The 144,179-nt window shown below is 35.2% G+C and overlaps 7 protein-coding genes and 1 long non-coding RNA gene across 10 annotated transcripts in view; 4 read left to right on the top strand and 4 right to left on the bottom strand.

The window, feature by feature from the left end:
* LOC123524388 (elongation of very long chain fatty acids protein 4-like) overlaps positions 1–10,576 on the bottom strand; it is a 14,628-nt gene extending 4,052 nt beyond the window's left edge. Inside the window, exons 1-6 of the mRNA XM_045302541.2 lie at positions 10,469–10,576; positions 4,572–4,638; positions 3,830–4,017; positions 3,344–3,424; positions 2,264–2,320; positions 1,818–1,932 (exon numbers count right to left, since the gene is read on the bottom strand). Of these exons, the coding sequence (XP_045158476.2) occupies positions 1,818–1,932; positions 2,264–2,320; positions 3,344–3,424; positions 3,830–4,017; positions 4,572–4,629 (499 nt within the window). The 5' untranslated portion in view covers positions 4,630–4,638; positions 10,469–10,576. The remainder of the gene's footprint in view (positions 1–1,817; positions 1,933–2,263; positions 2,321–3,343; positions 3,425–3,829; positions 4,018–4,571; positions 4,639–10,468) is intronic.
* A 6,586-nt stretch (positions 10,577–17,162) lies between these two features.
* LOC123524387 (inactive pancreatic lipase-related protein 1-like) lies at positions 17,163–30,043 on the bottom strand. 2 transcript variants are annotated; one of them, XM_053538911.1, is made up of 6 exons: positions 29,840–30,043; positions 26,351–26,658; positions 24,706–24,937; positions 22,648–22,764; positions 22,377–22,499; positions 17,163–21,303 (listed from the first exon to the last, which is right to left on the bottom strand). In XM_053538911.1, the coding sequence occupies exons 1-6, from the start codon at positions 29,895–29,897 to the stop codon at positions 21,065–21,067; spliced, it is 1,077 nt and encodes a 358-aa protein (XP_053394886.1). In that variant the 5' UTR covers positions 29,898–30,043; the 3' UTR covers positions 17,163–21,064. The 2 variants fall into 2 exon arrangements, with proteins under 2 accessions (XP_053394886.1, XP_053394887.1); XM_053538912.1 differs by having other exon boundaries at positions 22,377–22,496; positions 29,840–30,042.
* A 993-nt stretch (positions 30,044–31,036) lies between these two features.
* On the top strand, positions 31,037–33,558 carry LOC128546226 (uncharacterized). Its single transcript, XM_053539965.1, has 4 exons — positions 31,037–31,236; positions 31,553–31,692; positions 32,643–32,754; positions 33,402–33,558. The coding sequence occupies exons 1-3, from the start codon at positions 31,107–31,109 to the stop codon at positions 32,748–32,750; spliced, it is 378 nt and encodes a 125-aa protein (XP_053395940.1). The 5' UTR covers positions 31,037–31,106; the 3' UTR covers positions 32,751–32,754; positions 33,402–33,558.
* Positions 33,559–37,108: 3,550 nt separating this feature from the next.
* On the top strand, positions 37,109–40,626 carry LOC123523436 (uncharacterized). Its single transcript, XM_053539964.1, has 4 exons — positions 37,109–37,323; positions 38,164–38,303; positions 38,609–38,720; positions 40,468–40,626. Exons 1-3 carry the CDS (start codon positions 37,194–37,196, stop codon positions 38,714–38,716), a joined length of 378 nt encoding a protein of 125 aa, XP_053395939.1. The 5' UTR covers positions 37,109–37,193; the 3' UTR covers positions 38,717–38,720; positions 40,468–40,626.
* Positions 40,627–46,013: 5,387 nt separating this feature from the next.
* LOC123523433 (uncharacterized) lies at positions 46,014–49,207 on the top strand. Its single transcript, XM_045301113.1, has 4 exons — positions 46,014–46,184; positions 48,062–48,201; positions 48,526–48,637; positions 49,085–49,207. Exons 1-3 carry the CDS (start codon positions 46,055–46,057, stop codon positions 48,631–48,633), a joined length of 378 nt encoding a protein of 125 aa, XP_045157048.1. The 5' UTR covers positions 46,014–46,054; the 3' UTR covers positions 48,634–48,637; positions 49,085–49,207.
* A 3,972-nt stretch (positions 49,208–53,179) lies between these two features.
* Positions 53,180–56,723, bottom strand: LOC123523432 (caprin-2-like). Of its 2 annotated transcripts, none has more exons than XM_045301112.2 (4): positions 56,535–56,723; positions 54,814–55,142; positions 54,457–54,536; positions 53,180–53,540 (listed from the first exon to the last, which is right to left on the bottom strand). In XM_045301112.2, the coding sequence occupies exons 1-4, from the start codon at positions 56,657–56,659 to the stop codon at positions 53,208–53,210; spliced, it is 867 nt and encodes a 288-aa protein (XP_045157047.2). In that variant the 5' UTR covers positions 56,660–56,723; the 3' UTR covers positions 53,180–53,207. The 2 variants fall into 2 exon arrangements, with proteins under 2 accessions (XP_045157047.2, XP_045157046.2); XM_045301111.2 differs by having other exon boundaries at positions 54,457–54,539; positions 56,535–56,721.
* Positions 56,724–66,534: 9,811 nt separating this feature from the next.
* On the top strand, positions 66,535–76,328 carry LOC123523430 (uncharacterized). The gene is made up of 4 exons (XR_006681099.2): positions 66,535–66,738; positions 67,905–68,032; positions 75,578–75,689; positions 76,199–76,328. It is a non-coding gene; the product is annotated as an uncharacterized LOC123523430 (long non-coding RNA).
* Positions 76,329–92,538: 16,210 nt separating this feature from the next.
* LOC123525683 (G-protein coupled receptor GRL101-like) lies at positions 92,539–100,737 on the bottom strand. Its single transcript, XM_045304824.2, has 6 exons — positions 99,719–100,737; positions 98,333–98,862; positions 96,205–96,332; positions 95,198–95,246; positions 93,963–94,189; positions 92,539–93,615 (listed from the first exon to the last, which is right to left on the bottom strand). The coding sequence occupies exons 1-6, from the start codon at positions 100,678–100,680 to the stop codon at positions 93,475–93,477; spliced, it is 2,037 nt and encodes a 678-aa protein (XP_045160759.2). The 5' UTR covers positions 100,681–100,737; the 3' UTR covers positions 92,539–93,474.
* Between the last annotated feature and the right edge of the window lie 43,442 nt (positions 100,738–144,179).

Raw genomic sequence — 144,179 nt, forward strand, 5'->3', positions numbered from 1 at the left:
ACCGGCTCGTGCCCGAACCCAGTAGGGCGATAGTACCAACATATTTTTTAAGGATTTTGCAGATGTTATAACATGAAACAAACACTTTTTACACTCTTTCTAGCAGAAAACGTATAAAAAAGTTAAACTACAAAGCTGATGTCCAAAGGACAGCCATGTCGAGTCTGTTATCTGTTGACCTACCGCCTCAATGACTCAAACAAGTCTTTCAATGTTAAAAAGATCCATGCAAGTCAAAGTTACAGCACCGACAAGAACTGAAATGACGTTTGAACTCTAACTCCGACCTTGACCATTGGGACAGGAGCTTGTGGCAATACTCTGTTTCACTGAGAGAATAATTTCTGCCAAATAAAAAGATTGCTCCTTGTATGTCAACAGTATGGCTTGAACAAAATCTTGTATGACACTTATCCCTCTCCAGTGTGGCCTTGACCTTGAGAAGATAGGGACTTGGTCTAGGGTTTGCACTTGATACTCTGTCTTATTGAAGTAAATATATTTGGTAAATAAAAATTTCTAGGCATGTCAAAGTTACAGACTGGGCAAGCTTTAAAATGGCCTCTGATCGCTAAAAGTGACCTTGACCTTTCAGGTAGGGGACTGGGTTATGCGCACGATGCACAGTCACACTGACGTAAATATTTATGCCAAATGCAAAAAGATTGCTCCATGCGTGTCAGTTATAGACAAGGCAACCCCAAAAATGACATCTGACCCTGCACAGGACACTGTCTGTTTCATTTTTATGCAACAAAACTAGGATTGATCCATGCGTGTAAAAGTTACAACCAGGATTACATTTGGCCTGACTTTTGATCGTTCAGTGTGACTTTGGCTTTTGAGATAGGGAGACCTGCAGTTTACACAGATCACACATTGTCTAATTAAGCTAAACATTTTTGCCAATTATAAAGTTTGCGCCATGCATGTCAATGTTATTGCCCCGGAAAAAATGAACAGATGCGAATAAGTCATTCTGACGACTATGTGGAGATCTAGGACATATGAAAATATTGTTTATTAACGTTATTAAATGTTCATGAAATGCGCTGGAACGCAGCCTGTATAATTAAAACGACGTCAATTCCTTGAAGGTACGCGTTACTTTACGCTTTGGTGAGGAGTGCGCGTATGTAAAATGGGGCTAAATTCCACCCATTTCAGCAAAAAAAAACTGCTGTTTTTGTCGTTTTCAGTGATTGTGTTAATAGGAGAGCTAAAATATCCTTTTACATAATATATAACAGTATGCGCGTTCAGCGGAAAAGCGTAAACGTATTTACGGCACCATACCTGCCAATTCAAAAGGAAATGACGTCAACGTGATCAAATAACGCTGACTTTCATGCACGCGCATTTCAAGACATTTCAAGGACGTTGATGTTATAACATGACTCTGCAGTAGTCATGACACGAAAAGGCATGAATTATTCTTGCACTCGAAACTACAAAAGCAGAAGCTTAATGCTCGGATACAAACCAACTACTTGGGATTCTGCAGATGTTATAACACAGTACAAACATGCATTACACTTTACCCGTACTTCCAAGATTCTGTACCAGTAAATACCTGTTCTCTAAAAGTACCCAAGAACTTGATATGTAAGAACAATGATTTGTGGCATATTGCCTCCAATAAAATCAACTGTACTAAGATCGCAATTCATAGCCTTGCGATTAAGTAATTAAGCATTGTTTATTTACACACGTGTATATAGGTAATGTTTTCAAAACACAAATTTAGCTTAAAGTTTGAGCGCCCATTGTGCACGGCTATGTAAAATGTATATAAAGCGTATATGAAGTCTACTCACATTGTCCTCCTGCAACATATTTAGCACCTAGATACCAGTTAATGATCATTGTACAATGATGATATACATGTAGAAACGTCACTTGCTCATTCTTCTTCCGTAATATAAAGAATACCTGCCAATCAAAAAAGATATGGTTTAGTCATCCGCTGCCAAATTAGTGCAGGTATGCTGTACAATATACATGTCATTGGCTTAAACGATTTACAAGCGGTCAAAACTAAGAACCCTGTTTATACTGAGAGTATATTCAAGCAAAACTTGATAGGTTCATAATGTACTACAAGCACTCCTACGGCCTATACAAGTTTCAATATCATATTATGTTAAATGCAATTATCAAAAAAGAAATACAGCAACTTTGATTGTTGAAAACTATGTAAGATCTTAAACACTTTTTGTATGAGCAAGGGAAGGGAAACAACTATATTTAATAATAACCATACCGTATCTAAGAGTTCTATCACCTTGGAAAAGAAAAACCACCAACACACGTTTGCCATCTGAAAAAAAAGATAATGTTTCTTCTGGACTTTTTAATGGCTACGAGTTAAAGACTTCTAGTTGTAGGCTATACCAGTACTGTGAACTGACACAAAAACTGAACTAAAGGAATATATGATGAAATAATCAAATGTGTTTATTTACTTTATTGCAGGGCTTTTTCAGGGGGTTTTGGGAAAAAGGCCCCTGGTCACATTGGGAATTTTTAACGCGGTAAATTGTCAAATTTGGGAAAATATACTGACAAATTAAGTGAGTTTTTAATTAATATATATTAGTTTGAATCTTCAGTTTCAAATTTTACTGGTAGACAGTATCCCCTTGTGAATTTTTGAGTTTTTTTTTCAGGATTGTCTTCCAATATTGCCTAAAAATACAGTAACTCTTTATTTGTCATGCTAAAATTTTTGTTTACAGTTTGTTTTCACCAAAGTTATAACTGAAATTATCCAAAAAGTAGAATGGCAAAGTGCGAGTATTTTCGAGTGTAAAAACTGGGTCGCGAAAATATGTGACAATTGATTTTAATGGTATAAGAATTACCTGTCAACATGTTTTGGGTACTTCATTCAATTAATATTTGTGTTTTTATGCATTTTGAGAGGTTTTTGCATACAAATCATACATTTCTTCAACAAAATCTTGTAATTATTTTTTGCCGAGGTTGCAGACGGTCATGATACTAAAAATAGAAACGAGTTGGTTTTTCCAACATTTTGTTTGATTTACTTGGCAAACAAAACTAACTGTGCAAGAATTATTATTGAAAAACAGAAAGTAACTGATTTCAGTTGGGAAATTTTTCATTGGATTGGGAATTTTTTGCTCCAGATTGGGAAAAATAGAGCATATTTGGCATTGGGAATGGGGCCGAATATCGGCCCCGTGAGATAGGGTGAAAAAGCCCTGTATTGTCTCGTAAAAACACATTCTAAACTTAATGTGAAGAGAATAATCAGTTTAAGCAAATATAAGAAGGTAAAAAAAACTCAGTAATTATTGAAAGTATACAATGTACATACCCGTAATGCTAATGGACTGTTGGAATAATCGACCGGCTGACATTTTAAACTATACCCCGCTAAATAAGCGGACATGAAAAACTGAAATAAGATAAAAAATGTCTTTAATATAAAAAGTGAAACGTAGGAAAGTGGTGAATTCATGGATAATGTTTTAACTTCTTAGAACAACTACAGTAAATGAATTTCGCCCGAGTATGAAATACAGAGTGAGCGTTTTATCAGTGTAAATCTTTTGATGCAGAAGCTGAATCTGCTGATAGGCAAGTTGTGTTTCTGTTTTCATTCTTCCTTCTTTTTTCTCTCTCTCATTCTTCCTCTTTCCGACGACCTATATGAAAATAAATGTGAATGAAAAAGTGTATTATCTAATAAGTCTTGAACTTTGGTTTCCTCGGAAGCAACATTATCAAACTATCAAAGTAATAATTTATAAAAACGACCATACGCACCGTTACTAAGGTGCGCACGCGACTCGAAACTTACCTCATAGAACATGTAAACCGACAACACAACCAAGCCCAGGTTATATGGTATAATGGCGGCTTTTAGCGGCACGGGAGACTTGTTCTTCATGTATTTTGGCCCCGCCCACACAATAAACAAGTAGAGAAAGAATATCACGGTGACTGGCCATGGTGAATATAACAACAACCAGTTCTCAGTTCTAGGATCTGCAAAAATACAAAATAATTGTGTTTATCATACGAAATACTGTTTTGGGTCTATAGTATTCAAGGTATGAAGAATAACTCCGGACTTTAAACATTTGAACTGATTACATCCAGATATTGTCGCGTTATCAAAATATACTTTTTTTCTAATTTTCCATTAAAACCTAATGTTCTTAACAACGTTAACAGTTACATAGACTGTGTATACCCGGCCTAAATTCTGATTGTATTATGTTAAGTTTCTGACGTTATTTCTCAATAATACTTTGATCAATATTACATTGGCGGTTTGTAACCTTGCAAGGTTGACCAACACATGTTCTGAGATTTTTCAATCGCTCGCTGATAAAACTGAAAAAATTTCCCACAAGAATCCTCGCCCGGTGGGGATCGACATGTGATAGACTACTGTGTTTATCATTCTGGTTTGTTTTGTTACAGACTGGTTAGTAAATACTGATAATGTAATCGAAAAATAGTGTTACATTAAACTCCATGGAGTTAGAATTCCTCAGAACGTTTCATCATTCTCAGAAATTTTGTATGACTTCTACCTGACACTTCTACGGACCACTCATACACCCCATTCATCCGCTCCCACAAGGTAGCCATTTTTTTTCTCTGAAATTAAAAAAGAACAAAACAGTAACGCCAAAATATCTGTTTCCCATGTTTTTAGAGAAAAAAAAGAAACATTCAAAATGGCTACTAGGATGTTCTTTTTTTCAACATATAGATAAAAATCTTAAGTATATTATGCTCGGCTCCGTACTTAAACCTGCATTTGTTTAGAAAAAAAAACGTGTCTCCAACACCTCTTTGTCAATGTAGTCTACCTGGCAGTAATCAGCATTTCTTTGAATATCATCCACTATGACTATAAAAAGAATAATAATCAAAATCTGTCCTGTTCAAAGTATGTCCATTTGTTTTAACCTAACATTTTATACTCTACTGAATAGGGACTGAAATTTCAGGGATGAAATTAATACGAGAAAATTATGTTCATGTATCTGTTTTTACAATAAAAAGTCATCTCGCTCTGTAGCTGGCTCAGAGACCACCACTTGTTTTCCCATAGACCTCCATTATAGTATTATGGCGTATACGGCCTTTCATAAATCGAAACCATTTTGTCAAGAACTATCTTAATTCCATGAATTCGAGTAGTATTCGTGAGAATGATATGACCCGCTGTTTACAATCATCATTGCCTTAGCATGGCGGGAGAAAACCGCGTACTTTTTGAACAGGTGGTCTTTGACCAGTAGCTTTAGCTATTAGGCTATTTTATGATCTGATAATTCATAGTGAGTTGCAATCCCTCTAAACAAAAGTTATCACGCTGTCCCTAAACCGTCCTATCATACACAAGGGGGTTATTCGATCTACTCTTTACCATGGAAAAAAAATGGCGGCCAAAACTGAAAATGTGAGTTTTTCTTACTTTTTTGCTTTTTCAAGGATATCTAGACAATAACACATGTCTATCAACCTGCTCCACTGTTTTTTCCATCTACCGGTACCTTTAACTTTGGAAACAGGACTTTAATTTGTCTGGAATGCTGGTCATGAAATTCGAATCGATGGAAAATTCTCCGGTAAACACGGGATAAGGAATAGTGCGACTTGCAAAAATGGTCTTTTTACCTAATATACCGCAGGTTGTAAGCTATTTTTCTGATTTGAAGGAATATTTCCACATACTTATCTAATACTGTTGGTTTTGAGCAGATCACAGTTCGTATTTTCAAAAAAACACAATTTTTGTCCGATGGTAAGGAACAGTGTGCGAAAATTAGAGGATAAGGTGCAGTGCAATTTTTTCAAACGGATTTTACAGTTTTCTCTCATCGTTTCTGAGATAACCAATTGACATTTCTCTACCATGTAATAATTAAAGAGGTCTGAATCGTGACCCTGGCTGTACTGGCTACACTAATTTTGTAGATGAACCATAGTGTAAACCCTCCTATCGTTAAAAGTCGTACATGACGAACAATCGAGTGTTCCTTATCGTGGTTGTTTAAAAATAGGCTCCGGAAGCAAATTAAACATGCTATAATTCCAATGAATATGTGTTTATACTTGTTACCTAATGTCAATTGGATTTATCATATCCATAATCCAAAAAAATGTACAAAAGACAATTTAAAATGATACATACGTTACTGGCGCCATGCGCAAGTTTTATACAAAAATTCACAACGCTTGACCGCTTTTATAGTTAATGACGGATTTTTTAGTAAATGCAAAGAATACATGTTCCCTAATTATTAATATCTGCATCATAATATGTATGTTTGTGTTATTACGATTCCTAAACAATAAAACAGATATGACGCCGATGAAGGAATACTTTGGTTATGGATCTATCCTACTATAAATATATGAGCTTGACATATAAAGAATAGCGTTTTTATGTCTTTAAAGGTTATTTCTAGTTTTGTTTCAACTACATGTTATAACATTTGATACAAGATATACTTAGTAGTGATATATTTTTCACTTAAACTTTCCTTACGTAAAGATTCCACTTTCTATGATACAAACGTTACCTTTACTCTAAGACACTGAAAATCACAGCAGTTCAATGACATGTTGAACTAAGAGTAGTTTTTTTCATGCCAAAACAGTGTATGCATTTTCAATACATCTAACATTTGTCTATTATGAAGCAGAGGTCCTTCTTAATTTAAATGGCATAAGAAATGGCAAAATGACACGTGATCGATACAAACGTTACCAATCTTATTTAAAATAACATAAACAAGAAAGTGTCACTCAGTTTTAATTGACAGTGTCATCAGTTTGTATCGTCTACGTCGTAAGATGCAGATTTCACACAGGTTAAATCGCACATTTGTCCTTGAAGACGTGTTTTCATTTTCTGAAAATGTTCAATGGGCTCCGCTGGTAATGTTCGGTTTAAATAGGAAGCTTAAAGTAAAACCTATTTGTGATTATATGACAATTATATTTTTTTGTTTCAATTAAATTTATATTGTTGTACATATTGAGTACGCCATAAACACAGTACAAATTATTGGTAACGTATGTATCCTTTCATGCCTGACATATTACTGACAGTCCTTGTTATACAACATGAGGCTTCTTTTATTTTTTGAAGTCAAGGTTCCAAGATAATACGCTTAAGTTTTGTTTTTATCACTATTTTTGTTTAAAACACGTCATGCAAATTCTATTTTTAAAATCTGATAATATATGCTTTAATATTAATTTCTTGTTAAAAAGGTTTTATTTACAGAATTGGTCGTATGTCATAGTGTTTTTATCATAAAGATACATGTTTAACATTTTTTTTTTGAATACAAAATGAATGGAAACAGCATACCCGTGGTACCCATAGCACAGTGATCGGTAACGTATGTATCAATACATAGGTTATTAGTGTGTGTGCGTATATCAGTAATAATAACTCACTGTTGACTTGTGGTGGGTTGCACATCAGGTTAACATTATTGTAACATCAAGGGCTTAAATCTGAAAGGTGTATCGAGAATGTGAGAAGGCTAAAGACAGTGCGCTACTTTAAAAAGAGAGAATCAGACAGTGAAACTATTACCTCCCTGCTAATTAAATCCTTTGGCAAACAGAAAAGGGAGGAGAGAAAATAAGAAAAACAGAACGAGAAACGGACTTCGAGACTTCGAAAAAAAAAGTACTTTTTCACAAGAAATGTGTAATATGACATTATACATTCCCTGTGAAAATGTACCGTATTTCTTTCGGAGTATTGAGAGTCTGTTTCTTAGTTTGTTGAATAGGCTTTGGTTGTTCGGGCGCAGGCTTAACCGAAAAGATAGTGTTTGTAGTTTTTACTAAGAACGTATGCGACCTTATATTACTTTATTTTCGTTTCTATTAAAATCGATACCTTAAAACGAATCGCTGCCGTAGAACTGGTAGCTAAAAGGTAAAATAGCTAGCTTTAATTACTGTTAATGTAAAATTCTGCAAGTGAAAGGGCATAAAGTTTTGTTCCAACCGTGATATATCTTGAAATATTTTTTACAAGACTGTTAATATATTTGAAAGTCTTTACAGTAAAGACAGACTTAATAAAACTGTTAACTCTGAATGAAATTTTATATGTAGAATTGTTGGTTTTTGTTGGTGCTTGGTTCATGAATGTGGTTGTACTCAAATAAAATTATCTTTTCTTCATTATTTCGAAAAGTTCTGACACGATGACTTGTGGTTATATTTAATTTTTAATATTAGAATAAGTACTTTTTCTTTGTGCATTTCATTATATACAGCTTAAAGTGGTGTGATTCATGGATTCAGTGACAAAAGCACATGTTATAAGAGCTGCCACTTACAAATATACAAGAGAACGAGATTATCAAAGCCGCCTTTGAAAATACGAATAATTAATTTGACAATCGTAAGAAATAATTAATTTGAATAAATAAGTATTTGTGCTTTTGACTTACAATGGTCGGCTTCAATTTGATGGCAATCTTGAACACGAATTTTGATGCCCGAAAATGAATTTATTCGTTAATTTGGGATACATACGTTACCATCAGCATATTTCTGATCAGTTTTGACAAGTTTAATATGTGTTATTGTTGATTGACATAAAAGTTTCCAAGAAAAGCTTGATAATTAAATGTTCTTAAATTCATGGTATAAGATACATAATGTTGATAAATAACAATCATATTTGCCACATATTAAGCCTTACTTGAATGTATTTTTTCTCATACCTATGTGCAATGATACTTACGTTACTTTTGTAATGCAGCTTAAGATACAAGCAGGACACATAAAATATTCAAATTGCTCTTCCAAATATATATGTTAATGGCATCGTAAGAGTATATCTATGATTTTATGAACTTATTATGTTTGCGATTTGCCTTTTGTCAATGTTTTTAAATATGTTTTGTTACAGTTAAATGTTCGTTCAATAATCTACTAGCGAACTTGTGAGGTAATATTCCTTAATAACTCTAAGCCAACGTTTACTTATAATGTAAGAGTTAACCGTAATTATGAAAAGTCGTATACATAGTTATAGCTTCAACCACGAATAATTTCTGGTCTTTGTATCCATAAAATCGTGAATTAGTGCGCCTAAATGTCGCATAACGTATGTATTTTAACGCAAAATTACAAAGAATGCATAACACCTAAACAAGTTAAGTGGTGTTGCTGAGTTTTCACTATCTTTAGTAAAACACATTGTATTTTAAGTAGGTTTAACTTTAATGGTTTTTTAAGACCAAAAAAAATAATATTTCAACATTTTTGTAAGGCAATTGCTTGTTATTAATGACTTTGGGCGCTATACCAAATAGAAAGTTATAAATACTTAAATGTTGGCGAGGGATACTATATTAAATACTTGCTGAACTTATGGCTTTTAGTACATCACGTGTCTGATAGACAGGCGGATACCTTTTAAATCTTACTACATTTAGCAAGAGATAGTTATAAATGATCACCAAAATATTATTGTAATAGAATTTTACTTGATTGTCTCTGAAAAGAGCGAAGTAAAAAGTTGCTTGAAGAAGTGGACTGCACCTTATCCTCTTATTTTCGTACACTGTTCCTTACCATCAGACAAAAAACTGTGTAACTTAAAATTACGACTTTTAATCGGCTCCAGACTAACAATGATGGAAATATATAATGATTCTTTTCTTCTAATCAGAAAAATAGCTCACAATTATTTGAATTATAAGGAAAATAGACCATTTTTGCTAATCGCACTATTCCTTATCCCGTGTTTACCGGAGGATTTTCCATCGATTCAAATCCCATGACCAGCATTCCAGACAAACTACAGCACTGTTTCCAATGTTAAAGGTACCGATAGATAGAAAAAACAGTGGAGCAGGTTGATAGCCATGTGTCATGGTCTAGAAATCCTTAAAAAAGATAAAAAGTAAGAAAAACTCACATTTTCAGTTTTGGCCGCCATTTTGTTTTGGTGGTAAGGAGTAGATCGAATACCCCCCTTGATACAAATACATGTAAGATATTAACTATATTACATGTAGGCTAGGATCTAATGTAGACCTATTTGCTATGAGATTGAATGCAATTTATTATATTCTTAACCTTTAAGTGATATACTATTAGTTGTATACTGAAATATTGTAGGACACGGGTCTTAAAATCGCATTCTTTTTTCTATATTATCAGTGACCCGTGTCCTATAAGTTTAGTTACTTCAAGCTATATGAACCAACGGATAAATTACACGAGGCAATATTATCAGTAACACAGTGACCGGCAATGGAATTTGATCAGTATAAATTTAGTGATAGCACTTTGTCAAGACAATTATATCAAGCTTAATACTGGTGCCCAGTAGTCAAAAACATAGTATTTTTATTTGCACAAGTTATTTCCAACTATCTGAATTTAAAACACATTAAAACGGATGGATGTAAAATGTAAACAAACTTACCGGTGCAGTCCTTACGTTTCTCCGTGGTTAAAATATCCGCACGTGATAACGTTTATCTATATGTAAATAAATGTACCTTTGACTAATTTTAAAGCTTCGTCGCATTTGTATTCGCCCGACTTAGTTATCAACCAAACTGAAGTATCGATGTACCGTTTAGACTGGCTCCCGTCTTTACGTTTTGTTCATCAGTATATGTTTATATTGTCATTCTTATTGCTCCTGAATCCGTATGGTTTAGCTATCAGATAAAAAATGAGATATTTTAGAGGCTTAAAATTTACGTATTAGATATGGCAGTATTTGTTTGAAAAAATATTCATGCTGTCAGGGAGCTGTGGCTGCGTACTGATACACCTAGTCTAAGCTTCTAGCTTAGGTTTGCGCATTTCGTGCATCGTCAATAAACACAAAACGTGAAATGAAATATTATGAGCGAGTTTCGATAAAACAACTTCTCGTTTTGCGATAGTTAATTGGCTCCCCTGGTTCTTTGAAATCTAATCTTCTCTCGATGAGGAATAGAGATAAGAATATGCGCTTCAATCCTTTTCGTTTAGTTTAGTTTAAACATAATTTTATTTCAAACAATGGTACAACATATACAAGTTTACATTACGCAGTACAAAAGATAAATGTATGAAAAAGGATTAGATCCGAAAGCTAAAGCTTATAGAGGTCTTCTCCTATAACTAAGTACTATAATAAATACGCTATGGCAGTGCTTTTTATATTGTCTGAAATAACACATTTTAATATGGAAAACAAAAAACACAGGAGTAGTAGAGCATTAACTTATGAACGAAATATTCGAACATAAGTTTTTAAAGTACTTAAGAGTGATGATCATATATATAAATAGATAAATTAAATGAGGTTAACATAGAAGAGGAAACGAACGAAAAAAAGTGAATAGAAAAATATATTCATTCGGATCGCCAATGGAGCAGTATAGCATATAGCATTCAGTGAACAGATGCTCATGAAAATCGTCTGCTTTCCCGGATGTAGTTTTGGACTGCTTGGAATATTTTAACATTTATTTCATCGCTGAGATTTCGGTCTCCATTCAGTAGAGTGTGAAGTGTTATAGTGCAATAGTCGGAAGTAGTTTCAAGAAGACGAACTCTGAAATTATCATAGTGGTGACACTCAAAGAAGAAATGATGGTTACTCTCTGGAAGACCACATTGACAAAGAGGTGTTGGAGAAATGTTTTTTCTGAACAAATGCTGATTTAGGGAGCTGCATTCAGTACGGAGCCGAGCATGGTATACTTGCCATTTTCTGTCGCCTACGTAAAAATAATCAGGGCATTTCGGGACGCTAGTTTTTAACTGCGATTTGAAGGAAGCTAATGAAGTTGAATTTTGCAATTCTCTTGAAAGTGTGTTCCAATCTCTAAGTGCCGATGGAAGAAAGGCATTGTAGTAAAGAGAAGTTCTGGTACGTATAGGCGGAATGTCAGTGGCGTTACGTAAATTATACCTAGATGTTTCCCCTACAGATGGTGGGACAAGAGAAGAAAGATAGTCAGGAGTAAGGCCGTTTTTCATTTTGTAGAGTAGAATAAGCTTATGGTGAAGTCGTCGACTTTCAAGAGATTCCCATGGAACTTCTCTATGAAGTTCATGAAGAGATACAAGTTTGGTAGCCCCAGAAACAATGCGGGAAGCTTCATCCTGAATTTTGTTGAGTTCGAGTTTCTCGTATTGCGTGCAGTTGATATAAACAACATCAGCATATTCAATAAGAGGTCTGATGAATGATAAGTATATTACTTCTAAGGATCTTCTGTCAAGTTGAAACTTGAGTTTTCTCATGATATTTATTCTTTTCCATGCCCGTTCTTTGATAGAGTTAATGTGAGAATGCCAAGAACCATCGTCAGAAAAGTAGACACCAAGATGTTTGTGAGAGGATACCGAGGAAATGAGTTGGTCATGCATTAGAAGATGCGGGTGAAAAGGTTTAGATGATTTACGTGAGATGGTCATCGTTTCTGTCTTGGAAGGATTAAATGTAACTAACCATTTATCAGCCCAAATGCATATCTTGTCGATGTCAGATTGAAGAGTTACCGCAGCAGAAAAAGGATGGTCAACAATAATATGCAAACTGGTGTCATCAGCAAAGAGATGTACATGAGAGCCTAAGTCATCAACAATATCATTAATAAACACTAAGAATAAAAGAGGGCCTAGAATAGAACCCTGAGGGACTCCTGCATCAACTGATGACCAGTTGGATTGGGTGCCAGGTAAGACAACGCATTGACGTCTGTTAGAGAGATAGTCAGAAAACCAATTCAACAACCGTCCGTCCAGTCCGGCATTTTTCAACTTGAAGAGAAGACCTTTATGCCAAACTTTATCAAAGGCCTTGCTAATATCAAAGAAGACAGTTCTTACTTCAAGTCCATCATCAAGAGCTTTACAGAAGGTATTGTACAAATAAGTGAGCTGATTCACGGTCGAGTCCCCTGGAGTAAATCCAGATTGTAGAGAAGATAGGAAGTTATTATCACGAAGAAAGTTAAAAAGATGCTTAAATAAAATGCGCTCGAATACCTTTTCAGTGCAGCATAGCAGCGAAATCGGTCGGTAGTTGTTAGGTAAAGACGGGTCACCTTTTTTGAAGACAGCACAGACATTAGCATCTTTCCAAATTTGAGGTACCTTACTGCATTGAAGTGAGCAGTTAAAAAGAGAACAAAGAGGAAATTTAATCACAGGTTCAGTTTCACGCAGTATCCGATTACTAATTCCATCTGGTCCTGATGCTTTGTTGATATTTAAAGACCTCAGGGCGTCTTCGACGTCTTGTGGGGTAATGGAAATAAAGTCAAGTTTGTTTCTAGTCGCTTGATAATCATTGTCAGGAAGGTCCTTATTAGAGTCGATTAGTGAAGCCTGGCTGCAAAAGAATTCATTCAATAGATCAGATTTTGATTTAGAATCAAAGACAAGTTCCCGAGTGACAGGGTTTGTGAGTGGTGGTATAGTTTGTTTGTTGGGTTCTGAGAAAGTTTGGCTCTGTGATAATATTTTTTACGTTTCTGAATTTTTTTCTTAATTTGTGCTGTGATCCAAGGTTTATCATTAGGTTTCACAGTGATATTTCTTGAAGGAATACATTCCTTAGACAGTTCGAGGAGTTTATTAGTAACAGATGTAGTATAGTTATTAATGTCTTCAGTTTTGAAAAGATCCCAGTTGGTGTCCTTGATTTTACGTCTTAGTGATGTATAGTCGCCGCGGTCGTATTGCCATATCAAACGTTTAAAGGGCTTGACACGGGGCGTAGAAAATGTAAATAGAGCATAAACAGGACAATGGAACCGTTGATTCTGGTCTAGAATTGGATCCCCAACGCCAGAGGTTATAACTTTATGACTACAAGATACAAGAAAGAGGTCTAGAAGAGCAGAAGAAGACTCTGTGAAGTGGGTCGGTTCATTAATAAGTTGCTCTAGATTAAACTGCTGGCAAATAGAATTAAGTTTGCGAGTCATGTGTGGGTTCGACTGATTAAAGTTAAAGTCGCCAGTGACAGTTATGTCTGATATACCTGTATCTAGTGCTAAACCGAGAGAATCTTCAATCAGATTTGTATGATAGGCGTCGGCATTGGGGGGACGATAAAAAACAGCAAACAGGATATGCTTGGAATGAGAAGGGATCAGTTCAATCCAGATACACTCCAGACCTCTGGGTTCGAGATCTAACCTTCTTTTGTAGTGTAGGGTCTCCTTTAAGTAAACTATTACTCCGCCGTAGCCATTCTCAGTTCTGTCTTTTCTTTCTGGAGTGTGAAAGCAAGGAAGTTTAATATCGTTAGAAGATATGTTTGGATTTAACCATGTTTCTGTAAATGCAAGGACATCAAAGATATCAAACTCTGCGCCTAGAATGTCAATCTTATTTAAAAGGCTTTGTACATTATATTGTAAGACTGAAAGGCATCTAGTACTAGTTATTATTTCTGATAAGGTGTTTGACATTGAAGAAAAGGCGGATGAGGAAGAACTATTGGAACTCACTGACAGTGGGCCAGGATTCGGTTGAACGTCGCCAGCTAAAGCTATTAAGAAACATAGCCAAGTTGTACACAAAGATCCTGTAAACACAAGAATAACATATCTCATAAAGGAAAGGTTTTGTTTGAATTTAATCCCAAGAATCATATGCTTATTCGGGTATATAATGTTATCTTTCAACTGGAGCTTTAATTGAATGGTCAGAGAGTATGTAAATAATATGTTTGAAATAGTGACCAGAAGTACAACACAGTGCAAAAGCAATGGGAATTTCCATGGGCAAGTATAAGTTCGCATGACCGTGGGAAGGAATAAGTTATTCATTATGTTATAGCTGACAACGACAACAAAAACAGTTTAGCCACAGCCGTGCGCACTCGCAGAGGAATACTGACAGTATGAATATTTTTTCGTTATTTCCATTTTCTCAGTTGTTTTACGATAAATTAAGTCTTTAAATTTTCCTATTAGAAATTATATCGTAGGAAATTTCAATACTCAATTTGACATTACTTCTTATTTTAAAGTACCACATATACAAAAAGAAAAAAACGACATTTAAAGTAAATATTAAAAATTGTGTTCTAAAATTAAGGGACGTGGAATTGCTTGGAGTGGGAAAAAAGCAAATAAGAGTGTTAAAAAAGAAACTCAGCCGCTTTGTGTTTGCAGCAAGTCTGACATTGCTGTTTAAAATCTTTAGGGGAGGGCATTCATTAAATTAATGTTGTAAGAACTTGTTGCCCAACCGTTTTTTTTCTTTACTTCTTTATGCTGTGTATATGTGCTGTTATTGTAAATATGTGAAATAAAATATGATTAAACTAAACTACGTCTTTCATTTCCATTTATATATAAGAAAAAGAAAAGAAGACACAAACTTACAGTCCACAAAACTTAATCTGAAGTACATTTTTATACATCTGGAAATGTCTACTTGCAATAGACTTAGGTCTCCTCGCACTGTCAAACAGGTTAATTTCATCCTAGATCAAAGACATGAATTAAAGCGTAAAGCCAAAAATCAATAAATAAAAACAATCCCCGACGATTTTCCTTTGAAGCGTAACTGCCACACGCCTGTGTTTATTTTAGGCTATCAAATTGTGTCTAAATAGGGGGCATCTTTTAGAAATACGGTAAAAGTAGGATTTACAAAAATCTAAAGTAAATAGTTTTTTTAAGTTGCAAAATACTGTTTGCTATGACAATCTTCACGACATCACGCCCAGATTTTGTGTCAAAGGTCAATCTCAATATATTATACCATAACCCATGTCTCAAAAAGCACTGCATCCGAAAAAAAGTTTTTTTTTTTTTTCCAAATGCAATTATTTAAAAATAATGCTTAATGAGCAAATTGCAAATTGTGTTGAATTTTAGATAAACAACCACTGATTTTTTAACAAGAACTGAATTTTTTGTGGTCCAACGGACCAGCTAGCATTCAGGATTCACTGCTCCAACCCAAAATACAATGTCATGGATCATCGGACCACCGTTTGTGTGTCGATCCATGCATTTGTGGTTAAATTCCGTTCCGACAGATATTACTTTACGAAGAATCATAACCCACTTTGTAGAATCATAACATCATCAACCGAATAATAACACCTAATAAACTGCAATATTTCCGTCGTAAACATGTTCTTGCGGGGATAAATTGAAACGTTTGTGTATCATTGATCGACTGACGCCGACTATTTGCCGCAAGAGAACGTATGTGTTCGAAAACAATAGCAAAAAGCGGTATGGATGGCACAGAAACACTGAAATTTCATCATGTATACAACTTCTAAAGTTGACAGGAATTAAACAGTTGGTCGCTGCACGGAAAATCTTGTATGCATGTAATCATTGTTCAATCATGCATCGAATAGCACTCGCTGATTTTTCATTTATAGTAATATCAGAAAGAAAACGTAAGAATTCTTAACCTGTGTCACTGTTTTTACGTGAAAACCATCATATTAACCGGAAATCACAACAGAAGCATTTCTATACATAACCGAGAGGTTATGATTCTGGAGATTACCGGGCGTGAATATTTAGCACAAAAATCAGTATAAATTATCACTATATATGTTAACTGCTTTTTAATCTTTTAGCCAGCTTGCGGCAAGTGAGTCTGCCTTTGCGATCAGTGCAGATCAAGATCAGCCTGCATCATGGTCTGCACTGTTCGCTAGGCCTATTCATTCAATAAATTTTTGGTGAACACCCACTATTTAAATAATAAATGGCATTGCCCAAATTGAATAATGGACAAGTCCATTTTAGAAATTTAGCAGGCTAAATGTTAAGGTAATAATGTAATGTGACCAGCTGCACACTAAAAGTGCAATCCTGGTCAAAATATTCTTTCTTATATATTTTTATAGGCCATAACGTACTCGTACTTAGGCGTAACAAGAATGTTGGCAATTTCACACCTCCAGCCTCCTCCATCCCAAACCTACACCCAAACAATTGGCCAGTTTTCACTTGTTGTCTTTGTGTAAACCGGGCTTGGTCTTTGTACTGCCATGGACATGTATTTGACCTGGCCAGGTGGGTAATAAATGAAAACGACGTTGCAAAGTCTGTGTTGTAGCCGGACATCCTTAGGCTATTTAAAGTAAAATATCGAGGCTAGAAACAACAACAACAACAGCATACTTTTCATTATTTCTGTCATTGCAAACACTTTATTTACAAACGTCTTAAGTTCATTTATCTAATCAATGAAAATTAGACTCATCCCCAAGACCTGGGTCCGGTTGTTCGAAACTTTAACCGGCTGTTAAACTAATCTCCAGTTAAATTTTGATTCAAAATACTAGACTTGGTGGGACACACTAGTATGATGTTTTGATTTTATTGTAAAGATTTTCCAGTGTTCTAAATTCTTACCCTATACATTTGTTTTTCAAAGTCTTCTGAAATGCCGAAAAATAACCATAAAAGTTAATCAACCGTTAGCTTAATCGCCTGTTAAAGTTTCGAACAACCGGTTCCAGTTCATTTCCTGTCCCATCTAGTCAGAACCTCAAAATCCAGGTATGATCATGCAGCAGAAGCACGGAGCTGAAAAAAAAGCGACTTTACAAGGACATATGTCTAAAGTGAGACTGGTCTAACAGTTAAAACATAAAAAGATTGCAAAAACTCTGTTGAAACTAAATGATTTTGGAAAAATATTTGGAAAGTTGCCAGCGTTATGAAATATTTCTCAAATTGTCATTGACATAATTCATTCAAATAATTTTAAAATTCTTTTACTGGTGTGTAATTGTTCCGAAAAGGAATTTGATAGAAACACATCAAAATACACTTAACATAAAATGCATTAAAACGTCAATATTCTGCTCCTTCAGATACCTACAATGCTTAAATAAGATAAAACTTTCTTAACATCATTTCTTTATCGTTGATTACAACAACGAGCAGAAAATTATTAAAGTAATTGATCTACTGTTTGGCAATAGTTCACTCTGCTAAGCTGACATTACTTGAATAAACATAACATTGTTAGAATATTCAGTGAATGAACAATATAATATGAGCCGCACCATGAGAAAACCAACATAGTGCATTTGCGACCAGCATGGATCCAGACCAGCCTGTGCATCCGCACAGTCTGGTCAGGATCCATGCTGTTCGCTAACGGTTTCTGTAATTGCAATAGGTTTTAAAGCGAACAGCATGGATCCTGACCAGACTGCGCGGATGCGCAGGCTGGTCTGGATCCATGCTGGTCGCAAATGCACTATGTTGGTTTTCTCATGGTGCGGCTCATATACATTTGTTTGATGTTCTTGACTAAATGGATGAAATACTTGTATAGTCCTGTTCAATAAGGTTGTTACTTCCTTGCGTGAGTTGTCGTTCTTGATAAAAACTACTTCCGGTGAGCAAATAAAATCAGAAAATGGCGACGAACGAAGGAATTGATGAATCGATTGACTTTGACAAACATTCAGTGCGTGAATTGAGGGTTTATTGAAGAGATAGAGGTACACATGTGCCAGGAAATAGGCCACAATTAATAAAACGTACTAAAGGACTTGTTAAATTAGGTATGAGGCCACTTTGTGAAATACATATCGAGGACGATCAACGCTACAAACAACGACAATTAGAACTTTTTAAATTTGTACTCCTCTTGGAGAGAAAATACCTGAGCACAAGACTTCTTTGTATAGACTTTGAAGGGAAATTCTGTTGAAAGGATCTAATTTGTGTTTGGAATGAAATGCTGCCAAAATTAATTTCATTCTACAAAGTAGCATTCATTTAAGAGTTGTTTTCAGAGCGTGTATAACGGGGGAAAGCTTTGTATTAAAGTTGAAAAAGACTGAATACTTGTCAACAACCACTAACATGTAAATGTTAAATTTCATTATGTCTTTCTGTAAACAATGTTTCAGTGACTTGTTACTAAATACTTAACTGTCTAACTTTTGAACTATTTCTATGTGAATAATTAAATGTCATAAAGTAGTGGGTATTTTTAGTTTATTTTAGCAGCTTCTTCGTCCTAAAATGGAACTTACCTACATACTAATCAAGAAGAGCTATTCCGTCCCTTAAATAGATAAAATATTTCGCCGAACACAATATGACATATTATTTTCCTTTAATATATTTTTTTTCACAACTAGCTGACTTTTTTCGTGAAATCGAGAGAATTCTTGTACATGTAATAGTTTTTAACTTTTTAAAACAAAACCAAACAATCGTCAAATCGAGTAATTTCAATATCACTGAGATGGCATAATGACTGGAGGGTAAGCTCATGATCAGTATATTAGCTGTCTGAAAAGGAGTATCTATATAAAGAAGGAAAACAATCGCTGAAATTAATATTCCACTATGAAATAAAACTTTGTTTCCCCTCCTGCTACCTACCACTTAAAATGCTACTGTCTAAAAATGTTTTGGCGAGCAGGACTAAATCCTTTTCTAAACTTACTAGATGTTCAAAGTTCAAAGGTAGTGACTGGTTTAAAATATATATCTACATTCGGATAAGTAACTTAAGGATAGTATGTCTTTAGGTCAAAGTGATAAATGTGGCTGTTTAAATGAGGTTCAAACTATCATGGAATTGAACACTGGAAACTGATTGCTTTAACCAGGTTCACTTTAGGGAACAAAGGTCTTCCTGCATATTAACAATTTTTAATCCTGTTGAACAATTTCTTTAATGACAGCAGGGTGTGCGAAGGGGCATATTTTTCATTGTTAAAAAAACTTTGATAACAAACATACTCTATTTCTTAAATTTAACATCTAAAGCATTTATTCAGTGAATCAACAAAATATTTACACATATATATACACATGAAAACTGTCGTACCTTTAATTATTTCTAATAACTTTACATTTTGTCAAAGCGACTTATTCATACTTTCAGGTGAAATTTAATTCACATGTGGACACCAGAATTTACATGCTCTCTTGTGGTTGCCCACTCGTAGAAATATTACATATGATGTTCCAATCTGTGAAAAATATTTTAATTTTAAACTGAAACAATCAAGTATCCGCTCTGTAAGTCTGTAATACTTCTGAAAATTTAAGAGGAAATCCGCACTCGCTTCACTTTTTAACAATGTTTGGCATTTATTTCAACTTCTTTAAAAATGGTCTTTCTCAATATCAGCTATACATGTATTTAATGAAATTTTGTTTCGAATAAAATCAGTAAGGCTTAGAATTTTCTTTCAGATCCTGCATAAAACTAGGATATTAGGACACTCATGATTTCAATTATTTAATATTGCAGTCAAAGTAACAGAATTTCTCACATAATTGATAATGCAAGATTAGACCAGATGACATGCTGTTTACACTTTTATCAATTATTATATAAACATGATAAATATTCAATTTCTGTCAACAGATTGTTATCAGCAATTTGTTTCATAAGCCTATTCGGTTAATCATGTTTTTACTCCCCAATATTTTGAATGTATGCTGATCTTATCTTTTAGCACTGAAGAGTTCACAAGGGGAGTAATAAATCAGGGGAGATAACAACCCTTATTGAACAGGACTATTACATTGAAATCGCTTGTGTAATTCTCACAGCGAGAAATATCAATTTTAACACGATCGAGTTAATTTGCAATTAAACAAAGAAGACGGTAAATGTGTGTTATTATGCACCGTTTGTATGTCCCAATTATTGCGTCATAGCGTCTAACGTCAAAGCGATGCGCTGGAAAAGAAATCCAAGCAAAACTGGCAAAAATTTTATGGATGTCGTCAAGGATGTACATAGTAATCCTTGATAATCATCATAACGTGTCTGACTCGAAATAATATATCTGTAACTGCTGTTTGCTTTTGAATATAAAATCATTGTCGATATCATTCGGGCAACGCCTTCTTGATATAATTCTTTAGCATCTGTACTCCAAATAATTATCATTATATATTTTCTTTCAGTTCTCTCGTGGAGAAAATTGATGTTTGAAAAAATATCTCGTGCTTATGCGGAAAAAAATCTAAGGTCCCTTCTACGCTTCCGTATATAGTTAACTTCAAAGTTAACAAAGGTGCATATGACCCTATTTCTTACAATATGGCTCACTGGAATTTGTTTCCAAGAAATATATTCCCGGAATCATTGAAGTGTTTGTATGAAGTCCCATGATTCCACATCCGGTTTTGCATGACTTGCACTGATTCGACGCTTTGTTGTTGATAATTTCACACGGGTATGCGTTAAATTGGCACTCGCTGTTGATGGATTCTGTGAAAAACTCGAGGGCACGGAGATGGCTGCATGCAAAGTTGTTGACGAATTCTAAAGTTCATAAAGTAAAGTTAAGTTTTCATCATGATAGTTAGATTACAGTCAGAAGCTTAAGGTTTAGAAGAACATTTTACATGAAAAAATGAACATCATCAAATCCCCGTTTGCAAAACAAGAGAGGCGGATTGTTTTGTTTTATTTTTGTTGTGTTTACAGACACACCGACACGATTTTAGTCATATGGTGACTTTTCCAGTATTTTGTAGTGGAGAGACAGACCATGGGAGGTAACTTTTGCAAGACAAACTTTTCAATATTACGTCTCACAAAATGGTATTAGAAGCACACCTGTACTTCAAACGAAAACTATCACTGCATCCGAATTACAGAAATTTAGTAACTGTTTAGCTTACATTTTAGATAGTGTCCGATCGGACCTGGAACTTAACTCTAGAGGCTCTGCAACTGGTTGATAAGTTCTTCTGCAATAGATCGTACCACTAACAGTCTTAAGAAGTCAAAAGAATGTATGTTGTTTTAACGAAGTAAGTACCCTTTTTGTTTTGCAAATGGATGCCTACGAGGAAAAATCACCAACAGTTATTGACACCAGGACATTATTGCAACTACATCAAAAGGAGGACGTGTTACAGGTCTTCGAGCCTGGTGAGTTATTTAAGGTGCTGAACAGTCCGAAAGCCCCTTTATATGCCCCTAAGCCTGAATGCAACTGGCATGGCGGGTAGATAAAATAAAATATTTTGTAGAAAGATACGAAAATGGAATTTGCTATGTGCTGTTTTTTTTGTGTTTTTTTTTCTAACAACGTTCTTTCTATATATATATATATATATATATGATTTGGTGATGTTCATTTCCACGAGAAGTAAAACAAACATCCATCTAAACATTAGTTATCATGTGTCTGCTATTTCCTTGCTGAATTTTATAAGTTCGTTTGCTTTTTAAGGACAATACAAATGAAAATATTTAAGTACAACTTTTGCAATTAAAACTTGCATATGTCTGTTATAAAGATTTACAAATATGCTTTTCGGAAAAAAAGAAAAAAAAAAGAGACATGCATCGTCATTATTATGGATAAAATAAAAAACATTACGTACGAAAATTCCCAGAGAACAGCAAACTCATTTGTGCAAAGTAGGTTGTAGGGCATCCGGGTTGATCTTTCCCACCGTTTGGATAGAAATCTACTGTACCAATCTGCTGTTTCAAACCAAAACCTGCTGAGAAAATATGCCATAAATTTTACAAGCTTATGCATGTCTCCACCACTTTGCTTATTTGTAAGTTATTCAACGATAAACTCACTGTTTAGCATATATTACTTTAAAGTAAGTAGTTGGTCATATTATTATTTGATGCAGCACGTACCTAGACTAAATAGATGTTCGGCATCTGTATGAATGACGTCTACGAAAAGCGCGTCAGTTCGGTCTAAACGCACCCTCGGGTCAGTCTTCTCAAATGATGGTCCGGCTGGGTCTAGTCCTGGAAGTAAAAATATATATGAGCCGTGCCATGAGAAAACCAACATAGTGGGTTTGCGACCAGCATGGATCCAGACCAGCCTGCGCATCCGCGCAGTCTGGTCAGGATCCATGCTGTTCGCTAATAGTTTCTCCAATTCCAATAGGCTTTAAAAGCGAACAGCATGGAGCCTGACCAGACTGCGCGGATGCGCAGGCTGGTCTGGATCCATGCTGGTCGCATACCCACTATGTTGGTTTTCTCATGGCACGGCTCATATGGAACAGCTCATATAGTTTATAATGTATACTGAATTTCAGAATATTTCACACAAAAATCAACTTGCACTCATATATCCGGAGTCAATGTCATAATTTCCACGTACGTATTTTAAAACACATTGCAATGTAAAACTGCTACAGACTATAAGAGTGACCAAACAGAATCCGAATTTACAGTTGAAAACTACGGTAAATTTTAAAGGTTAGACTTAATGCAAATCTGCGCGAACAGCTTCTGATCTTTACACTTGATATATTCATATTGCTAAATGGGCAGTGCGCTACCCTTAGTGATTTTTGATGTCATTGGGTCAAACGTTAAGACCACAGAGACTGTTAGTGTAAAAACCGTTTCCGCTTGGTATCTAGAGTATGGCTTGATTTATGGTTCTTACATTTGACATTCACTCACATTGTACACCTCTTTTGATTCTGAGGTCGACAGACATAAGGTCAAGGTCGTTATGACTCGTACAAACATCTTTTCGACTAAATGTCTTGTGAATGTCTTTCCCTCTCACTTGTTATGCACATTGCCCATGGGCATAACATGACCCTTATTAATTTTGGTATCAGTCGGTCAATGGTCAAGGCCACTGTGTCTGCTACTATAAAAAGAACATTTGTTTTTTTGGGGGTTTCTAAGCCAAAGGCCAAGGCCACTGTTATGTGAAGTTATCAGATGGACTAATTATGTGATGGTGCTAGCCATCCATCCGTCTGTTTGCAATCACGTTTACACTCAGTTCCTTAGAACCCCTTGACCTACATTCCACTAACCTGGCTGCATGAAGAATACCCCTATCGATTTGAGATAACAGAGTCAAAAGTCAAAGTCACAGAAATTTTAAACTGATTTGAACCGTGATTCCCAAACTTGATAGGCAATCCAGGCGTGTTTTAATCATATTTTATTGGTATCTTAACATGCCAATACAAATTAACATGTACAATACATGCATGCAAAAGGCGAACTAAATTTAAGAATTTCATAAATGCATGGGCACACAGATTATATATTAGAAGCCAAAGGGTCGGGCCACAAGCTTTAACAACATCAGAGGGTCGGCCGTTCCCAAATAGCAATTCTGTAAAGATGCCCCTGTTATTACATTTCGTAGCTAGCCGAAGATAAAATTCAATTATGATGAAATAATAGATATACTCAGCGTCACTGAAAAGTTACCACTCTATTGACCCTTATATTTTGAAAATCGCACTGAACTGTGTTAAAAGCACAACGCGACGATGTTTTTGACTCAGCTGAGTAATCACTGGTGTAAAGATTTGACAAATTTAATGAACTCCATTTGAGTCACGGCCTGCATGTGTAAAATGACTTTTCAGAGCAAAGTCGACATGTATGCAATTTTTATCGCACATCATTCATCTCATTTGAAAGTTAGTGGACAGACTAAGAGAAAAACGTTCAAAACCAGAGTATCTTTGCTAAGAATGTCATATTTAAGTTACGCTCAGCGTCTAAAGTTCGTGATACTGGACGTCGTATGGGCTGTTCTCACCTGACAGTCATGAAGCTGTAAGGAGTCATAATCAGACAGGGTCTGTGAGTGATATACCGCGCACAGGCCATAAAAAGGTAACGTCAATAATATATAAAACATAATGAGGTATATATAAGTGGTAACTTTTCAGTGACGTCCAGTATATAAAGTAAAACCTGTGATTCTGCCAATGTTTTCCATGTGTTCCCCTACATATCCGGCAGTGTGTGCACCAAGGCTGTGTCCGATAATGTGCACGTTCACTGGGTCGATATCGTACACCTTTCTCAAAACTTTAAGAAGCTGCGCCACTTGAGCACCTACAACTCTCGTGTTAGCCACTGCTCGTAAATAATTAATCTCCCATGCACCTTTACGCCAATCCACGAAGATGACATTATAATCATCCTGAATAAAAATATTTCAGTAATAAAATTGTAAGAAAATTAGTATGATCGTATTGTAAATTTTGCCTAATAAGTTACAAGTAGTGCCAAGATGACGGTCAAAATGTCTCGTGAAAAGACGTGTCCATTGACTATCGTATTCATGCTCAAAATACAATATTTAAAATTACATACGTCAGTAAAGTATTCTCACTTGCTTGAAAAGATAATCCTTTCTTTTCTTAGTAACGGCAGCATACAAATTACACATTGTGAAAAATAAACAGACGTGTTAGACCGGACAATAGAAGGAACAACCGGATGATTCCTGTAATGCCCGGTCATTTAAGATCTGTCTAATGCGAATACTCGTAAAGGAATAAGGTCAGTAATTCGGTCGAAAATGTGCTTCCGTGGTGTAGTCGAAAGAAGTCCATAATAAATAGATCCTATTTTTCCCATTTTTTGCGCAAATTCGTGTAGAACGAGTGCTTTAATCACCATTTTTCACTACTAGAATATATTCTGCATGAAATGAGATGGTTTTCATGTTCATACAACCCACATGGCAAGTTTTGCAGATCGAAACCGGAAGTAGGTGTTTATTGCGCGGACGAGAGCAAATATGCGCCATTTTTAGGGTAGCAGACCACAACTGACTGGCATTTCACTAGGAACTACATAACCCCCTATTTTCTTTTCATTTTTTCGTTAATTTGTGATAGAACTTTCATGAAAAATAGGTGTAGGAAAAAGTGATGTTCTCTAAAGATACGTAAAGACGACCTGAAGTTGTCGTTTTTATATGAAACAAAGAAGGATTTGAATTACTGACCTTTAACCTATAACAGCTGAAATAAGACTTTCTCGAAACACATCGCAGTTAGTCTTAATAGTCATAGATTGGTTGTATATGACATAAGAGGGTGTTTCCAATGCAAAATAATAGTGAAACTTGAAAATTTTTGAATTTTGACCACATTTTGAGTAGATGCGCCTATTCAGCAGCGATTTCTGGGATTAAAAAGCCAATATTTTGTCCCCGGAATGTCAGAAAATGCACAAAATGCATCCTTCTGGGTTTTATTCATGACGGAATGAATGATATTTCAGAAACCAAGTGAAAAATAATGCAAGCGAGTGAAACTTTTACCAAAATATAGAATAAAAGGCCCATAGGGCCAAAATTTAGCCCAGTAAATTGGTAGGGGGTGGCTTCTATTAAATGTCTATATTTCTCTAAAATCTCGAAATTTCACAATAAAACTTGGCAATATGTTTGGCATTACATCTTTCTTGAAAATAGAGATGAAAATTGTGTGATATTTGATAAGAAACATTTCTTATAAAATACTGCGTGGATTGGAATGAACGTATAACATCCTTATTGTAATTGTTTAATTATAATTGATAATTGTTGTTGGATATAACTCACATGTTTCAACAATGCTCCAACCATGTCCTTCACCCATTGTTTTTCTACAGAATCCATGTATCCATGAATAATCACTTTAATTTGCTTGAGCTTGCACAACGATTTCCAGGCGCACTTCTTTTGCCGGTCTGTAAGAACCAGCTCCTCATATTCCTGTGTGGAGTTTCGTGTGAAGAGGAGAAACTTAGTTCCAATAACTTTAGGTGGGCGTGGCAACATACCTTTTGCATTGGTAAACGGATATTCTTTGGAGAAACATCCCAATTTTCCATAACATACTTCATTTGACATGCGCGAGAACAGCCAGCCTGGAAAATAAAAATTCTGGGCACATTCAATACTGAGACTTTTCCCAGATTTTTTTTTCAAAAGGGAAAATGATTATTACTATTCGAATTGTTGAGAATAATCTACCTTTGAAAGGATTTATTTCCTGTGTAGATATGTTATTGATATGCTTATCTGGTTAAAGTATAGTGGACGCAACTTGACCCCGATGGTTGACCTTTGTATTATAATACATAACGAAGCACAACCTGTTATTGAAAAGGTGTGTACGTAAAACGCTGTATACAAATTCATTCAATATAAATATACACGGCCACCCTAAGCACCCCTTATTTAAACAATGAAATAACCGATATGAATAATCAGCCTAAGGTCAACCATCGCGGTCAAGTTGCGACTACTATAAGCAGAGTAAGGATAAATAGCTACGTGTGTCACCAAAGTAAGAACCTAATGCTTATAAAGCTTCCTGTCCAATACGATAAGTAAAATATGACATGCATATATATAACAAAGGAGTTACATATTCTGTCAGATATAAGATGTTATTCTCTTTAATTGATTAAAATCAAAAACAAACTTCCCAACCCGCCCAAACAGCCGCACGCGCGCGCGCGCACCGCACGCACACACAAACCACAACTTTCCAAAAGGAAACCAGTTTTTGTCATTTATATATATATATTTTTATCTTTTTTTTTGTGATATACAGTTAAAAGAAAAACCTCGTAAGTCTTTAATTCCTGCATGATCGTTTTGTGTGGTTTACATGGAATTGTATTTATATAACCTTGTTATTGTAACTGAAAACTAACCTATCGAGTTATGTTTTTCTTTTCTAAGAAACAAATTGCTACTTTTCTGAGAACGAACTTATTTTTGTAACACTGACACAGTTCTAAGACATGTAAGAAGCCATTATTGTTTGATTTAACGAGAATTTGATGACAAAGGCAGATGTTTACAGCTAACATTTCGATGTCCCGCTGCGAACTTCAAGGCAACATGAACTGTTTCAAAACTAACCGGTGATGCAATCTGCTATGTATAGAAGTATGGAAAAGCACAAGTTTTACTTTACTACGCTGTTCCAATAATGTACAGATATAGTACATTTGTATATGAATTTGCAATAATGTCTAAACCCTAAAATCGAAAAATAATCAAAGTAAAATTTTTGTTTCCCGTTAGTCATCCACATGCAATATTTCGTAGATTGTCATTTACAATTGAATCTATGTGGAACAACTATTGTAAAGAAATGAATATGATGACTTTTATTACATCGAAATGCTTCATCCTTAAAACCAGCATATAAATTTTGAAATGAACTTCGAGCATCACCAAATCATTGAAAGGAAAAACTGTTTCATATGAAAATTGAACAGCATATAAAACATGTACTGTATATTATTCTACAAAACAATGATTAATTCACTGTTGATGCCTTGAATTCCGGAAAAGGAATGCATGCAGACGTCACACTTCTGGACAGTTCAACGTCTTTAAAAACTCAATATTTTGAAAGAACGCTATTTTTAGAAAAAGAGCTTTAATTTTTTTAGAGGGACAACTCTTTGAGAATATTCTGTAGCAAGAGTAAAATAAATATTGGACGCTTAAATTGTTGATAGAATTGTTGTTTATCTACGCGAAGTTCATTTTAAGACTCCAAATGATGTTTCTGCGCAGGGAGAATAAGATTGAGAATTTAGGCATACTCAGACCTGTGACAGAAGGTTTTAGAATCACTGTCGTACATCATGACGCACGCGGAAGCAAACTACTTTGAGCGTTCCTGAGTGGTCTTAGTAAATGAAACGTTACTTTTTCTGACCTACTGCAAGAACGTTCCCTCTTCCAAATAAAGTTCTAGCACTTTTACATACAAGGCTAGTATCATGTCAATGCTAGCTATTTTACATGTCAACTGCTATTTTTTCAACAACAGAGAGCTACCTCTGTAAGTGCTATATTTCAAACATAAAGGATATATCTATATTTCCCTGTAGTTGATTAATAAATAGATAATCGGATCACCGTAGTTATCTGCCTTCTATGTAGAATTAGCCTAGTTAACTGGGTCTTGTTTTTACAAGTTTCTCTGTAACATTTTTCGTTGTAAAAACAAGCCTAAACACAGAAGTTCAATACCGTGTGGGCATATCTGCACAAAAAAAACCTTGAGCCAGCACAAAACTCCTATAATTTCAAGAACAGAGTTACAAATATGAAATTATTCATTAAAATTATGGGTGGGGTACATATGTACGATTTAGGTTCTTGGATTGCGCCAATGGCAATTAATTTTACACCTTCTTCCATATTCATTAAAAAATCAATTAGTGATTTAAATCTATTACTTCCTTACCACATTTACGCATCAAACACAGTTTAACTTACAATAAAAGCCAGTTACGCTTAATCTCTGCAGCCGGCAAAGGGGCAATATGGCGGCCAAAATATCCCATGTGCTACCGAGGGTATCCGAATGTAAATTTTGTCCGAGGAGCGCCGAAGCTAGAAAACTGCATAGCTATCAAATGTTAATCCGCTATGTAATACCCCAGTCACAAATGCGGCGCGGATAACTACGTCTAGCTACGGACAGAAACGTAGTAATCCGTATCGATCCGTGCCTGAGCCGTACCTTAAAGTAGTAACCCGTATCAATCCGTACCAGTCCGTACGGCTCGGGTACGTATCGATACGGATTACTACGTTTCTATCCGTAGCTAAACGTAGCTATCCGCGCCGTATGTATGACTGTGGTATAAGATAAAATAATCATATAGAGACTGCTCTCTGCGTGTTCGTTCGTTTGAGCGTGTGTGTTTTCCTCTTTCACGAACATCAGAATTTGCCTACATTCTAGTGCCTTCTCCGCAAAGCTTCCATTATAAGATAAAAATTATAAACATTTTTTTTTTTTATTAAACCGAAGTGAATCCTTTTATTCCTTCAAATATAACTGTTAAAAATAGGCTACAGCATATGCTTGTTAATAAAATCATCCTATATTGTTTTACAGAAATTAACACATAACAAGGGTACACTTGTTACTAAACTTTTATAATTAATCGCTACTTTTTTCGAAAAGAGTTCAGTAGTATGTACCCACACAGAGAATATATAGTGCTATTTTGCAAGAAATAGATAATAAACGTTTCCATTTACAGATGATAGCATTTTACAACTTACCCCTTGCGAGTGAAAAGAAGAGGCAAAACACAGTGATCCTTACAATTATCGAATCCATTGATAGTTTCAAAATTTCCAGATTCAGTTAATTACAAACACACTGCATTCTAATAAAAATGTCAATTTCTTGCCCGCCCGACTTGTTTCTCTGAAGTTCCCCTAGATGTACGAGTGGAGTTCCCTAAGGTGTATGTGTAAGTGGTAGATAAACGATAACAACATCGCTTTTAATTGGCTAGTAGCTCTTAAACCGCACTGTCAGATTTGTAACTACAGATTAAGGGATAATGCTATGAACCTATCACAGTGGATATACCAGTAGACAGTTCTTAGAACGCTACCAGTCACTTTAAAACTGAATTAATTGTTTCCAGGAAATTTAGAACAGTGTATAAGACATTGTTTGATACAAAATGAACGGTGAAATAAGTCTGGAAATAGCAGATTTTATTACTAATTCGATGACACCCCTGTTTTTTAAAGTAGTAAATTTAGCCAGTATCTGAAGCTACATATTGCCATACAAAAATAAATTGTTTTGAAGGTATAAGTATGATTATAAGACTTCTGTTTGATGGATTTTATTAAAGAACATGATTTAAATGATTTCTAGTTCTACTTACATCTATAGGTGGCCAATTTAGATAAGTTAACTTATTCCAGAACTAAAGACCTCATCATCATCATTATCATCATCTTTTATTATTCATCTCATTATTATTATTACTATTATTATTATTATCATTATTATTATTATTAAATAGTGTCTAAATAGAGGATATTAAATGAGCGTCTTTTCATATTGAATTTATTAAACGATCTGAATAAAATAATAAAAGGCGAGGCTCTGCCGAGCGTTTTATCAATTTTATTCAACGAGTTTAATGAATTCAATGTGGAAAGTCACAAATGTAGTATTCTTTTTATAACATCTTAACTGTTCCTGTAAAAACATCGAACATTCTACTTTCTTTACTTCATAAACAAGTCAATTTGACCAACGTCTCCTATACTTTAAACGACGTGGACCTCAAAGCTTTATTACACTAGTGTATTATTATTTATATAATTACGTAAGGGCTTTATTTCACTCCCGCGACGTCTCATCACTTCTTAATGACGTGTTCTCGGGCGCCGCTAATGACGTGATATTAACGTTCTCTCTATGACGATGACGTTTTTATTATGGACGTCATTTTCAAACAGATTCACTGACAGCGCAACCACATTTTTGAAAGGGAAAATTCTTATATGTATTTAAACAAAAATGGGTACCTGTCTAGGAAAGCATAGAAAAAAGCGAAATACTGTATGTCCCTCCGGCACAGAGGAGGATTTACGTAAAAACTCCACCAGACGTAAAGCACCAGAAGACATGATACAAGAACTTGAGGATGGTAAGTAATTATCTATTTTGTAATTTCATAGATTACAATTATCACCTTTTTATAGTAACGCATTTAGAGTAGGAAGGCGGCTGTTTCATGTTAAATGCTAAATGTTAAATGCCAAATATTAAATGCCAAAATGCCTACTGCCAAATTTTTAATGTCATATATCGGCGACCAAACTGTAATTGTCAAAATTTAATAATAAATGCTATCAATTATACATTGTAAAATCCGAAACAATACATGTCTAATGCTTATTGCCAAAATGCCTTTTCAGATTAATAGAGTATTATTATTATTATTATTTATATGTCTTTTACAGCAAACGCCGAAGATTCCAAAATAGCATCTGCTGGAGTATCATTCACAGTAGACTTCCGGTATGGGAATCCTACCAGGATGCCATCTAGACTAGCAGACAGACTTGACGGAGCTATCACACCTCCCGAGGACGACAACGAGGTAAGATTGTTTGGAGAATATTTTTTTTTTACGTTTTATAAGATTTTTTTTGTCTTAGAGAATCTTCCACATGTATTGCTTTTTGTGCTTTACCTTATTTTAAACTCGAGCGTTAAAAGGGTAGATCTATACACATTTTAGTGGGATAGTGTGATGCGGAGCGGGGCGGGGCGGGGAGGATGTGGGGGAGAAAGGAAACTAAGGTAGCAGGGTACACTTTCGAATTTTGGCCCCCGTCAATATTTGTTATAAATAGAACTTCGTGATTTTGGATGTCTGTAAATTAAGGTGAGAGATAATGATTATTAATTCTTTAGAAAATTTATACAGCCGATACATGTAAAATTCTGATGTCAGCTGGAAAACTAACTGCTGGTAGCTAGCTTTGTATGATCAATGAGACACCTTTTCGCGGAAAAATTCAAATCATGGAAGGGTTCTGTGTTTGTCGATTGATACTCAGGAACATTTTCGTTATTTTGTGAAAAAACGAGCTGGATGGGCCCCCATTCCGTTTATGTCCTGATGTTCAGTAAGGACTATTAAATTGAGAAATGCAATAAAATTGGACATTGTTCTTTCAGCGGGATCATTGTAGGCTGTTCAAAAGGTGCAAAATTGATGATTTTGGCATGCTATTTTTCATGGATGCTGTAAACCTTTCGTTTTGATAACTTTCTTTATTCTTGTATGATAATCCTGATCTTGCCATTAATTAAAAGCACAAAACATGCACGCAATTTATAAAATGGCCACCCTAATTTTGCTCATAGGGGAAGTGCAATATTGCGACTCGCTACATGTAAGACCGCCCGTGCCCAAAATGTTCGCATCAAAGTGTACCCTGCTACCTAAATAAATATTTTTGTTCGTACTATAATATTTTCTATTTTCATTTCCTCAAACTTCTTGGATCTAAATTTCATGCTGTATTATTTTGTCATTCCCAGGTAAAATACACATCTGAGGAAAGACAGCTATTGGCAGAGCTTTTACGAAACGATGTTTTGCGCGAGAAGAAAGAAAAGGCCGCAAAACACCATGGAGTCCGCTTTTAAACAGGTAACTAGAGATGTCATTCTGTATGATAAAGCAACTAGTACAGCAATAAAAGACTAGCCACTAGACTGATAATAAATATATTTCAACATTTTTCCCTTTTTTTGACGAATTCAGTTTCATAGAGACAAAAGCCAGTCTATTTTAGGGATTGATGTTGAAATTATGATATTGGACATAGGATATAGACTGTCTCAGATCACTGCATTTAATCATAAAAATGTAAAAAGATATATCATAGTCTAGGAGCTAGTCTACAGCAATTAGTACGACAGTTCAGAGAAAATTAAGCTAGTGCGCATTTTTGACAGATTTAGACATGTAAACATATATCTTGTTTTATTCTAAATGCCTGTGTTGGATAATCTTCCCTCGTGACCATGAAATGTTAGAGTAAAAAATAAAAAGAACATTTTTTTATCAAAAGTCATAGGTATAGATATTATAGACATTAGGGCGATATTGTATGAGCATGATATAACGCACAGCTAAATTTATTCAAAAATACAATCCGTACTGCGTGAGTAACGCAGTTCAGAGTTCTTGATAAACGAAAAGTTTGTTTATACATCACAGCTGCTATGCAGATTAAAAAAATACAAATCGTCTGTGTTCTTTAGTCTAATTCAATTTCATTTTATTTCTTTCAGGGATTACTTGGAAGTCGTAAATCGATTTGGATGCTGAAATTGCGCATTGGATCTTTACGACACTTGAATACTCAATCTGTGTTTCTTATTATTATCATTATTTTACTTTTGAGAAAGAATAATTATATGATGATTGTATTAAAATATTTAAGCTCGATTTTGTTCAGTTGCTGTATTAATTCATAGTTACCTAAATTCTAATTTCTGCTGTAAGAGACCTCGAAAACTTGTAAACACTACATTCGCTTACCTTGTGGCATGTTCTTGAGGCACCAGTATCCAGGGTTTTAAAATTGATATCTGAAGACCAGTCTAGGAACTCTAACATCTGATTGGTTAATTTGAGCGCAGTCTTGAAATTAATCAATGGTAAAGCTGGATTCTTAGACTGGTTATACAGCATTTGACACAGGGCGTTTTGATTTTGCATCACAGTTATAACAGATGAATTTCCTTTCGTAATTTGTTTTAATTTGTATGTTGAGGTCAAAAAAGGAACCAAGAAAGCTCTAAACCTGAGTTGCTTATACATCAGCGCTGAAAGTCTGAAATTTAAAATTTTAAATTCGCATTAAGCCTTTGATTTGACTGATTTATAATGAATGATAATTTTCACCATTATTGAGGCACTATTAAACATATCTCCATGTAGCCACCACTGACGTCATTCCAAGGAGTGATCTAGAATGTTTGCCAATTCTCAATGGCGGGTGTTTCAAATTTTTACTCGTTATCTCGGCATGATTAATTTACTGTTTATGCCCTGAATTCCGGAAAAAGAATGCATGCAGGTGTCACACTTCCGGACAGTTCAACGTCTTTAAAAACTCAATATTTTGAAAGAGCGCAACTTTAAGAAAAAAGAGCTTTATTTTTTAGAGGGACAAGTCTTTGAGAATATTCTGTAGTAAGAGTACGGTAAAATAAATATTGGACGCTTAAATTGTTGATTGAATTTATGTTTATCTATGCGAAGTTCATTTTAAAACTCCAAATGATGTTTCTGCGCAGGGAGAAGAACATGAAGATTGAAAAATTAGGCATACGCAGACCTGTGACAGAAGGTTTTAGAACCACTCTCGTACATAATGACGCACGCGGAAGCAAAATGCTTTGAGCGTTCCTGAGTGGTCTTAGTAAATGTGATGTTACTTTTTATGCCCTACTGCAAGAACGTTCACAGTTTTAAGCTAACCTCTTTCAAATAAAGTTCTAGCACTTTTACATATAACAAGGCTAGCATCATGTCAATGCTAGCTATTTTACATGTCAACTGCTATTTTTTCATCAGAGCTACCTATATATCTGTAAGTGCTATCTTTCAAACATAAGGGGCATCTCTATATTTCCATGTAGTCGGTGAATGAATAGTAAATTGGATCTTCTTCTTGGCCGAATTTACAAAGTATCTCCTTCTATGTAAGATAAATCATATAGAGACTGCCCTCTGTGTGTTCGTTCGTTTGAGCGTGTGGGAGTGTTTTCCTCTTTCACGAACTTCAGAATTCGCCTACATTCTAGTGCCTTCTCCGCAAAGCTTTCATTATACGATAAAAATTATAAACATTTTTTTTTATTAAACCAAAGAGACTCCTTTTATTCCTTCAAATATAACTGCTAAAAATTGGCTACAGCATGATATACTTGTTAATAAAATCATCCTATATTGTTTTATAGAAATTCACACATAACAAAAATGGGTACCTGTCTAGGAAAGCATAGAAAAAAGCGAAACACTGTATGTCTCTCCGGCACAGAGGTTACAAAACTTTTATAATTAATCGCTACTTTTCCGAAAAGAGTTTAGTAGTATATACTCACACAGAGAATACTCGTATATAGTTTTATTTTGCAAGAAATATGTAATAAATGTTTTCATTTAATGATGATAACATTTTACAACTTACCCCTTGCGAGTGAAAAGAAGAGGAAACACACAGTGATCCTTAAAGTTATCAAATCCATTGATAGTTTCAAAATTTCCAGATTCAGTTAATTACAAACACACTGCATTCTAAGAAAAATGTCAATAGCTTGCCCGCCCGACTCTGAAGTTCCCCTAGATGTACGAGTGGAGTTCCCTAAGGTGTATGTGTAAGTGGTAGATAAACGATAACAACATCGCTTTTAATTGGCTAGTAGCTCTTAAACCGCACAGTCAGATTTGTTGTTACAGATTAAGGGATAATGCTATGAACCTATCACAGTGGATATATAAGTCAAATGGTTTATCGCGGCCAGAAATTTGTACAAACCGGACAGAAGTTACGAAATTGTCATTTGAGCAGGAAAGAAGCGTTTACCATAATGTCCAGTACTGGACAGGTATAGTGACATACGTTTAAGATATCATGCTTTCTGTTTATGCAGGTAAACTTGTGTTTGGTTAAATTTCAACAGAGCACAATTGTCTGAACAGTGTACAAACCCATCAAACTCATTACTGTTTTTTCAGGCAAGGGTGGAAAAAAAGTGGTAGACAATGAAAGCAGTAACATTTTCATTAAAAAAAATAAACAATGAGACAAACATTTCCAACATCTTTGGACGGTTTCAAAAATCCCATGTTAATATACAAAAGCCGAAACGCGTGAGAATGTTCCGAATGTAAATTCGGGTGAAGTAGCGCTCTATGTATAGAGTTAGATTATGCGTCTTGATACTGTACCAGAGGGGTCGATCAATTGTGGGTTATTGATTACACTGGGCGAGTCTACTTACTTATGACTTGAGGATGAAAAAAACGTGTTTTTTAAATGTTGCTATTAAACAAGGGTGGCGGTTGAACTACAAAAAGTACAACAACAGTTAATTCACAACAAATCGCACGGTATGTTTTATAATCAGTAGAAGCTAGTCGTATTTACGCTTATGAGACCTGTTTCACCCATAAGTAAAGAACTCATAGGTCCATCATGAAATATTTTCCCCAGCGCGCATATACTTCTCCTATTCAATATGACATTGTTTGATACAAAATGAACAATGAAATAAGTCTAAAAATAACAGATTTTGTTACTAATCCGATGAAACCACTGTTTTTTAAAATAGTAAATAGCCAGTATCTGAAGCTGCATCTTGCCATGCCAAAATCTTCTTACAAAAATAAATTGTTTTGAAGGTATAAGTATGATTATAAGACTACTGTTTGATGGATTTTATTAAAGAACATGATTAAAATGATTTCTAGTTCTTCTTACAACAAATGGTGGCCAATTTAGATAAGTTAACTTATTCCATCACTAAAGATCTCATCATCATCATCATCATCGTCGTCGTCGTCATCATCGTTGTAGTCATTATTATTATTATTTATTATTGTTGTCTAAATAGATGATATTCAATGGGCGTCTTTCCATATTGAATTTATTAAACGAGTTGAATAAAATAATAAAAGGAGAGGCTCTGTCGAGCATTTTATCAATTTTATTCAACGAGTTTAATGAATTCAATGTGGAAAGTCACATATGTAATATTGTTTTTATTACATGTTAGCTGTTCCTGTTGAAACATCGAAAATTCTACTTTCTTAAACTCTTACAAACAACTCTTACCTTTTATAGTGTATTATCATTGATTTATATATGTAATGGCTTAATTTCACTCCCGCGACGTCAAACATGTGATAATCATCATTCTTAATGACGTAATCTCGGACGTCGCTAATGACGTGATATTAACGTTCTCTCTATGACGATAACGTCTTTATTAAGGACGTCATTTTCAAACAGATTCACTGACAGCGCAACCACATTTTTGAAAGGAAAAATTCTTGTTCGTATTTACACAAAAATGGGTACATGTCTTGGAAAACATAGAAAAAAACGGAACAGTGTATGTCCCTCCGGCACAAAGGAGGATTTACGTAAAAACTCTACCAGACGTAAAGCACCAGAAGACATGATACAAGAACTTGAAGATGGTAAGTTATAATTATCTATTTTGTAATTTCATAGATCACAACTAACACCTTTTTATAGTAACGCATTTAGAGTAGGAAAGCGGCTGTTCCATGTTAAATGCCAAATGTTAAATGCCAAAATACCAACTGCCAAATCTTTAATGTCATATATCGGCGGTCAAACGGTAATTATCAATCAATATTGCTATCAATTATTTATTGTAAAATTCGAAACAATACATGTCAAATGCTTATTACCAAAATGCTTTTTTTCAGATTTATAGTTGATGAATGCAAATTTTAGATAGCCATTGTCCTTAATAGCAGAACTTTGTCTCTTTTTAAAAAAAAAAACAACAAAAAAAAAAAAACAACGCGATAGTGTTTATTTTCCAAATATTCATTATGTTATTGACTTTCAAAAATGTTGAAACTATATATAAGATATGTTAAAACATCTAAATTATTTAACCTTTAGCATGCTAGGTAAATTGTCGTCTGCTGGAAATGTCGTCTGCTAAAATTGTTAAGTTCATTCAATTTGCTCCAAAATTGGAAGAAATATTGTCAGAGTAGCAAACAGCTTGGAACCTGATCAGACGCCGATTTAATTGGCGTCTGATCTGGTTCCAAGCTGTTTGCAAAGGCTGTTAAATTCGCCTGCAGCAGGCTAAGGGTTAAATCTTTTCGTAAAACTTCTATAAATAAAATTATAATGATAATAATTATTATTATCAAACGTCTACGTTCCCGCAAGGGGTTCGACGGTTACGGAAGATAAATAGATAGATAGATAGATAATAATAATAATAATAATAATAATAATAATAATTATCAATATTATTTAAATGTCTTTTTCAGCAAACGCCGAAGATTCTAAAATAGCAACTGCTGGAGTATCATTCACAGTAGACTTCTGGGATGGGGATCCTACCAGGATGCCATCTCGACTGGCAGACAGACTTGACGGAGCTATCACACCTCCCGAGGACGACAACGAGGTAGGATTGTACTGATAAATGGGTGGGGAGTCTATTTTATTTGTTTGTCTTAGAGAATCCTCCACATGTATTGCCTTGTTTATTTTTGTGCTTTAGCTTATTTTAAACGCGAGCGTTAAAAGGGTAGATCTATACACATTTTTAGTGGGATAGTTGGATGCGGAGCGGGGCAGGGCGGGACGGGAAGTATGTGGGGGAGAAAGGAAACTAAACAAATATTTTTGATCGTACTGTAATATTTTCTATTCTCATTTCCTCAAACTTGTTGGATATAAATTCCATGCTGTATTATTTGTCATTCCCAGGTAAAATACACATCTGAGGAAAGACAGCTATTGGCAGAGCTTTTGCGAAATGATGTTTTGCGCGAGAAGAAAGAAAAGGCCGCAAAACATCATGGAGTCCGCTTTTAAACAGGTAAATAGAGATGTCATTCTGTATGACAAAGCAACTAGTACAGCAATAATAGACTAGCCACTAGACTGATAATAAATATATTTCAACATTTTCCCCTTTTTTGACGAATTCAGTTTCATAGAGACAAAAGCCAGTCTATTTTAGAGATTTTCACAGAGGAATGATGTTGAAATTATGATATTGGACATAGGATATAGACTGGCATAGATCACTGCATTTAATCATAAAAATGTAAAAAGATATAGCACAGTCTAGGAGCTAGTCTACAGCAATAAGTACGACAGTTCAGAGACAATTAAGCTAGTGCGCATTTTTGACAGATTTAGACATGTAAACGTATATCTTGTTTTATTCTAAATGCCTGTGTTGGATAATCTTCCCTCGTGACCATGAAATGTTAGAGTAAAAAATAAAAAAAAACATTTTTTTATCAAAAGTCATAGGTATAGATATTATAGATATTAGGGTGATATTGTATGAGCATGATATAACGCACAGCTAAATTTATTCAAATATACAATCCGTACTGCGTGAGTAACGCAGTTCAGAGTTCTTGATAAACGAAAAGTTTGTTTATACATCACAGCTGCTATGCAGATTAAAAAAATACCAATCGTCTGTGTTCTTTAGTCTAATTCAATTTCATTTTATTTCTTTCAGAGATTACTTGGAAGTCGTAAATCGATTTGGATGCTGAAATTGCGCATTGGATCTTTACGACACTTGAATGCTCAATCTGTGTTTCTTATTATTATCATTATTTTACTTTTGAGAAAGAATAATTATATGATGATTGTATTAAAATATCTAAGCTCGATTTTGTTCAGTTGTTGTATTAATTCATAGTTACCTAAATCCTAATTTCTGCTGTAAGAGACCTCGAAAACTTGTAAACACTACATTCGCTTACTTTGTGGCATGTTCTTGAGGCACCAGTATCAACGGTTTTAAAATTGATATCTGAAGACCATTCTAGGAACTCTAACATCTGATTGGTTAATTTGAGCGCAGTCTTGAAATTAATCAATGGTAAAGCTGGATTCTTAGACTGAAAAGGCCGCAAAACATCATGGAGTCCGCTTTTAAACAGGTAAATAGAGATGTCATTCTGTATGACAAAGCAACTAGTACAGCAATAATAGACTAGCCACTAGACTGATAATAAATATATTTCAACATTTTCCCCTTTTTTGACGAATTCAGTTTCATAGAGACAAAAGCCAGTCTATTTTAGAGATTTTCACAGAGGAATGATGTTGAAATTATGATATTGGACATAGGATATAGACTGGCATAGATCACTGCATTTAATCATAAAAATGTAAAAAGATATAGCATAGTCTAGGAGCTAGTCTACAGCAATAAGTACGACAGTTCAGAAACAATTAAGCTAGTGCGCATTTTTTATAGGTTTAGACATGTAAACATATCTTCTTTTATTCCGAATAAAATGCCTGTGTGGGATAATCTTACCTCACGACCACGAGATGCTAGAGTTAAAAATAAAACAGATACTATTTATCAAAAGTCATAGGTAGATATTATTTAGGGTGATATTGTATGAGCATGATATAACGCACAGCTAAAACTATTCAAAAATACAATCTGTACTGCGTGAGTAACGCAGTTCAGAGTTCTTGATAAACGAGAAGTTTGTTTATACATTACAGCTGTTATACAGATGGAAAAAAATACCAATCGTCTATATGTTCTTTAGTCTAATTCAATTTCATTTTATTTCTTTCAGGGATTAGTTGGAAGTCGTAAATCGATTTGGATGCTGAAATTGCGCATTGGATCTTTACGACACTTGGATACTCAATCTGTGTTTTTATTATTATCATTATTTTACTTTTGAGAAGAATAATTATATGATGTGTTAAAGAATTAAACTTGATTTTGTTCAGTTGTTGTGTTAATTCATACCTAACTCCTAATTTCTGCTGTGAGAGTCCTCGAAAACTGGGAAACACTACATTTTGAATCCACTTCGCTTAACTTGTAGCATTTTCCTGAGGCACCAGGACCCAGTTTAAATTTGATATCTGAAGACCAATCTAGAAACTCTAAAATCTGACTGGTTAATTTTGAGCGCAGTCTTGGAATTGACCAATGGCAAAGCTGGATTCTTAGACTGGTTTCCAAACTCAAGTTTTACAACATTTGACCTGGGAAGAAGATATAATTTGACCCAGGGTGTTTTGATAATTACATTTAATTTGCATGTTTAGGCCAAAAAAAAGGAACCAAGAAAGTTCTAAACCTGAGTTGCTTATACATCAGCGCTGTGAGTCTGAAAATTTAAATTCGCACTAAACCTGCGATTTGATTGATATATATTGCCTGATAACTTTCACAATTACAGAGGCACTATGAAACATATGTCCATGTAACCATCAGTGATGACATTCCAAGGAGTGATCTTGAATTTTGGCGAGTGTTTCAAAATTTTACTCGTTATCGGGCCCGGGCCTAAGACCACACTTACTTTTACTATGTGATCTTTATAGACAGTGTACACTATTGCAATTTTGTCTGCATTCCAAACCACACCAAAATACCTGCACTTCAAGAGAAAATTTTCCACCCACAATAAACATTGACCAGCGTATGTAGAATACTCTCTAAATGGCCACAAAAAGGTAAAACTGGACCCATCAAAATTTGTCAGAGAATTTTCATGTACATACTGTTTCATATTTCCTCCATTAAATTATGCCATTTTTTGTACATAGATCTTTCAGTCAAAACTTCATCAATATTCACAATCAAACAGAGGAACTATTTTCCGGGTAACCACTTCCTTATTTGCCAAACTATTGCGGCCCTTGTTAGCGTACAACCGAAGTTAAATTCGTGCAAACGTAAAATAATATTAAGATCGATTATTCGAGGAATCCTGAGAGATATTCTACTCGTGCGTCGGTGTAGTCGTCATCGTCGGCGTCATACCTTGGTTAAAGATTAACATTCATTCTTCGATCTGTAACCATTGCATTTACCGGATTGAAACACTACACAAAATTTTCCAGCCATCAGACATACTGACCTAACTAGGCAAAATAACTCTTGTTGAATTCAATTAATTAATCATTCTAACACGACCAGCAAATAACCTACATACATGTAGAGCAAAATCTATCTCGGGTTATTATGCAATAAACCACTAGCGTGCAATGACGTCATCCGATCCAGGTGCGTAGCACGGTCGTAAAAAGTAGTTACCATTTTTTTCGGACACTTTTGATTCTAGTATGTCGTATTAGAATCGAAATAATAAGTTCCCATGTGTGATTTATCGTGGAATAACCCGAGTTTTTCGTTCTTATGCGAAACAATATATCACTCAGGCCTACGGCCTTCATAATGTATTCTTACGCATAAGAACTCAAAACTCGGGTTATTCTACGATAAACCACGTTTGGGAACTTATTATTTCTTAAATAATTAATTCCGTCAATCTGTATCGCAGTAAAAACTGCATATGTTGATTCAAACTTCCCACAATGCTTCCCAGTCATCAGAGCTACCTACTAAAATAACCAAGCTACATCACTCTTGGTTGTTGAATTAAATTGAAATAATGACCCTTTTTACTTAGAACATTTGGTTGAAGTTTCCATGCAAGTTGATAGGCCCTATCATTCCCATAACAAAATTTAAATTTGCTATCAATAATTTATTGTAACAAAATAACCCAGTCACATAAATCTTGCTAAGTTATGGCCCTTGTTTGACTTACAAACTGTCAACTAGACGAGAGCATTGTCTTATTCACAACTCGTGTTGAATGTCCAATAAGTAAAAACTTTTAACCTACTTCTCTAACCACAGGAATGTCTTACAAAAAAAAAAAACTAAGAAGTCTACTAACTGTAGCTGTTTTTGAATATCGAATTACTTATACGTGACCATGACAAGCTTATTCATTAATATTTTTGACCTTAGACAGTTGGAAAGAGGTTCAAAATTTGCGGATAAGAGGCAAGATATTAAGTTCCGTAAGTAAAACTTCTGAGCTGTTTAGTCAAAATTTCAAGTTAGTTTGTTATAATTTATGTCGAAAATTCGAGCTACAAGTCGACATTGAGTCGCGTATCTCGAAATATCAAATTTATAAACTAGAGTTATCACTAAAGGTGATAAATAGGCCCATACGCCCCATTTATGATATAGGGGAAGTAACATGGTGTGACCATAACCTTATTATACTGGTATAAGAAGTCGGGGTGAGTCAATGTTTTCTAAACTTTTCTCAGTAAGTAGTGTGTGTTGCACTGAACAATATTTACTGAATAGCGTTCACGTCAATGTTAACCCTACTAGCTGGCGGAGGTGGATCACTCTCATTGAGTTGTACTCAAGACAGTGCGTATCACTCACTAAATATTGCCCACTAAGCAGTGTTCCCTGTTTGTGGCTGACTAAGTAACTTTCACGGCTAATGCTGACCGATTAATGCTGACCGTGCTCAAGATGTAATATTTAAGGCACCGCGTGTATTTCCCACTTAGCAGTATTCTCTGTACAATGCTCACTGAGAAACGTTCACGGCTAATGTTGATCGAATAATGCTGACCGAGCTAAAGGAGTAGTATTTAAGCCACTGCGTGTATTGCCCACTTAGCAGTATTCTCTGTACAATGCCTACTGACAAACGTTCACGGCTAATGCTGATCGAATAATGCTGACCGTGCTAAAGGAGTAGTAGTTAAAGCACCGTGTGTATTCCTGATTTAGCAGTATTCTCTGTACAATGCCCACTGAGTAATGTTCGCGGCTAATGCAGATCGAATAATGCTGACAGTGCTAAAGGAGTAGTATTTAAAGCACCGCGTGTATTCCTTACATAGCAGTATTCTCTGTAAAATGCCCACTGAGTAATGTTCACGGTTAATGCTGATCGAATAATGCTGACCGTACTAAAGGAGTAGTATTTAAAGCACCGCGTGTATTCCTCACTTAGCAGTATTCTCTGTACAATGCTCACTAAGTAATGTTCACGGCTAATGCTGATCGAATAATGCTGACCGTGCTATAGGAGTAGTATTTAAGGCACTGCGTGTATTGCCTTATAGGAAATGTTCTCTGTACGATGCTCACTGAGTAACGTTCACGGCTACCGTGCTGAAGGAGAAGTATTTAAGGCACTACGTGTATTGCCCAATAAGCAGTGTTTCCTGTACAATGCTCACTTAGTAACGTTCACGGTTAATGCTGACCGATTAATTCTGACCATGCCCAGGGAATAATATCTAAGGAACTGTATTTGTACTGCGGAGTAAGCAGTACCCTCTGGACAATGATCTCTGAGTTACGGTCACGGCTAATGCTGACCGATTAATGCTAATACTGACCATGCCTACAGAGTAGTATTTAAGGCACTGTCTGTATTGCCCCAAAAGCAGTATTCTTTGACATTTCTTGCTGAGTTAGTTCAGAGCTAATGCTGACAGATTAATGCTGACTGTGCGTGCTCAAGGAGTAGTATTCAATGCACTGCGTAAATTGCTCACTAGGCAGTATTCTTTGTACAATGCTCACTGAGTACTATTCACGGTTAAGGCTGACCAAATAATGCTAACCGTGGTCAAGGAGTAGTAATTTAAGGCATTGTGTTAATTGCCCAATTAGCAGCGTTCTTTAAAAAATTCTCATTGAGTAACGTTCGCGGCTAATGCTGACCGATTAATGCTGACCGTGCTCAAGGAACATTATTTAAGGCACTGCGTGTATTTCCCACTTAGCAGTATTCTCTGTACTGTACTCACTGAATAACGTTCACGGCTAATGCTGACCGATTAATGCTGACCGTAAGGCACTGCGTGCTTTGCCCACTAGGCAGTATTCTCTGTACAATGCTCACTGAGTAGCGTTCACGGCTAATGCTGAACGAATAATGCTGACCGTGCTCACGGAGTACTATTCAAGGCACAGCGTTTATTGCCTACTTAGCAGTATTCTCTGTACAATGCTCACTGAGTAATGTTCACGGCTAATGCTGAACTATTAATGCTGACCGTGCTCACGGATTAGTATTTAAGACACAGCGTTTATTGCCCATTTAGCAGTATTCTCTGTACAATGCTCACTGAGTAATGTTCACGGCTAACGCTGACCGTGCTCACGGAGTAGTATTTAAGACACTGCGTAATTGAACACTGAAATTAAAAATCATTGTTTGCTCATTAGTTGTCACTGAGTACCTTTCTCGAGTTTATGAGGACTGCTCACTGGTCAGTAATGCTCATGCTCACTGAGTAATATAAAAAACAGTCTGTGTGCTACTCAGTAAATATTTGTATTTGTGAATACTAGTCACTGATAAGGTTCTTTTTTTCTTTTCTTTTTCTTTTTTTCAGAAAAAAAAACCACTTAATAATCTTAAAAAAATAATATCTTGACAGTAAAATTTGTTTTGTTTTTTAATAAAAATATTATCATCTTAAAAAAAGGTTGACTTTTGCCAGACAAATGCATATCCGGCGTTTTAGAAATCCTGATTATTTCATCTTTGTCAGTTACGAGCTTTTAGAACTTTGCACGAATCGGGTTGTACACTAAAAATCTATTCAGAAACCTAAAACATATATGTCGAGTATTATATTTATTATATTTGTACCAGTAATATATTATAATTTCAAATTAAGTACTTACGGTGACATAGAGGGGACATAGGAAATATTTTATTTATCACGTGTGCACATGTTAATTAACACGTGCGCACGTGATAACTATCACGTTCGCACGTGTTAGCTATCACGTTCGCATGTGTTAGCTATCACGTTCGCATAGGAAATATTTTATTTATCACGTGCGCACGTGATAGCTATCGCGTTCACATAGGAAATATTTTATTTATCACGTGCGCACGTGGTAGCTAACACGTGCGAATGTTACAGTTATCATGTGCGCACGTGTTAATTAGCACGTTCGCACGTGTAAGCTAACACGTGCGCACGTGATAAATAAAATATTTCCTATGTCCTCTCTATGCCACAGTAAGTACTTGAGAAATTACAATGATATGTATGAGGATTGGAGAGTTACTCGCGATTTGAGTATGTTCAATAAAATTAAGTCTTTAAGCATTCAATTCCAGTTCTATAAATAAAGATAACAATATTTATATTTTTGTTCTGTTTATCATTGTTATTATTATCAAAAATGTACTGACATTTGTTTCACCGTCAGTCCTAAATGACGTATTATCGGACGTCACTTATAACGTGATATTAACGTTCTCTCTATGATGACAACGTCTAAATTATTGACGTCATTGACAGTCAAACATCCATTTCACGGTCAAAATTCGTATTTCTAACTGAACAAACATGGGTACATGTCTAGGAAAGCATAGAAAAAAGCGGAACAGTGTATGTCCGTCGGGCACAGAAGGAGATTTACGTAAAAACTCCGCCAGGTGTAAGGCACCAGAAGATATGATAAAAGAGCTGGAGGATGGTAAGTTTTAATGATAGTAATAATAATTATCTTCATTTGCAGAACCTCACACAGAATGTTGAATATCGTAGATGCGATTTACTTATTTTATAATCTAAAGGTTTTGTAAAAGGTACTACTGTAAAATGAATATTGATCACCGTATAAGTTTAATCCTGTCTGAATATTTTTTTGGGGTACTTTGAAATTCTAGATTTTGAAGAAAGAAGAAAAACAGAAGTCGTACCACTTTATAATGTCACCAAAAGGACAAAGTTCACTTAAGCCTTATACGGCCTATGCGATTTTGAAAATTTTCAAATTGGCTGTAATTTGCAAGAACAATATATTGTTTGCTACCGAAATGTCTATCTACTATAAGGAATTTAGTCTTTATAAATAAATTTATTATTTTGTTCACAACATGTCAATGAATATTGCTGAAATCGCAGAATTTTGGGAAAAGTGGCAACTTTTACCATATTTAGGTCATATGGGAATGTTTTTAGTAGTGAGCACACTCAAGGACCACAAAAATATTTTGACCATTGGTCCACCTTATTTCACAGAATTTATGGTTATTTTTTTTTATTGTGGTCGACAGCTGTGCCCATAGCCTAAATTTCAGATATGTTTGAAAACTAGATTAAAAACTGAAGGTTTCCCATACCCATAATGTTAAAATTATTTTCTGGTATGTCCGATATTTTCTTCTGTAATGAATTTATTGTAAAATATTTTATGCAGTTTGATAAAACAATACAACTTGATGAAAGAAAACATGTTCTTTACTAAATTTACAGACTTTCTGTTTATAGGCCATTTTGGTGCAAATGTGAACCTTAAGTACATTTAGATCGTAAAATTAAATAACACAAAAGTAGTAGTACTTATTTTAGGTGTTGTTATTTGTTGTAGTCTTTTGAGATCGGGAGTCCATTCAACATATGTGTAATAGAGTGCCGTTTAAGTCGGTGCTAGGGCCGTGAGAGGTGTTGCACATTTCATTATCTCTCAAAAACAGACACAATTAAAACGAGTTTGTTATTATTCTTTTTGTTTGCATTCTTAGCTTCCAAAGGATCTTTTTACAGATTTTATTCATATATAAAGTAAACGTTCTTTGGCCATTTCTATGAACAACGCTACACAAACAAAGCAGTAGTTTTGGGTTCTGCTGAAAAAAAAAAACAACATACATCCATAATAAATATTGAAAAATGCATACAAATAGATGATATTAATGCAAATTGTAATAAGAAGAAATTAACTACTGATCATTCACATAAGATGTCAACGTTAAAAATGTATTAGGTATTCATATGAAAAACACACTTTTGTGGCATATGAAAAAAAGACAAAGTACGATTTTTCGTTACTAAAATTTGCACTCTTGAAGATGATTTTTTTATTTTAAAAAAAAGAAATGTTTGATGTTTTCTGTTGTTGTTTTTTTCCTTCAAATATATTTTTAATATTTTTAGTTTCGTTTGTTATGTATTTCTAGTAGAACGCCAGACTGAAACTTTAAGGTTTTACCTTCTTTTGATAAAGTCATTATTATTATCATCATTCCAGAGAGACATATAAATACATTTCGTTAACATGTCAGTACCTTTGTAGTGTTGACGTATAAACTCCTTGTAAAAAATGCAAAGTATTTGAATCCGTCTTTGATATGTACTTTACCGGAAAGTCTCGTGGTTTAGGGCTACATAGTGTTTCTGTATACAATGTATATCATTGCGTTTAAAATTATACATTTCTCACATAGCAGAGATCTACCATGATGCTGTAAGTACGTTTCGTACCAAGAGTATGTCGAACCCGTGGTTTGATATGTCAGATACCCTCTTCAAAGTGTACACCATCAAAATTAAGTTGTATTTCTTTTACAGCAAACGCCGAGGATTCCAAAATAGCAACTGCTGGTGTATCATTCACATTAGACTTCCGGGATGGGGATCCTACCAGGATGCCATCTAGACTAGCAGACAGACTTGACGGAGCTATTACACCTCCCGAGGACGACAACGAGGTAGGATTGTACTGATAAATGAGTGGTGTTATTATTTTTTTAATTGTGAAATTGCTTTTTATGGGTATATGTCTGCGTTTTAGTTTTATATGAAATTTGTTTGCTCGTAATGTTCACAGCGCCATTAAAATCGGACCATAGCATTTTATTTAATCATTTTTTCTTTAGCTTCTACTTCAGTCGAGCAAGAAGTGTTTCAATAAATTTGAGAAAGATGACAGGGAACAAAAGTTTTTCATTGTACTGCAATGTTTCGTTTTCTTTCTTCTTTTCCGCATAACATTTGGATCTATATTTCATGCTTTATCATATTGTCATTCCCAGGTAAAATACACATCTGAGGAACGACAACTATTGGCAGAGCTTTTACGAAATGATGTTTTGCGCGAGAAGAAAGAAAAGGCCGCAAAACACTCCGGAGCCCGGTTTTAAACAGGTACATATAGGGGTGTATAGCCTCAATCACATGTACAAGATCAAAACAACACTTGTGATAAATGGTTTTTCATTTCGTATGATAACGCAGTTATAACTGGAAAAGGAGTACAGCGAAAAACTGTAGAAGGTCCGAGGAGACTTGTGTGTCTGTTTAGTCTGACAGGCATATACATGTAGACATATTTTTTCAATTCCAAATAAAATTCCACGAGAAGTTATATTAAAAGGCATACTGTAGGCTAACATTATCTAACGCGATATTTCACGAATGTAATACTAAAGGCACAGCTAAATCTATCTCACATACAATCTGCACTGCATAACTAACGCAGTGTTAAGTTTTTCCTGACAATCAAGAAGTCTGTTTTTACAATGTGGCTGTTGTGTAGATTGAACAATTTTGTTCTACTTTGTACTTTTAATTCAATTTTATTTTATTTTCCAGTGCCTTTGAAGTAGTAAATCGATTCGGATGCTGAAATTTCACATTGGATCTTTACGACACTTGCATACTCAATCTGTCATTGTTTTACTATTGAGATATAAAATAAAAAAGAAAAACATCCAATGGTTTATCCTCTAAATATGTATTTTATCTACCAACCGGTTTTATCTACAATCATCAGGGCATACATATAGATATAAACATTTTATACGAACATTTGGAAACGCAATCCACATCACTTATTTTTGAGTACTTTTCTAATACCCCTCCGCTTAGCTCAGTAGGTAGAGCGTCGGTCTACGGATCGCGGGATAGTCAGTTCGATCCTCGGGCTGGGCGTATGTTCTCCGTGACTATTTGATAAACGACATTGTGTCTGAAATCATTAGTCCTCCACCTTTGATTCATGTGGGGAAGTTGGCAGTTACTTGCGGAGAACAGGTTTGTACTGGTACAGAATCCAGGAACACTGGTTAGGTTAACTGCCCGCCGTTACATAACTGAAATACTGTTGAAAAACGGCGTTAAACCCAAAACAAACAAACAAAACTAATACCCCAGTCACACATACGGCGCGGATAACTAAGTCTAGCTACGGACAGAAACGTAGTAATCCGTATCGATCCGTACCTGAGCCGTACGGATTGGTACGGATTGATACGGATCACTACTTTAAGGTACGGCACAGGTACAGATCGATACGGATTACTACGTTTCTATCCGTGGCTAGACGTAGCTATCCGCGCCGTATGTGTGACTGGGGTATTAGACACCAGGTAGAGATAGGCCCTAAAATTTTCAGTGATAATATTACATTAAATAAAGTCTAGAAAGTAATTTCCAAGTCCTTTCAATAACCAAAAATGATTTCACAAATGTGGAGTTTATGATAGTTTTGTTATTATCAATAACAGAAGTTTTAATTTTTAATTTAAAGTTGTGATCCACAAAGAATGACAACTCTTGCCTTAGGCTGGTACTTATAAGTAGAGATCTATTAGTTTACTTCCCTTGCAATTACACAATTGAGTGGAAAATGAAAACTGTTTTAAACACAATATCATACTTTTTTGCACAACAAAATCATTAAGGATTTATTCATTTGTGTTTGATTTACCCCTCAAGACATGGTTCCTATGATTCTGTCAACTTACATATGGTAAAAAAATAACTTTTAACAAGCCAATAATAAAACGAAGTACCAGTAGGTAAATAATAGTGCAGATAATACAGTTTTGCTTGTATCAAAATGTCACAATAGATCCACTTTTTGTAATATAGAACACCTGGTAGGATTAGTAAAGGTGCAATTATATTGATCTCTATTTCCTATGCCTACACCAGGGTTCAAGATCGTTAAATTTAGATCTGAAGACCAGCCTAGAAACTCTTAACATCTGGCTGGTTTGAGCACTTGAAATTGACCAGTGCCAAACCTGGATTCGTTGTTTTGGTCTCCAAACTCATGTTTTACAACATTGTACCAAAGGTGCGTTTTAATCCAGCCATGACAGACTTATGTTATTATTTTGACCATAAATGCTCGTTCAAAATTTGCGGATAAGGAGACAAGATGGACCAAGATATTGAAATTAGTTCCATCTTCCGTAAGTCGAAATGTTGAGTAGGTTCAGTCAAAAGTTCGAGTTAGAATGTCAAAAATTCGAGTTACATGTCGAAATTTAGAGCGACGAATTAAGAAAATTGCGAATTAAAAAAATCTAGAGTTAAAGCTATATGTGATTTATACACCAAAGACAGTTTTAATACAGGGGAAGTAAACCGTTGTGATCATGACCTTTGACCTTGAATTTAATGACTGGGTCTGTGCACTCTGCATGTCGCCTTATGAGGTTAACAATTAATGCTAGTTTCATGAAACTACTTCCAGTGGCTAAGGATAAATGAAGAGTATACACATTTGAGCTATATGATTTTTGAACTCTTAGTGCGACCTTCAACTAAGACCTACTGACCTGTGTTGTGAATTTGCATGTCATATAGATGAGGTTAAGAAATGATGCTAGTTTTATGAAATCATTTCAGTGGTTCAGAAGACATTCGGCGAACCAAAATGTGGGCTTTTTGATCTTAGGCTTCAAGTTTGGCATTGATCTTAAAGATAGGGATCAGGGCTATGCACTCAGCTATGCACTCTGCATTTCATATGAATAAGGTTAACAGTAGTTGCAATTTCCATGAAAATCCGTCCAGTGGTTAAAAATGTATAGAGCGGACACAAAATGCCTGGTGGCGGCAGGCCACGATGCCAGGTGGTGAGCTCGATGTCTGGCTGAAGACGGCTTTCGGTGCTTGATGTCGGCAGGCCTCCGACGCCTGCTGGGAACAGGCCTACGATGCCTGGCGTTGGACGGCCTCCGATGTCTGGTGCCGGAAGACCCTCGATTCATGGTGGTGGACGGCCCACGATGCATGGTGGCGACAGGTCCCTGAAGCCTGGTGGCAGCAGGCCCTCGGTGCCTGGTGGCGGCAGGCAAAGCATGCATGTGGCGGCAGACCATCCTATGCCTAGTGATGGCAGACGTCCGATGCCTGGTGGCCGGCCTCTATGCCTGGTTGCCACCGGCGTCCGATGTCTGGTGGCAGCAAGTCCTGCTGGCTGGTGGTAGACAGCCTCCGATTCCAGGTGGTCTCCGGTCCCTGATGCATGGTGGATGTAAGCCGTCGATGTCTGGTGATACATGTTGGTGATGTCTGGTGGTATCAGGCCCACGCTGCCTTGTGGTAGCAGGCCCACGATGCCTGGTGGTTACAGGCCCGTGATGCCTGGTTGCAGCAAGTACACGATGTCAGGTGGCGGCAGGCTCGCGATACCTGGAGGCGGCCGGCCCCCGATGCCTAGTGGCGGCAGGCCTTCGATGCTTGGTGGCGACAAGCCTCCGATGCCCTGTGGCGGCAGGCCCCAGATGACTGGTGGCGGCAGCCCTCCGATGCCTGTTGGCCGCAGACAACTGCTGCCTAATGGCGGTCGCAATGCCTACGCCCTAGACCTCCTTAACAACACCATCATGTAAGTTATCAAAGTAGCAATTCGCATACCTGTTTCTTAAAAGTGACCACTAATTTTACGGAGTATAGAATTAAAACTTGTCCGAATAAAAAAGGCTTACAGAAAAGCATCGAACAAGACAGCGGAACTTTTTGAATTTTGTTAGGTTTTAAATCACACGGAAAATGGCGATTTTCTAGCTTTCAGTGCTAGAGGAACGGTACGTGTGTGAATTTACAGGGATCCACATGCCAGCATGATGTATACCTCACATGACCACCCGAGTTATGCACAAGCTCACTGATGCGCGGGAATATATAGTTCTGTGGCCGCCGAGCCCTCAATTAAGATAGCGGATTATCTAATTTAGTTTATTCTAATTTTTAATAAAAGCTTCAAGCTTTCTATAAGCACTCTCGAGTCGACTTTCTGGAAAAAAGTATTCTTGTCATATGAGAAGACAAGGTCGTTACCACAGGGGAAGGGGGTGGGATGAATGGAGATAGACTCGAACCTACGCGACACCTTATCCTATAAACCAGCTGTACGAAATTTAATGATAATATTACCTGAATTTCAAAAAAATAAATCTATAATCACAATGTGTCACGGTGAAATTTTCTAAGTATGCATATTAATTAAGATATGCCGACCTTGAACTTGACCCCACTGACTCCATATACAATCCCTATCTTGATATATAATATATATAACTCAAGTTTAATTTCAATACATTAATGCAAACCAAAGTTATTGAGTGGAAACAGTTCTAAGCAACATGACCTTAATCCACATGACCTCATATGCATTCCCACACCCCGTCTCTATGCAAGCCACACGTTTGTCTACCAAATTTTATTGCAAACCAAATGTCGACGAAGCCCGCTAGCCAAACGACAATTAATAGCAAAAACAGGGAGTGTCTTTTATGAAAACCTAGTTAAAAGGCAAAAATAAAATCTATTTAAACATTGGGTAAAACTAACCTAAATATAATCGAAAATAATAGAAATTCAGACATGAACTCTTTCTACAGGTTAATTCGTAGTGCCACTTAATCACTTAATCTTAACACAACACTTCCATATACTCTCTCATTTTATTTGTCTCCATTCATGGGTATAAATAAAGACCAGTAAATGTATTGAAATGCAATGTGTTGCCAGCTATGTGTCCACCGTAATGGACCTTTATCCAAACTGCATCTCCTTGATTCAATCTAATCACTGCAGAATTTCCACCTTGAGCATCTTCAGTGTGATGCCAGGTCTCTGAAACGGATCCCACAATGTTCCGGCCGTTAACAGTTAAATCACCTCGGACCTGTTTAATCGTGTCTGTATCGCTTCGCTCCCAAATAAAGAAGGAAAACAGGTACATTCCATCTTGAGGGCAGGTAAAGACTCCAGTGTATTTGTTGTAGCCACTGCCTTCGTTCGTTATAACCTGTCGTAAAAAATACAAGATAAACTTCAAAACTATTTAAGTCAGAAGTATTAGCTGGTAGTCTAGACCTTTCTAACGTAAACGTAATTACGAAACGGAATACTGAATCCGTAAAATTTTAGGCTAATTTGTGGTCTATGGAAGACAATTTCATCCAATAGTAATGCAATAGTATCTCCCTTAGACCATTATTTGCAAATAACATTTACGGATTCAGTAATCCGTTTCCGATTTACGTTTACGTTAGAAATGTCTAGTAACACATATTTGAAGAAAACGATTGTACTATCATTTAGATAAATACTTTGTTTAAAGGAGCAACTTCAGGAGTTGAATGAATCTCCAACCTTTATTTGCCTAAATCCTCCCTTTCATGCGGACTCTGCTTTTTGCAATTCTATTCATTACGTGTTTTATTTATTTTTACATGAGCATTTATGTTTTTTTTGTTTGATATAAGGGATTCAGTTAACGGGAATAATTTTTATTAAAGCTGACGTGTAACATCGGAACATGGTGGGATAAAATTGGTTAACTGGTTTAAGTTCCCCAGATTTTTTCACTGTCCAGGCTCTTTGTTTTCTGATATAGATCAGATGATATTGTTCATAATTGTAATAATAAGAGTCATGCCATAAAAGTGCTGATTAAGGGGGCTTATTTATGTCAAATATTTTTTGAGAACATAATGGAGCCGAATTATGAAAATTTGTCCGGCTACTTGTCCCAGCCAGTACGATAAACCATTCGAGAAAACAAATTTTAAATTTGATTGATTCAAAATGAAAAATGGAAAAGAAACCTGATATAGGCCTACCGAATAAGTAATGATGGCAAAACAATCCTATCACGGGTTTTACAAACATCGTTTGCAGTTAGTAACGTACACTTTTAGAAGCAAATATAATATTCATACCCTGTTGAATATAATGGTCTGATCTGCTCCGAAATCACCGTCATGGTCCATATATGCTGTAAATGCAACTCCGCCGCCAACTGCTACGAATGAAAACATAATTTTATTGTAAAAATGTTGAACAAAACACGAAAGATTTGTAACACATAAGCCAAACTTCCTCCTAGAAGATTGTTAAGGATTATAAAGTTAGTATATTTCATTTGAATGTTAACAATAAAATGAAAGGAACGCACCATCATTTTAGACTTAGCAAATAAAAAAGACAAATATATCAACTCATATTGTATTCATTTTAGTTCTAAAAATAAAATAAAAAATAAAAAACTGTCTAAACACATGTGTTGCCACTTTTACCAAAACTTCGAAGCGATTTTCTTATGTTGACCGTGTGATCTTTCATGACAGACTGGTGTCTTCCATCAGGAAAGAAAGTTTTTTTCCTTCCATTTTTCTCTTCTGAAATATTCATTTGTTGATTAACCATATCATTTTGCAGAAGCCTGCTTCTTAGGCTTTCAGTCTCTCGGCTATGATCACTTATCTTCAACCTGTTTGAACGTATAATGACGTCTTGATCGGCAACATGTCTTTTTAACTTCCGAATCTCCGTTCCTTGTTTTTCTATGAACGCTTTCTGAATAACTGCATCTTCACGAAGTGCTTCAATTTCTTTTTCGCTGTCTCTGTTGAAAACCATAAGATGATTATATAGCTTTATGCAGATGTTGTCATAAATTATACTTTGAGCAATAGAGGATGGTGGATAACGAAATTTCTGAGATATTAGTAACTGTTATCCTACTAGATACGTACATGCCGATCCTTTGTAGAGTACTTTAGAACTCGCTAGTACTTTGGAACTCATAAGTACTTTGGAACTCGTGGGTACTTAAGAACTCATAAGTACATGTGAACGTGCGTTTTTCCTTATCGATTTTTTACATACGGATATAAATAATCTCTCTATTTTTCTATTTTCTAAATAACTCAGAAGATGTTAAGCATCTAAACTTGCGTTTTCCTTGTCCATTTTTTACATATGGACATAAATAATATTTCTATTTTTGTTCTCCAAAAATATTAAGGCTGAGGCTGGTAGAAGCTAACACTGATTGAATCTTCAACTTAAAGGTAACAACAACTTACTAAAGGCTTTAGTACAAAAGTATTAGCTCTGAAATGATTTACTTGAATAATACTAAAGACCACATTTATGTTCAGCTTTTAAAGTTCACAACAATTCTTGTCATAGGTTACGGTAAAAATAACTTTTGGAGTGGACTAATGGCCTTAACAATGTAACGATGGTGATATGAAATTAGTAGAAATTCTTGAAGTTTCTGCAGATCTATAAACAAAAATGTCTCTAGACATAATTTGACTATAATTATGACTTAAAGCCTATTCAGAGTAACAGAATCATTTTTACACCGGGAAAACACGTTTAAATTTAGACCATTAAATTGACATTTTTCAAGATGCATTAAAAATTCCAAATTCCTGCCACCAGCCACAGATATATTTAGAATCTTGTATTGTTTATGCCCTGATCTGGCAAATGAAAAAGCGAAAATCATAAGTAAAATAAAACAAAAAACATTGTTATAGATTAGATTGATCAGACACTAGTAATGAATGATACAGATTATGCAATTTTGTATGAATTAAAAAGGAATGAAATGCACGGATCCTTTACTTGAATTTATGAGCAGTTATGTTCTATCAGCATAACTTGATTTAGTGACGTAATTGATATCAGACGCCATCTTTTGGAAACTCATTTGAATTATGTTCCATTTTGTTAGTTAATTAGCTATTAAGTCTTGCCTAACTTTTCTTTGTTTCTCGAGTGTTTCCTTCTTTAATCAAAAAGACACAAAGTAATCCCAATAATCCCCTCCCCGACTCAAAACAAATGTTTTCAAGGTATACTTAAAGCGCAAATGAAATGTTAAGAAAAAACTAGTACATGAACAACTTTAAAAACGATAATGCAATTTATCCAGATAATTTCCGTAAATGATATTCATTATTGTCAATTTTAACTTTACATATACATTCAACATTTTTCTTACGATAGCTTCCTTTCGACTGCTATTAAACGTCCGATAACATCTTCTAGTTTTGGATCGGAGGAAATTGACGCAGCGAGCGAAAATAAGCCTATAAATATCAACTGGAAAACAAACGCTACCGCCATTTTGCCTCTTATGATTTTGTACCTCTGTCCGTCATTGCTATATATACATGTCCCATGCGCCTTATCTATAGCCAACGTGTCCGTCATTACTATATATACATGTCCCATGCGCCTTATCTATAGCCAACGTGAATATCAGAACTAGGACGACATGTTCGAATTAAATCATTTTTAACACAACAGAAAATTGCTGCTGATAACAATGTGTAATATTTGTTTCGTTGGTTTAACTTCGCAACGACACAATTTAGATCACATGGCGACTTTCCAGCTTCGATAGTGGAGAAAGAGCTCAGATGCTCCGTAATCATAGGCGGTCACCCTGTGTGTGTTTGGGGTGGGGGTGCGTTGCGGATAAACTCTGTATTAAATGAAACGAACTCACGTTTGGTTCATACAAATCTATTCAATGAATTCCCTACGTTACAAATAATACGTTTGTATTGACGCCTAACGTCACGCATAACTTGGCGTCAAATAAACTTCAATGTTATTTCGAGCTATTTCCAACATTCTGGGGACCGCGAAAAAGTACTGAATGTTTCGTTGCTTAAAAATATCAAAACAATTTAAATAGTATAACTCAGAAGTTGTTCTTTTAGAATAATTCCAGAATGCTTTAAAAGTTATTCCAAACAGTTTCATCTCACTAAGATAGTCCTGAATATTGTATCAATTATAAAACATGTATCAATATATTACGTTCATTTCCTCCTTAAGAGTTTATGGCCACTGTCTCTTAATAACACATTTCACAAAACTGAAGAACACTAACAAATAAAGCACAGCTCATTTTTTCATCGATCTCGTATTTCTACTTCTCTCGTTTTCATTGATCTCCAGATGTTACAGTCTCACGATTAGTCGGGTAGTATGCCCATTTCCGGTACGGATTTTCGCTGCTCTGGACAGTTCACCTCGCCCTGGTACAAGTCCTTCCGCTACGGCCGGTTTCCCTAGCAACCGATAACTGTCTTCGTGCACCTGCACGACATCTCCAACTCGTATCGGCTGCTCGTTGCGACCGCTTTGTGTATGACGTTCACGAAGTCACCAACGCTGTACTCAAACTCCTTTTGTTATTGTTTGTTGATTGCTGATTATGATGATAGGATCGGTCTCATCTGGTACCGTTGTAATTCTCCGTCCGGTTAATAAATGTGATGGGGTGATCGGCTCTGGATTTGTGTTGTCCAATGTGATGTTTGTAAGAAGTCAATAGTTGAGGTTAGCTTCTACCTCAGTAAGTGTCGTTTGTAACACCTCAAAGATACCGAATAATCGGCCTAACACCACCTATTCTCTCCCACCATTCTCCAAACCATGGTGTTCAATTTAGGATAAATTTCCACTTGGTTCCAGTTTATGTTCAGTTGGTTCCTCAAGGTTTGGGACTAGAACATTGTATTTAATATGTTAGATGATGCGTGCAACGTTGATATGATCATTCTAGGTAGTGAACCTCTGCTTACAAAACGTCTGAAGGCTTGTATGAATGAATTTTCAAAGACGTCATGCACAAGTTTAGGTAAACAAACATACGTTAGCCTTCGACTCCCTTCTGGTTTCTGACTTCACATACAGCGCAACACTGAAGTCAACCCTTGTCATAGTAAATGGTTGCGAACTTTCTACTCTGTACGGTCTGGAACACTGTCAATCTGACTAAAGTACATCTCCAGTTTACGCTACACCTAGGATCTGAAGACGTGCTATTGATAGCCTCGTTCTGACTACCCTTCCGCTAGCCAATCAGAGCCTTGCTTTCAACATTTTGAAAGTCAAAGTAGAAGTTTAGAAAAGTCTATATTTAGTCAGGATCTTTCATATCTACAATTCTTATGACGACCACATCGCGACTACGCCCTTGTGTTTTGAGAGAAATTATATGTCACAGTACGGATTTGGTCACGTAAGGTGTCAGACAGCTGGTTAGCTCAGTCGGTAGAGCACCTGGTTCGAGCCCAGGACTGACTGCATATTTTTCTCACCTTTTGACATTGGACACTATTTTGATGGTTCAGCCAATGCTTGTTGAAACGAGTCGTCTGATTGATTCAAATAAAAATAGATTTGGGAAAATGAAAATAGCAATTTTTGAAATCCAGATATGCAGAACGATGAATGTGAATGGGTCATCCTGAGATCTTCGTTTACAAAATCAAGTACTTTATTCAGATTGGGAACTGTAAGGTGGTGAGTTGATCTTCCGGCATGTTATACATCTCCGTAGTAGAGATTTGGCACATTGTCGTATCGCCGGTATCAAATAACGTTTTCGTAAGTGGCAAATGGTTGCCCTGATACCTGAATGCTGCTTCTGGTGTGCATCAAGTATGATAAGTCGAGTAAGTGGGTGTTTCGCTGGTAATAAGATGGGAAATAGAATATATTCATCAAGGGATGCGTTGTTTATGCGACCTCCACATCTGATGTAGCCTTCTTTGTCCATGTAAAGTCCTAATTGTCGTACCCGCTGTAGGCGTGATTTTCCAGATCAAAGGTTCTCAGTAACTTCAATGTAGACTGACATTGTCAAATCAAGGCCATTGCTACTGCTACCCTCAACCATTCTAGCCTCTGAAGGCTGTTGAATCTGGAATCATGGGTTATTATAATTATATTTTGACTTCTTTGTCTCGTCAAGTAACCATGGTGAATCTGTAAGCCATAGTTTGTTGTCTTGATATTGGCTTGTCGATATTCCATGGGTAAGTGGATCTGCGGGATTGTTCTTTGCGGGACAATATCGCAAACTTCCGGTTCCGGTCTGATTTCTGATTTCTTCAACTCGTCTCCGTATAAATCGGTTGGTTTTCTCCATGTAACTTAGCCAGAGTAAAACAATCTGGCTATCTGACCAATAATTTATCTGTTCTATTACTAGTGCTTTTCGTAGATGTTGGGAAAGTTGAGCTCCTACTACAGCCGCCTTAAGTTCAAGTTTTAGTAATGTGAGGGGTTTCACTGGCGAAACTCAGTTCTTAGACATTACTAATGATGAGTAATTTCCTCTGCAAATGAAGGCTTCTGTACGTAGGACTGAGTACTTGCGTACATCTGGAATGTACCCTACAGTATGTATCTCTTGGTCGATATCGCGGATTTCTGTATTGGTCATATCTGGAACTTCTTCTATGAAGCCTCTGCTTTCTTGATCCTTGATGATATCTTAATAATATTTCAATGTCAAAGGGTCTTGTCGTAATCTATTATTCAATGTATCAGCTCGGCATTTCACGATGTTGTAGTTAGTGGGAAGGGCGGGATGGTCTTATTCCCAGGGTAATTTCGCTAAATACTTGCCTCCAGTCTTCATACCCTGTTTGTAGTTTGTCTCTAGAACTTTATCTTCGCTCTGTTGAATACCAAGACTTTCAACTAAAATTTCTCTAGGTCAGTATCTTGTAACATTCAATGTTAAACTAGTCGTGGCTCTACTAGAAGACGCACAAAACAGGACGAGACCGGACAGGAGATCTTGGAGGCGACTGATGTGCTAAACTGAGACCTCGTAAGTGCTGTAAGTAGGAAACATTTTTGTTGCATTTCTGAAGCGGTACTGCTATGCTTGGTTCTATCAACACGTAAATCGGTAATTTTTCTTTGGTGGAATAATCAGATACACTGTGGCTGTGTCTAGGAGGTGTTATTCATTCTTCGAATTTCCAAAACTCGCAAGTGTAAAGTGTCAGTTCCCGTTGAGGTAAGTCTAAGTTTGTCTGCATTCTCTCTCTTAGAAAATAATAATTGAGATCCCTCGTCGGAAAGAATGTTAGTATCTGCTTAAATGATACCGCAGTTTATGGGAGATACCGCTGTCTTCCGTTGCACTCGTGGCGTTTGTTGCCCGCATGTCGTCTGTTCGAACGTGATTTGATCGTAAGTATGTAACGCTACAGTCTGATGTTATAGCTGGTTGTCACTGAATAAAGATACTGAGGACGTCTGTATTATCGGTTAAGATGAGTTCTGACATATACTGGTATGGTGTCTTTTCTGACAGTTTCTGCATATCTTCTGAGACTTACAGTTAATACTTGGTGTGTTCCCAAACCGTTTGTTCTTCACAACTGCGATTCTGGATTCATAGTCTCTCATACCGTTACAACTATTAGCAAAGTTTGTATTGCTTGAACAAAATACACATACTTCTGCGCTTGTAAAACGTTGTTATTTTTGTTGCTGTGTACGATGATATGGTTGCACGTGTTTCTAATCCCTGTCCTGTCGTGCACGTGGTCTTGAGCCTGAACCAGTTACAGACATCGTGGCTGGTGTTTCAAGCATGTACAAGCAACTGTTGACCTTACATGCTTCTAATACATTGATTTCTTCGTAGATCGCGCGGCGCAGCTCATGTAATTTTTGATTTCTGCCTTTATGTTCACGTGACAATTTTTTGCGTATTTCTGTGGGAAATTTGTCAAATATCACAGGCACTAAGAACCTCCCAAATAATTCTTCATGCTGATCAACTCAAGTCCCCCGATGTTTGTTTCTAGTTTTTTGTAGTAACTTCTCCGGCTTGGAAGTGTGTTGCTAGTGACTGAAGCTGTAGAAGAGACTGTATGTAAGCATGCACTATATTATGTTTCTTTCCGTATTGTTCATAATAATTCAGCTGCCTGACTGTAGTAAGCGTTTGTTAGAGCAATTCGTAAATTATTGAATTTTTGCACGTCCGTTAAATTCTGGTTTGGATGCACTGGTGAACTGAACGAATCCTCAAAAGCTTTCCTTTCTAAAGTGTTTCCGTGTACAGTTGTCGTATGCTGATTGCTAGGCGTTGATGAATTATTTCTCTCACTGACTGTGTGAAGATTTTTCACGACTTTTTCACGACTGTCACTGAATTCTTGGAGTTCAAGAAGTTTGATCTCTATCTCTAATGGATATTCTTCACTGCTTATGATTTCTTCTTCAACCTCGCTGATTTCTGTATGTTCAAGTATTTTCTCATTCATTGAGCCAAGATTCTCAAATTTGTCACAGATTCTAAATCGCATAGAATTCCGACATCGAAGAACTATCCTTTGCATTTTCGATTTTCTGGAGTTGATTGTCTATAACTATGCGTTGTCCCGCATGGATCGATCGTATTTGGTCCAGATTCATTGTCGCTCTGGTCACGGGTAAACTCTGTATTAAATCTGGTTAATGAAAATCTATTCACTGAACTACCTACGTTACAAACAATACATACGGGACAATAAGTTGGCGTCAAATCAATGTCAATATTATTTCGCGCTACCACCGACCTTCCGTAACTCGGCTGGAAGCCTTCCTCAAAGAAGAATTCAAGGCTCGAACCCACATCGGTTAGGGGCAATTGATTACATGATTATATGTCAGCGACCTAAACCACCCTTACAATGTTTGAATCGTGATAAAGAAATATAATAATGGGGGACAATTAAAAAGAAAATAAGCTTTTGCACACTGCATATTCCAGAAGTGGCCAAAAATGAAAATAAGTTTTTGCACACTGCATATTCCAAAAGTGGCCAAAAAAGAAAATAAGTTTTTGCACAATGCATATCCCAGATTTGGCCACTATCAATGTATACCATTTGAATAAATTACCATACGCTCTTTTAGATCAGGGTCACTTCATTAAATAGAAATATAATTAAAAAAAGTAGTTAAAGCTTGGCATGCAACTACCAAGTTGTTTTGCAGTAAAAAACTACATGTGTTGAATTGTTTCCTAGTCATCACACCTACTGAAATAACCAAGATAAATAACCCTTGATTGAATTTAACTCAAATTATGACTCTTTTTACTTAGATTTCTTTTTTAAGTTTCCATGCTTGTTGTTATACTTCCATAATAAAATTTAAATTTGTTATCAATTGCAATAAAGTAATAAAATAACTCAGTTACATAAGTCTTGTTAAGTTATGGCCTTTGTTTGACTTACAAGCTGTCCAATAGACGAGAGCATTGTCTTATGGGCAGGTCATGTTGAATGTCGAATAAGTAGAAAACTCATAGCCTACGCCATTCAAGCATGCTTTTCTACAACAGGACCCTCTAACAAAAAAACTAAATTTTCTACTTCTACTAACTTCTAGTAACTGTAGCGTTTTGGAATACTGAATTACTTAGAAGTGGCCATGACAAATATATTCGTTATCATTTTTGACCTTAGTCAGATGAACGGACGTTCAAAATATACGGATAAGGAGGCAAGATATTAAGTTCCGCAAGTAAAGTTATTGAGCTGGTTAAATCAAAATTTCGATTAAGTTTGTAAAAATTTAGAGTAAGTATGAGAAAATTCGAGTTACAATTCGAAATTTTGAGCGGCGTATCTCGAAATATCAAATTGATAAACTAGAGTTATCACCAAAGAAGATAAATACGCCTAGACGCCCGGGACGTAAAGTGGTGTGATCATAACTTTTAACCTTCAAGAGTGAGACCGTTATAATACTGGTATTAGAAGTCTGCTTTTATTCTTCGTGCTTGCATTCTTTGCTTCCAAAGGATCTTTTTACAGATTTTAATAACTATCACAACAGCAATCTGTAAGTGCCGTGTATCGGCTGTAAAAAGTCTCCCCGTAATTGGATTCAGTGTTGTTATATTTTCTGGTCCTTTGGGATCATGGAGTCAATTCAACATATGTGTAATATAAAGTTCCGCTTAAGCCGGTGCTGGGGGGAGGTGGGGGTTGCTTCCAAAGGATCTTTGTGCAGATTTTATTTTCTAGACTTTTCTCAGTACGTAGTGTGCAGCGAATAATGTTCACTGAGTAGCGTTCAAGGCAATGGAAAACCTACTTCCTGCCGAATGCTGGTCGCTCTCATTGAGATGTATTCAAGACTATGTATTCAAGACTATGTATTCAAGACTATGCCCATTAAGCAGTGTTCTCTGTACATTGCTGACTAAGTACCGTTCATGGCTAATGCTTAAATAGTACTTAAAGCACTGCGTGTATTGCCCATTAAGCAGTGTTCTTTGTACAACGCTCACTCAGTAACGTACATGGCTAATGCTGACCGATTAATGCAGACCGAGCTCAAGCACTGCGTGTATTGCCCACTTAGCAGTGTTCTCTTTACAATGCTAACTGAGAAACGATCACGGATAATGTTGACCGATTAATGCTGACCATGCTTAAGGAGTAGTATTCAAGCCTCAAGGCACTGCGTGTATTGCCAAATAAGCAGTATTCTTTGTCACTGCTCACTGTGTAACGTTCACGACGAATGCTGACCGATAAATGCAGGTCGAGCTTGCAGTGTAGTAATCAAGGCACTGGATGTATTGCCAGCTTAGCAGTGTTCTCTGTAAAATGCTCACTGAGCAACGTTCACAGCTAATGCTGAGCGATTAATGCTGACCATGCTCAATGAGTAGTATTTAACGCACTGCGTGAATTACCCAATCGCCAGTGTTTTCTGTACAATGCTCATTTAGTAACTTCACGGCTAATGCTGAGCGATTACTGCTGACCATGCTCAAGGAGTAGTATTTAACGTACTGCGTGAATTACCCAATCACCAGTATTTTCTGTACAATGCTCACTTAGTAACGTTCACGGCTAATGCTGACCGATTAATGCTGACCATGCTCAAGGAGTAGTATTTAACGCACTGCGTGAATTACCCAATCAACAGTGTTTTCTGTACAATGCTTACTGAGTAACGTTCACGGCTAATGCTGACCGATTAATGCTGACCGTGCTCACGGAGTAGTATTTAAGGCACTGCGTGTATTGACTATTTAGCAGTGTTCTCTGTACAATGCTCACTGAGTAACGTTCACGGCTAATGCTGACCGATTAATGCTGACCGTGCTCACGGAGTAGTATTTAGGGCACTGCGTGTATTGCCCATTTAGCAGTATTCTCTGTACAATGCTCACTGAGTAACGTTCACGGCTAATGCTGACCGATTAATGCGGACCGTGCTCAACTAGTAGTATTTAGGGCACTGCGTGTATTGCCCAATAAGGAGTGTTTTCTATACAATGCTCACTGAGTAACGCCTAATGCTGACGGTGCTCAAGGAATAGTATTCAAGGCACTGCGTTTATTGCCCACTTAGCAGTGTTCTCTGTTCAATGCTCACTGAATAACGTTCACGGCCAATGCTGACCGTTTTTATGCTGACCATGCTCACGTAGTAGTATTTAAGGTACTGGATGTATTGCCATATAAGCAGTGTTCTTTGTACGATGTTCTCTGAGTTCACGGCTAATTCTGACCGATTAATGCTGGTCATGCTCACCGTGTAGTAATTAAGGCTCTGCGTGAACTGACCACTTAGCAGTGTTTTCTGTACAATGCTCACTGAGTAACATTCGCGGCTAATGCTGACCGATTAACGCTGATCATGCTCACGGAGTAGTATTTCAGGCACTGCGTGTATTGCCCACTTAGAAGTGTTTTTGTAATAACTCATTGAGTAACGTTCACGGCTAATGCTGACCGATTAATTCTGACCATGCTTATGGAGTAGAATTTAGGGCGCTGTGTGTATTGCCCACTTAGCAGTGATCTCTATACAATGCTCACTGAGTAACGTTCACGGCTAATGCTGACCGATTAACGCTAATCATGCTCACAGAGTAGTATTTACGGCACTGCGGGTATTTCCCACTTAGCATTGATCTTAGTACAATGCTCAATGAATAACGATCACGGATTATGCTGACCGATTAATGCTGACATTGGCCAAGTAGTAGTATTTAGGGCACTGCGTGTATTGCCCATTTAGCAGTGTTATCTGTACAATGCTCGCTGAGTAATGTTCACAGCTAATGCTGACAGATTAATGCTGACCATGCTCAAGTAGAAGTATTCAAGGCAATGCGTGTATTGCCCACTTAGCAGTGATCTGTCTTCAATGCTCAATGAGTAACGATCACGGATTATGCTGACAGTGCTTAAGGTGTAGTATTCAAGGCACTGCGTGTGTATTGCACACTTAGCAGTATTCTCTGTACAGTGCTCACTGAGTAACGTTCACGGCTAATGCCGACCGATAAATGCTGACCGTGCTCAGGAGTAGTATCTAATATACTACGTACATGAACTCCGGAAAAAATATTTCATTTCTTAAATGTTCGCTTAACAGTTTTCACTGAGTAGATTTCTCGAGTTTGTGAGGACTGCTCACTGCTCAATGATGCTCATGCTCACTGAGTAATATTTAAAGCACTGTGTGTGCTACTCTCTAAATGTTTGCATTTGTGAGTACTAGTCACTAAGGAGGTTCTGTTTTTTTAACTTATGAATATTACTGAATAATAGAAGCTATCTTGTTTATTGCAAATGATAAATATATTAACAACTTTAAATGGTTGACTTTTGCCAGACAAGTGCATGTCCGGCTTGTTAGAATGTTCTTGTTTATTTCATTTTTGTTAGAGATTTTTTTTTAATCGGGCTGTAAATCTATTCATGAACCTAAACAATATGTCGATTGTATTTATACCAGTAACCCCGTAATGATATATCATAATTTCAAATATTAAGTACTTCAGAGGCTACTATAATATGTATGACAATTTGAGACTGTTCAGTTATCATTTAGTGTATCATTTAGGATTGCTTAATAAAATTGATTTTGTGATAAAGATACGAAAAATAGTCATAATATAAGTATGATCATCATCTTCTTCAGTAATCGCCTCACTCTAGAATAGCATACTCGATATCTGAGTATGATCTATAAAGTTAAGCATTCAGTTCCAGCTCCATCAGTAAAGATAACAATACTAATAGTTTTCTTCTGGTTATTATTAATAATAAAAAAATGTACTGACATTTGTTTCACCGTCAGTTCTAAATGACGTATTATCGAACGTCACTTATGACGTGCTATTAACGTTCTCTCTATGATGATAACGTCTAAATTATTGACGTCATTGATAAGCAGATACACTGACAGTGAAAACATCCATTACACGGTCAAAATTCATATTTGTAACTGAACAAACTGTCTAGGAAAGCATAGAAAAAAGCGGAATAGTGTATGTCCCTCTGGCACAGAAGGAGATATACGTAAAAACTTTACCAGATTTAAGGCACCAGAAGATATGATACAAGAGCTCGAGGATGGTAAGTTTTAATGAAATAATAATTATAATGAATGATATCTTCACTTATAGAACCTCATACAGAATGTTGAGTATCATAGATGTGATATACTTCCTTTTTTTCTGAAGTATTTTTTTTTAAAAAGAACTACAGTAAAATTAATACTTTGGGCATGCGTTGTTTCTGATCACCGTATGAGTTTAATCCAGTCTGAATATTTTGTTGGGTACTTTCTAGATTTTGAAGAAAAATAGAAGTCGTACCACTTTATAATGTGATCAGAGATTATATATGTAGATCTGTTTAGTTAAATAAAATACAAAATGTAGTTTTAATCTATAAATTAAACGTTCTTCCGCCCTTTCTATATATAAAGCAGTTGTTTTGGGTTTTGTTGAAAAATGTTGTATGTCAAACAACATGCCCTTACATCCATTAAAAAGAACGAAATGCATGATAACATGTATAAAATTAATTAAAATTGTAATAATCGGAAACTACTGATGGATCAATCAAATAAAATGTCGACGTTAAAATGTATTTGGTATTCACATCAAATATACACTTTCTTGGGGAAAAAAACAACAACAAAAAAGTATGTTTTTCGTTAGTAAAAATTGCACTGCTGAAGATGATGTTTTCAATATTTAAAAAAAGAAGAAGTGTTTGGATATGTTTGGCATAAATTGACATTTTCTGTTTTATTCCCCTTTAAAATCATGTAAATATTTTTGATACTATAAGTTTCGTTTGTTATGTATTTCTAGCAGAACGTCACACTGAAACTTTGTAATGTTACGTCTTTAGGTTTTACCTTCTTTTAATAAAGTCATTATTATTATTATCATCATTCCAGAGAGACATATGAATAAATTGCGTTAACATGTCAGCTCCTTTATAATGTTGATGTATAAACTCCTTGTAAAGAATACAAAGTATTTAAATCCTTTTTGATATGTACTTTACCGAAAAGTCACATGGATTGGAAACAAACATTTTCTGTATACAATGTATATTATTGCGATTTAAAATATGCATTTCACACATAGCAGAGATGTACCGCGATGACGATAGAACGTTTCGTACCAATGATATGTCGATCCCGCGGTCAAATATGTAATGATACCTTTTCTCAAAGTGTACACCATTAAAAGTAAGTGGTATTTCTTTTACAAAAAACGCCGAAGATTCTAAGATAGCAACTGCTGGAGTATCTTTCACAGTAGACTTCCGGGATGGGGATCTTACCAGGTTGCCATCTAGACTAGCAGACAGACTTGACGGAGCTATTACACCTCCCGAGGACGACAACGAGGTAGGATTTTACTGATAAATGGTGGGAGGGTGTGATTGTTTCATTCGTTTATTTTTTTGTTGTGAAATTGCTTTTTATAGATAGGTTGTCTGTTTTAATTAGTTTTATATTGTAATATGAGGTACTCTTGTGACAACTGATGTGTCAAGGTATAAGCTGATCATTCATACATGTAGGGTTAACGCACGTTTTTTTGTGTAACAACATCTGCAGAATCCCAAGGGATTGGTTGGTGCACGAGCCCGTAGGGCGAGTGCACCAACATAGCCCGAGGGATTCTGCAGATGTTGTTTCACGAAACAAACGTGTGTTATCGCTATTCTTGCATAAAACACAACTAAAGTGCTGGAAATATCGAAAAAGCAAGACTATTCAGCTGACATTAGCCGATCGAAGTCGGCCGTTTCAGGTTGTTATGGACACATGTTTTATTTATGCATTTCCTGGGCATACAGAAACAGTGCATATTTTATACATGTCGAACGGACATTCTTGTTGTGGTAATTTCTTTAATATTAAATATATGTAAAATAAGCATGACTTCCCCTTTTTCCGATATATCGGTAGGAACTTTAGCTTTAGAGGCTCGGAATTATGAGAAAGGGGCATACTGTACACGGCATCCTGTCTTTAGACAATTTGCAGGTGAGGTGCCGACAGAATACAATTCTGCTTGGTTTAAATTAACAGTCTGCCCCTTACGCTTTTTAAATGTAAATATTATCGTTTAATAGAAACTGGTATCGATACCTATATTCTTCATGTCGTTAAAAATGAAATCTCTAGGCCTATAACTAGAAAATTTTGCTTTGCACCCCACCCCATCGCGATTAAAGTTTGATAAGCACAAAAATTTGAATTTTTCCAACATCGATATAATCAACTTAGATTGGATTTATAAACTCAAACATGGTTGGTGAGATCTACAAATAAATTGAAAAATATATAATAAATACCTTCTGTTCATCAAATGTTCATTAACTATGGAAAAATTCTTCAAACTTTACGCTTCGTCATGTTTATGCTTTACATTACACACCATCACTACATCGGTAGACTGCATAGATGTGTAAAGTAGACACAAACATTTTTTAAAAGTTATAGTGTAAGATTTAAAGTTAGCATGTCAACTTTCTCGACTCAAATTAATTTGGAAAACGAAATTGTATTTTTGTAAATATTGTTTGCCTATCATTTTCAAGGATTAAATCGCGGCGTGTAAACTTACTTTGAGTCTAATACGCGTAATAATACAATAATAAGGAACGTCAATTCAGTCGCGTATCAAGAGAGGTAGCGCTTATTACAAGTTAAAGTAAAGTTAGGTTCAAAAATGATATTTTTAATAAAAATGCAGATGAAAAGATTTCATAAATCTCGGACCTTTCGACTTCGGCCAAAATTGATTCGGGATCCATAATTTGCTTACGTTGGACCCGCAACAGCATATTCAAAACGTTCACCAACAGCGCGTGCTCACGAGAATCTCCTTGTTTGTACACGTTTTTTCCCTGTTTGTGCATGCCCGAAATCGGCAAAAACAAAGGTTTTATGCAAGAATGTATATTATTCAACATTTTACCATTCAAAAACGTGTAGATGTTCACTGTTTCATAACGAAACCTCATTATTGTAGCTTCTTCTGGGTCGTAAAGACCAAAACGAAAGCTTTTAGGTATAACTGAACATTTTAAACTGTATGTCAATGACGAACGGATGAATGAATAATAATAATAATAATAATAACTTTATTTAAAGAAGGTAACACAGAATGATATATAACAGCGTTAGAACATATTAGTTTAGTTAAGTTTCAATGTCGCCTTCTGTAAGATTAATAAAACAGTTCAGCACACAAACAATAATTAATTATATTAAAACTGATTATCTAATTATAATATAAGACAAAATGTGATTGATAAACATCTAAATACGGCATTCACTCTTGATGAACACTCCATTTAATTAGGGAAAAATATGTATACAATCATAAAGTAAAATCACTCAGATATGCATTCACCCGTTAAAAGAAAATAAATAAATAGCAACTTCAGAAAAAAAAGTTGTAGCTTATTCAGATCCTAATAAGTATTTTTTTTTTGTGTTTGCTTTTGAAAAAAAATAAGTGAATCCATACAATATTCTGTGGAATGATATTCCATACTTTAGCACTATTATAGTCAAATGATCTTTTCATATAATTTGTGCGACATTTAGGTATTAAAACATCATTATGTACAACTGATCTAAGGCCATTAATTACATTGTTGGAAAATGTTGAAATATCAGAACTGTATGTAAGATGGTACAAGATTTTTTGTAGCTTTATATATCATTACTCCAGTATGGTATTTGCATCGATCATAAAATTTCATCCATCCGAGTTCTTTTAACATTTCAGATTTACTTGTCTGCAGTTCTTTGTTTAAAACAATTCTAGCAACTCCTCCTTGAAGTACAAAAATCTAATTTAATGCCTTTACTGCATGTAGACCAAATTGTACAGCAGTAATCTAAAACAGACAAAATATATGCATTGTAGAATAATTTTTTCATATCATCGATTCCTCACCTAAATCAGATTCAGAATATTCAGTTTTTAGAAATCTCGCAAGTTCAACCTTGGAATCGCAGTATTATGGCTCGGAACAGATAAAACTTGACGTGCACCCGGAATGCCAGCTTTTCACCTTCTGTTTTCGGCAAGGACCACCCAAAATTACAGTCGTCAAATTTCTTAATAAAATCTATATAACAAGACTAACATATAATTAATTTACATTTCCCTACAGATTTTACCAGAACATTCGAGTAGATCTATTAAATCGGATTAACATTTAAATTAATATCTATTAACCTTGCTAATTTCTAGCTATTATAATTAAATATAATTATTCGATAAACATAGAGCTTATTTATTTCTCCCTTTATGAAATTCCGCTTGACCCTCAGTAAGTATACGGAAATTGTCGTCTGCCGTCGTAGCTGAACGCACGTTAGGAACAGGACCGAGTCGTGTAGGCTGGTTTCTTATTCCTTATTCCTTTTTCAAATAAGGAATAAAGAACTAGTTCCTTATTACTTATTCGCAGAACACTAGGTAAAAACAGTGAGTAAATAATCCTTACTCTGTTTAGCAGCATAAAATGAATACGCTGGATCATAGCACGAGTGATTAAGATCGAGAAACCGAATAAGGAATAAGGAACTGGTTCCCTATTCTTTTTTCAAAAATCGAATAAGGAATAGAAATAGAAAAATGAAAATAATTTAAATCACAATATTATCTTTTCAAAAAGTGTATATACATTCTCGTCATAAAATGTTTCGAGGTTGTAAGTGGTATTTTCGACAGATATGAGACAGTTTGACTCAAAATAGAGGTACAAAGTTCGAATAAGGAACTGGACTTTTTGGAGACGAAATGGTAGAAACAGTGAGATAATAATCCTTAATCGAGGTTTAAAAAAAAATGAACACGTTAGATCATAACACGAGTTAGTTAGATTGAAAAACTGAATAAGGAATAAGGAACTGGTTTCCTATTCCTTATTCAAACGTCAATTAAGGAATAGAACACAGAAAATAAAAATAGTTTAATCGCATAAAATCTTTTCAAAAAGTGTATATACATTGTCGTCATAAGCTGTTTTAAGGATGGAATTTTCAAGCGATATGTACGAAAGACCCGTGGTGACATTTCAACTTCATTATTTCACGATTTCTACTTCATGATTTCACGATTTCCACTTCATGAATTCACGAATTCACGATTTCTGCTTCCTGATTTCACGATTTCCCCTTCATGAATTCACGATTTCACGATTTCCACTTCATGAATTCACGATTTCACGAATTCACGATTTCACGAAAAACTCTTCACGATTTCTTGATTTCACGATTTCATGATTTCACGATTTCTTGATTTCACAATTTCCACTTCATGAATTCACGATTTCGGCTTCCTGAATTCACGATTTCCACTTCTTGAATTCACGATTTCAAGATTTCCACTTCATGAATTCACGATTTCACGAATTCACGATTTCTTGATTTCACGATTTCATGAAAAAACTTCACGATTTATTGATTTCACGATTTCCACTTCATGATTTCACGATTTCTGCTTCCTGAATTCATGATTTCCACTTCACGAATTCACAATTTCACGATTTCCACTTCATGAAATCACGATTTCTGCTTCCTGAATTCATGATTTCCATTTCACGAATTCACGATTTCATGAAAAAACTTCACGATTTATTGATTTCACGATTTCCACTTCATGATTTCACGATTTCTGCTTCCTGAATTCATGATTTCCACTTCACGAATTCACAATTTCACAATTTCCACTTCATGAAATCACGATTTCTGCTTCCTGAATTCATGATTTCCACTTCACGAATTCACAATTTCACAATTTCCACTTCATGAAATCACGATTTCTGCTTCCTGAATTCATGATTTCCACTTCACGAATTCACAATTTCACGATTTCCACTTCATGAAATCACGATTTCCACTTCACGAATTCACGATTTCACGATTTTTACTTCACGAATTCACGATTTCCACTTCATGAATTCACGATTTCACGATTTCCACTTCACGAATTCACGATTTCCACTTCATGAATTCACGATTTCCACTTCACGAATTCACGATTTCCACTTCATGAATTCACAATTTCACGATTTCCACTTCACGAATTCACGATTTCCATTTCATGAATTCACGATTTCCACTTCATGAATTCACGATTTCCACTTCCACCAATTCACGATTTCACAATTTCAACTTCATGAATTCACGATTTCACCATTGTGAAATCGTGAATTCGTGAAGTGGAAATCGTGAAATCGTGAATTCGTGAAGTGGAAATTGTGAAATCGAGTATTCATAAAGTAGAAATCGTGATTTCATGAAGTGGACATCGTGAATTCATGAAGTGGAAATCGTGAATTCAGAAAGCAGAAATCGTGAAATCGTGAATTCATGAAGTGGAAATCGTGAAATCAAGAAATCGTGAAATCAAGAAATCGTGAAGTTTTTCGTGAATTCGTGAATTCATGAAGTGGAAATCGTGAAATCATGAATTCATGTAGTGGAAATCGTGAATTCAGGAAGCAGAAATCGTGAATTCATGAAGTGGAAATCGTGAAATCAGGAAACAGAAATCGTGAAATAATGAAGCTGAAATGTCACCACGGGTCTTTCGTAGATATGAAGGGTTTTACGATTTCTGCTTCCTGAATTCACGATTTTCACTTCTTGAATTCACGATTTCAAGATTTCCACTTCATGAATTCACGATTTCACGAATTCACGATTTCACGAATTCACGATTTCATGAAAAAACTTCATGATTTATTGATTTCACGATTTCCACTTCATGATTTCACGATTTCCACTTCATGAAATCACGATTTCTGCTTCCTGAATTCATGATTTCCACTTCACGAATTCACAATTTCACGATTTCCACTTCATGAAATCACGATTTCCACTTCACGAATTCACGATTTCACGATTTTTACTTCACGAATTCACGATTTCCACTTGATGAATTCACGATTTCCACTTCATGAAATCACGATTTGTGCTTCCTGAATTCATGATTTCCACTTCACGAATTCACAATTTCACGATTTCCACTTCATGAAATCACGATTTCCACTTCACGAATTCACGATTTCACGATTTTTACTTCACGAATTCACGATTTCCACTTGATGAATTCACGATTTCACGATTTCCACTTCACGAATTCACGATTTCCACTTCATGAATTCACGATTTCACGATTTCCACTTCACGAATTCACGATTTCCACTTCATGAATTCACGATTTCACGATTTCCACTTCACGAATTCACGATTTCCACTTCATGAATTCACGAATTCACGATTTCCACTTCACGAATTCACGATTTCCACTTCATGAATTCACGATTTCACGATTTCCACTTCACGAATTCACGATTTCCATTTCATGAATTCACGATTTCCACTTCATGAATTCACTATTTCCACTTCCATGAATTCACGATTTCACAATTTCAACTTCATGAATTCACGATTTCACCATTGTGAAATCGTGAATTCGTGAAGTGGAAATCGTGAAATCGTGAATTCGTGAAGTGGAAATTGTGAAATCGAGAATTCATGAAGTGGACATCGTGAATTCATGAAGTGGACATCGTGAATTCAGAAAGCAGAAATCGTGAAATCGTGAATTCATGAAGTGGAAATCGGTAAATCAAGAAATCGTGAAATCATGAAATCGTGAAATCAAGAAATCGTGAAGTTTTTCGTGAAATCGTGAATTCGTGAATTCATGAAGTGGAAATCGTGAAATCGTGAATTCAGGAAGCAGAAATCGTGAATTCATGAAGTGGAAATCGTGAAATCAGGAAGCAGAAATCGTGAAATAATGAAGCTGAAATGTCACGAGGGGTCTTTCGTAGATATGAGAGGGTTTTACTAAAAAAAAAGTACAAAGTTCGAATAAGGCACTGGACTTTTCGGTGACGAAATGGTACAAACAGTATAAAAATTAAGAAATAATTTATAGCAAAACAGTGTTTTATCACTATTTATACACAATGGGTGGTTATACGTCGAGCGTAATAAATTCACGAGGGCGCAGCCATGACGATCATGTATATACGCTTTTTGAAAAGATTTTATTGCGATAAAATATATTTTTCTGTGCTGTATTCTTTATTCGACTTTTGAAAAAGGAATAGGGAACCAGTTCCTTATTCCTTATTTGTTTTTTTCGATCTAACTTACTCGTGTTATGATCTAACGTGTTTATCTTGTGCTGTGGAACGTTTTCAAGTGCGAGTAAGGATTATTTTTTCACTGCTTGTACCATGTCGTCTCCGAAAAGTCCAGTTTCTTACTCGAACTTTCATACCCTATTTTGAGTTATGCTCTCTGAAACCCATGGAAAATACCACTTATATCATTAAAACATTTTATGTCAAAAATGCATATACACTTTTTGAAAAGATATTATTAAGATTGACATATTTTCATTTTTCTCTGTTCTGCTCCTTATTTGACTTTTGAAAAGGTAATAGGGGACCAGATCTTTATTCCTTATTCGGTTTTTTTCAATCTTACTTACTCGTGCTCTTATCTAGTTTGTTCATTTTATGTTGTTGAAGCGAGTAAGGATTATTTTCCCACTGCTTTACCTAGTGTTCTCCGAATAGGGAATCCTTATTCCTTATTTGAAAAAGGAATAAGGAAGAAAGAACCAGCCTACTCGTCATACCGAGTACCAGTCTTCCTCGTTACAATATGACCGTTGTTTGCGCGCCATCAGTCGGATCGTAGCATTTTATTTTTATCATTTTTCTTTAGCTTAGCTGTGACAAACTACTGCAGTGGAACAAGAAGTGTTTCAATAAATTTGAGAAAGATGGAAGCGAGCAAAAGATATTCATTGTACTGCAACGTTTTGTTTTCTTTCTTCATTTCCGCATAACATTTGCATCTAAATCTCATGTTTTATCATATTGTCATTCCCAGGTAAAATACACATCTGAGGAAAGACAACTATTAGCAGAGCTTTTACGAAATGATGTTTTGCGCGAGAAGAAAGAAAAGGCCACAAAACACTCCGGAGCCCGGTTTTAAACAGGTATATATAGGGGGTATAGCTGTAGTCACATGTACAAGATCAAAACAAGACTTGACAGATAAAACAGTTTTTCATTCCGTATGATAATGCAATTATAACTGGGAAAGGAGTACAGCGGAAAGATATGGAAAGTTAGGGGATACAAATGTGCTTTTTTCTTTTCCAAACATGTAGATATATTTTCTGTTTCCAAATAAAATGCCGATGTGAGATAATCTCACCTCATAACCACGAGATACTAAATGTCATTGTTTTAATGAAAAAAAAAAAAAGAAACAGATAAGCTATATTAAAAGGCATAGGCTAACATTATCTAACGCGATATTTTATGAATATAATATTAAAAGCACAGCTAAATCTATTTCACATACAATCTGTACTGCGTGACTAACGCAGTTTAAAGTTTTTCTTGATAAACAAGAAGTCTGTTTTTATAATGTAGCTGTTTTGTAAACTGAACAAATTTATTCTACTCTGTACTTTTAATTCAATCTTATTTTATTTTCCAGGGACTTGGAAGTCGTAAATCGATTCGGATGCTGAAATTTCACATTGGATCTTTACGACACATGCATATTCAATCTGTTATTGATTTACTTTTGAAAATTCAAATGATATATATTACATATTTTAAGCACAGTTTCGTTATTGTTGTCCTTATTTATTCCCAGGTTCTGTTGTGATAGACCTGGAAAATTTGGAAATGCAACATTGCTAACCCACATGGCTTATTTTTGAGCACCTTTATAAGGCACCAAGGTCCATGATTTTTTTAATTAAGATCTAAAAACCAGTCTAGAAACTCTAGCATCTGATTTGTTAATTTTGAGCGCAGTCTTGAAATTGATCAATGTCAAAGCTAGGTTCTGAGACTCGTCTCCAAACTCAAGTTTTACAACACTGGACCCAGGGCGCGTTTAGTCTAGCCATGACAGACTTAATCTATTATTCTGACCTTAAATGGTCTTTCGAAATTTGCGGGTAAGGAAACCTATTACTATAGATGATAAGACACCGTTTTGATACAGAGGAAGTAAACCGTTGTGAAAATGACCTTTGAGCTTCAAGTGCGACCTTGACCTTGAACCTAATAATTTGGTCTATGCACTCTGCATGTCGTCTTGATAAGTTTAACAACTGAAGCTAGTTTATGACGGTCCTTCCAGTGGCTAAGGATAAATGGAGCTTATACAAATTTAAGCCCGTAAGAGCGCGACCTTGAAAGCAGACCTAGTGTTCTGCGTTGTGCACTTTGCATGTCAACTAAATGCGGTTACCAAATGACGCTAGTTTTATGAAATCAGTTTTAATAACTAAAAGAAATTAAACAAAACGCAATTTTGAGGTATCTGATATTTGGCTTCTACTGTGGCCTTGACCTTAAAGATAGTGACTTAAGCTATGCACACTGCATATTATATTGATAAGGTTAAAAGTTGTTGAATTTCTTTTATCCTTCCAGTGGTTAAGTGGTCAAGCGTGACACTAAATCAGCATCTCGTCTTTATCTATTTCCACGAATGATTTGTTTACATGGTTTAAAAGATAATGATGGAAATAGTTGTATTGATACGTTTCTGCCGATGGAAAGTAAAATATCATGTTCGTTGCTTAAAAAGATTTTCAACATTTTTACACTTGTTAGTTTAATAGTTCAGTTGAAACTAAAGTGCTGTGCGAAAAGAATATGGGTTGCTATTTTGATGATCTTAATTTTGATCGCAGTACAAATCATAGCAGAGAGCTTGTTTCCTCATTTTCGCCGTTGTGTGTTTCTCTTGAGATTTCTACTGCTAAAGAAGAAATAGTAGGTTTTTGCACAAAGTTGATTACCGTTTGATTGGCGCTTGGTTCAGTTTGCATGTTAGTACCAAGTCCCTTCCACGAAGATAAGGTATTGCGGGAAATTATATTATATGTTTTGCAGAAATAGAAAGTAATTTTAAAACAAGAAATACATAATTTTATATCTTAAAAGACGATAGTCGACGATTTCAGAAGATTATGATATTTTCATATCCTTTTTGTTATTCTATTATCTATTTAACGTTTTTCAAATAGCAAAACTGAACACCTCACTTTAACAAATATGGTTTTCTTTTAATTTTTACAAAGGTTTCGTTCGGCTGCAGTAATTACAGCAATGAGAAGGCGTGCCATGCGCAAAACCCATGTTCCTATCTCAAAGGTCAAGGTCACAGTTGGAGGTCAAAGGTCAAATTGAAGTTTGTCCAGAGCATTTCTTCTTCATGCATGGTGGAATGTTGATGTAACTTGGCGTGAATATTCACCATTATGAGACGGAGTGTCATGCGCAAGAACCAGGTCCCTAGATCCAAGGTCAAGATACCAGTTGGAGGTCAAAGGTCAAATTGAAATTTGTCCAGAGCATTTCTTCTTCATGCATGGTGGGATTTTGATGTAACATGGCATCGAATGTTCAACATTATGAGACGGAGTGTCATGGGCAAGTACCAGGTCCAAGGTCAACGTCAAACTTGACAGCTGGCTAGCTCGACATTCTGCCCATGAGCATACTTGTTATATTTATTAAACTTACTTATCATTTTAGATACATCAATATTCTTCTAAATAAACTGAGCGAAACGTAGCTTTAAGGTAGAACGCGACACTTTCGAGTGGCGTTTTTTTGCCATGTATGAAGTTGACAATATTGTAAACAAGGTGCAGTTTATTTATACCAGTAGAGCAAACCAGTTTTCGACCACGAGACGTTAAAGTTGACTACCAAAGCCCGTTTTTGAAAATGACGTCGCCGCGTATCCTTGGCAACTGTTACGGGTACTGTAATAGCAAACAAATTTTCTTAAATTATATACTATCCGACAAAAATTAATTTTTCCTTTATGCTGTTATAAAATCATTGTTTTACACCGACAAATATTTGAAAAATGGAACGAATATCGCCGTTTTTGACTAAAAATTGACATTCAGCTTCGCTGCATTTTTCGAATTTAAAGCGGTGTTACACCTCAGAATGGTAGCTACGCATTTTGATAGTCACTACCAAAGTTCGGCCAGGTTTTACAAAATGCGTTACAATGGTACATATGATGTGTTAAGAATCATGGAATGGGACGTATTTTTGGCAGATTTTTTCTACATCCGGGACAGCGCTCATTTTTACATTACGCACAAAAGATGAGATAAAAGGAGGGAATGTCTCCTATCAAAAATGGTGAGGGAGGGGGTTTCGGAGTTCCCCTCCAGAGATACAGTTCCTTCGTTATCTCTCGATGTATGTCAAAGTTGGTGTTGCATTGACCTCTCTCACGTGTTCCAATGGTTCTGTTTGACTGAATCTAGAGCCGTTATTATCAAGGTCAAGGTCGGATGATCGACTAAGTTCCATCATAACTCTCTTTCAAATAATACATATATTGTCCATTCGTCACAAATATTTCTTTTTGTAAATCATGAGATCATTATTAATTGGTAAATTTTGCGTTGAATTTTTGCAAACTACCAAATTGCGTTGCTTGTAACGTATTTTGGCAGTGACTACCAAAACTCGCCCGAAATTTGGTAGTGAGTACCAAAATGCGTTGCTACTATTTTGAGGTGCAACAAATAGCGGCATACTAAAAAATCCCTGACTTGAAGTTTTGATTTAAAAAAAAAAATAAACGGTGTTTAAAATGTATTCGGAGTCCAAAATGAGAAATATAATGGTGTATGTGTGTGTGTGGGGGGGGGGGGGGGGGGGGGGGGGGGGGGGGGGGGGGGGAGGGGATCACCGACTTAAGTTTTTCAATACATGTGATTTGATTTCCCACACCCCATGTGTAAATTTTGTACCGTAATTCGACGTCTGCAGATACGTTCAAAACATCACTCTTAGGCCAATTTTAGAAATTGCTTTAAAACGTATTTTCTGTTTATCACATGTTTGACGTCGCGTGATTGTAAGCCATTAAATAAAAATGATAATACACTAGTGTAATAAAGCTTTGACGTCGACGTCGTTTATAGTATAAGAGACGTTGATCAAATTGACTTGTTTATATAGTAAAAGAAAGTAGATTTTTTATGTTTTGACAGGAAAGGCTAACATGTGATAAAAAGAATATTACATTTGTGACTTTCCACATTGAATTTATTAAACTCGTTCTATAAAATTGATAAAATGCTCGACAGAGCCTCGCATTTTATCATTTTATTCAACTCGTTTAATAAATGCAATCGTGTAATATCCTCGACTTAATAATGATTTCTATTGTAATACACTGCTGAAATAAAGAAGTGATGCATATGCAATTGTGTAGATAGTTCGGAGTTTTCACACTTGATAAAAAAAATGAAGCATTATTATTGTAAAATCATAGAATAGGTCAATAAAGTTTGTTAACTTCGCCGCAAAAAGAAAGCGTGTTTGTACTTTGTTTTTCTTGATATAATCCCTAATCCTCCCTAAGCACGCATACACGCACGCACATATACACGCGCATCCCAATATCATACAGTTTTACTATTTCGTTTCTTACTACTTCAGCCTAGTAACACATGACCATAAGATTAAGTGTCATGCGCCTTTCCGTTTAGTTACCCGCTCCGTGCAAATGTTCACACATTTTGACGGCGGGATTTGGTTTTACTGGTCAGATTTAATTTTTCATTATTTTGAAATTTTATACCAAAGAACACTATTTGAAATAAATCATAACTTCTATAAGTGCCATGACAATCAGGATATAAGAGAGAACTCGCTTTGAATGCTACCCCAAAAATACATATACGCGCAAGCGTATCGTTATAAACTTCCGATGAGCGAACTGCTAAAATGTTTAAAATTGTTACACTCTGAATGTTGACATCTCAGACGCTTATTATTTTTTTATTTATTTTTATTTTTTGTTGGATTTAACGTCGCACCGACACATGAAAGGTCATATGGCGACTTTTCAGCTTTAATGGTGGAGGAAGACCCCAGTTGCCCCTCCGTGCATTATTTCATCACGAGCGGGCACCTGGGTAGAACCACCGACCTTCCGTAAGCTAGCTTGATGGCTTCCTCACATGAAGAATTTAACGCCTCGAGTGAGGCTCGAACCCACATCGATGAGGGGCAAGTGATTTGAAGTCAGCGACCTCAACCACTTGGCCACGGAGCCCCCCCCCCCGCCCCCCCTTTATTAAAATAGTAAAACGAAATCTTACACCACTCGCACCAGAACAGAAAGAAAATGCAACTGTACATGTTAAATTCTACCTCTAGGTATGGTATAAAAACCATGGTCATGAACGGGAAAGTGCACAAACCCATTTCTATCGTACATTTCTTACCTAAAACACGCAGTCCGGTGGATGGGTAGACCTACCAAGCATATTGAACAAGCGGTAATTTACCTTCCGCATTGTCTCAATATTTCATATTACAGAGATACTCCGCATAAAGCTTTCGTCAACGTTACAGAAAAAGAACTTCCGTGGACTTCCTTAACGAACATCCGATCTAGAGGAGGTCACAGCAGTGTACACGATATTCATTATAGAAATGATTTTGAATTTGAAGTTATACATTGGTATACACCTGTACTGTTTTTTTTTTTTTTGTTTTTTGTTTTTATTTTTTATTATTTTTTTTTTTTTTTTCATATTACAAATTTCTGCTGCATAAACACATTTTAGCATACACTTGTAGTTTAACGACGACTGACATACATTTCACATCTACCAATCAGAACAGATTTGTAATCTAGACGGAAGTTCAACCAAGTACATGTATTTTCTGCAATATTGGAAGAACTGTCAACTATTCGTTGTTTCTCTAAGATAAGAAATATTAAAGAAACGTGAAGAAATGGAAGATAAATTACCATTTGTTCGATATTATACATAGTACACATTTACAGAACTGTGCGTTTTAGGTATGAAATGCGCGATTGAAATGGGTTAGTATATTTTCCTGTTCATGACCATGGTTCTTATTGTATACCTAGGGGTAGGGTATACCATGTACAGAGGCATTTTCTTTCTGGTCTTGTGCCAGTATCTTACACATATACCTGCACTCGTACAAATCCTAGTATCTCGTGAATACGATTCCTGGACTTGCAAGCTTGAGCCGTCGGTCCTACGTACAAACTTTACGATTCTTGAGTTGCCCATATAGATCATAGCAACATAAAATTATACATGTTTAACATTCAACCGCTGTTCAGTTACAGCGAGTCTCAATCAAAACCACTATTTTCTGTCTTTATTTTTTAACCCCACCCGCTTAGCTCCGTAGAAGGAGCGCAGATTTATCGTAAGTTCGATCCCGGGATAGGGCGTGACGATTTGATAGAAGGTACGTATCTGAAATCATTCGTCCTTCACCTTCTGCGGTGGAGTTAGAAGTTACTTGTTGACAATACAGAATCCAGGAAGACTGGTTAGGTTAATCCCCCATCATAACATAGAAAACATCGTTAAACCAAAAGCAAATATACAATTTTCTTTCTTTTTTATTTTATGGGATGTTTAACATTTTAGCAGTGTATTTACTCGTATTTGTGATGTTTGATAGGTTTCAAATGTTAGAAAAATATTATATACAGAATATGTTTGTATTATGTATCACTGAATACAATGATAACCTTTTTTTACACACGTCTCTGAATAGCAGCTAAAACCTCTTTGCAAAGGATGGTGTTTTTCTATCCAGCGTTGCTGTCTCCGTGCAACTAATATATTCTGTTTCCCCGTAGTTGCACTTTATTTGGAATCGGGGTGTCTGACTACGCTCCAAACAATCAAAGTATTTCCAAAACGTTAAATTTATAATAAAGTTAAATAAAATAATAATGTTTATTTGAACATGATGATATAATGACATATGGGCTTTTTTAATTTTTCGCACGGTGCCGAGGTTGGCTAGGTTCTGTATATTCAAGTGTTATTTTCTGAAGACTAATTGCCTCATAAGAAGATACATGTATATTGCATGTAGCTGATATGTACATGTACATGTATATTACATGTAGCTACATGTATATTACATGCAGCTGATAAATTATTTATAGCATATAGTACAAGTTCTTTATGTAACCATTTTTACGCATAGTTAATACGTGCTGTTGTGGAATTTTACAAATGTACTTGTTACTTTTTAAAGGTTGAGATAATTCAAATAAAGGATTTTCGTTATATTCTGGCGTTTTCTTATTCATTTTTGTAAATGTTTACAATGTCATGTGCATTAATCATGTATAATCGTGGACTTGCGAGATAACTTATTTCAATCTTAACTTTGAATGAAGTCATTGCAAAGTTGTAAAGGACTCTTTTGATTAAATTCACTGTGTATGATAACGGATCTTTCGACGCTGTAATGTGATATTAGGGTAATCTTATTAGAAGAATAGCAAACACTTTACATGATATCATATTTATCGTAACTTTTGAAGTAACCATGGAAACAGAGATGTTTAAAATATGTTACATGTGGCTTTTATCGTCATTTCTTTGAGAAAAAAAAAGAATTTATCTTATTTGCTTGCTGTTACTATTCTCATGGATAGTGTCGATATACAGATAAAATCTGAGACTCTGTTCCTTTCATAGACAAGTATCAACGCTTGTAAATTTTACATTTATATATCATATAAGTCATGGCGTTATTCCCATTGTAACATTAATTTAGTTCAAGATATCACTATTGTCTACTGAAATGTGAATAATTTTAGAGCAGAGTTTTAGTATGTAAGATTGAAGCAAATTATCATCTTGAACGTTAAAAATAAAATTATTCTCGTTACGAAAATGACTGGGTTTACGGTATTGGTTTTAGTTCAGTAACTTGCTCGTGTATTTCATGCGTTTGTGTAGTGGGGTATATATACCGAGTGTAACTTGTTTTTCACCATCTAGAGAAGACTATTTGGCAGTACACATTTATTTCTCATGTAAGATTATGTCACGCGAAGAATACCCGCCTCAAGACGACCAAGACACTTCACAGCGAGAGCAAAGGGAGAGGCCTTTGAAAGACCAAGTCGTAGATGAATTGAAAGACTTTTTCGACACCAATTGAGGGAGCTGAAACGAGACTTCCATGCGGACTCCGAGTGGGTGGCAGAATCTACACGCAAAAAAGTAAGATTTGACAATAATATTCATTTGAAGAACGTGGCTAATAGGAAGCAGTTTATGTTCAATAACGAAATTGCTGACGTAATTGATAACATTGAGAAGGCTGTCAGTCTGAGAGATAGTTCCAAGGCTAGAGAATTTATCGCTGAAGCTAGAGCTAAGATAAAGCACCGTAACAAAATTATACGCATTGCTGATAGTTCGCCGGCCGGGTGGGCGACAATTCAAGAGTATGAAATGTATGACGTGGCCAGTGATTCTGACGACGACCGCCGAATCAGAAAGGCGGAGGAGAGGGCTAGAGCCAAGATTGAGAAATCAAATAAGGCTTCTGATAATAAGTACGATAACCCTTCTAGTGCTAGTTATTTTCAGCAGCAGCCCTTTCGTGCTTATAGACGCGGAACAGGACGACCTCCCATGGCGGGAAGATTCGAGTCTAAAAAACCCATCGTCTGCTACAAGTGTGGCATCGCTGGACACGTGGCTTCCGGATGTGCCTACGACTTCAACGGCAGCACGAGACACGTGGCAGGAGACACCGGAAGTACTCCAGCAACGGTCGGGAGTGGTACAGAGTCCAAAATGTCAGACCCTTCCTACAAACAACAATGAAGGTACTGTTTTTTCTAGCACTGACGTCAATTATCGACAATTTTTGAATGACAATTTCATCGATTTTCAATGCATTGACTCACAGATTAGATTTTGTGAATATTCAGAAAGTTTGGTGAATATAACAGCTGGTTCGGTCAAAGGTAGACTAAAGAAAAATTTTGATTATTGGAAAAATGTTTTAGATCCAAGTCAAGAAGTACTTTCTGTTATAGAGCACGGCTATGTAATTCCTTTTGTAAATGAACCACCTATGTATTTGATGAAAATAACAAATCGGCTTTAAGAGAAAAAGATTTTGTAGATAAAGCATTATCTGATTTGCTAGAAAAAAGATGCATTTATGAGGTACCTTTTGTGCCGCACAATGTGAGCCCATTATCTGTGGCTACAAATTCATCTGGTAAAAAACGTCTTATTTTAGATTTAAGTGTTTTAAACCTGTACGTTAAAAAGAAAGGGTTAAGTTTGAGGATTATAAGGTTGCGAAGGAGTTTCTCGTACCTCATGGGTATATGTATAAGTACGACTTGACCAGTGGTTATCACCACATCGATATAATAGCCAATCAGCATACTTATCTTGGATTCTCTTGGCCCGTTAACGGTAGAACACGTTATATGGTTTTTTCAGTGCTACCTTTTGGACTTTCCAGTGCCCCTAGATGTTTTTGTAAGACTTTGCGGCCTTTACTGAAGTTCTGGCGTTCCCATGGTTTAAGAACACTCCTTTTTCTCGATGATGGTTTCGGGATTAATGCCTCTTTTGAATTAACGCTTAGAGACTCGAACTTTGTTCAGCAAACACTTGATAATGCAGGTTTTGTTATAAACATTGAAAATCCATTTTCATACCTACCCAGATTCTAGAATGGCTAGGATACATTTGGAATCTGCAGTCCGGCTGTTTTATTATACCTGATAGGCGCAGGGATAGTGCTATAGACTGTTTAAAAGATATTTTTTCAAAATATCCTACAGTTACACCAAGGCATTTGGCTAAGTTTGCAGGAAAAGTTTTATCAATGGCTCCTGTTTTAGGCAATGTGTGTTTTCTTAAAACTAAGAGTTTTTATAGAATCATAGAATCGCGTTGTCACTGGGATTCTGCTTTGAACATTTCACAATGTTTACATTGCTTACATTTCTGGGATCGAGTACTCTCGGGTGTATTAAGCAAGCCACTTTTTACCGAGGTTTTACCGGCCAAGGCAGTGTATTCGGATGCTTCGGCTTCCGCAGGGGCAGGTTATATTGAATGCGACCATTCTATAGCACACAGACCCTGGAATTTTTTGAACAAGCTTAGAGCTCGACTTTTAGGGAGATGTTAGCTATCAATTACTGTTTACTTAGCTTTTCGTCTAAATTAGCAGGTAGAAGAGTATTGTGGCATACAGATAGCAAAAACTGTGTTTCTATAATAGAAAAGGGTAGTATGAATAGTAATTTACATGATATGGCGGAAAACATATTTACTATTTGTGCAAGAAATTGTATTTCTCTAGAAATGAAATGGATTAGCAGAGATTTGAATTTAGAGGCTGACAGGTATAGTAGAATTGTTGATCTTGATGACTACGGGGTTAGCGCAGAATTTTTTGACTTTTTAGAAAGCATGTATGGACCGCACGATATAGATAGGTTTGCAAACGAATACAATTGCAAAGTTTCTCGTTATAATTCCTTATTTTGGACACCTAGTACAGAGGCTGTCGATGCCTTTACTCAAGATTGGGGAAATGATAACAATTGGTGTGTTCCACCGGTCTCATTAGCCCCACGGGCTTTAAATCATATATTCTGTTGCAAGGGTACTGGGACGTTTGTGTTACCTTTTTGGCCGTCTAGTCCATTTTTTCCACTTATTTTTGGAGAAAATTCTATTTTGAAGCCTTATATACAGGACATTCTACTTTTTCACGAGCCTTCCAGAATTTATGTTCAGGGAAGCAATAAGGAGTCTATATTCGGTTCCTCCAGCTTCAATAGTAAAGTCCTTGTTGTACGAATTGTATTTATGGAGAATCGTTTTGAATTTAATGTTTAAGAAACATTAATATACGAGCGAGGTGCTCAAGCGTAGAATGTTTTTTGTTACATGTATTTATTAATTATACCAAGCATAGTATATTGTTGTCACTGAATTTTGATGTCCGGGCATATTGAAGTATTAATATTTTTCTACGACATTATATAATATTTATACATTAAGCAATGTGACATTAATTTAATTAAAGTTTTATCCATATCGCTTTATTTCGGCAACATAAAATAGCGATCTGATGAGTGGATAGAATTTTAACGGATTACAGTGCATTACTTGAGACTTCTACTTTATGTGATAAGTTTAAATCATTTAAATTTATTGTTTTTCGACAGATATGTTTAGTACATCTAGATGGGTTGATCTGCGTCAACAATGTGTTTCCTTAAATAGACCAGAGCTCTTCTCAGAAGTGAAGAATGTTGTGTTGGCCAGCAAAGAGAAGTCTACATTAAATAACTATTCCAGATATTTCAAAAAGTTTACTGATTGGTGTTCAGTAAGTAAGACAAATCATTTACCAGCTAAACCTTCTACTGTAGCGCTTTATTTAGTTTCTAAGATTCAGTCTGATTCGAAATGTGGTAAATCCAAATTAAATCAGATATTTTATGCTATAAGCTGGGCGCATGACACTGCCAGTGTTTTTAATCCTTGCAAAGACAATTGGCTTCATTTATGTTTGAACGGATGTATCAGAATTGTGGCAAAGCCGGTAGTTAAAAAAGAACCGATTACTTCGCATATTGTTCGGCAGTTAGTCCAACGTTTCGCTTCTGAGAACTGTCCTTTGGGCGATTTAAGAATTATAACTCTGTTCGTTCTAGCTTTCGCAGGATTCTTTAGGATTAATGAAGTATTAAATCTTAAAAGATCTGATTTTACATTCTTTGATGCTTACTGTTGCATCTTCCTTGAAAAATCCAAAACTGATGTCTTAAGGCAAGGCAACGAAGTTTTAATAGCTAGAACGGGTAAAGTTACATGTCCAGTTTGTCTTGTAGAAAGATATTTTCGTGTGGCAGATATTAGTGATGACTCCGATGAATACATTTTCAGGGCTGTGACTTTTAATAAGAGAACTGGTAAATATATGTTGAGAAATAATAATAAGCATTTATGTTACACCACAGTAAGTGATTTATTTAAGGAAAAATTGACAGTGTTGGGTCTTAATGCTAGTGCTTACGGACTTCATTCGTTCAGGTCAGGAGCAGCTTCGATTAGTGCGAACAATAATACTTGTGAAAGACTGTGGCAGAAAGCTGGAAGATGGAGATCAGTTTCCGCTCGTGACGGTTATGTGCAAGACTCGCTAGAAGCCCGTTTGTCGGTGTCTTTGAATTTAGATTTGTAAAATTGAAGGACAGTAAAGACATTTGAAAAGGTGTTGAAATGTTTAAATGTACATCGTAATAGGAAGTTTGTTTAGTTAAGACAGGTATAGAATTTAAATTGATTAAATTGTTTATTGCATTAGCGATTTTTGTTTATATACAGATTCATGGTAGAGAAAAGAGCTGTTTGCAGAAAATAAGTTATGTTGAGTTTTCAGAATGTTTCTCAGTACAGAAGTTAGCGGAGGAGTCAAAATTCTGTATTTAATATTGGAGTTTCCAGCATTTAGCTTGGATGCGGCATTCCAGACTTGGATAGCTTTCCAAAATATCATTTTCGCTATTTCGAATAAAGTAAGTTTATTTTAAACTATTTATTCGTTAAAATTGGTATTTATTTGTAATTAATGTTTTGTATTGGATCCACGATTCAGTGATCGTCAAGTTAAGAATAATGCTGATTGGTTTGCAGTAATTAGATTATGTTTAGTTTTCTTTCGCGTGACTTACAGCTTATTTATTTAAGAATTGTTTTATTTGAGATTTATTCAGATAATAGTTGTTACAAATATTGATACCATTTAAGTTTAGAAGTTTAATCATGAAATATGCGAGAGATATAAACTGTTGATCTTGTATGTTATTTGATGTTTGTTGAGATATCAGACAAGTGTCGTTAGACAGGTCTGTATGTGTCGAGATATCGGACAAGTGCCGTTTGGCAGGTCTGAATGTGTTGAGATATCAGACAAGTGCCGTTTGGCAAGTCTGAATGTGTTGAGATATCAGACAAGTGTCGTTTGACAGGTCTGAATGTGTTGAGATATCAGACAAGTGTCGTTTGGCAAGTCTGGATATGTTGAGATATCAGGAATGTGCCGTCCGGTAGAGACGTACACGTGTATTCGAAATCTAATTTAAATGTTTTGAGTTTCAGGCGATCGCGATGTATCCATGGATGATAGAATAACGGGGTTTGGTGCTCTCTCTAACATTAAGGGATAATAGATATGATGAAAACTGCTTGTTGTTGATAGGTATCAGCCGTTACTAAGCGATCACGATGTATCCATAGACGATAGAATGACGGGGTTTAGTGTTCTCTCAAGCATCAAGGGATAATACATATGAAGAAAGCTGCTTGTTGTTTATAGGTATCAGCCGTTATTAAGACAGTAGAGTAGCCGATCTTTTCAGAAGTTCATTTCGAGGATTTTATGAGGAGTTCATGACTTGTTTGATTAGAATCAATCTACAGAGCTGCTGATTGAAGGTAAAATGTATCAAACAGGTTATATTTTCTCTCTCTTTGTTTTGTCTAGATATATACTGCCAAATATGATTCTCGTTCCTAAATGGTTTGTGTTTGTTGTCTTTTATCCAGTAATGAGAGTTTAGAGAATAATTGATTTACTCTCAACAGAAGGAGAGAGTAAATAAAATTATTCTCGTTACGAAAATGACTGGGTTTACGGTATTGGTTTTAGTTCAGTAACTTGCTCGTGTATTTCATGCGTTTGTGTAGTGGGGTATATATACCGAGTGTAACTTGTTTTTCACCATCTAGAGAAGACTATTTGGCAGTACACATTTATTTCTCATGCCCACCCTTCCCTCCCTGGAATCGGTTTTTAAACTTTAAATTTCAATTGTGAAATAATTTTAAGTAGATATCTATACGCAGTCGAAGAAAATGGGACAGTATTTTAATATTATTTTTTAAGGAAGATGTTTGTATGAATGTGTATAATGTTTTATATATGATAATAGCTTACTTTTCTTTAGGTTTTCTCAAATCAAGGGAGTACTCTGAATAGAGCGCGATTCACAGTTTATAAATATGTTTGGAGTGAACTCCATTTAAATATAGTCTTTTTGTAGATTCCTTGTCCTAGCGGATTGACAGAAATATTGTACGCAACACTTGATTAAATGTATAATCGAACATAGTTATTCAAGTCCTTTTAGCTTTTCAGATTTATCCATCGGATAAGATACAGACCAATACATACCATACAAGTCAATACAGACAGTCAAGCAAGAGAAGAGGAGAGGTCTGGGCTCGATGTCCCGCTCAGTGAAATTTATTTGTATAGATATATACTGCCAAATATGATTCTCGTTCCTAAATGGTTTGTGTTTGTTGTCTTTTATCCAGTAATGAGAGTTTAGAGAATAATTGATTTACTCTCAACAGAAGGAGAGAGTAATAGGTATTATGAATCAACCTGCCAATTATTTTTCGAAAATGACCGGAATAAGTAACCTCACTATACTCCATAATTTATAACATAAGTAATCATCATCAATTTCCTTGCATTCTGCATGGCATTTCAATATTAAGTATAAAACCGCATAACATTGATCATCATTCAAAGCGAAAAACTCATAATAATATTTCGACAAATAATGGCTGTTTTAAAAATAGCTCATATAAAATAAAAATGATCAGAATTACGTTCTTTCAAGACAAAAGCTATTAACTTAGTATGGTTACGGACACGTAACGTCATGACGTTGATGACGTCAGCGCAACAATGTTTTGTAGCTGTTCCTAAATATGAAATATTTGTGTTTTTGTTATTATAAATATATTTAGTAAATTGGCACCCAGCTTTCATTTAACACTGATAAAAAAAAACTGGTAAAGTAGAACTTGAAAATTTTAAGAATAATGTTGACTATGTCTAGGGTCATACATCTGGTCTAGCTGTGTGAAATGCCAATTATAACACCAGATGCACATCACATGCAGAATAACAAACCTTTGAGATGTGATAACTCTAGATCAGATACTTTTTTGAGATATGCATGGTACAAAAATGGACGGACGGACGGTCGGGCAACTATAAGTGCCCCAACAAAAATATTTGCGGGGGCACAAACATTTGTAAAAATCGTTTTGCAAGTATAAATACATACGCTAGTAGTCAGGAAAGAGAAAGAGATGGGGTGGGGAGGGAAGAGAGAGAGAAAAAAAGAGAGATATTTTATTCAGGTAGTACTTATAAGGTCGGGAAAAAAGCCCATTACATTTATCAAAAATCTCACGGAGCAAATTACAACAACACAGTTATAAAATAAATAATATAACCTATTTAAATATGATACATTTAGAACTGGATTATACATTAAAAAATAACAAAATGAGAAAATAAAAGGCGAATAGTATTTAAATGTATCATATTGGTTCCATTCAACTTCATATTTTTTTTCTACTGATCTCATCTTTTGAGCAATTCATAATTGAAGCTTATATATTATTCTAATATGACTAACAATGCTTTAATCATCACAACGATGTAATGTTGATGTCACGTCGACTTAGCGCCATATATACATCTAGAAATAGCGCTTTCAAATTTGATCAAATGTTTTACTTAATAGCATGTTTAAAACGAAATGTCACATTAAACAAATGTCTTGATTAATTTACACATATTTAAGTTTGTTATTTGCTTTGCAGAATAATTCGTCATCTTTTGCGCCAAAACTGAACTCTTCCGCAAGTCGCATTACCATTTCCGGTCCTGGCGTGCATAAACAAAGAGCGTGACGTTCTAAGAATCGGCGCCATGCATGCGCGAAGAAACAGTTCTGTCATATTTTATCTAAATTTTACAATAAAATTCATAGTAGAATCGAAATAATTTATAGCAAAACGTTGTTATAAAACTATTTATACACTCAGGCGGTTATACGTCGTCCGAAATAAGTTATACGGGCTGCGCCCTCGTGAAATTATTACGCCCGGTGTATAACTGCCCATCGTGTATAAATAGTGCTAAAGCACCGTTTTGCTATAAATTATTTCTTAATTTACTTACAGAAAGCTCTCGACTTGTAAAACAAAGCAAAAAAGAATAAAAACACAAAACAAATATGTAAGTTGGAAAAACATGTACACGAGGATGAAGAGGAACTACAATAAATGAGCAGTGAAAAAGTACGACAGAAACAAAAATAAACAAAATAAGCAACAGTAAAAATAAATAAGTTCGTTATACATGTATATCAATAAACTTACAACGGATGATTTTGCTTTGCTATAGGAAGTGATATATATTTTGTCAGACAGTTGAAGTTTTCAAACAAATCTAATTTGAGGAAACAGAGCATTCCAGACAGATTTTCTCTCAAAGAAATATTTTCGGGACTGAAAGAATGAAGCGTAAAACAAACTTTAAGATATTGTTTTGTTTTGACTGAAACACTCTTTGAACGTAAGTTAGTAAACGAGTTAGTAAATATTTCATCCTAACGAAATAAGAAGAACGCTAAATACAGAATATTAACAATCAACTTCCCATAACTGTCATACTTACACATCTTAGTAATATTGAATCTAAATAGCCTGCACATTTATCATTAAATATATTGATTCAGAGGGAGTTTAATCGCTTTATCAAACAATTAAAAGGTAAGGATAGATTTCACAGTAGCAGAAAGCTCAGTGAACACGCCTAAAGCCATGCATCGCAAAGTAGGTACAAAACAAAAGCCGATTACACACTTTTACAACTTTTTAATTAGTTTCCGATACGTTCTCCACCTGCGAAAATGGAAAAAAATGAGCGGATGAGGAGGAACCAAAAATTAAATAACGTTATCGAAAAATACAACAGTAAAAATAAGCAAATTGCTTAAAAAAGTATCATTCTAATAACAAAAAAAAAAAAAAAAAAAAAAAAAAAAAAAAAAAACAAAAACACAAAAACAACAACAAAAAGCAACAACAACAACAACAAAAAAGCAACAAAAAACAACAAAAGTAACATTCTAATAACAAAAAAAAAAAAAAAAAAACAAAAACACAATAACAACAACAAAAAGCAACAACAACAACAAAAAAAAGCAACAACAAACAAACAAAAAACAAGAAATATTTGAGACCATCCCTCGGTAATAATTTAGTATAGAAATTATACCTGACAGACCCGTAATATATATAACATATACATACGGAATTGTTAAAAAGTAGAAGATACTTTCTATAAATGTCGTCTTGTTCGAAACATTCGTTCTTCGACTTTCCACATTCTATTTCATAGACTGAAATATCAACTTCTTCTTGGACATGTTTTTTCTCTACTAAATATGTTATTTTTTTACATTTTCGCAGCTTCACTTTCATTTTGCACTTTTTAAATGTACAAATGTACATGGGTTGTAACACCTTCAGCTCCCAGACTATCTGGAGAAATATTATGTTAGACACACAACATGTTTGAAAAAGAGGCTTGATATATTCTACAGAACAGAACGTGAACAGTCGACTGTATGTTATACAGGACTAAATGTGTTGTTCAGAAGAGAATAATCTGTGTTAAGTTTCTTCAACTTATTTTGAACAGTTTGGTATATTATTCATGATAAACAAAGGTCTATACGTTGTAAAACACTAATTTGAAGCAAAAACTCATCTGAGGGGAGGTTTCAAAAGGGTTTACAAGAACCTTAATACCAAACCATAACTTAATAGTAGACAAAATTTGGTTCAGTCAGTAACATTAAAATATACAATATGACATATATCGTATGCACACATATACGAATGGACAGTATAAGCGTTTTCTCTACAAAGTATTAAAATTATAATTCCCATTTCGGCCCTAACGGAACACCGTACATTTCGGCTAATTTTCATCATGTCACAAATAGCGATTGTAGATTTTCAGGTTTTCAGAAATCTATCCACTTTTGTTTGTCTTGCAATAACTGTTACGTATAAGTGTTCGCAGTAACAATCCTAATTCATGCATGTCAATGCAGGTATCAGTTCGCCTTTTGCAAAGGTTTGGCTCCTGGCGCAACTGAACGTCTCCTTTTATCTACAAAATACGGTGGATCACAATAAATTAAGATGACATAATCTTGTATTAATCATCTTTATCTTAGTAATGTATGTATAAATAAAAATTTTGTCCATTGCGTATACGATAATCTGATTGTCTACTGGTTGCGATTTCAAAACAATAACAAACACAAATGCCAACAGTTTAATATTTAAAACTTGTACTGCAAGTTGATATGAAGTTAATTTGAAATGTAGAAACATATTAAACTTGCAACAGACTGTTGACATATCAGAAATAAATAATGAATTAAAGCAAAGTCTAACCTGTAAAAAATATATAAGATTCATATATTTTAATCAACCGCAATTAGAGTTACTGACCTTGTTTTCGGTAACCTTTATATACAGTGAATTTTCGTTAACTGTACCCATCATAAGCGAGCTTTTGTGCAAGACTTGCAGTGTTTGTGTCAGTTGATGGGCGATTTTCAAAATGATACTAGCAGGTAAACTGGTATCATGTAAAATTTCTCCGAGGCTTTTGTACGCATTTTCAGGACCCGAGTCGTGTACATGGTATCTGCGCATTATGATATATTTTCCAAGATCTAAAATAGTGATAACATTTATTGTTGATTGCAGTTTTACTGTAAATTGAGTAAATATCATGAACGTTCAACATACAATAAACATAAACAAAAAGAAATGAAACTGAATCCAACTAATTAAGAATGCTGATCGCAAACTGTAATATGAACTTCCGAATAAGATGGCCATGGTTGTTTTTTTTTTGTTTCTCAAATACAGAATATCATTAAGTTCATTTAAATTTATAGTTTCTGCTGGTTCTTGCAGATAATGCATACTGTAGTAAATCAATGACTACTTAATTATTTTATTTGTTTGTTTGTTTTGGGTTTAACGCTGTTTTTCAACAGCAGTTCAGTTATGTAACGGCGGACCTAACCAGTGTTCCTGGATTCTATACCAGTACAAACCTGTTCTCCATAAGTTATGCCAATTTCCCCACTTGAATCAGAGGCGGAGGACAATTATTTCAGACACAGTTAAGCGGGTGGACTGGCTACTTAGTTTTATTACGCGGGAAGAAAAGGGCGAAAGACCATGGTAAGAAAGCAGGGTAGTAGAATAGTAACATAGAGAAAGTAAGATGATAGGACAGAAGAGCGATAGAATGGCAGAATTGTAGGACAGTAGACTAGAAGGATAGCGAATGTAGGATGACAGGATAGCGATAGAGACTCCAGTATGACAATTCTTAACTTTTCTCTACCGGCGTCGTTACGTCAAATTACGTCAGATTACAAAATTAAAACTTTTGAAATCGTCGAGTTTATGTCCAAGCGAAACAGTTAATTATGACGAATCCACGAAAATTCATGCCCATGCAATAAAATGATTTTCCAGTAATAGATACACATATGAGCCGTACCATGAGAAAACCAGCGTAGAGCATTTGCGCGACCAGCATGGATCCAGACCAGGTCAGGATCCATGCTGTTCGCTAACGGTTTCTCTAACTGCAAAAGGCTTGGAAGGCTTGGAAAGCGAACAGCATGGATCCTGACCAGACTGCTCAATTATATACTACCTACCTGGTCGAACAGCCTGGTTTGCCTGCTCATTTATTCTTGGCGTAAAGTTCTGGGGGGAAAAAGTAAAATGATATATTAATAAAATAATGGTTCTTGTGTATAGATGTATTTCTCTAAACCTATAGACGCTGCATGTCATTATATAGAACCTAGGGCAAAATATGATATATCGCATATGTGTATATTAAGAAATTGTTTATAGTTTATGATAAATACCTGCAGAAAATCATAACATGTGATACCAACATAAGAAACTGAACAGGAAATTGCCAGTTGACTTCGAGATTTTAAATCTGAACAATAACAATTGGTATTCAACCTTTGAAAACTTTGATTTATCAATTTATTTGTTCACACTGAATATTTTTGTAATATTTACATTCACTGCACATTTGTATGGAAAGAAAAATAACAAATTCATTTTGGTATAAAGATCATTGGTGTAATAAAATGATCTCTGAGATTGGATTGCACGCGTAGTCTTATGTCAATCACAAACAATTAACCAAATGGCGCTACTTGAAAATTCTTTCAAAATTGGTCAAAAACGTCAAAGTATAGGTTATACTAATCGCTAGCGCTATTCACGAACTTGTAAAAAGTCCAAATGTGGGTTATACTCATATAAACACACAAAATAGCATTCAAATCTTAAATCAATGAGTCGTGTCAGTGCCGTTATATTTTCTAGTCCTTTAGGATCATGGAGTCTATTCAATGCACGTACATGCATGATTAAGTTCAGCTGAAGTGGGTGAAGGGGGCGTAAGGACTGTTGCACAGTTCGATGCCTGTTTCGAACAGAATCAACCAAACCTAATAAGTTAATATTTCAATTGGCTTCATGTTTGCTTCCTACGGGTCTTCTTGCATATTTGATTGAATAATCAGCTTTTGCCAATGTCATTGATAATTAAGCAAAATAACAGAACAGAACTTGTTAAATTCTATTAAAAATGACGTGCTAGGTTAAAAAGAAATAATTTCTACATCTAATATATAAATACCTTTTTGCCAAGAATCGCCGTCAGAGTGTAGAGGACAGGATTTAAAGCCGAATTAACAGGTAGAATAAATACAGCTGCCCATGCGTAAACATCGCCGGAAATAACATGCCCAGAGAGCGCCATTAACCCTAGAAATTTACAAATAGAACAATCAAAAATTGTCTAGTGTTACAGTGATCATTGTTTATTTCTTCAATCCGAAGTTTTAATGAGACATTTCTAACGTAAACGTAATTACGAAACGGAATACTGAATCCGTAAAATTTTAGGCTAATTTGTGGTCTATGGGAGACATTTTCATCCAGTAGTAATGCACTAGTAATTTCCCTTAGACCATTATTTGCAAATAACATTTACGGATTCAGTATTCCGTTTCCGATTTACGTTTACGTTAGAAATGTCTACTTATCATTCGAATTGTGTTACAAGAAAGAAATTCTTCAGTAGGTTTTCAGTAACTTTCGACAAATTATTTCAGGAACATGCGGTCACCCGATTAAAAAAAATCGATTTGATAGAAGCCAGCTGGAAGCTTGAATCCTCACATGGAAGAAGTCTATAATCCAAGCAAAGTTTTTAACCAACAATAATGGGGAAACTTAACCGTAAGGCCTTGTATGGAGTACATTTGAATATAGCATTTTGTATTTTTATTTCAATTCATACCAGTTCATGCCTTGATGTAAATTGAGTCATACGCATGCATTACACGAGTAACCAATTAATTTCAACTTACGCAAGTAGTACAGATCAAGAAAATATTCAGTTTCAATTAAAATAACATTAATTACATATCATTTCATTTTAAAGAAAAAACGACAATTCAGTTTAATAACTCCAAATTTTTCTTTTTCCTGATAACACAAATACTGAACCAATTATTGTGGAAAGCTAACACGAAAACATGCACAAATCTAGACAGTATAAATGAAAATTTCTTTGCTCGTTCTACAATGCAATAAGTGCGTATAAACACCCAAGTACAAAGTAATTGCATATTAACAATGCTAAATAAACATAATGATCTAATTTCTTCATGTACCTATGCCAATAAATACCCCGTTTGTATGCAACAATAATTTTACCTTTAATCACAGCATCACATTTAATTACAATATGCTGGCAGCCTATATCTTGTACAAAGTGTTATAACAGAGGACATTGGTTATTCAACAACTTAATCACCATCCATCTACTTAACAAGCTGAATAACCTCAGAGATTTTTATGTACAATTAACTGTTTTGAACTATGTCGATGCAGTGTGCATTGTCACATTACGCTTTTCACATTTTTTGCCACTCTAGATACAAACACAGTAAAGTTTCTCAGAATGACAAAGAGAAGCCTTCATTATGTGTATGACGTCATTTGCATTAACTAAGTGTTTTACCAAAGTACAACAAGAGCTGTTGGAAGGCAGCAACGCTCTACTATTCAACTGCATTGTCAACTGAATAAATTTAAGTCGAAAAAGGAAAACAAATTGTGTAGAAATGCAAAACAGAGTCATGGATTTTGCACAATGTATGTCAGATCATCACAGTGGACAAGTGTGTTATGTTTCAATCCATTTACATCAGTGGGTACTGAGATACCAGCTTACAAACAAAAACTTAACCAAAAAAGTCGAAAAGGGGCATAATTTTGTAAAAATGCAATGTCGAGTTATATAATCTGTACAAAGCATGAAAGACTATCATAGTGAGTAAGTGTGTGAAGTTTCAATCCATTTCCATAAGTAGGTACCGAGATACTAACTTACATACAAAAACTTGCTAAGCATACTTTTGTAAAAACAGCAAAACAGATTTATTGATTCTGTGCAATGTAATTCATTTATTCACAGTGAATAAGTGTGTGGGGTTTCAATCAAATCCTACAAGTGATTACTAAGATACCAGCTTATATACAAAGACTTAACGAAAGCGGGATGCTGACACCGACAAATGGGTGAGTCCAATAGCTCTACCTATTCTTCGAATATCCGAACTAAAAATATAACCGCACGTGTTTTGACAAGGACCGTAGTTTCAACAGCTGTAATTCAGTGCGAGAACAACAATACTGTTGACAACATTGTGAAAGTGTTTTCATATATCTGCAAAATAATGAAACAGTATACTTACCGATGCATCCTATCGGAAACCAGCACAGAAAGTCTGTAGCTACAACAAGAAGCAGATTTCGTGCAACTGTCAAATCTCGCTTCCTTGCCAATGAACCCTTTGTTAAGCCCTTTCTCGACTTGCGAACATTCGTGAAGATGGACCATTGACCGGCAGTAATAAGAAGAAACGTGACAAAATTTAATACTACAAAAATTAAAACAGAATACAGCCAGCCAGGCGGGCGATCTCTGGTCAAAGGCAATGCAATACACACTCCAGACTTGTTATAAAACGTGCTCCGGAAGTATGCAGAATACATCAGAGGAAACAGGGCTATAACTGAACACAGAACCCATACAACTGCTGACAATACTGCAGCCCTTTTTCCATTCAGTCGAACTTGTCCAAAAGGGTATTTGATGACCAGTAATCTATCCAACGTGATAAGACAAAGAAACATAACGCTTGCTTCTGATGATAAAGTAGACAGCACTCCAGCCAATGTGCACCATATACTGTTCCGCCAATAGTCATCCATGAAAATATACCTATATCGGAATAATTATTACAGTTGTGTTATGTTTAGGTAGCAAATAAAATAATCAATGTTTATCTTATGAGATAAAATACTGTTTAAAATATCTATTTATGCTCCAATAAACTGCACTCACCGCTACAATTATGTAGGTGACAAGTAATCTTGGTTTACCGATTTGGACAATAAAAGCCAAAACTATTTATTGATAAGTTGAAAAGCTTCCCCCTTCATTAATACGTTCATTCGTTGTATTTTCATGCAAAAATTCCAATAGAGCTATGTGCAATTTTCGTGCTTATATATATCAACATTTTACATACAAACTACGCGTTAAACGTGCTACTTAAATTTCATTACATGTAGGTGTTAGTACTTTTTAAAGAGTGTTGATATTTTCAATGCAACCCTATTATTTTCAACGGTTGCAGCATACTCCATTATTAATTCATAGCGTTTTTACGTTTTGATGGATACTTTAAATAAAGACAATCGTGTTGTATTTGCCAACAATATATGACAGTTATTAGCGAATAAACTGAATGAATATACAAAACAAGATGCAAGTAAGAGTTATTTGTCTTTTACTCCTCGTATTTGCGTTTTCTTTCTATGTATCAATACATCAAATAATATTTGTAATAGTTCTCTCGTGCAAGAATGATCTAAATGAATTTATTTTGCCGAGGAATTCATCAACAGTCAAAGATCATCAGTCAAATACCGATACACTCCATACAAAGAAGATTACACATATGCTTCAAAGATCTTGATGAAGCCAATAAATGATTCAGGTTTTGACAAGATTTGTCGCTTAAATGCACTTGATATTATCTTGAAAAGAACCTAACAATTTTTTTTAAACCAACCTCTTTCTAAATACGGCATCTGCAACAGCTATAGTAATCAAATACATTCCCATACAAAAATCTGCTACTGCCAAATTCGTGACGAAGATACCATATCCCAGCTTTAAGCGTTCCCTGTCGAATTTCAAGCGATAGAGAAATGACAAAATGTTCCCGAGCAGTGAACATAATCCAATTATCCATAGCAATGTTTGTAAAACAGAATTTCGCATGAGGTCCTCACATGACGAAAATTCGTCTTTCGTTGGAAAACATCTGTCCTCGGCTACATAATTTGGTCTTATACAGCAATATTTATATGCTGGTGTCCGTAGATAATTCAGAGAAGATACACCGGTGAACATCCCTTTGTCAAAAGAGGTTACAGAATTGAATTCGAAAGATATATATTTTACTTCAAGATTTCCTAAGCCAGACTTTTCAATGTGTTGAAAGTTATTGTTCTCCAATTCTAGACGTTGAAGATTAAGACCAGCAAACGTGTTCGTGACAAGGATTTTCAATTTAGTGCCTGCTATTCTTAGATGCTTAACTGACTTCAAATTTTGGAAAGTAAACGCTTCCAAGGTTTCTAAGTAACTGTTTCCATCCAGGATTAATGTGTGCAAATGTTGTAACCCACTAAATATTAAAGGGAACAATGTTATTATCCGATTATTACTGAGATCTAATACTCGTAGATTAGCCACATTGAAAAATGCATTTGGCTCTATGTTTTCAATATTACAACGACTCAAGTTCAAAAGATATAAGTAAGGAAAGTCCAATACATCTTCAGCCAATGTTATTTCCGCTTCGTTGTCTCTGATGAATGTTAATGAGCGTGAAAATTTTGAAAACGTACTTATAGAAGTTTTGTTCAGATCGTACACTTTACAATTCATTGCATACCCTTTGCATATGCACCGTACTGGGCAAGTAAAACGACAAAGTAATTCATCATCGCCATGGATACAGTCCATTACACCGTCACAAATTTTACCAACTGTAATAGACACCTTACTTGAAAAACATTTGTAAACTCCTTGCCTCGACGCTATAAATGCCTCTGAAATTATATCAAGTAATACGTTGCGTTTCATTCATAAATATCTAGAACAAAATAAACGTGACAATATCACGCATTACTTAAAATAACTATAGTAAAATATTTGTAAAATTCATAGAATAATAAAAATATAACATTATTTCTCGTTGGCACTTTTGGTATAAAACCATTGTATATAAAATATCTTCCTGTTGAGAAAGGCTGTAACATTAGTGATTAATCTACTTATTATTATACTTACTATTGGAAATACGGAAGACTTTAAGCCTACAAAAGGACATAATGTCTGATTTTTATTTAAAGGTGGATAATCAGATTTTGGCCATGTAACGGATTTGTTCGAAACTTTAGCATCTGATCATTTACACTCATTTATGTTCACTTAACACTTAATACGAATTAGATTTTCACTGGAGGTATTTTTAAAATTTCATTTTCCTATCCTGGTTGCCCAACCAAGATAGAGTTATTTTATCATAAGTATAAATTTGATAAACATACTTTGCCTAAGGAAATGTATAAATATTAGACATATTGTAATATATTTGTAAAATATTTGCATTAAAAATTATGTATTTAGATGGAATTCATTAGAAACGCAAGTTTGAAAAATTATTATTACCTCCCTTTGCCTATCTTGGTTGCGCAACCAAGATAGATTGGAAATAAATGAATTCAGAAGCTACACACAGCTTTAAAACTTGCATTTTGGTTCAGATTGTTCAATAGTTGATATGTCTATCAAATGCAAATGTAAAACTAGACATTGTATCGAAATAAAAAGAAATACCCAGCTTTTTATATACTTTCATATTAAAGGGGAGTAATTACAAAATTTTATAAAAATAATAAAATATACATTTCAAATAGGAATCTAACTCTATGTAATCGGTCTTTTTGTTCCTTAAATAATTCTCTACCAGAATATACAAAAAGTAAAAAATGTCATTAAATGTTGTTTAAATGTGATTGACCACCTTTAAAAATATAGATAAAAATATGTGTACGTCTTAAAATAACTAAATATAAAGTGCATGCAAACTTGTCTGTCCTTCTGAACACGCTTCTTTGATGCGGATTATTTCAGTGTGGAAAATTATTTTTCATTATTAACCTTTTCCTGACTGAGTGCAATGAATTCCTTAACAAGAACTCGTTCGAATATTGGCCTATGTTTTATCATTCCAATCTGGAAATAATGGCCATATGATTTATTATAATTATACAATTAAAAAGAACAACGTGACATGGGAGGGTTAAAACTGATCACTCAAAGACTGATAAACGCCTCGCCCACTAACAAAATGGTTTCGTTCTTGCAACTTGTATCAAACATCTTTTATATTCACTTACGATTATTATTCATTAGATCCTATCCTATCCAACATGGTGTTGTGTTTTTGTGATACTTGAAGCGTGACCATTACCACCTATGTATGTGTATCTAATGCTGTAATTCGCGTCATACAAAATTCACAGAGAACATTAACAAATAAATCTTATTAGATGTTGAAGTCTACTACTACTGACCCAAGAACAACCGTTTCTTTCGAAATTTCTCGACGTTCATTAAACTAAATGAGCCGCGCTATGAGAAACCCAACATAGTTCGTTTGCGACAAGCATGGATCCAGACCAGCCTGCGCAGTCTGGTGTCTGGTCAGGATCCATGATGTTCGCTTTCAAAGCCTATTGCAATTAAAGAAACCGTTAGCGAACAGCATGGATCATATCATGACCAGACTGCGCGGATACTGGTCTGGATCCATGCTGGTCGCAAATGCATTATGTTGGTTTTCCTGTGGCGTGGATCAAATGTCTATTCATTAATATCATGCTCCACAATCCTTTTTCTGAAAACATAAAGTGTTCCCCACACCTACCAAAAGAAAATAAACACTAAAACTCTATAAAGTGACAATATCAATAGGTACGGGATAATATCTGAAATTATGGCACTAGGGTTTCAAGTTTGACAACTTCATGCGATTTTTTTAATTAAGCCAGTTTTACATGCGTTGGCGTTTTGAAACGGAAAATCATTGAAAAAGGTCCATTTATTTGTCGTTTAACGATTTCTATTTCAACGGATGTTCGATATTCCTTTCTGACGACGACAACTGCATCTCGATATATCCAACTCTAAAACTATATTACGAATATGAGCCTCGTGCTTTATTAAGCACGGAAAAAATACTACCACCATACTCTCAACTATCATGTGTATGTCATAGATATAAGCTTTTCAAGAGGTATATTAGGCTTTGAGTATATACGTGTAATATTTTCAAAGGGAAATGTGTTTCAAAATAGTACCATATTATAAATAAATTATGTAAATTGAACATTCTGTTTTACATAAATACAAACAGCAATTTTTAATTTGAAACATAGTTTTGTCTATTTAAAATAAGGTTAAACAAAACCCATACCTTTGCATATTTCAGGCAGGTATCGAGATGCTAATGAAGACAAAATATTCCAGTTCTTTACTGCAACATCAATTACAAATCGGGAAATGTTTTCTTGAAAAGAGAAAGGCGGTGACTCTAACACTCGGTAAATTATAATATTAGGTCTCTCTGTTATGTTACCAAACATTAATTGTGCTACCACCTTCGATTCTGGGCTGCTTTGAACAAATATTATTGACTTTTTCTTTTTCTTGGTAAACTTTATATACTTCAAGAAATCATTGGCTAACAACTTATATTCACATTCGTAGTTTCTATCGATCAGTTCCATTGTTTTTAGTTCTTTATCTTTTATTGTAAGAAGTCTGTGAGAATACGGAATTCCCCTCGGTAATTGTGATGACGAATACACAATACTTCTTATAGTACTTTTAGGAGTATGCAGTTGCTTGACTAACTTTGTAATATTTGGACCTCTCAAGGCCCCTTCTTCGTACACTATTAGAACTTCTCTTTCGTTGTCCTCACATCCTATTGAAAATAAATAAATATATGTCTAAACACATCACTATTGGGGGAGGGGGTGGAGGGAGGGGGTTGAGAGAGAGAAAGAGAGAGGGAGGGGTGGGGGCAAGGGTACAATTTATATTTTAGGAGCACAAAATAATCATATCCATCAAATCAAATGCTGTGGTATTAAGCACAGAAAAACATAATAATAAGAATTAGATAAATTTTTCGCAATGGCTTGACATACTGACGAATGAGACCCTGTTTCTTAACAATCAAACATAAGAGTAAATTACTGGAAGTTTACCGGAGACGTGTGAATGGGAGTTCTGTATTAGCATGGAATATTTAATTTATCAACTTGCATAGTACTTATTTGTAAATTTGGCTATTCAGTTTTATTTAAAAATCATTTGAACTAAGATTTTTATTTAGCGCACTCATGATCGTGTCTCTGCATGCTACATTTAATCAAGGCATGACATACTCTAACGATTTTGTTAAACATGTATTATTTTTCTGTTTGACACCAGTGAATTTGTTTTCCTCTTTGGTTAAAGATTAAATTCATAAGACATGAATGTAAAGCATTTAGAATTATGTTGATTACTCAATGACATTTAAAATTGGTTCTGTGCTTTCATGGTGATAATATAAAAGGAGCACAAATACGTTTGGACAGTATCCATAAGAATTTAGTCTGGCCACTGACTAGATAGTTTGTTTTATCTTTTCTAAAATCATTCTCCTATATACTCTAAGAGATCTTGCTTGACTTTGATAATTTCTAATGTTTTGAGAAGAAAAGGGACATAATTATACAAAATATGATAGGCCTCAGGAATTATCTCATGTGAACCAAACACGGTCTGAACACAGACTAGAAGATGTTTTTATCTGCTCTGGTAAAACATACCTATTAGTAGAATAACTGGGAAAAAACATGTAATGTACTTACATAAATGTTTTTGTTTCTTTCTTCTTTCACAGAATTTTACTGTAACAGCAAAAACTCACCACAGCCTATTTCATCTTCCGCATTCGGACACTGTTCCACCTCGTCGCATATATATCGCAATGGTATACAATAACTGCCAGGACATTTTACAGTGTTCGCTGGACATTCACTTTCAGGAAGGTCTTGAAGAAAGTAAAATTGTGAACTGTTTAAGAATGATCTACTTACTACATAATTATACTTTTTTTTCAACAAAATAAAATTATGTTTCTTGATACTGGGATTACAACTAAGCGGTAAAATCCATTTCTTTTTGTTGACAAATGACATACATGATATCGCTCCAGATGTGTTCAAAGGATCACTGAACGCTCTGAATCTTTATGTCTGAGAGACATGCACGGGAATTTTGTTTTTTCTTTGTTCTGTTATCAATATCACAGATGCATGCATTTCGAATCGAAATATTCTAAATCCGGCAAAACTAACTGATCAATAAGAACGCAAAGTGCTTCGGCCTTCGAAGATTAGCCTGTAAATGAGTTCTGATTTAACATTTCTTTAAGCTGATTATCCTGCTATTTTGTTCGTTACAATATTGAGATACGGTAAAATAGTATCTATGAAACGTTCATAAATGACCTACTATAGGAACAACTATTGTTATTTATTTTGATGCTTGAAAACGTTTGTACAGTTCTCAAATATAAGTTGAACGCCTGTTGTATTTGTTTGCATAAAATAAAGTAACATTTTGCAGATATTTTGCACCGTGTGATTTTCACCAAAGTACATGAGATGATGGTCACTTATTCATTTCCGCCCAAAAGGATACGTTTTAGTGCAAACAATAAAATGGATGAATTATTCACTATCATCAAGGTCTATTCAATTTCATTGAACGGTTTGATTAAATGTTTTAGCTACAGAAATCTCATATTTTTGCTTGTCCCTGAAGGTGAAAATTTATTGTTTGCTTTCACGTGTGATAGCAGTTCGTCTGGCAGCGTATGCACCTTTTGCGTGAGCCAGTGATTCCCGTTGCAGGGTTGTATCTTTCATATCTGCTAGCGATTGTCCTGAAATGTGTGTATTGCAAAAATGTCGCAATTTCATTTGTTCCAAGCTTGTATATTTCTTTATTTACAGTATTTTTCTGAGTGTCTGCCTAGATTGTCAAGTCACTTCACTTGATGAACAGTTTATTTATTGATATTTACGATTATCTTCATTGCAAAAAGTTTCTTTCACGCAGGCTGCCATTTTAGTTGTTGTAATATTTACGATTCCGTGATATTTACTTAGTGTAAGGTACTATATAAAGAGCAGGAGTGTATCATCATTTATTTCAGTCATACTCAGATTTGATGATATTTAGTCAATGTTTATTATTCATTTTATGATTTTTTGCCGTGGTAATCTAAATTTCTTACCGGTCAGTCTGAGCGTCTGAATACAGCCCCGCTTCAAAGTGATTTCCAATTATTCTTTATAAAATTACATTATATTTCTTAGACTGTCCTATATGAAAATTCTTGTTATGATACAACAAATTGTTTAAGGTTTACTTTCCTTTAAGAACTTGTTCATTTAATGCATTATTTGCGAGAAACTCTGGGTTCTGAGGAAAGATGGATGTCCTGGAATTCCAACCAGTCACCGTTACATGATTTCTTTGGAGAGCGTTGAACGTTTTCAACTTGGTTGCTTTATCGGGACATACCTTCTTTACCAGGCCTTCAGCGATTGGTCAGTTGCATCACTTGGTCACATTCAAGGACGTTATACACTGGCTTAAATTAACGCAGTTGAGATGTGCATGTTCAAAACAATTAACATTTATACGTACTAGGGGTGTTAAATTTTCCGCCGGACGTGTATCTTTTACGTACGCACGACATTCCACTGACAGTTAGTCTGTCATCTTTCACGTTTGCTAGCAATTCCCCTAGGCGGATTATGTTTTATTTACACTGTTGTAATACAGTAACATGGCACGGTGTATAAAATTTCATTCCACCGTCTGGTTGGCGCTCAAGATTTGGTTTTACGATCATAACAACTTTCAGCTTTTTCAGCTACATTGCATTTAAATCCATAAAAAGATTTACCGTAGTCAAGCAAAATAAAAGCTGACTTGGTTTTAACTGAGTCTGTTCATGCAAAGTAATGATATTTACAGCCATAGCGTTAACTGTACTGAAATACATGTGTAGTATTTAGTCATTTTATAGCTGGTACATATTCTTTTCTCTTTGATTGTTCGAGGACGGGGCAGGTGAAGAATACCATTGCAGCTAGTTCTTAAATTCACCTCTAGGAACAAGCTGGTTTGATATCTGTCCCGTTTTGCGTCGTTGTGTCCTCAATCACGATTCACCAAGTGCTCTACCTACCGCAAAGTCATTTACGTGAGCTAGAAATTCCTCTGACAGGATGTATATCTTTCACGTACGCTAGAGTGTTCCCTGGTAGGTGTGTATCTTTCACGTATGCTAGAGATTCCCCTGGCAGGGTGTGTAGGTTTCATGTTTGCTATATCCCCTGGCAGGGTGTTATCTTTCATGCGTGCAAGAGAGTTCCCACGGCAGGGTATGTATTTTTTACAACGATTCACCAGACAGGGTGTGTTTCTTACACGTGTGCTTTATTGTCTCCTGATAGGATGTGTAACTTTCACGTGCCAGGCAGGGTGTTTATGTCTTACCCGAGCTAATGTTCACCTTGCAGGCTGTGTATCTTTTACAAGCGCTAGATATTCCCCTGTCCGTGGATATATTTTTCACGTGTGATAGCGATTCCCCTAGCAGGATTGGTTCTATCTATACTATTTTTATATATGAATGTGGTAGGTGTTAAAAAGTTATATTTTGTGGCTGTAAATTAGTTTTTATTCGCCTATAGCGTTTATGCCACTGACTGGTACAAAGGGGTGTCGTGCTGTATTTCTCCTCTTTGTTTGTTTGCGTCTGATGGTTACTTCTGTGTTGTCATTATACTTTTGTACACTTTCTCAGCTGTTGTATACACGTCTGTATACCGTTGGATGTCATTTCCTCTTTGCATGTATTTCAAATATCGTCTGCAGGCATAATCAAAACAAGCTACCATGGCTTTCATATGATCTGGGTTAAGACAATTATTTCAAGTTAGAAAAAGAATTTAATTTTAGTCCAGTTTTGCTTTTTACAAGTTTCCTTAAGATCCCGTTGATCTTCAGACACCACAAGAAATTTCATACGAGGGGAATAACCTTTGAACAAAAATATGCAATCAAACAATTTGAATATTAATGTTAATCATTTCAATTTCAACATACGCATGACTTATAGCGTTTTGCCCAGGTTTCCCAACATTTATACATTGGCAGAATATTTGAGGCAAATAATTAGATGCATGGTAAAAAACAAATACTAGGAGACCTTATACATTATGGTTTAAATAAAAATAGCATTTAAATGTTAAGAATGTAGTTAGTGTTGTTTAAATATGGGCCGTTCCACAAGAAAACCTGTATAAGTGACAAGATATTATTATTGAATAATAAGTAGTTTAAAATACCGGAAAATCAATGTTTTACTTTTTGCGTTCAGGTAGAAACTAGAAACAAGTATACTCTATTACAGTTATCTCAGGCAAATAAAATTCGACCATATTTTACAAATAATTGTTACTTGTGTTGTCATGGCAACAGAAATTTCGAAGCGCCCGTGAATCATGAAAATATAGAGGTGTGTAGATAAAAAAATAAATAGAAAGCAAAAATATACAGTTAAGTTATTTTTCAGTAAAATCATTTTAAACTGTTCCTGAATATTCAAAAATATGATTTTTAGTAAGTGATAAGCAGACTTTGTTGTAATGACTTGCAAAATACACACCATGCACGGCGACGTCATTCTGCTTTCATAACGTACTTAATGTCACGTTTCAAAATGTCTCCGGTGACTAACTTCAAATCATTTTAAGTCTTGAAATAGGAAATAGGTAATTGTTTTGTAAAATTTACAGTTCGTGTCCTAAAATTCTTGTTCTGCTATACAGCGAAGAAAGAGAAATGATACCTACTGTATGGCAAATACAACGATAACCATGTGTTTGGATCTGTCCAATTCGTCAAAAAAGTCAATGGAATGCCATTTTAGTCTTTGAAGTTACTTCATACATTTTGTTTTAAAAATTCTGTAACCAAACCCTGTTCATTAACACTGGTAATGCCCAAAGAAGTAATAACCACAGTGGCATCGCGATCCGAGAGGTGTGTAGTTGAATTTGTTATTCGGTTTCGTGTTAGGTGTTCTGAAACTCTTTTTTATTGTTAATCACATTTAATGACTTAATGGTAACCTCTAGTATAAGTCTACATATACTGCGATATGTACGAAACACCTATATACTCGAAAGAATACCTTGAGTGTTGTAGAAACATGAATGTAACGGGTTGGGTAACAAGCGTACACCGGTTTGGATAACTTTTCTTATTTGCGGTTTGGACTTACCTTTCTAGGCGCTTAAGTTTGTTTCTAACTTATGTTTTCATAGTTTGCACTGTAAACATAATCGGTTGGTGGTAATGTTCAAATATATATTCCTAGCCACCCATCATTTTATAGCCCGCCCGCTTAGCTCGGTAGGGAGAGCGTCGGTGTACAGATCGCGGAGTCGCGAGTTCGATCCCCGGGTGGGGCGTATGTTCTCCGTGACGATTTGATAAAAGACATTGTGTCTGAAATCATTCGTCCTCCACCTCCTCCACCTCTGATAATTTATGTGGGGAAGTTGGCAGTTACTTGCGGAGAACAGGTTAGTACTGGTATAGAATCCAGGAACACTGGTTAAGTTAACTGCCGCCGTTATATGACTGAAATACTGTTGAAAAACGGCGTTAAACCCAGAACAAACAAAACTGATGTTTTTAAATGTATATGCTTATGAAATGGAGATGTGTACTTTCAAAAAATATTCATTTGTTGATCAATATGAATTATTAGTTTTTCTAGCGTAATTAATCAAACTGATATTACTACTGCCAGTCTGAAAGAAAATGTCTTTTAAAGATTTTCTGAAATGAAAACAAGACGACTAGAAGCTAGAAGTCTGTTAAAACTGAAAACGTTTTGATGCAAAAGTTCCATGAGGCCAGATTTAGTTTTTATACACATTGATGCACACCACAAACATTATATTTGCGTTAGCACTTGCCCAAAGAAACCTCCTCGTTGAACTATATCCGCAAAGGGGATAGATTTAGGTTTGCAAGAAACAGTTATACGACAGTTTGAATATTTTGTGGTTGCTAAACAGGGCTTACAGACAACAAGTTAAACTTATCACCTTTCCATGTTTCTATTACAAGTCTTATAATCTCTCGTGACTTTGCTAATGACATTTCCAAGGCGATGCCCAACTGCTTATTTGTTTCTTTTACGACATGTATACGTTATCTATGCATCTTTATGTATACACATCTATGCATGTGTTGTGTAGGAATTGTGTTCTTAGAACGTGTTTTTTTTCAAATAAGGTGTTTTAACCTTTAATAGTTTTCATTTACCAAGTTACCCGGAAAGGGAAATGACCAAGAAAAGCAATGGTAAACAACTTTCATCATAAATGGAATTTAAAACGCACCAGCTCAGTACTAATCGTATGATAAGATAAAAGAGTACATAATGTTATCAATTATAAATGGTGGCTAGTTTATCTTATTATATAATAAGATAAGGCCCCATTGCCTTTGTGGTCTGCCGATCCTACATTTCTTAGGAAAATAATTACTCGCTTGTTTATTATAGACGGATGTATGTTATATAATTGAAAATCATTTCACGATTGTTTACATAGGAAAATATCAATTATAAAGGAGGACAATAAAGCTCGACAACTGAAGTGCCTTGTCATTCAGAAAAGCTAAAGGAATTTATCAGTGACAACGTCCATTTTGTGTAAATTTACATTGAAGCCTTTGACTTTTTTCCCTCATATAATACTAAACAAGAAACTTGTTATCATACCAAAACTTAACCAATAACTGTTATGTCAGGGTAGGGGCATAACTTTTTGAAAAATCTAGTTTTTCAGAATCATGGATTCTGAGCACAGCATGTCTGATTATCACAGTAAACAAGTGCCGGAAGTTGTGAAGTTTCAGTTCATTCTTAAAAGTGATCAGTGAAACAAACATATATACATGCATGCAAAAAGCTTAACAGAAATTTGCTAAATTGAAGAGACGGCATATGTGAGAAAGCCAAAGTCAGAGTTATGAAGTCTGTTTATTGCATGTTAGATCGGTGAACAGGTGCGCGAAGTTTAATCCATTCGACCTAGTCGTTGCTGAGACACATACGAACATTCAGAAACGTTCCAAAAGTTGTACAGAACGTTTGTATTTAAATTTGCAGTAGAGACGACAAACAAACCTTTTTGCACAACCTTACACGGAATGACCACATTGACAACATCACCAAAAAAGCAAATCAAACATTGGGTTTCCTAAGACGTAACATCAAAGTGCACTCAGAAGAGTTAAAATCACAAGCATACAAAACACTTGTACGACTCCAGCTGGAGTACAGTTCCACTGTGTGGTGTCCCCACTCTGAAACTCTTAATGATCAGCAGGAGTCTGTGCAGCGCAGGGCTGCACGCTGGGCCAAGCGCGATTACGGCCGTACATCAAGTGTAGACAAAATGCTGACTTCCCTAAATTGGCGACGCCTTGCACTCCGTCGCGTTGATCAGCGCCTGGTTATGTTTTATAACATCTTGCATAACCAGGTCGCCATTCCACTACCAGACTACCTAACACCCAACACTAGATCTTCCAGAACCAGAACCACTCATTCTCAAGCATTCGTTCAAGTTTCACCCTCATCCAACTATCATAAATTTTTGTACAGAAATTTAGAACAGCAAATCATTGGAATGCCTTGCCCTCAGATGTTGTCATCTCGTCTGGGCCAGTGTTCAGTCAGGCTGTAAGCCAGTTTGAGCACATCTCACCTTAAATACACCTGCCCTATTTTTAACCTGTTTCTAACCATTCTCCTTCTTTCTTTTTACTACTACTTTTTTACTCATTTTAACATTCTTGCTAGTTGACGCGCAAAGTCTAGGTCCCCAGCAGTGACTATATGGAAGATAGATAGATATATACAAACGTTTTAATAGGGACCTGGTTTCTTTTTATTGATTGATCGCTGTTCCTAATTGAAGTACGAAAAATAAGTTTAGAATTAAATCATCCTATAGACGGAAGACTGGCTTGTTGTCGTACCAATAGTTTAAAAAACGAATGACTTGGATGACCTGAACTAATTACGCACTAAAATAAAAATACGCCCCTTGATTTAGAAGTCCTTTTGGCATATCTATTAGTACAATATAATGCTTCATGATTCCTGAAATAGATCCTTTATTAAACATAACACATTCTCACGCATCAGTAAAAAAGTAATTTGTTCTTTCCTTTTAGCTGAGATATTTACTTTTGTAACATTCAGTTTGCTTCTTTCCCTTGTTATACCTGATGATCAATGAACATTTATGTCGATCCGCTGTAAGATTTTATCCATCTATAATCAAGGACACTCTGATATCCAAGAAATTAGAGAAACTGATAGCTGTAGTTCTTTCCGCTTTTTTATCAACCTTGATACCGATCATGTAAATTTAGATGCTATTCAAACCGTTCCATATACTAAATCCAATCCAGCCGTTACATGCTTAATACATGTTGTTGTATTTCGTCGCAAAATTAAATTTTCAGTAGGGAGACCAATGACTATACAGGTAAAAATGCTTTTTTCTTTCTCCTTAACAATATTTAATGATGATACCAAACCTTTGATAACATCATTTAAATGATACGTTTTCGCGTCTTGATTGCCATATTCTTCATGTATTTATCACTCAATGATAATTTTATAGCCCAATTTGCAAAATAATTTAGAAGCGTAGAATGATGAGACAAAACGATATAAGTTTTAATAAAAAATGTAACATTGAATTGCAGAAATCAGCCAAACTTACGAGATGTCTTTTCTGCTCGGGAGAGGCCTCGGGACAGATTCAAACACATAGCTACCGGTATAGTTACCATACAGTGATGTGATACCAGACCAACACCAAAAGATGATTGTTTAGAATAATGTGGCCATTCAGGTAATCTTTTATTCCTGGTCACTGTTGATAAGGTTTTTTAAGAAACAGATTTTCAAATACAGTATATTTTTGGTTCAAAATGCTTGCATCTTTTGGGTGTGAATTAAAACTAAATGGCCCTCATCTATGGTACTATATGTACTTGTACCTAAATATGTACTTTATTTGCGCATCTCTGACAGGATCGCATTCATATGTTTCTCTGCTTACCACAGTTTTGTAAATGATCGCCGGATCTACACCCTTTGATTACTCCTGAGGTGAAGACATCGTATAAACATCTCACCGAAGAGTCTATCACACCATAACCCTCAACACAGCTAATTTCTCTATCGTGAGGATGAAATTCTGCAGTAAAGAAATAAATGTTTTTATTTGCTAGAAGTTCAAGAAAATAAGATATATGAGAGAATGTAACTCCTAACAGGCACTTGGGTCAAGGACTTTTCTCAGATATTTCATATAAAAGTAGAACATCAACGCTCAAACTAGAGTTAAGGTTCATCGACATGCAATGTTATACTAAAGCCTCCAGCATATCGGCAGTAATCCAAAACTTAAAATTCTTGTAGTGCCATGTTACGAGTATAAGAATTAAAACCTATATTTGGCTTAGTCCTAAAGAAATAATCAAACTATGATGTAATTTTGTTTTTATTATTTAGAAATTCATACTATTTTGTGGCCATATCTTGAATTTGTCATACTGTGGACGATGATTATTTCTTATGCTCTTGGTGTAATAATTTTGCTTGTAGGATGATTATCATATGGTATGCTTTGGTATCGCATAAATTACACAATAAACATTTAAGACGATACAAAAGATTATAGGTGAGGGTTCTCCTTTTATCACACTATTTATTGACATTTTCGTGGCAAGCATGCGTCACATGCGTCAATATCAGTGCTAGAATAATCACAAGATTTAGCTTCAAGTTACCAAAAGGTTCCTTCTAGCGCGTATTAAATATTCTTTTTAAAGGATCTGTTTTAGCATCCTGTTACAGATGTTTAATAAAACAAGTATGAAAAATGTGTTTTGTTAGTTTACGCGCGTTCTTATCTATTTAAAACATGTAAAGTTATTTCAAATAAACATATGCTGGTTCGAGTCGTAACTTCGGCCACTTTTTCATAACTATTTCTTTCTTTATACAACGGATTTATACAAAATTTCTACCAAATGTGCTTTAATACAAGCAACATTGATTGTTATCATTAACGGCCGTTCACAGTATGGTAAACAATAAAACCGCGCTTAAAATGACGGACAGGTTTAGCCTCCACATTTTACCTTCTAGAGGTTGTAAATATTAATCGGCAACTTTAAAAGTCTGTAGAAAGATCATTTGGAAGCAAAGAATAAAACCAAGCAAACCAAGAGCAGATGATATTTTTAGCGGGAGTCTATTTTTAGATGATGCATACTCATTTAAATAATCTCGATTCTTTATTATGACAAGTTACATTTAGGAGTTATATGATTTAACCTATATTATTGTTTCTGTTATTATGTAGTCGTATTTCGCTAAAGATTGACTTAAAGATGCGTAAACGCACATTGGCAAAGAGGCTATTTGTAATGAATATGCATGAGTCCAAGATGGCGGCACTCTACTTGAATTCGGATGCCTTTGATGATACCCTTATATCTATTATCTGCTCAGTCAGGTGGGACATGTTCATCATAAGTGTTCCTTCCCTTAAAAAGGAATAATAAAATATATTTATGAAAAAGTTAGGGAAGATTAAAGCTTATGTATTAGATGTATACATAACGCTTTATTGTACTACAAATCAATCCAGACGACGAAACCCAGTTAAACAATCAATTCATATCAAGGCACTAATTTTTGAAGAAAAAATAACTTACTCACATTGCACACCTAGAGATATTGTCTTGTATTGTCTTCAAATGACTGATCTAAAGTGTGTTTGAAAGATGGTATGTGTCATAACTGTTATAATTCCACTGACTTTTGTAACACTTTATTTGTGATTCAAAAAAGTTGATTTAAAAGTACCTGATTAATGCATACTCATAACAAAATTAAGGACCAAAAGTCTTGTCAGTAAGAGCTGTATTGACACAGGTAAACATACTCGGATTTTAGTGACTGCTTGCTGCACAGAAACATATAATTGGAGTCCTTAACATTTACGTCACTCTGTTGTTGACTTTAAACTATGTAAACATACTTAAGGCACATACCTTCTTTACAAGAAGCGTTGCCGGTCATTAGTTGTATGCTGTCAAAATTTACTGAAACATTTTTCCATTCAAGAATCCTTTGTGTATGTGTGTGAATGTAGTTGAATAGCACAACATCATCAATGTCATCTGTGTCAACGGGCTCAGAGTTATTGCAATATCTGACAGACCTGTAATAAATATTACAAGGGTTTTCACTTTTTCGTTGGAATTCCTGTAATGATTTTTAAATGAAACAAATTTACTTTATTAAGAATCACATTGATATTAACAAACAAATTGTCCGAAATGAAACTTTTAATCAAGTCACTCACACTATTTCTGGCTCGTCACTTATCGATAGTGTCGCAATGATGCAAACACAGTAGGAATACATGTGCTGGTGGTATGGATCATCAAAAGATGCTGCATCTTCTATTGTCTGATTGCATGACTGCACTACCTACAGTTACATAACGCAAGGTTAATAATAGGCTACACATTTGTGTCTTTCGTAGGACTGAATTATTGTGCGTTTTTATTTCAAGAAATATTAGACGTAAAAGAATTAAAACGCGTCCATCTGCACACCAAACATTTAAATGTTTTGTCTGTAACCTCTTTTGACGAAATGTTTTATTATTTTACCGCAAACAATCACAAAATTGGCAAAAACGTAAACCTTAGTGTGTTAAAATTTTATAATTTTATCGGAAATGCGACAGTAGAAATTATTAAATGCAATATTCAGTCAGATTGTGATACGATTGCCCAGCAGAAAGTAGATATAGGACTGAAGTAGTTCTACATATTACGTTTATGTAAGTTTTCAACTAAGAATGAAAAAAGTATCATTCTGTATTGTTAGTTTTATGTTACTGGATCAACCAGCAATTAACACTATTGAATACTGGAGTAAACTTATGCTGCAGAGAACTGGTGGCTTAAGCTGACGTTCTTTGCTTCTAAAATTCACTTTGATAACTTTAGACAAATGATAGGAAAGAATGACAGTTACCTCCTGTGTGCACAAAGCTTTTTTTCCGCTAAAAAGATAATAGTCCATGACCTGATCGTATATTAGTTCTCCGACTTGTATACTTGCAAATATCATTTGTCCTTTCCTACAATATATTTCGGAATATCATGAAACATAAAGAAACGATTACAGGGTGAATGAAGATAAAGAATCTAGCCTTAGTTGTAGATAATAAAGGAAAAGAAATATGAGCCGCGCCATGGGAAAACCAACATAGTGGTTTTGCAACCGGCATGGATCCAGACCAACCTGCGCATCCGCGCAGTCTAATTGCCTACTGCAATTAGAGAAACCTTTAGTGAACAGCATGGATCCTGACCAGACTGTGCAGATGCGCAGGCTGGTCTGGATCCATGCTGGTCACAAAGCCACTATGTTGGTTTTCTCATGGCACGGCTCATATAGTTACAGATGCGATAATTTATCTGGATGCCTTTATCGTTAGAGACATTGCCGATTTAGGTTTTAAGAACTTGAACTGCATTGTTATTTTCATCGATTTTATTAAACTGGTTCTTAGACAAATGATGTCATACTAACTTTTCATGTTACTAAAAATTTAGAAAACGAATTACAAGGACCCCTAAGTATATAATTGTCGCATGTAACAGATAATTGTGGAGAAAAAAACGGCACAATTTCGTTAACATTTGCATTCAATTTACATGAAAGTTAAAACCAAGAAGGAAATACATGTAAGCAGTACAAACCATTCAATTATGTCGACACCTGGAAACAGTGTGTATAGCTCATTGTGATATTCAATGGAGTCAAAATTGCAGGTTACATTTATGGTATCTGTACCTAAACCTGGAACTGGAATATTATTTTGAATTAGAGAATACCTTTTCTTAAAACTACATTTCAAACTGTAATCATAAATACAGAATGAAGAGGAAAAAACAGTTTTATACATGGTCGGACGGTAACTCGTGGTGTAAGAGAGAAAAGAAATAAATTAAAACAATGTGCAAAAGCTCTTTGATAACAATTCGGGAAAAAATGTAGAAATATAGCTTTGAAATGAACTCGGCAAAATAAGAAACAATTTCTTGCATGCGTCTGATTAAATCCTTTTACTTGAGGCTTCCTAGATAATGAAAATTTGCTCTCTAAATTCAAAAATAACCATGGGGCGGAAGTAAAACCAACCTATATTTCTTCCACACTATATAATCTAAAGAGCAAAGGGGGAAAAAAGAGCCTTCGCCACAATGTAACTCAGTTTTTTCAAAGATGTCTAACCCTGCACCCGTCTGTATCAGATGAAAGACTCACTTTACAAAGCAAGAAATGAAAAAGAAATATCAGCTTTCGTACAATAAATTATTAACAAGTCTTGATAAAACGTTTTACTTACTACAAAAAAGAAATATAAAGAAAAAAGTTTGGACCTATGGCGGCTTGAACCTACGCCATCCTGAAGCATGGGTCAAAGTAGGTTCATGGAAGGAGTTTTAAGGTAAACTATTATGGGTCCATTTTATAACCTGCAATGACGGGCCAACAGCGGGTGAATGATTTCATAGTATGAAACAAACCATACGATATGGTAGTGAGAAAAATGTCTTGTTATCAATTATTTTCCACAATTGTTTCCATAACTATCATTGCCAGCTTTTAAAATTGCAACCCCTAAATGTACATGTATCTAATGTTCCGTTAGTAGGGTATTGGCATAAGTCTTAAACCTTCTATGATTAAATATTAAATATCGAAATATTTATGTTCGAACACTACCCGATCACAATCTCTGGCCTCTCTTCCAAAATAACCGAACTAACTCGAACTCCATGTTTCTATATTTACTTGCCGCCTGGGCTCAAAGTAAGTACAACTTCTATATTTGATAGAGTTTCCATATACATGAGTAATGTATAAAACATTCAAAGTGGTAGTAGATATAAGTTTCATTGCACATGATTTTATTTTGATTTGCAGTATAATCCAGTCGGTCACCAAGAGAAAGGCCATCTTCGGAAATGTCTTGTGAACTGTAGTGTGTTCAAGTCGACAAGCCTGTTAGTTTATGAAACCTGTGTTTAATTATAAAGCAAAGCATCGTTATTTTCAGATCTACACTAAGTGATGAATTAAAGCCCACTGCGCGTATGGATTAATGTATTATAACATAATTCAATAGTACAAATATGATAAAACTTAAATCAATATCTATGGACTGTTTTCAAGTAAAAGCTTATAATTTTTACAACATATTTGTTATGGTTATTTATGTACTTTCAGGTCACTTTAAATTTTGTACGATAGAATATAGAAACAATATATGATCATGTATGTATAAAGTGACACACTTTAGAAATGACTAAAAGGACATAAGAAAAACCAACGACCAAGGATGTTATCTTTAATTTTAGTTACATTTATGACATTAGATACAAAAGCCAAAGTTGTAATATAATAAAAGTGTTAAACTCAAACGTTGACTGTTCATCTTAAATGACTATCTAGAGCTACCCGACTGCTGCACAATTAAGGTACTTAAATCCTACCAGGACCTATACATCTACGGATACTGTTGTAGTTAGTAAGTGGAAAGTTTGAGTTCATATATAACTGGAAACGTCGAGTAAGTAACCTGAATCTATGATTAAGTAGCCTGAAGTTTGAGGAAAGTACTTCCAGTTATCGACTTAGTAACTCAGTAACTTCAATTCTAAGTTTGTATATCGAACTTTTGCGTAACGTATATCAAAAATTCGTATGTGTATATCAAAACTTTGGAATTATAATCTCAAACTTTTGAGTTGATACATAGTATACACCCGTCAATAATGCTGCTCCGTACATTTTCCGGAACCCATAAATATGTTTTGAAAATTATAAGTTATTATCATAAATAAATGCCTGTAAAATCCATCTACTCAATTTCTTAAAAGAATCGACCAGTTGGAAATACGAAATTGCTCCCTTGCCCCCTCGAAGAATTTTTAACCTAACTGTGTATTTATTCTTGATTATTTTAACAAAGATGCAAATTAGATCACCTAAAAGGTATTACATTCCGGATTGGCTATATTCGTTTTCCATTCAAATTTAGTCTCCTGACCGTGTATAAATTCATAATTTCTATTAGTTCATATATTTCTTCAACTTAAGCATACGCGATTCCCTAAAACTGATAGAAGAAGCGATTCCATACGTGAACGATGAGTATATCCACATGCAAAAGATATTCAACTTATATTTGAACACTTTACAATTATACACATATTTCAATGATCCGTATTTTACAAGAACGAATGTTGTTGATTAAAGTTACTACGATGGGGTTGGGGTGGGGGTAAAATATTACTGAGGCAAGCAAATTTTTTTATTGACTTCTTGGGTTTTCAATGGCCATATACATTGAAATTTTCAAAAAATGGTTTTGTTATAGCTGAGTAAGAAATTTTTAACACGCAACACTCGTATACATTGTTGTTATTTTATTATAAGCATGGAGGTTACGGGTAGGAAGGAAATTAAGTAGATACGTTGTTCTCTGGTGGTACTAGCCAAGCAGATCCAGTAAGAAATCAAAACTGTTTGCGGTTTACATAGTTCAGACCTGAAATAAATCTAGTACTGTGGCGAGTACCACGTTAGAGCTCAAACCTTTAGATATGAAATATATAACGTATGTATGATGCGGAACCACTGAAAAGCAAACGTGCAGATTAGAATGAACGATCAATTCAGCCCTTCCCAAATCAAGCATTACCCAGTCTTAAGACTGTTTAACTTACCTTATTTTGATGTGCGACATTTAGCGTTGGTTTTGCGACATATAACGGTGGGCAAATTTATGCGACATTTAACGTTAAAGGTGCGACATTTAGCGGTAGACGATTTTGCGACATTTAGCGGTGGTTACGACATTTCACGTCAACCTTGCGACATTTAACGGTGATTGCGACATTTAGCGGCGTTGCGACATTTAACGTTGCCACAACGGTTAAACGTTTAATTTGGCTGACATCTGTCTGAAGACGGTGGTCTGACCTTTGAGATCATACGAGCGATTAACTTAATAATTGTGGGTATTCTCGTAGTTCTATTGCATTATTCATTATTACCCAAATTTATAAGGAATGTTTGGTAATCAGTTTACAGAAATATTATATCCGAGCTAATTTACCACTTTTTTCATATCAAATATTAATGTTCATGAAAAGCAAAGGCACTATATGCTTTGCAAATGTACCACCTATTTCGGCGGGAACTGCTCAAAATGATAACTTTAAAGCATTCTTCTATAATATAATGCTTTATGCAGTGCGATGCAAAACTCTCCAACAATTACCTCCTAAACGCAAATTTCAAAGTGTTGAACACCTCTCGTGCATAACAATAACCTTCTGGTAAAATTAAACGAATGCTTGAGCGTATAACGGCTTTATTTTAGAGTGAATTCAAACAGCAACCAGGTTCTAGCTCAGTACAGAAAGTGCAACTTTGCATGTTTTTTTTATCCAACGCGTCTTTGTAATGTTTGTTTAACATTTGCAACCAAGTCTTTTTCCATCTAATGTTATGCAAATTTTGATCCATGCTATTTGAAAGCAGTAATATCACCTGTGATTTACTCATACGATTTCGTTTTTCAATTAAATAGTTTTCTGAAGATATAATAATGAACACGAGTGTTTCTTACATTTTCGCCATTTCCTCGAAATAAAGAGAATGAGCGCGCATCCTTGCAAGCTCTCTGAGACCTTTATTCGCCATGTTTATACTCTAACTGTGTTTCAAATCAAGTTACCTGACTATGTATTTGTGACAAAATCGTTATGATGACAGTAAGTTGCGCAGCGGTATGTAGCTGGACTAAGACTCTGGCCATCCGGATTCGAATCCTGGCTGTGGCTGATATGCAATTAGTGTTCAGTGCCGAGTGGTTTACTTAAATTGGTACTGTGAAGGCATAAAGTCTATGGCAACTAGTAATAAGATATTCAACGATCAATGTTAGGACTTTTGCCGGTGTAATAAAGTATTTCGACCCCCATAGAATAATGACCCCCCGGTCATTATTCTATAGAAAAAGTGACCCCCGGTCATAGTATTATGACCTCCAGATCATAGTACTATGACACCCCCACGTGAAATAAACTGAACCTCACGAAGAATATTGACTCCCATAAAAAAACGACCCCGGTCAAATTTAGTGATAACTCATGTATCTAAGGCCTAATTGCTGCATTTTATGCCCCCACTCGGGGGAGAGGGCATATAGATTTGCCCTTGTCCGTCCGTCCGTCCATCCGTCCGTCCATCCGTTTGACCATTAGCCCCAGATACCATCACTTGACACAGAAATCAGAGCATTTCGCAACGGGAAAAGGGATTCTATTTCTAGACGGTGTATACATTTTTTTCAGGAGAATAACAATTCACAATACGTTCACAAAACACACCAGTGTCAATAATCCCTGCAAACTTCGGTATGAAGTAATTCTTCAGAAGAAAACTGCACAAGAAACTGCTAGCGTTGAACTTAGTATTAATAGAAGTTGCAATACTTAGCAGTGGCAGTAAAGTACGGTAGCGGCAACAATAGAAAGTAGTAGTAGTAGTAGTAGCAGCCGTGGTAGTGGCAGTTGCAGCAGCAGCAGAGAAATAAGGGACAGCAACAACAGCAGCAGGTGAAGAAGAGGTAGATGTACAAGACGTATTAGTGGAAGCAGGTATAGTAGTATCAGTAGTAGCAGTTGTAGTAGTAGTGGTAGAAGTAGTAGTAGTAGTAGTAGAAGAAGAAGAAGTACATGTAGTAATAGCAATAGAAGTAGCGGCACCAGTAGTAGTAGTACAATCAAAATGTTAACTATTGACAATGGAGGGTATTAGAATTGTAGATCTAGTAAAATTGTCCTTTAGGTTTGGTGGGGATCACTTTTTCGGCGACGCCGTCTAAATTCGTTTTCGTTACCTATACCACGTGACTTCAGTTTGCAAATCAAACTACTTGATAACGCATTATAGATAATTTATCAAAATGGAAGATTTATGCAACACTCTGCCTGATTGGACGAGAGTGTCAATTTCTTTCACTCTGTTGATTGTGCTACGCTGAGTGAAATGTAGACAAAGCGTTTATCCTAAACGACGCTGTTCACAGTTTTAAAGCTAACTTTGGCTCAGTATATTTAGCAAGAATATTGATATATCTCAAAATGATAAGTAAGTTTAATAAATATGATAAAAACCTGCTCAAATACCAACATATATCAAATTAAAGAAAGAGCTGAATACGGTCTGCGTATCACATGAATAAGGGTGTGATAAGAGTCTTTTATGTAGAGAAGTGCTTTTAAAAAAGATTTTCCTTGTTACAGTTGTCGTCTGTATATGAAAAGGTTTCTTGCTTTTGTGACTTATTCAGATTGCATATTAAAATGAGTACTTGTTTGCTTTGATATATTTGTTATAAATTATTTAACTGATTTATTATATATGAATATTTTTCTTTAGTATGGTATGCAAATATTGAACTCAGTTGAAATCTGTTTCATTATATATATGCTATATAATGACTGAATCTCATTACACTGAAGTGAAGGTACGTTGCATACAGTTTATCTATGTGATATGACTACGGTCAAGCTTTGCTTATGAAACAGAAATATTGAAATAATTACAATTGCATGTTTTGCTTGACCTTCACTTTTTTATAGGTGTGGCGTCATTGTCCAAAGATTCACGAATAGCGAATATGCATTTGTTAAAGCGGGATCAGTTGGCCTATTTTAGAAATAAATAAAAATAATAAAATAAAAAAATCCTAATATAGGAACTTGGGCCCTATTAGGGACCACTATAGCTAAAAGCAGGTATGCCTTTCTCCGCATTAACCACTAAAATGTAATGGATGTTTATCAAACTTGATGTGTAACAATATCGTAAGGTCTCCTGCTATTTTGTTACAAATGGGGATAGGGACCAATTTAGCTAAAAATATAAACACGTTTAATGACCTCTTCTCATGAACCGCTTCGTGAATCTTCAAACTACTGCTGTAATTATTCGTCTAAGGATAAACGAAACAAACTTGCAACCCTACGAAACCTTTGCCAAAAATCAAAAGAGAACCATTTAAATTGTTTAAGTGCGGTGTTTAGTTTTGCAATTTGAAAAATGTTAGATGAAAGATGAATGTTAGATGAAAAATTCATAAACTTCTTTCCTTATTACAATTCGCCGACCATCATTTTTAAAGATATTTCTTGTTAATAGATATTATCGTCGAAAGTCTTTTTAGGAGCCGGTGTTTTACACGGAAAGAGTAACTTTTTTTAATAGAATATTGTCCGGGAATCGATTTTGTATGAGAGTTTGAATGTAGTAATTTCGGCAGTGAGTATTTCACATGGAAGGAGTCTATAGAATAATAACCGGGGTCGTTATTCTATGAGATTCGAAGTGAGTCATCTTTAGGGAGTCAGTATTTTACTTGGAGGGGTCAGTTTTTCTATAGAATAATGACCGGGGGGTCGTTATTCTATAGAGTTTTCAAAGGGAGTCAGTTTTTTATAAGGGGAGTCAAAATTTTACAGGAAAGGAGTCACATTTTCTATAGAATAATGACTGGGGGGTCGTTATTCTATGGGGGTCGAAATACTTCATTACACCGGCATCCAGTGCTAAATAGGTAAACTTTAATTCTACAATAATTGTTGTCAACAATCATTCCAGTTTCAAAATTATATTTTTATTTTTAGATATTTACCGGTAAGTGGCATTTTATACATTCCCGAATGTCTAAAACCGTAATTCCACCAAAGTTTGCAGGACAAGGTATTTTGAAATCCACACGACATTTCATCTGTCCCATCTTCACAGTCTGGATATGTATCACATTGCATTCCGTAGGGAAGACACTTTATGTAGTCACAATGAAACGCTACTTTATGACACGATTCTGGAATTTGTTGAGAAAGGTAAGAAGTGAAATGTTTGCCCGTTTTTCCTTCATATCCTAGTAAATAATGTTCTACAAATATTTTCTATGTTTTTTCACTAAAATTTATGGATGTGGCCACTACTATATTTAATAGTACAATGATGCAATATATTTAGAATTATTTGTATTGTTTAAGATTATAATAGTTGAATTCATTTTGTGCAAATTCAGGTCTGACATAAAATATAAATGAAAGAAGAAAAGTTTGATTCTTTTCAAAACTTGACAATTTCTGAACTTAGTACTTATAACAAAGTGTTTTTTTTTCTTAAATAAGAAAATCTGAAATTAACTAAATTTCTAAAATAGTATTATGAAAACATAGTCAGTATTTGATATGATACAATGGAAACCTATATGTCTTACTTTTCATGTTTTTGATAAGTTGATTTACTTTTCCACTTTGCAAGCACTTTCCTTAAACCCTTCATAGGGAGATTGATTTTTTTCCGGTTAACAAGTCTTTTGTCAGAGTAAAAATGAACTTGATACCGTTAGAATTTTCTAATTTTTTTTCACAAAGCTATCACGAACAAATGACGTATCAGCCAATATAAGATTTTATACAACAGCAACCTTGTTAGATTTTTTTTCACGATACGTGATAAATAGTACTAAGACATAACTATGGCATAACTTTTACAGTTTACAGTGTTTGTGCACTGATTGAAATGTGGATTATCTTGCCGAATACATGTCGAGGGGTGAATGCGACAAAGTGCTAAGTGCATTTCATGAAATTTTACAGGAGAAGGAAAAAACATTCCTGTTGCTTTTTTATTCTGACAGCTGTTGTAATATTTTTAAATCTGATTAAAATCAACTTTATTTTTTTAAATCTAGTGGAATTTTTAAAGAAATGTCTGACAGAAAAGAAATTTTAATCAAAATGTCACTTAGAACTTTTTCGCACTCCAAATAGATACAAATTTGCAAAAAAGGTAAGCGCGACAAAATTCTAAGTGATTTTATATTTTATTATTAAAGGGACATAAAATTCATCTTTTTGTACCCAGTTTTTTGTAGTGTTTGAAATCATTGAATAAAATGAACCTTACTACAACCATGTCGCTTAAAACTCTTTCGCAGTCATTTTTGTTTACTATTCTAAAACTTTGTGACTTTGAAAAGAGTCTAAGTGACAATGTATAGGTCATCCAAAGTTTTTGCTTTTGAGCTTTTTTTTCTTTAGAAGGAAATATTTTTCATGTATCTAGTAAAACAACATGGTGTTTGATGGCTGAGCACAAGAAGTGGGCCCTTTAATTTCTTTCACAGTAATCAAAAGTAGTGTTCACTGTACAGAGCATAGCATAACGAATGAAACTGCTTTATCTGCAGATTATCTTTTCAAAAAATACATGGAAATATTTATCACACTAAGAAACAACACATAATTGTTTTCCATTTTATTTATTTAAAGCTTTTAAACTTCAGTAATTTCTCAGACTCACAATTACACTGAACAAAAATGGCTAGCCAATCACAATGTATCTTTATAAATTATATTCTTTGGCTTAGTTAGTGTATCAGTTTTAAGAGAATTATGAAAACTGTATTTCAGACATGATATTTTCCTCAGAGTTAAAAATTCATGCATTCTAATATGACTAGCAATGCATGATTCATCACAACGTTATTATGTTAACATCATGTCAACATGATATTTAGCACCATGTAGTGCTTTCAAATTTGATTCAGTATTACCTTAGACAGCATTTTTAAAACGAAATGTAACACTGCACAACTGTCTGGATTAATTTATGCACATACTAATCTGGTACATTTGCTTTACAGAATAATTTGCCATCATTTTCGCCCAAATTGAACTCTTCCGCAAGACGTATTACCATTTCCAGTCTGGTGTGTATAAACAAAGGAGCGTGATGACACGCCATACATACACGAGGAAACAGTTCCATAATATTGATCTAAATTTTACAACAAAGACATAATAAATTAATTTATTAGAAAGGAAATTTTCTACATAGGAAAATTATTTATACAATCTGGCAGTAATAATCGTTCGAAATAATTTCACTCGAGCTGCGCCCTCGTGAAATTATTACACCTGATGTATAACCACCTATCATGCATAAATAATGTTAAAACACTGCTTTGGTGTAAATTATTTCTTAATTACTGTATCACTAGAATTAAATATTTCTAGACAGCTGGTATTGTTCAGTATAATGCTTTGATTCAGTAAAACAGTTCTCTTTCAATAGCAAAATGTTTTTTTCCTATAAAAAAACTGTTTACAATAAATAATGTTCAAATCATCATGCATTTTCCTATTCTGTACTTAGATTAATGTTGAGTACAGAAAACAGTGTTTCAATTTATTTTTTGCCCAATGAAGCTTCAATACGTTAATTATTGAGAAATATACATATAAGTTGGAAAGCTTGTTTCAAGATCTAGCCTCTCAAAACAGTATAAATAAATAACTTAACCTGACTGAATAATCTATTATAAGAGTTTAAGTCTCAGTTACACTACACCGTATAGCGTTAACGGACGTTTAACGTATAACAAAATTTTCAATCCATTTGTGTCCATTCGCATGCGTTTCTTTTCCGTTTCTCATGCGGCACCTGCACTCCTTGTTCTGCGAAATTCATCTATCCAGTGGAAGGTTTTGAGCATGTTCAAAATTTAGAACGTACACCACCGGACAAAGTTGTCAGTTAGATGTATGGTAGCAATGCGCTGATATGCGTTTTGTTCGTTACTCGTGCGTTCCCTATTCTGAACTTAACTGGTTCGCATCCGTTCTTGTCAGGTTCGCATTCGTTCTTGTCCGGTGGACCTGATTCACAGCCAGACCACTACCGGATTATGCAACGGATGTAACGTATGTTCAACGGTCGATAACTGACAAGAACGTTTTGTCAGTTTCTCATGCGTTTCGCTTTTGTTTTACACGGTACAAGTCTAGTACAGTGATATCCGTTAATTGAACGTTGTTCGTCCTGTATATATGCTATAATATTGCGGTCATTGTGTGTTTTATGCGCCCAGTACACCGATCACGAGAGCATCGAGCAGTAGTGGGGAATGCCTTTCGTCAGTGGATAACTTTCTGTCACAGTTTTTATATACATTTGGCGTCCGTTAACGCTATACGGTGTAGTGTGACTTACACATAAGGAGTTAATGTCAATCTATGCCACATTGCCATTTCTTTGCAGTGCAGGTCATGCATACTAATAACATACACTACAAATCAGACTGTCATTGCATAACACAGATTCCACTTTAATATTAGGTTTAGATGTTTCTTCAAGATATATTAATGATTTTGAGTTTTTATTTGGTTACAAATATGAAACAGTTTCCAGAGATATAGCTTTATTTTCAGTGTGGAATTGTCAATCATATTCTCTGTGGCATGCTGGCATTAATCAACAGTCACTTTAGGTGACACTGAACCTTTGCAAGATCATTAAACTTTGATTCCAAAGATTTCATTACATGTTCTATGAAATTCTCCAGATATCACTATAATTATACTAGGCAGTTAACCAACAATAAGATAAGATACATGTGTTCCTAATAATTTGCTGAAAGCCATGGTCATGCAGTCGTTTCATCATTATAGCAGTTACAGGACTGTAATGACTGTGTTAAATGTCATTAAACACTACTGATGTAAAAGTTGTATTATACTGTACTGTTTGTAATCTAAAATGCTACAGTACAATTGTATACTGTGATTCACATTAAACAAGAACTGTACAACTGTACAAACAGTCATAACTTGCTGATCGGTCACACATTAAACCGGAATCCACCTAAAAACCGGAATACACTTTCCATAACTGTAATACACCTGTATCTTTTTAATTAGAGGTATTTTTGAAGGTTTTTTGATATAATTCAATCATATATATCATAAATAATTAACATATGAAAGTAAAATAAAATATGTTCACTCAAAACGATAACTGTGCGGGAAATTATCATAACCGAAATACACCCGTATTTTATGAATAAATGGTACTTTTGTAGGGTTTATTGCAGAACTCATTTGTATATAATATAAATAATTAATTTACAAAAGGAAAATAAAATTTGATGATTTGTCAGTTTCCGCATATTAGTTGTGTGCTAAATTACATGATTGTTCTTAGTATTCATATATTACAATGTAGTTAAGTACTTTTTGTTTTGTGTGGTAGCAGCACATAAAACACATGACATGCTGCTGAAATAAGAATAAGGTCATTGTATTTGACAGGCATCGTGGGATCAGATTCTCCCTAATCTGTTGCAACCGAGTATACTGCTTGGATCAGGGGGTGTTTCATTTGTACACCTGACCCAAGAGGCAAGATTTACAACATGTTAGTCAGAACTAGTGCAGTTGTACATACAGAAATACTTTTTGAGTTCAAATAATTATATTTCACTAATATATACTTTTCCCTGTCCTCATTTAGATAAAAAAATCTTGAGACAAATGTTTGAAATTAAAAAAAAATCAGACAATTTCATCTGAAGAACTTTAAATGCATTCTGTCACTTAGCACTTTTTCACAGTAAACAATACTTGGTTTACAGCCACATGTTTACTGTGAAAAGTACCAAGTGAAGAAAAAGAAGAATAAAAATCAACTGTTTGTCAACAAAAATAATAATCCTTTATACCAGATACTGATAATGATATCATACTTAAAAAGAAATCAACTAAATGGCACAATTATTGAAAAATATTTGTCACTTGGTACATATACTGAGTGCAAACTTGATATAATTCGGTGCGAAAAAGCGCCACGTGACGTAAGGCACTTAGCACTGTGTCGCATTCAAATGGTATATCATTTTCACTTAGCACTTTTTGACCATTTTGTTATAAACTCATTTAATGACTTGCTATAATCTTGATATTTTTACAGGACATGGGCAAGGTCATAAACACTTGATATATGAAAAAAAGTGATTTTTTCAAAAAATGTCACTTAGCACTGTGTCGCATTCACCCCTCGATGTATAAGTATCTACGTGATATCCTTGTACCTACATATTCTTGTCACAGCATGAGAAAAGTGTGCAGCCAGACCGCGACTCGAAACCGTGGCCTCGGAGTACCATTCCGATGCTCTACCGAGCCACCTGTCAACCTACACATTTTCTCCCCGCTCTTTATATTCCAGTCCTTTTCCGTGACATATTTCCCCGCCATTTTAAGATTTGTCCTCGAATTTCAGTGAACAATCTAAATATAAGCAACTACAGGCGGCGGAAACTAACAAGTGTAATGCAGTTATGGCCCCACGTTGGGCGCAAAATATCACGGGGTAAGAAAAATGAGAAGCCTGACTGGATTTAAGACCTGGAGCCTCGAAATACCGTTCTGATGCTATACAAACTGAGCTATCTGGTCGCCTTTCACATTTCTCCCCTTATTTAACATTCAAATCCTATATCGTGGCATTCTCCGCAGCAGCTTATTCTGGAAGTTTAGGAAACACTGTTTTCCGCAAAGTCACGTTGAATATCATTCTCACGAATGCTGGTATAGTTATCATTATTAAGGCTAGCAGCTGCACATTCTTTATTTTCTTTTCCAACCGAGATTACTGAGGTCCATATGCAACTCAACAAGAATTAATAACAGTGTTACCAACGTCCCCGCCTAGGGACATTTTTCACAAAACAAACTGCATGCCAATACAATATATTCTAAGTATAAGGACAACATACTAACAACCTACTTAAGATATAACTATATATCATACAATTTATCAAGACATTATGAAGTATGAAAATGTCTGGAAATCTATTATTGGTGAATGCTTTTAATTGCTAATATCTGTATTTTAAAGATTTATTGTGATGTCATTTTTATATTGATAACGAAAAATAAATAAAAATATATTGAAACATTTTATCATATCAAACTATAAAACAAATAAAATGCATGTCATATTAATGTTACTAAAATAACTTTCTTAAAATCACACTCAAATAAAAGTTAATTCTACCGTTGATGCAGTGCTGCACTACATATAAACCTAATATGTTGCACCATAGTAATGCTGCATTTACCAATATATACCATTAACTTCGCAATCCACAAGTTAACTATTGTTAATAGCCTTTTACAGCTATCAATACTGATAATCTTCCTTAAAACATTATTTCTTTTTTGAAATAGTCAGAAAACTGATATAAAAACACATGTATTGTACTTTATTATATAAAAGGGAGATAATCTCATATACACAAAGTTAACTTTAATTACCTGTGACCTTGACCTTTGCATATGACATAATCCCTTGTAACAGCGAGTATCTATGCCATATTATTTGAATATACATCAATGCATTAAAAGGTTACAGACCAGACAAAAGCAAATACCAAAGATGTTCTTTCTCCAAAGGTGATCTTGACCTTGAAGTTAAAGATCAATTTCTTGCGCGTGACACATCAACTTATTACAGGGAACATTTGTGCTATGTAATTGTAAAATCACTTGATGAATTGCAGAGTAATTGACTGAGCGGACAAAAAAAACTATTTCAACATTTAACCTCTAAGTGTGACCTTGATCTTAGAGCTAGGGGCCAGCGCTTGACACGTAGTCTCATTATGGGGAACATGTATGCCGAGTAATTTCAAAATACCTGAATGAATGAAAGAGTTATAGACCGGACATAAAACAGACTCTGTTAATCTTTGACCTCTACGTGTGACCTTGACCTTGGAGCTTGGGTCACGGTCTTGTGCATGACACGTCGTCTTATTATGGGGAATATATGTGCCAAGAAATTTTAAAACATTTATGCCAAGTAAATTGAAAATCTCTTCATGGATGGCAGAGTTACGGACCGGACACGAAGTGAGACGGACGGACTGCAGGACGCAGCCTATTTCTATGTCCAACTTTTTTCTTCAAAAAAGGTGGGGGACAATTAACCTTTACCACACTCGGAAATTAACAGTTCGATACAAAGTAGTAGAGGCAGAACTGTAACTACCACCGGCACCAGAACAGAAAAAATACCACAGTACATATTATACCCTACCCCTATATATACATTTGGATTTTTTTTATTGAATTCACATTGCACATTTATGTTGCATATGCGTACACGTGTAGTTAAACGACGATTGTCACACATTTTTATATCAGCCAATCAGAAAAATATTGTAATCTAGATTGGATTTTTTTCTGTAACGTTGATGAAAAAATATAAACTGCACAATGTTGCCCTGCGATAAGAAATATTAAAGCAATGTAATTTGTGCACAATGGAAAATGAATTATCATAAATTTTGTTGAATATATATTGTACACAATTACCGGACTGCGCGTTTTAAGAGAGAAATGAGCGATTGAAATGGGTTAGTATATTTTCCTGTTCATGACCATGGTTCTTACAGTATACCTAGGAATAGGGTATAATATGTATGATGGTGTTTTTTTTCTGGTGCCAGTAGTAATTAATTATATTTTATGTTCATAAGCAACACGTGACAAAAATAAAAGTTTCATCTGTTGTACATTGCTCAATGACAATATAATTGTCATTTGAACATTTGAATTATATAAAAAGTGTAGTGATATTACTAAACTCTGAAATTCATTTTACAAGAGCTGTTATCTTCAAAGAGCACCGACCTATCGGTATATGAATAAGTGAATGTGTATTACCGCAGTTATTCTCATCTGATCCGTCCCAGCAATGAGGGAAGGCATCACACCTTCTGGCGGCCTGTATACATTGTCCACTGTCACACTTAAATTCGTCCGATGAACATAGTGCGTGCTCTGAAATGTACATCGGTATGAGAGCACTAATAGCCTTTTTTCAAACCCTTACATGAATGAAATGACGGAAAAATACATATGCACATGTAAATTTAAAAAAAAGAAGAATTTTACAACAAAGAAAATGTCAATTCATATTTTTGTATCGGAGTTAAATGTAGGACTATCGCCCATTAGGTTAATCGCCTAACGTGCATGTAAATAAGATTATATTATGTGTACCTATTTTAGACACTGTTATTCATTATTTGCTATTCTCTAAATGGTACTGACAAAGTCTAAAAAACGTCCAGTTCGATTTTGTGCCGAAACCATGATCGTCGACATTGGCAATGATAAATCTGCATGTTTTTTGAACAATGGTCACAAAGGCATGTTTCTAGAGGAACGGTCGTGACGACATGTCTCTAGAGCAATGCCCAGGACAACATGACGGCATGTTTCTAGAGCAATGGTCAAGACGGCATGTTTCTAGAGCGAAGGTCATGACAACATGTCTCTAGAGCAATGGCTATGACGTCATTTCTCTAGAGCAATGGTCAAGACGACATATCGCTAAAGCAATGGTCGCGGCGGCATGTCTCCAGAGAAATGGTCACGACAGCATGCTTCTAGAGCAATGGTCAGGACTGCATGTTTCTAGAGCAACGATCATGACGAAATGTCTCTAGATCAACGGTCAAGGCGACATATCTCTAAAGCCATGATTGCGGCGGCATGTTTCTCGAGCAATGGTCACGACGGCATATTTCTAGAGCAGTTGTCATGACGAAATGTTTCTACAGCAACGGTCATGACGACATGTCTCTAGAGCAATAGCCACGACGGCCTGATTCTAGAACAATGGTTACGACAGCATGTGTCTAGTGCAGCGGCTTCGGCGGCGTGTCTCCAGTGCAGTGGTCTCAACGGCCAGTTTCTACAACAACGGTTACGATGACATGTGCAGAGCGGTTGTCACGACGGCATGTTCCTAGAACAACGGTCATGGCGGCATTTTATAGAGCAATGCTTGCAATAGCATATCTCTAGAGTAATGGCCTAAACGACATGTTTCTAGACCAACAACCTCGATGGCATATTTCTAGAGCAATGGTCTCAACGATATGTCTATAGAAATATAATCACAATAGCATATACCTGAAGTAATGGTCTTGACGACATTTATCTAAAGCGATGGTCACGACTGCATGTGAATTTAACAATGATCACAAAGGCATGTCTTATTAGCAACGGTCACGACGGTATGCCTTTCGGGTGATCACGACGTCGTGTCTCAGAAACAATCGTCATGACGACTTTTGTTTAGAGCCACGGTCAAGACGGGATGTATATAGAGCTATTATTGTCGAAACAGCTTGTCTCTAGAACTAGAAATGATCACGACGTCATATCTGTAAAGCAATAGTCACGACGACATGTATTTAAAATGATAATAACTATTACATTTCAAAAGAGCAATGATCACAAATGTATGTCTATAGTTCACTGGTCATGACGGCGTGTCTACAAAGCAATGATCACGACGGTATGTCTGCAAAGCAATGGTCACGACCACATGTTCCTGCAACAATGGTTACGATGACATGTCTGTAAGAAATAGTCACGATGGCATATTCCTAGAGCAAAGGTCGGTCTTGACAACATGTTTCTAGAGCAATGGTCCAAACATCATCTCCCTGAAGCAATATTCTTAACAACATTTATCTAGAGTGATGATTCCGAATGCATTTCAAAACACCAATGACCACGAAGGCATGTCTTTAGAGCAATGGTCGCGACAGCATGTCTCTCGAGTAATGGTCATGACGGATATGTCTTAAGAGCATGTCAGTATAGAAATAGTCACGAAGGCGTGTCTACAGTACAATGTAGTCTATGAGGGATAGTCTCGACGGAATGTTTCTAGAGCTATGATCTTGAAGGCATGATTCAAGATAAATGATACCAACAGACTGTTGATTGCTGTTCAGGAAACAGACTAAATATTTTCATCGACTACATAAACTTGTTTTTATTGATTGGTAATTTGTATATGAGGTAAGACTTTAAAAGAAAATGTTTCATGTAGTTCTCTTTAAAAAGTTACAACTAAAGTATTACCACAGTTTTCGTCAGATGAATCGATGCAATCACTGACTGAATTGCAGAAGAGACTTATATGAATACAGTTGCCGTCACCACACTTGAACTGATCCTCGGAACAAATGCCATCATCTGTAATGGCATGAAATATCAAAAGAGAGAGACAATAAAAACAGACATATACAAGTACATGGTTCTATCATTCAGGACTATATTAACCCATATAAAAGATGACAGAACTGCAAAAAGTAACAGTAATCGGACGATTATCGGACAAATACCACTGATTCAGAAGTAGTTACACTGCATGTAAAACGTGTATATTTTATCTATTAAATTTATCAGTATCTTAATCAGATATGGGTAAATAATCAAATGTCAGTACGTACACGAAATTACAGGTTGTAAATAACCAAATGTCAGCACGTATACGAAATTACAAAATGAAATTATTCTCGGTACGATAATAACAGTCTTTACAGTATCGCTAATTTAACAGTCTCTACAGTAGTTCAGGTTGGCGGGAATAGTCTCGTGCTTATCGTGCATTTGTGTATTGGGTATATATATATACCTTTACAACGTAACTTTAATTCATCTCGAGGTTAAATATTTGGCAGTGAGGTTTACAATAGTGAATGCCCTACCCACCCTCCCCATATGCTTAAGCGGTCTGAAGCATTCTTATCAATCGATCTATAATAGTTCAGATTTTTATAAAAGATTTTATTGTTGTCTGCATGTTTATGGACACTAAGCGAGAAAGAAAATATTCTTATTCAAGTATTATTGAATTTTCCTTTTATTTTCACATACAGTTATTTCACAGGCGGAGTTATACAGGAGGATATGACGCTGATGGTTTTACATTTAATTGTCTCTAAAAATAGTTCTTTTTCAGTTAAAGCAGAACAAGGCTTCATGTTACTTTTCTTTTAGTTTAATTTGAAATTTTGTTCAATTCTAAGTTAGTTTCGTTTCATTTTTCCATTCCATTCCAACGACATTACGACAACCGGAACACCACAACCGGAACACCACTAGGACACTGATTCGGAACAGATGAACACTTAATTAAACGTGCATTGTGTTGATATATCTTGTAAATCGATACTTACTGCCAAATATTAGCCTTATTCCTACTTTCTGTGTTTGTTTTCTTTCTTACTGTTATGAAAGTTTAGAGAATAATTAATTTACTCTCGAATTTTATAGAGAGTAATTGTAAATACATTGTATAACCATACCCATTAGTTTTAATTCCTGCCATTAAACATGGAACATAAAAATTCAGTGTCCTTTTAATTCTGCGAAGTAATGATTAAAGTAAACAATTTATTTTATTTTACTGTGTCCTGAAGACAGTAATTAAACATTCTACGGATAACAATTTGGGAAATATCAAAAACCTCTGATAACTGACATTGACATTTTCGATGCAAAGGTAGAATGATATAAATTTGGCTTGAGTGTAAATAGAAACAGCACTATACGATTTGTTTCTAGCTCAGAAAGGAGAAATGTCCTTCTTTGATTTATTGCACCATATGAATTGGTTTCCATTTAGGAAGGTATTGGCCGACAATCTTTGTACAACGTAAAATACGAACCATTGATTTAAGAATGTAGATATTTGTAGCTTAAGGCTAGTTGAATACAATAAAGTGCATATACATAAGTCTATTTCTGTGGGATTTTTATCCTTGTTTTATTTTACCTTGTCATTTCCTGTAACCCAAAACAACAACAAATAAACTGTTTACCATGTTGTGTGCAGTTTATTTCATCTGAAGCATCTCGGCAATCCAAGACACCATCACAGACTGCTAGAATGGAGATAACTTCTTGACTTGTACAATTATATAATGATCCAGAATCTGCTTGTATGGTAGCATTTTCAACATCGGTCAATGTAAAGTTTTGAAACATAGGGTGGACTGAAATGCATGTAATAATTGTTATGTTTTAAAGATACTCAAGAGGATTTTATACTCTTTCATCTCAATGTTTAACCCGCCCGCTTAGCTCAGTAAGGAGAGCGTTGGCCTACGGATCACGGGGTCATGAGTTCGATCCCCGGGCGGGGCGTATGTTCTCCGTGACGATTTGATAAAAGACATTCTGTCTGAAATCATTCGTCCTCCACTTCTGATAATACATGTGGGGAAGTTGGCAGTTACTTGCGGAAAACAGGTTTGTACTGGTACAGAATCCAGGAACACTGGTTAGGTTAACTGCCCGCCGTTATATGACTGAAATACTGTTGAAAAACGGCGTTAAACCCAAAAAAAAACAAACAAACAAATCTCAATGTGTTTACGTAAAATCAATTTATTACAACACAGCTGGTTAAAAAATGGAACACTAACTTAAATATTTCCAGATTTTCTTTCATATTTTTATTAAAGAAACTGTCTGGAGAGAAACCGAAATTAGATATAGGAAGACTCAGAAACTATGTTAACTGAATTTTTTTAGTAACCACTTATATGTTTAGAAAACAACAAAATCGATTTCTGTTCTAAGTTTACTTTTAGTAACGCAGTCTGTTTCGTCAGAGAGATCATCACAATTGATAACACCATTACAACGTTCATAACCATTCACCACTTGTCCATCGTTGCATTCAAAAGAAATCTCTGGTGGTGTAAGTCCGCCTTCAACAATATCCGGTAAATCATCTGCACGTTAGATATTTAAAATAGAGAAAACGGAAAGCCACAGATCGCCCAACACGACATACATGTGCCTTACGTACGTGTAGAATTCTATTTTCAAACCAGTGTTGAAGCGCAGCTTTTTAAATCTTTGTAATTAAGAAAGAGAAATTCCGCGGAGTTTCTAGATCTTTAAGTTATGAAAAAAGAAATTATTTTTAATTATGTTTGACACACACTTAAACTGGACTCTAGGTCTTGGCTAGAATTTTTTTCAAATTGAGGTTTGGTCATATTGTGAACTAAGTATTTGTTTCTTACATATTTTTAGAAATGTTTTATCATGAAAAGATCAACACGGAGGAATTCTTACCAATTATATATGCTTTACCAGATTACATTTGGTATTTGCGACAAACGCCTTTCAATTTTAAATGGAAAGAAAGTAGACAACTTATTCTCACGTGTCACCATAATATATATATATATATATATATATATATATATATATATATATATATATATATATATATATATATATATATATATATATATATGTCAGTGACTTCAAAGTTTCAAAGTCTTCTTCGCAAGAAATGTAGCAATAATTTTCTGATTTGTTAAAATGTTGTTATCTTTTGTTATCCTATGATCTGAAGTTCAATCCCTTTGAATATTATTTTCACCCATGTCACAAGTATCCCATTGTACGTTAGGATCCGTGGTATTACACCACAGAATGTTAGCCCGTTTGGGATCTCTACACAAGTTTAAAGCCTTTGTTGTAGATCCTTCTGGAAACATTTCATTTTTATTGTGATAATGTGTATGTGGATATTGACTGTCCCATCTTTGACACGTATATCCTCTCTTAGTTACACTGATACTGCCGGTATACTCTGATGTATATGCTCTGTCATTTCATAAAGAAGTTAATATAAAGCAGTTAAATGATAATTAATTAAAATATAGACATGCTCCCGTCCCTATGCTTCTTCCGACATATTCTCCTATAAAAAGGGGAAAGTTCACTAATGGTCAATCTCGGAAACAGATAAACTACACATATGTGATAGAGCAATATATATTCTGGTCAAATACCTGACTCATTTCCAGCTGAAATACATCATAATGGTTGCTATGGCAACAATGCTAACTACCTTAAAATCCGTTTTCACTGCAAAATTGGCATTTAATAATGTGTTACTAAACAACAAACAATGCTGTTATAAACATTAACAACACAACAATGATGAATTGCTAGTTGCTTCGATTTCCATCCTATCTTAGGCTATGTTGCTATGGTAACCATGCATATTTGAGACAAAACGTTGTTTTAGTCCTCAATATGACAACAGTAGATGCTTTATACATGTACCAAATTAAGCAGACTATAACTTTTCAAGAAATAATTATCAGAATAAATTGTAAAATAAGCAGTCAAATAATTTGATGTTGTCATGGTAACAACAACAAAGTATCATTGAATATTTCACTTAGAGCTAAATTACACGTTTTTCTCGACCCTGGGACCTTCAGTACGTAAAGCGAGCGCTCTACCACTGAGCCACATGGACTACCAACCAGTTACACGTGTAAAACTAATATATATTTCTAATTGGCCTTACCTATAGCAGTCGTCTGTCATTTCTGACGGAAAAAACAATTTGTGTGCGTTTTTATATGGTGTTCGTTATTGGGGTATACATTTTATGACATACTGTAAGATATGTTTTATACTTATTTACAATTTAAATGAAATTAGGGTGATTCAAAATTAACTGTATATGGGGGTGTCGGACGGCAATCGAATTTTTTATTGACGGGTGGTGGGGTCCATCGGAAAATCATAATTATGGGTGGTGGGGTCCATCAGAAAATCATAATTATGGGTGGTAGTCCTCAGAAAATTCGTCTTTATGGGTGGTGGATTGATTGTAAAAATATTAAAAAAATGGGTGGGTGGGTGTTTGATCACCTCTCTTAATTACTTAGGGATATTTTCCTTTCTTATTAACTTGAAGTCGCTACTTTACTGACTGCGATACACTGAACGCAATTTTGACATCACTGATATAAAAAAATATTATCTTTTTTTATTTCTGTTCATTAAATATTTCATTTTTCTGTCTAGTTCCCGTTGAATTTACAGTCAGCGTCCTTAATCGCCGGAAGTTTGCCCATCAACATTTCCTGACGTAACAGAATCGTGTCACCGATTATGTACGATATCTCGCACTTGTGTAGAATTCAATAAAATCCGTGAAAACCGATTGATAACTCCATTTTTCCAGCCTTTCATTCACACTCGTGTATTCTGACAAGCACGTGACGTTTGTTATGCCACCAGTTACGGCTGTTTCACATACGCCGTAAAAAGAAATAAAATGAAGCTAAATGAAATCGAGACAGGCCGGTGGTGTAATGAAGTATTTCGACCCCCATAGAATAATGACACCCCGGTCATTATTCTATAGAAAAAGTGCCCCCCCCCCCCGGTCATAGTATTATGACCTCCAGATCATAGTACTATGACTCCCCCACGTGAAGTAAACTGAACCTCACGAAGAATATTGACTCCAATAAAAAAACGACCCCGGTCATTTGGTCAAATTTAGTGATAACTCATGTATCTAAGGCCTAATTGCTGCATTTTATGCCTTTCACTCGGGGGAGGGGGGGCATATAGATTTGCCCTTGTCCGTCCATCCGTCCGTCCTTCCGTTTGACCATTAGCCCCAGATACAATCACTTGACACAGAAATCAGAGCATTCCGCAACGGGAAAATGGATTCTATTATACTTATATTTTGAACATAAGAACACGAGATATTGTTTTCTAATCTGTCTTAAATGCCAAGAGAGAGAGAGAGAGAGAGAGAGAGAGAGAGAGTGAGTACATGCTCGATATTTGAATCAAACCCGGCCGCCGCGGCAATAAAAATTTTCCTGCGGTCCTGATTAATACACCACTGAGGAATATGCGCGTAACGGTCGTTAAATAAATATAAAGGCAGTTTACCAACACATTTTACCGATATTTTGAATGGGAGAAATCGCAATAACAACTAATTCTTAGGTTTTTCTGTAACATAATCTGTCAGTATCTAAGTTTTAAAACCTTAAGAAATATAGCAATACTTTTCTGATATCTATCGTTTTATTTCTTTTATGTTGTTGTTGTACGATCCGGAGGTCAGTGCCTTTAAAACAAGTTTACTAAAACATGTACTGTGTGAAATCATGATACGTGTATGTTTTAATGACTCGACATGATACTTCCGAAGCCATATTTCAGTAGAAACTGCTAGATAGATGTTATACATTTTCGTACATTGTTCGGAAAATTTTCCTAATGTTTGGTTGAACACACCTACATATGTGAACGTTAAGATGGAAACGTGAATAATAAAGGAATGAATATGCGTACTTATCGGGCCTTCTTGATAGAACTGGAAGCGACGTTTTTTCTTTATATTTTGGCGGGAAAACTGCACGTGCCTTCAATGATGCTCCTTCGGTAATGACCGCGTGCTTATAGAAAATTACGTGTTGGCGTTAAATTTTCGCGTTACCAGAAACGTTCCTGTGTTAAAACTTTCATGTAATTGTAAACAAAATGTTCTATAACCAAACAAAAATGCATGCTTAAAAGCTTGAATTTATACCGTGTCTGTAGATCTACGTCCGTGACAGGCTCTTATAATATCTTTCATTCTAGTTCTTAATATTATATTGATGTGTTCAACTTTAATAAAGAAAAGATGTTTACGTTTAAACACTACCAGGCATTTAATAACAACTGTGTCACCGGTAAACGAACATGTTTTACGGGTGAGCTTATAATAAATCAGGTGGGTGGGGCATAGATATTTTTCCACATGGAAACGTATTTTATCAAATGTCGGCATCAGCGCATTTGTGTACCAAACTTATATATACACCATTTTGTTGGTATTTAACTAACCTTTCACTGATACAAATATTTGTTTGGTACACGGATGCGCTGGTACTGAATTATTCACATGAACAGTTAAAAATAGCGAAAATTCAGTTTTGGCGAAACTAGGGTTGGATTGAAGCGATGTAGATATTCATATACTGTGGATAGAACTGATCTATTGATGTTTTTAGAAGCTGTAAGGTCAGTCTATTTGAAAGAAGACGTAAATTATATATTTTATATTTTTTAGGTATTTAATATATTTGAAATTACAGGGCAAAATAGTAGGGTTAGTGAGCTTACCTCTTTGTTATTAACAAGGGAAGTAACTCCAACAGATCATTTATTTATTGTCAATTTCATTGTCCTTGACTCCGAACATAGGAATGTATAGTTTAGCCATCAGATAAAAATGTGCTATTTCAGAGCTTTAAAATGAAGTAAAAAATGTCCATCGTATCTCTGGAGGTGTTAGTCTAGATTTACAAAGTCTGTTGAGATTATATAATCTGAAATAATCTTAATTCCTCATACAGACACCGATATTTTCTCTGAAAAACATTTTCTGTCTAGGCTCATCTCAACACGTTAGAGACAGAGACAATAGATATTGTTTTTTTTAGAAAGTTGTATCAGAGAGGATTGATTTTATGGCCAGGTGCCTTACATTTAATGACTATAACGACTGATTCCAGTAAAGTGTAAGTCCGCCTTCAAGACTTTCTAGGAAAATATCTGCATACATATTAAATGACTTACAAACATATACAATTCTATTTGGTAATTTGTGTTAAGGCACAGCTTTTTTACCTCTGTAATTAAGTAAAGATAATTTCGAAGGAGTTTCCAGACCTTAACCTTATGGAAATAGCAACAATTTTTTACATCATATTTGACACACACCTTGAACTATATGGTATATACATTTTTTAGTTGAAAAAGATGAATATAATTTTATACGAGCGTAAGATAGCACGGCTAGGGTTTTGATTTACGGAAGCATGTCATTTAATGTCGTAAGCATTTCTGACCTTAAACTGGATGTTCTGTGACACTTAAGCTTATTGACAGTACTTCCACGGTATTTTACCTTTTATTCCGTAAAAAAATCCAGGGCATAAGAACAATAAAATCTTACCCTCAACTATACAAACTTCCCAGACCTTCCCAGGGTAAGTTATGTAACACCACTGAAAACCTTCTGATGTTGGATCACGGCAATAATTAGCTGCATCTTCAATATCATTGTCAGCAAGCCAATCATCTTGAGAAAAGAACAGTTTCCATCTCTGACAGCCCTTTCCGGACGCTGTTACATTTGCAGTACCATAATATCTATGTCGTGAATACAAACACCTGTCACTCGCTGTATCTTAAATAGAAATAAAGAAAAACATGAAAATAAGTTACAATAAATTCATGATAATTTTTAGCTGAATTACAAAGTACATTATGTACTTTTAATTCCTGTACAGACTGCATGCTGAACTTCTATTTCAGTTGAAGTTTTTAGTTAGTTTATTCTAATGTATTTTAGCTAGACTGTGATGAAAGCTTTGAACTTAATAATATTTGCACCACTTTCGACGTCGCTTCCTGGAAAAATCAGTTTTGGTGACATATGAGGTGTTAAATTATAGGCCATCATAGGCTCTTTAGATAGTGTTAACGATTTGGGAGAAATTATTCGCTAAATTTTTCAAAAGTTTGCATCTGTTCAATCTATTATATAAATCTGGTATAATAATAATAATAATAATAATAATAATAATAATAATAATATACTTAAAAGTATATAAATATTTGCACCTGGTTATCATCCTTAGTGTACACAGTAAAATTGTTGTAATGTTGCCTTATAATAAAATATTACCTCTTAAACTACATAATGAAACAAGACTGTCTTCATCATCCACATAGCACCAAAGGTTGCGGTAAATGATACTATACAGAGATAGGCAGTTCCATTTTGCACATTTGGTTCCATCGACTGTTGTATCCAAATAGCCCACATATTTGCTAGCTGATATGTCTTCTTTCAATTCTGAAGATAAATATACATCAAAAACAATTACAAGCAGTTTACAGTGAATAAAGAAACTCCACAAACAGACAAAAAGATATAGTAAGCTATTACAAAAGTAGATTTCAGAGGTCTCGTTTGTTTCTTTAAGAGAATAGACGTTTCACAAGTTGCAAATTCAGAAGTCAGTTTACATCCATTGAAACGAACTAAAAATTGAGCACACAATGTAAATGAGTTTTTTTCAGGTTTAGTGACATCAGCATCTTCTTAAAACATGGTTTAAAGCATCATTATAAAGTCTTCTCCCAATTTTGTTCAAATGGGGACGATTGGTCCTTACAGGGACTATCAGACATAAGATTAGAAATGACTTTAAATGACTTCTTCACATGAACCGCTTAATGGATCTTCATTAAAACACATTTGTAGCATCATTATAATTATGATACTGTAACAAATTTATTCAACTGGAGACACTTGGGGCAGCTAGAGCTGAAAAGAGAAATAACTTGAACTAACTTCTTCTAAATGATTCTTCAACAAACCTTCTCTTGAGCATCATCCTTTACCATGTTTGTTCCGTTGGTGATACTTGGCCCCTTTTTTGGGCCATTAGAACTAAGTACAGAAATATATCTAATGTACTTCCTCTCATAAACCACTTGATGGATCTTTATCAAACTTGGTCTGTAACATAACTGTTATGTCTAATGACAATTTATTTTCAAAATGGGGCACTTGGGACCTTTAAGGGGCCACCAGATATATAGAAATACCGTTAATGATTTCTTATGACTGCTAAGCGTTTTTTTGGGGGTTTTTTTCGGTGCGTGATTGTAAAATATAAAGAAAGAAATCTTTGCTTTAATGAACAGCTTGAAGGATTTTACCAAATCTAGTTAAAAGCAAAGTCAGATGGTTTAGGCTTTCTTCAAGTGAACGACTTAGGCACATTTTGGCCTTTTATTATGTTTGGCAGCAGATCCTAAGAATTAATTACGAAAATCTGCTTAATCTGAATTGTGCTCGCGTAAAAAGAAAATGTTTCACAATGGATATGAAACTAATAAGTATCACATAGTGTCATATAATTCGTTGTTTCCGAAAAGGATTGGACTCCTGATCTTGGCTAAAATGTTTTTTTTTAAAGATTTACCTATAATTAATACTGCGAACAACTGAATATAAGGTTTCGTTCTTATCCCATTTTAAAAATGCAAATTTAAGTAAGGAGCATGACTGAGTCGGGAATTGAACATTTGTAGCTTCAGTAATAACAACTTACCTACCTACAATTTTGACCAGTACAACACGTAGGAATATTTACTCATCAGCCGTTTATAAAAAGCAGTTTACCTTCGGTACGTTGCAACAAACGCTTTTCTAATTAACATTAAATAATAGTAAAGACGACTTCTTCTCATGTGTTTGTTACCATAATATACATCTTTCAGTTGCTTAGTTTCAAAGTTTTATTCCTAAGGATCTGTAAAAATTTTCTTTTTTTTTCTTTTTTATCCTAAGATCTGGAGTTCAGTCCCTTTGAATATTTAAATTACCATTCAAATCGCAAGTATCCCATTGTACATAAGGATCCGTGGTATAACACCAAAGACTGTTAGCACGATTGGGATCCCTACAGAAGTTCGAAGCCTTTGTTACAGATCCTTCAGGAAACATT

This window comes from Mercenaria mercenaria, chromosome 3 (assembly GCF_021730395.1).
Source record: "Mercenaria mercenaria strain notata chromosome 3, MADL_Memer_1, whole genome shotgun sequence".
Taxonomy (NCBI): domain Eukaryota; kingdom Metazoa; phylum Mollusca; class Bivalvia; order Venerida; family Veneridae; genus Mercenaria; species Mercenaria mercenaria.

Bases quoted from the DNA above. Each gene is read 5' to 3' on its own strand.
- LOC123524387 (XM_053538911.1), bottom strand. From the start codon at position 29,897: ATGGATTCGATAATTGTAAGGATCACTGTGTTTTGCCTCTTCTTTTCA. The intron at 22,500-22,647 runs GTACGTGCTGCA...ATATTTTCTCAG, and splicing joins CGAACATCTATTTAGTCTAG to CAGGTTTTGGTTTGAAACAG. The intron at 21,304-22,376 runs GTACGTAATGTT...TATGAACTTTAG, and splicing joins GCTGTTCTCTGGGAATTTTC to AATTCGTCAACAACTTTGCA.
- LOC128546226 (XM_053539965.1), top strand. From the start codon at position 31,107: ATGGGTACCTGTCTAGGAAAGCATAGAAAAAAGCGAAATACTGTATGT. The intron at 31,237-31,552 runs GTAAGTAATTAT...TGTCTTTTACAG, and splicing joins GATACAAGAACTTGAGGATG to CAAACGCCGAAGATTCCAAA. The intron at 31,693-32,642 runs GTAAGATTGTTT...TGTCATTCCCAG, and splicing joins CTCCCGAGGACGACAACGAG to GTAAAATACACATCTGAGGA.
- LOC123523436 (XM_053539964.1), top strand. From the start codon at position 37,194: ATGGGTACATGTCTTGGAAAACATAGAAAAAAACGGAACAGTGTATGT. The intron at 37,324-38,163 runs GTAAGTTATAAT...TGTCTTTTTCAG, and splicing joins GATACAAGAACTTGAAGATG to CAAACGCCGAAGATTCTAAA. The intron at 38,304-38,608 runs GTAGGATTGTAC...TGTCATTCCCAG, and splicing joins CTCCCGAGGACGACAACGAG to GTAAAATACACATCTGAGGA.
- LOC123523433 (XM_045301113.1), top strand. From the start codon at position 46,055: ATGGGTACATGTCTAGGAAAGCATAGAAAAAAGCGGAACAGTGTATGT. The intron at 46,185-48,061 runs GTAAGTTTTAAT...TTTCTTTTACAG, and splicing joins GATAAAAGAGCTGGAGGATG to CAAACGCCGAGGATTCCAAA. The intron at 48,202-48,525 runs GTAGGATTGTAC...TGTCATTCCCAG, and splicing joins CTCCCGAGGACGACAACGAG to GTAAAATACACATCTGAGGA.
- LOC123523432 (XM_045301111.2), bottom strand. From the start codon at position 56,659: ATGGCGGTAGCGTTTGTTTTCCAGTTGATATTTATAGGCTTATTTTCG. The intron at 55,143-56,534 runs GTAAGAAAAATG...GGTTTTCAACAG, and splicing joins GCAGTCGAAAGGAAGCTATC to AGACAGCGAAAAAGAAATTG. The intron at 54,540-54,813 runs GTAAAAGTGGCA...TTTCATTCGTAG, and splicing joins AAAATCGCTTCGAAGTTTTG to CAGTTGGCGGCGGAGTTGCA.
- LOC123525683 (XM_045304824.2), bottom strand. From the start codon at position 100,680: ATGGACTGTATCCATGGCGATGATGAATTACTTTGTCGTTTTACTTGC. The intron at 96,333-98,332 runs GTAAGTATACTG...GTAAATTTCTAG, and splicing joins GTTTCCGATAGGATGCATCG to GGTTAATGGCGCTCTCTGGG. The intron at 93,616-93,962 runs GTCAGTAACTCT...CGTATTTTGTAG, and splicing joins TAAAGGTTACCGAAAACAAG to ATAAAAGGAGACGTTCAGTT.